Here is a 144,179-nt window from a genome sequence, read left to right as displayed (position 1 = left end):
AGAAGCCAATGTCACCAAGTCACACCCTTGCCCGGCGTCTGACAGCTGGCTTGTCTGAACTCTTAGCCCACCAGCTTTTACCATACAAGCTGGTGGAGTCTGAGGCATTCAAAAAATTTGTAGCTATTGGCACACCACAGTGGAAGGTACCCGGCCGAAATTTCTTTGCACAAAAGGCAATCCCCAACCTGTACTCGATTGTGCGAAAGGAAGTAATGGCATGTCTGGCACACAGTGTTGGGGCAAGGGTCCATCTGACCACTGATAGCTGGTCTGCAAAGCATGGTCAGGGCAGGTATATCACCTACACTGTGCATTGGGTAAACCTGCTGACGGCTGCCAAGCATGGAATGCCTGGCTCTGCAGAGGAGTTGGTGACACCACCTCCTGTACTCCTCCTACTCCATCCTCTTCCATAACCTCCTCGGCTGAGTCCTCTTCTGCTGCTGCATCTTGCTACACATGAACAGCACCCCCCCAGCTCCCCTGGTATTATTCCACATCCCGGATATGGCAGTGTCACACCGTCTTGGGGTTGACTTGCCTGAAAGCAGAGAGTCACACCGCAGCAGCACTCCTGTCCACCCTGAACGCACAGGTGGATCAGTGGCTGACTCCGCACCAACTGGAGATCGGCAAAGTGGTTTCTGACAACGGAAGTTATATGGTGGCGGCATTGAAATTGGGCAAGTTGACACATGTGCCGTGCATGGCACATGTGTGTAATCTGATTGTACAATGCTTTGTGCATAAGTACCCAGGCTTACAGGATGTCCTGAAGCAGGCCAGGAAGGTGTGTGGCCATTTCAGGCGTTCCTACATGGCCATGGCGCACTTGTCAGATATCCAGCGGTGAAACAACCTGCCAGTGAGGCGCTTGATTTGCGACAGCCCAACACGTTGGAATTCAACACTCCTAATGTCCGACCGCCTGCTCCAACAAGAAAAAGCCATTAACGAGTATTTGTATGACCGGGGTGCTAGGACAGCCTCTGGGGAGCTGGGAATTTTTTTGCCACTTTACTGGACGCTCATGCGCAATGCCCGTAGGATCATGCATCCTTTTGAGGAGGTGACAAACCTAGTCAGTCGCACCGAAGGCACCATCAGCGACATCATACCATTTGTTTTCTTCCTGGAGCGTGCCCTGCGAAGAGTGCTGGATCAGGCCGTAGATGAGCGTGAAGAGGAAGAGGAAGAGTTGTGGTCACCATCACCACCAGAAACAGCCTTATCAGCATCGCTTGCTGGACCAGCGGCACCGCAGGAAGAGGATTGTGAGGAAGAGGAGTCAGAGGAGGAATGTGGTTTTGAGGAGGAGGAGGAAGACCAAGCACAAAAGGCATCCCAGGGTGCTCGTTGTCACCTATCTGGTACCCGTGGTGTTGTACGTGGCTGGGGGAAGGAAGATACCTTCAGTGAGATCAGTGAGGACGAGGAACGGGACATGAGTAGCTCGGCATCCAACCTTGTGCAAATGGGGTCTTTCATGCTGTCGTGCCTGTTGAGGGACACTCGTATAAAAAAGCTGAAGGAGAATGAACTGTACTGGGTGTCCATGCTACTAGACCCCCGGTATAAGCATAAAGTGACTGAAATGTTACCGAATTCCCGCAAGTCGGAAAGGATGGAGCAGTTAAAAAATAAATCAAAAAGTATGCTTTACACAGCGTATAAGGGTGATGTCACAGCACAACGGGAATCTAACAGGGGAAGAGGTGAAAGTAATACTCCTCCTCCCACCACCACGCCGGCAAGGACAGGGCGCTTTCCAGACGTGTTGTTGATGGAGGACATGCGGACCTTTTTAACTCCTATGCATCGCCACAGCCCTTCGGGATCCAGCCTCAGAGAACGACTCAACCGACAGGTAGCAGACTACCTCGCCTTAACTTCAGATCTCGACACTCTGAGGAGCTATGAACCCCTTGACTACTGGGTGTGCAGGCTTGACCTGTGGCCTGAGCTATCCCAATTTGCAATCGAACTTCTGGCCTGCCCCACTTCAAGTGTCCTGTCAGAAAGGACCTTCAGTGCAGCAGGAGGTATTGTCACTGAGAAGAGAAGTCGCCTAGGTCAAAAAAGTCTTGATTACCTCAACTTTATTAAAATGAATGAGGGATGGATACCGAAGGGACTGACATTGGGCGATACATTCGAGCAAAAAAGGCCTGATGAGATGGTCCACACTCTGCTGTATTTTATCTTTGAATGCCGGATGACTTGCGTGACTTATCAGCCAACAACTAGGGTTCAAGCCACAATGTTTTAGGGCACTTTCTAACTGTCAAACAAACATCAATTTTTCTGGCCGCTGCTACAGCAGCGGCTGCAGCAATACCTAATTTTTCAGGCATGTGTACATGCCTAATTTTTCTGGCCTCTGGTGCTGCACTGTGGCTTCAAAACCCAAACCAAAAAAAAGGCACATAACAGGGATTAAACTGCTAAGAATTGTACTACTTAACACACCACTCATATCTGGTGGCACAGTAGATTGCATGCGCAGTGCCCCAAATTTGAATTAGGAGGACCGACCAAGCATCTTTTTCCATCTCCCGGTTCCTAAAATCCATGCCATATACACGTCCCCTGATAGGGGACACCGCAGTGGAAGCTACACGGCCGAAATTTCTTTGCACAAAAGACAATCCCCAACCTGTACTTGATTGTGCAAAGGGAAGTAATGGCATATGGGGTCTTTCATGCTGTCGTGCCTGTTGAGGGTCGGGGACCCTCGTATAAAAAGGCTGAAGGAGAACGACCTGTACTGGGTGTCCAAGCATCTTTTTCCATCTCCCGGTTCCTAAAAATTATCTCCGGGTTCCTAAAATCGATGCCATACCTGTACTCGATTGTGCAAAAGGAAGGAATGGCATATGGGGTCTTTCATGCTGTCGTGCCTGTTGAGGGTCGGGGACCCTCGTATAAAAAGGCTGAAGGAGAACGACCTGTACTGGGTGTCCAAGCATCTTTTTCCATCTCCCGGTTCCTAAAATTATCTCCGGGTTCCTAAAATCGATGCCATACCTGTACTCGATTGTGCAAAAGGAAGTAATGGCATATGGGGTCTTTCATGCTGTCGTGCCTGTTGAGGGTCGGGGACCCTCGTATAAAAAGGCTGAAGGAGAACAACCTGTACTGGGTGCCCAAGCATCTTTTTCCATCTCCAGGTTCCTAAAAATTATCTCCGGGTTCCTAAAATCGATGCCATACCTGTACTCGATTGTGCAAAAGGAAGTCATGGCATATGGGCTCTTTCAAACTGTCCGGCCTGTTGAGGGAAGGGGACCCTTGTATAAAAAGGCTGAAGGAGAACGACCTGTACTGGGTGTCCAAGCATCTTTTTCCATCTCCCGGTTCCTAAAAATTATCTCTGGGTTCCTAAAATCGATGCCATACCTGTACTCGATTGTGCAAAAGGAAGTAATGGCATATGGGGTCTTTCATGCTGTCGTGCCTGTTGAGGGTCGGGGACCCTCGTATAAAAAGGCTGAAGGAGAACGACCTGTACTGGGTGTCCAAGCATCTTTTTCCATCTTCCGGTTCCTAAAATCCATGCCATATACACGTCCCCTGATAGGGGACGTAACAGGGATTAAACTGATAAGAATAGTACTAGTTAACACACCACTCCTATCTGGTGGCACAGTAGATTGCACGCGGTGCTCTGACAAAATGCAGAAGGACATTTGGCAGACGGACATTTGGCAGACGGACATTTGGCCGACAGGGAGAAAGCTAAAGAATATTCCGATTTCGGCCAAGGGCAGATACACAGAGTGCTCTGTTCTAATCAGAGCCTCGGGCGCCGCAACTGCCTCTGGGAACCTTACCATGGGTCCCAGACTGCACGTCTTGTAATTCTCTGCCTGGGAAATTATCTATCTATCAAATATATCTATTTATCTATCAAATCTATCTATCTATCTATCGTATCTATCATCAAATGTATCTATTGCATCTATTGATCTATCTATCTAATGTATGTATCTATCTATCTCGTGGCCGGAGCGACCAAGCATCTTTTTCCATCTCCCGGTTCCTAAAATCATCTCCGGGTTCCTAAAATCAATGCCATATACACGTCCCCTGATAGGGCACGTAACAGGGATTAAACTGATAAGAATAGTACTAGTTAACACACCACTCCTATCTGGTGGCACATTAGATTGCACGCGCAGTGCCCAAATTGGAACTTGGAAGTAGGAGGACCGACCAAGCATCTCATCTCGGTGTGATTCCTGTTCTTGTAGGACAGTTAATCGGTCAGTCATGTTGCACAGCTCCTCAATGTGACAAATCTTCCTGCTTAGTTCGTCGTTCTCTTTTTCCCAGCTGCTGGATCAGATCAGAGATAAAACCTGCTCCTGCTTCCGGGTGATCTCACTCAGGACTCGCTTCTCTAGGTCTTCCAGCTGTTTCCTGATGTCTCTAATCAGGGCAGTGAGTCTCTCTGTTACACCAGCTGCTTTCTCTTGCACCCCTCTCCTGTGCTTCTGCCGACTCTGGACTCTTTTCTCAGTCTCCTCTCTCTTTGTGGTCAGTTTCTGCAGAACATTTCTCAGTTTCTTTTTCTTCTTCTCAGAAGTCTCATTCAGCAGCTCGACCTGGTGTCCCCTGTGCTCTCCGGCCAGGGAGCAGGACACACAGATACAGGCAGCATCCTCAGTGCAGTAATATAATAAGAGCATCTTGTGGGTGGAGCATTTTCTGTTACCCCAGGAAGTGATTGCACGCACAGTGACATCAGTGAGGACAAGGAACGGGACATGGCTAGCTGGGTATCCAACCTTGTGCAAATGGGGAGTTTGCGGTTGTGCAAATGGACTGTTTGCAGTTGTTTGCGGTGCGTTAAACGGGGAGTTTGGTCTGTCACTGTGAAGCGGGCGTAACCCTAACACTACCTGAATGATACCTGATGTTTTAAAGCACGTTATTCCAAACAATTTAGGAATTTTAGGTGATTTATGCCCTTTATGGATTAAAAACAGACTCTGCATTAACTATGTAATTTTCCATGGGAGTTTTGCCATGGATCCCCCTCCGGCATGCCACAGTCCAGGTGTTAGTCCCCTTGAAACAACTTTTCCATCACTTTTGTGGCTAGAAAGAGTCCCTGTGGGTTTTAAAATTCGCCTGCCTATTGAAGTCAATGGCGGATCGCCCAGTTCGCCCGTTCGTGAACTTTTGCGGAAGTTCGCGTTCGCTGTTCGTGAACGCAAAATTTTAGGTTTGCAACATCACTACTCTTACATATCCATACATCAGTGCAGTGATATATTATTCATGTATATTTAAATTAGTGTTCTGCATTACTCTTTGATATATAGATTTTTTTATATTCCGTATAGCATTGTATTCAATGGCGCTAATGTAGCATGTCCGTATTGTTACTATATAGAAATGCCATTGACAAAAGGTAAATATTTGATACAATGTAACAACCACACTTGTATGACAATGCACATTCTCATTGGTGTTTTTTTGAATTGACAACTACCTTTTTTACTGCCACATGTGCATTTAATGGTGCTAATGAAGCATGTTTGTATCCGTCTTTTACATTTACCTGATGAAACGACCATTGAGCGGTCGAGAAACGCATTGCAGCAAAGAGATATTAAAATTTAGATTTTTTATTATACTTGGGAAGTTGTTTTTATATGCTGATTTGATTTCAGCTTTTATTTCTTTTATTTCTTTGTACCAAATAAAAAATTGGTACAAAGAAATAAAAGAGATAAAGTTGCTAAAGTTGCTTTAATAGATGGGTCTCTATTATTTATTTCAATTTAAGGAACCTGAAAACCTATCCGTGAATATCTCAGAAACCGTTTTCAGCTTAAAAATACAGATTTTTATGCATACTTACAAGTACGGCACTGGTATAGTGAAACAATTAAAAATTCTGTTACGGAATGGATACATTTAGGTATAAAAATGGGACTATCCCTCTATAAATTAGGTAAACATTCTATTAGTTACTGGTACAAATTGTTCTATCAGAATCTGGTGAGATTAATATGTTGGATATATGTACAAAATGGTCCGAAGCCATTCCAATGCTTGATATGTATAAAGTGAAACATAGTATAATAGCTGTCGAAAATTCTACTTTAGCTGCATCGTGGCGGGAGTCTCATGTTAAAATCTTAAATAGAGTATACATATCCCCTGCTAGATTAAACAAATGGTTTCGAAATTCCTCAAATCTATGTCCTTGATGTTTTCCAATTGCAGCATATTATATTCTTACTGGACATAAGAGATAATGGCCTAGATTTGGAGTTTGGCGGTAGATGGGCTGTTAACGCTACGCTGGCTTTTTTCTGGCCGCACCATAAAATTAACTCTGGTATCGAGAGTCCCAAAAAATGCTGCGTTAGGCTCCAAAAAAGGAGCGTAGAGCATTTTTACCGCAAATGCAACTCTCGATACCAGAGTTGCTTACGGACGCGGCCAGCCTCAAAAACGTGCTCGTGCACGATTCTCCCATAGGAAACAATGGGGCTGTTTGAGCTGAAAAAAAACCTAACACCTGCAAAAAAGCAGCGTTCAGCTCCTAACGCAGCCCCATTGTTTCCTATGGGGAAACACTTCCTACGTCTGCACCTAACACTCTAACATGTACCCCGAGTCTAAACACCCCTACCCTTACACTTATTAACCCCTAATCTGCCGCCCCCGCTATCGCTGACCCCTGCATTATATTATTAACCCCTAATCTTCCGCTCCGTAAACCGCCGCAACTTACATTATCCCTATGTACCCCTAATCTGCTTCCCCTAACACCGCCGACCCCTATATTATATTTATTAACCCCTAACCTGCCCCCCACAACGTCGCCGCCAGCTACTTACAATAATTAACCCCTAATCTGCCGAGCGCAAAGCGCCGCCACCTACGTTATCCTTATGTACCCCTAATCTGCTGCCCCTAACACCGCCGACCCCTATATTATATTTATTAACCCCTAATCTGCCCCCCTCAACGTCGCCGACACCTGCCTACACTTATTAACCCCTAATATGCCGAGCGGACGTGAGCGCAACTATAATAAAGTTATTAACCCCTAATCCGCCTCACTAACCCTATCATAAATAGTATTAACCCCTAATCTGCCCTCCCTAACATCGCCGACACCTAACTTCAATTATTAACCCCTAATCTGACGACCGGAGCTCACCGCTACTATAATAAATGGATTAACCCCTAAAGCTAAGTCTAACCCTAACACTAACACCCCCCTAACTTAAATATAATTTACATCTAACGAAATTAATTAACTCTTATTAAATAAATTATTCCTATTTAAAGATAAATACTTACCTGTAAAATAAATCCTAATATAGCTACAATATAAGTTATAATTACATTGTAGCTATTTTAGGATTAATATTTATTTTACAGGCAACTTTGTAATTATTTTAACCATGTACAATAGCTATTAAATAGTTAAGAACTATTTAATAGTTACCTAGTTAAAATAATAACAAAATTACCTGTAAAATAAATCCTAACCTAAGTTATAATTAAACCTAACACTACCCTATCAATAAATTAATTCAATAAACTAAAAAGAAATTCCTGAGGAGGAAAAAACTTAAGAGGATGCGCTTGGAACACAGGTTATCAAAGTGGGACCTACCACTTTATGATTGGGTTTGTACCCGTATGCATAAATAAAAAAAAAAAAAAAAAAAAAAATTATTTTTTTATAAACAGCACAGTGTTTGGTATGTGTAAAAAATTATAATAATGACGAAAATAAATTGTGTGTAAAACAAGTGCTCAGGACAATTTGTGTATAATATTAGTGATACATTGAAATAATCAGATATCACAGATAAACAATGATATTTGTGGCGATTAGTAAAATATATAAAAAAAGTACTTATCAATGTCCCAAAAATTGCTGTGATGTAAAAAATAAGTGTCCAATCCTAATATGTGAACAGTGATGTGTTCAGGTGTTTGGCGTGCTCCTCTTGTGTCCCGCGGTGCGATGGGTCAGGGTGTCTAGAATGGAAGATAAACAAGGGGCGCCAACATAGTGTGAATCGTTCAAACAACAAATATAAAAGTGATGTGCAAAAAACTACAGGTATACCTCACTTTACAGCGCTTCACTTTACAGCGATTCGCTAATACAGCGCTTTGTGGAACTGAAGTTCAAACTCCAAGCATTTTGAAACAGTGCAGTAAATCCTTGTGAGATTGCGAGAAAAGTGACTGGCACCATTTTGTTATGCTTAGTACACTCTGTTAACAGCATTGCAGTGCAATCTGTGTCTCAGTGCTATAGTCTGGCAAATTTTACTACAGTAATTGTCACTATTTTACAGGTACAGTATTTATTGAATACTAATTGAATACTTTCTGTGCTAGTGTTAAACTAAACGTAGAACTATTGCACCCCTAATATATGTTAGTTCAAACATGTTTTTAAGATTTTAAACACTGAAAAGAAAGCTAAAACTGCCTTGTTTCACTTTAAGGCGGTTTTCACTTTACAGCGGGGCTCCGGTCCCTAACCCGCTGTATGAGCGGGGTATACCTGTACTCACAAGGAAAGTGGCACCTTAAATGAATAAGGTGCGATAAAGCAGGCTGACATTCAAATTCCAGCAGTCAGTACGCTGGAGGTCTCACCCAGAGGACCTGTGGAATCCAGATAGGCGTCTAGAAAGTAGCACCCACGTTTTTCAGGGCCAATGGCCGGACCAGGTGAGCTGCAAGCTGATAGGTGTTCTCCTGCTGCACTCACGCCACCGAGACTTTTCTCCAAAAACGACAGTGTCAGTGTATGAAAGGTTCCGTGGTAAAAGTCCTGTTTCAAAAACAAGTGGATCGTGGAAAGAAGCAAAAATACCGGGTCGTGGTATAAAACAAACAGTATTTATTTTGCAACGCGTTTCTCAGTCTATTCCAGACCGTTTCATCAGGCATAATCATAGTTAACAATAGAGATCTATTTAAACCCACAGTGACCCGGAATTGAAACAAAAGGTCAACTCTATTAACAATGTTGCAATTGCAAAAACATTTAACTTTTGATACATTGTATAAATTGGTTTGAACAATTGTGACCACACAGATAACACTTAAATAAAAAGTATATAAAAAAAAACCCTATTCGCAATTACCAAATATATCTGGAAAAAAATAAAATATCTCATAGTAAACTGGACATATATTAACATGTGTGTATATGTATATCTCATCTCCTGGTTGGATTCGAACCCAGGACCTAATGTGTGCTAGGCAATGGAAAAATCAAAAGGATACCTTTATGTCTTGTTTGAATTTCTTGCAAAAAGGATTAGTATTGATACAAAATATATAAATTGATCTACATGTCTCACAATGTCTAGAAGATAATCTTATTTGGTCTTTTTAATAAATGACTCTAATTTTTAAAACCAAACTAAAAGGAATTTTCTTATAAATATAAAACTAAAAAAGAAATGTTCGTGACAAATGCTTACTATAAATAAGTGACATATAAAAATTGTAAAAAATATATATGTATATATATATTTTATTTTATGGCTCCACTGGACTTAAACTTGGGACCTTCTGTATGTTAAGCGAGCATGAAATTGATAAGGCTATCTTGAAGGGCTATTTTTATGTTATATATTGGAGCAGAAATATGTTAGGAATTATGTGATTAATAATATGTATATATATATTTGGGACTCCACTGGACTCGAACTTGGGACCTTTTGTATGTTAGGCGAACAAGAAATTGGTAAAGCTATCTTGAAAGTTTATGTTATATATTGGGGCGGAAATATATTTGGGAATTATGTTATTAATTGTTTCCAATCATATACAACAACCAAATAGACTAAAAAGTGTATCCAGAATGTATATAAACAATTGTAGGTGTATGTATTGATGAATAATCAAACATTCAAAAAGATGAAATGTGCAAAATAGTGTATCGTAGAAAATAATATAAATCAGGTATGTAAAATATAATATAATATGAAACTATATAGGTGCTTGGACTATTAGGTTTAGAACCGGATAGACAAGTGCATACATATACACAACTATGTGGACATGCTCATCATGGGCATATACACATAAATATAAGTGTATGGAAACATAACATATTCTATATGTGTCTAAATTGCATTAATGCAATATATTATTGAAGACTGACAAAGAAGAGAAAAAGAAATAAGAGAGATATAATGTAGTGGTATCAACATATGGTAGTGTTTGTTAATGTATATCAAAAAATATAAGAAAATATGATGTACTAGACCCTAAAAGCTAAATCTCATATTAGATATAAATGTAACCTGTATAAAAGTGATAATTTATGTGAAGGCTGCCAAATCTACATTGGCGTTTAAGCCTAATGGATACAAGGTTTTGAGTTTGTGTATCCAATATGTTTCTAATTGCCTGAGTTTAATCAGACGATCATAATCTGTGGAAGGTGGTACATGATCAATAGGGATAATTTTATAGATATCTGAACTCCCGTCGTGTATCGTTTCACAATGGTTGGGGACACTATGGTTGGTTTTAGTTTTTTTACAATTTTTACAATTTCGATGATGTTCACCCCAACGGGTACGGAGATTTCTAATAGTGCGCCCTACATACTGGACGCCACAAATACAATTAAGGAGATACACTATATATTTAGATTCGCAATTGAGACGATGTGTGATTTGATAAGTTAAACCAGTAATATTGGATTTAAAAGATTTTTGTGAAATTGTAAATTTGCACATGTTGCAACCTCTTTTGCCACATTTAAATGATCCATGGGAAGCTAAAAAGTTTAAAGTTTTGGTTTGTTTATTGGACCGAAATTGGCAATGTTTTACTCTTTTACTGGGGGCTAATTGATTCCTTAAAGTGGGAGCTCGTCTATATACAATTTTGGGTTTTTCACCGACTATATCTTTAAGGAAAGGATCCTTTTGGATAATGTTCCAATGTTTATGTAGTATGTTTCGAATTTTGTAGTGGTTGTTATTGTATTGTGTAATGAAAAGTGGTTCACAAACAACGTTGTTTGTGGATTTCTTTTTGGTTTGATTGTTGGTGCTATTTTGGACTTTTTCAAAGATTAATTCTCTATCTAGATTGCGTGCTTTTTTAAGACATTGATTTAGTAGATCTATAGGATAACCTTTGTCTACAAAGCGTTGGTAAAGAACCTTGCTTTGAATGTCAAAAGATTCTAAATTGGAGCAATTCCTGCGTATTCTCTTAAATTGGCTGTATGGGATGTTTCTTTTCCACCCTATATGGTGGTTACTAGAGAAGTCTAGATAGCTGTTGCTATCGACTTTTTTGAAAAAAGTCTGAGAAATGATGTTACCTTGATTATCCCAACTTAGTAATAGATCCAAGAATTCTATTGAAGATTTTTGTATATTAGCTGTGAAGGTTAAACCCATCTGATTCTGATTTAAATGTTCTATTAGTGTGTTAGCTAGCTCGTGGCTCCCTCTTAAAATAAAAATCAGGTCATCTATATAGCGGCCATAGTATACCAGGTTCGCCCAAAAGCTTGAGGAATAAATATATCGGTCTTCAAAGATTCCCATAAACAAATTTGCAAAGCTCGGGGCGAACCTGGTACCCATGGCCGTCCCCTTGACCTGTAGAAAAAATCTATCTTGAAAAATAAAATAATTGTGCTTGAGGATGTATTCTATTCCTTCCAATATAAATTCTTTTTGGATGTCTGGCATATATAGGTCCTTTTCCAAAAAGATGGAAACTGCATTAATACCCATGTTATGGCAAATGTTAGAATAAAGGGAGCCAACATCACAAGTGATCCAAATTAGATCATCGTTAGTAGAAATGTTTTTAAGTTGATATAGTAAATGTGTGCTATCTCTGATATAGGAGGGTAAAGTAACAACATATTTTTGTAAAAATTGATCTAAATAAAAAGATAAATTGTATGTGAGGTTACCAATGCCTGCTATAATGGGGCGTCCAGGTGGATTAACTTGATCTTTGTGGATTTTGGGCAGGTGGTAATAGTGTGCCACACTAGGATTTGTGACTTTGAGAAATTCTTTCTCTTCTTTATTTAGAATACCTGTGGATATGCCCTTTTGTATTAGTGTACTGTACCCTTTTAGGAAAATACTTGTTGGATTGAAAGAGATTTCCCTATAATATTCAGTGTCTGTTAAAATTCTATTGGCCTCTTTGAGATAATCTCCTAGATCTTGTAGGACAATACCACCGCCCTTATCTGCATCCTTGATTATCAGATTTTTATTGTTGGCTAGCATACGTAAAGCTGTTTGTTCGCTTTTGTGTAAATGGTACTGTTTTTTGTGATCTTTTGAAAGTTTTTCAAGATCCTCAATGACTGATCTTTGATATAATTCTATATAGTGGTTTGTTGAAAAAGATGGTGTAAATTGGGATTTTACCTTAATATCTGTATGAATATAATCATCAAATAAATAGGTAGTTAGGCTTTCTGTTTCTGCAAATATGACCTTCATATTCTTATTAGGGGTCATATTATTGACTAGTATAGTCTGTGTATTTTCAGGTTGTATATATTTTTGTTGTTTTAGTTTCTTTTGTGCAAAGAATTTCTGCAAGGATAGTTTCCTTGTAAATTTATTAACATCCACAAATAGATGATATAAGTTGTGAGGATTGGGTGGGCAGTATGAAAGGCCTTTGTGGAGTACTCTTTTCTCATTAGTTGTTAGAATGTGCGATGATAAATTGAATATACCTTGTTCTAATTTGGATAATTTTTCTTTTTTGGCTGATAAACCCCTTCCTCTAGACCCTCTTGGTCTGAAGTGTACGGTCTTTTTCGTTGTTTTTCTACACTTAGGTTGCTGTTTGGAAAGGGATGTCTGTTGTGATTTTGGCCATTCTCTAAAAAAGAAGAGGAATGTTCATATGAGGTGCCTGGTGTGTTTTCTTCATCTGGCAAAGATGCTAAAATATTGAATCTATTTGTGTGTTCTAATGGATTGTTTGGTTTGAGTATATGCCCATGGGGTCTCTCCAAAAGTGTTCTATTAGGTTGTTGTGTATGATAATTTGTTGTAACCTGATTGTGAGAAGTAGGATGATTGGAATGAGGCCTGAAGCCATGCTGGGGTGAAAAATGTTGTTGATATGTGTTAGAATGGTTATCACGAAATTGACTCTGATATGTCCCTTGTGGATATTGTTGGGAATGTCTATTTGTGTTGGAGTAATGAGTTCTAGGTCCATAGTTATTACGGGGGTTTGGGGAATTGAATCTGTAATTCTCATTGTAGTGCGGTCTATAATTAGTATTGTAATTGTTATGTGTATTCCTGTAGGTTCTGTTTTGTTCTCTTCTATAGTTTCTATTGTGAACAGTCGTCCAATTTTCACCCTCTGTTTTGTGTGATGTATAAGAGTTTTTTTGTCCCTTGTTTTCTTCATTTGGATTATTAGAAAGTGTGAGTTTTTCTTTTTCAACTCTATTGAAAGTGTAAACTTGGTTATTATTATAATCTATTTGGTCCCTCTGTAATTTTTTGCTTTTACTCTGGACGATGTCATCTTGATATTTATCAGTGCGGTCAGTAATTTCTTTAAGAATTTTTTGATATTCAGGGTTATTAACATGTGATAATAGATCTTTTTGTATCTTTTCAATATTCTGACTGCATTCGTCAGTTAATTTTTGTCTATGTTCGATCAAAATTTTGATTAAACTAAAAGAACAATCATCCAAGGCTTTATACCAACTGTCTAATAAATCTTTGTCTTCCTTAAAAGAACAATGTTTCAAAATTCGTAAACCCCTAGGGATTTGTTTGATTTCTATATATTTTTCTAGAGTTTTTAAATCCCACCAATGGCGGTGTTCTTTCATAAGTTCCTCTTCTAACAGATGGAACAAATCTTTCATAGATTTCAAAATACTGGGGTCAGAGTAAGTTTCTAGAGTGACAGTGTTACCTTGCAAAATATAATTAGACCGTTTTTTGTTTCTGTCATCCCTAGATTGCATATTGGGATTGAAAGGTAATTGCTAGGTGTGTTAAATCAATGGGTTAATAAAAAATTATGAGTTGATGAAGAAAATTAAATTGCTAAATCCTAAAAATAGATGCTATATAGGTACTCACAATATATAGAAACTGAAATGGATATCAATAAAATATATGCACCTAGTAAAAAAGTTATTAAAATATTAAAATAAGCAAGCAATCCTCTGATATCACCAAAATCTAAATAATATAAAAAGAAATTCCTGAGGAGGAAAAAACTTAAGAGGATGCGCTTGGAACACAGGTTATCAAAGTGGGACCTACCACTTTATGATTGGGTTTGTACCCGTATGCATAAATAAAAAAAAAAAAAAAAAAAAAAAAAAAAATATTTTTTTATAAACAGCACAGTGTTTGGTATGTGTAAAAAATTATAATAATGACGAAAATAAATTGTGTGTAAAACAAGTGCTCAGGACAATTTGTGTATAATATTAGTGATACATTGAAATAATCAGATATCACAGATAAACAATGATATTTGTGGCGATTAGTAAAATATATAAAAAAAGTACTTATCACTGTCCCAAAAATTGCTGTGATGTAAAAAATAAGTGTCCAATCCTAATATGTGAACAGTGATGTGTTCAGGTGTTTGGCGTGCTCCTCTTGTGTCCCGCGGTGCGATGGGTCAGGGTGTCTAGAATGGAAGATAAACAAGGGGCGCCAACATAGTGTGAATCGTTCAAACAACAAATATAAAAGTGATGTGCAAAAAACTACTCACAAGGAAAGTGGCACCTTAAATGAATAAGGTGCGATAAAGCAGGCTGACATTCAAATTCCAGCAGTCAGTACGCTGGAGGTCTCACCCAGAGGACCTGTGGAATCCAGATAGGCGTCTAGAAAGTAGCACCCACGTTTTTCAGGGCCAATGGCCGGACCAGGTGAGCTGCAAGCTGATAGGTGTTCTCCTGCTGCACTCACGCCACCGAGACTTTTCTCCAAAAACGACAGTGTCAGTGTATGAAAGGTTCCGTGGTAAAAGTCCTGTTTCAAAAACAAGTGGATCGTGGAAAGAAGCAAAAATACCGGGTCGTGGTATAAAACAAACAGTATTTATTTTGCAACGCGTTTCTCAGTCTATTCCAGACCGTTTCATCAGGCATAATCATAGTTAACAATAGAGATCTATTTAAACCCACAGTGACCCGGAATTGAAACAAAAGGTCAACTCTATTAACAATGTTGCAATTGCAAAAACATTTAACTTTTGATACATTGTATAAATTGGTTTGAACAATTGTGACCACACAGATAACACTTAAATAAAAAGTATATAAAAAAAACCCTATTCGCAATTACCAAATATATCTGGAAAAAAATAAAATATCTCATAGTAAACTGGACATATATTAACATGTGTGTATATGTATATCTCATCTCCTGGTTGGATTCGAACCCAGGACCTAATGTGTGCTAGGCAATGGAAAAATCAAAAGGATACCTTTATGTCTTGTTTGAATTTCTTGCAAAAAGGATTAGTATTGATACAAAATATATAAATTGATCTACATGTCTCACAATGTCTAGAAGATAATCTTATTTGGTCTTTTTAATAAATGACTCTAATTTTTAAAACCAAACTAAAAGGAATTTTCTTATAAATATAAAACTAAAAAAGAAATGTTCGTGACAAATGCTTACTATAAATAAGTGACATATAAAAATTGTAAAAAATATATATGTATATATATATTTTATTTTATGGCTCCACTGGACTTGAACTTGGGACCTTCTGTATGTTAAGCGAGCATGAAATTGATAAGGCTATCTTGAAGGGCTATTTTTATGTTATATATTGGAGCAGAAATATGTTAGGAATTATGTGATTAATAATATGTATATATATATTTGGGACTCCACTGGACTCGAACTTGGGACCTTTTGTATGTTAGGCGAACAAGAAATTGGTAAAGCTATCTTGAAAGTTTATGTTATATATTGGGGCGGAAATATATTTGGGAATTATGTTATTAATTGTTTCCAATCATATACAACAACCAAATAGACTAAAAAGTGTATCCAGAATGTATATAAACAATTGTAGGTGTATGTATTGATGAATAATCAAACATTCAAAAAGATGAAATGTGCAAAATAGTGTATCGTAGAAAATAATATAAATCAGGTATGTAAAATATAATATAATATGAAACTATATAGGTGCTTGGACTATTAGGTTTAGAACCGGATAGACAAGTGCATACATATACACAACTATGTGGACATGCTCATCATAACCTAATAGTCCAAGCACCTATATAGTTTCATATTATATTATATTTTACATACCTGATTTATATTATTTTCTACGATACACTATTTTGCACATTTCATCTTTTTGAATGTTTGATTATTCATCAATACATACACCTACAATTGTTTATATACATTCTGGATACACTTTTTAGTCTATTTGGTTGTTGTATATGATTGGAAACAATTAATAACATAATTCCCAAATATATTTCCGCCCCAATATATAACATAAACTTTCAAGATAGCTTTACCAATTTCTTGTTCGCCTAACATACAAAAGGTCCCAAGTTCGAGTCCAGTGGAGTCCCAAATATATATATACATATTATTAATCACATAATTCCTAACATATTTCTGCTCCAATATATAACATAAAAATAGCCCTTCAAGATAGCCTTATCAATTTCATGCTCGCTTAACATACAGAAGGTCCCAAGTTCAAGTCCAGTGGAGCCATAAAATAAAATATATATATACATATATATTTTTTACAATTTTTATATGTCACTTATTTATAGTAAGCATTTGTCACGAACATTTCTTTTTTAGTTTTATATTTATAAGAAAATTCCTTTTAGTTTGGTTTTAAAAATTAGAGTCATTTATTAAAAAGACCAAATAAGATTATCTTCTAGACATTGTGAGACATGTAGATCAATTTATATATTTTGTATCAATACTAATCCTTTTTGCAAGAAATTCAAACAAGACATAAAGGTATCCTTTTGATTTTTCCATTGCCTAGCACACATTAGGTCCTGGGTTCGAATCCAACCAGGAGATGAGATATACATATACACACATGTTAATATATGTCCAGTTTACTATGAGATATTTTATTTTTTTCCAGATATATTTGGTAATTGCGAATAGGGTTTTTTTTTTTTATATACTTTTTATTTAAGTGTTATCTGTGTGGTCACAATTGTTCAAACCAATTTATACAATGTATCAAAAGTTAAATGTTTTTGCAATTGCAACATTGTTAATAGAGTTGACCTTTTGTTTCAATTCCGGGTCACTGTGGGTTTAAATAGATCTCTATTGTTAACTATGATTATGCCTGATGAAACGGTCTGGAATAGACTGAGAAACGCGTTGCAAAATAAATACTGTTTGTTTTATACCACGACCCGGTATTTTTGCTTCTTTCCACGATCCACTTGTTTTTGAAACAGGACTTTTACCACGGAACCTTTCATACACTGACACTGTCGTTTTTGGAGAAAAGTCTCGGTGGCGTGAGTGCAGCAGGAGAACACCTATCAGCTTGCAGCTCACCTGGTCCGGCCATTGGCCCTGAAAAACGTGGGTGCTACTTTCTAGACGCCTATCTGGATTCCACAGGTCCTCTGGGTGAGACCTCCAGCGTACTGACTGCTGGAATTTGAATGTCAGCCTGCTTTATCGCACCTTATTCATTTAAGGTGCCACTTTCCTTGTGAGTAGTTTTTTGCACATCACTTTTATATTTGTTGTTTGAACGATTCACACTATGTTGGCGCCCCTTGTTTATCTTCCTTTCAATTCAATAAACTACCTACAATTACCTACAATAAAACCTAACACTACACTATCAATAAATAAATTAAATACAATTCCTACAAATAACTACAATTACATAAACTAACTAAAGTACAAAAAATAAAAAAGAACTAAGTTACAAAAAATAAAAAAATATTTACAAACATAAGAAAAATATTACAACAATTTTAAACTAATTACACCTACTCTAAGCCCCCTAATAAAATAACAAAGACCCCCAAAATAAAAAATGCCCTACCCTATTCTAAATTAATAGAGTTAAAAGCTCTTTTACCTTACCAGCCCTGAACAGGGCCCTTTGCGGGGCATGCCCCAAGAAAATCAGCTCTTTTGCCTGTAAAAAAAAACATACAATACCCCCCCCCAACATTACAACCCACCACCCACATACCCCTAATCTAACCCAAACCCCCCTTAAATAAACCTAACACTAAGCCCCTGAAGATCTTCCTACCTTGTCTTCACCTCAACAGGTATCACCGATCCGTCCTGGCATCCGGTGCTGAAGAGGTCCAGAAGAGGCTCCAAAGTCTTCCTCCTATCCGGCAAGAAGAGGACATCCGGACCGGCAAACATCTTCATCCAAGCTGCATCTTCGATCTTCTTCCATCCGGTGCGGAGCGGGTCCATGTTGAAGCAGCCGACGCGGATCCATCCTCTTCTTTCTGCGTCTCCCGACGAATGACGGTTCCTTTAAGGGACGTCATCCAAGATGGCGTCCCTCGAATTCCGATTGGCTGATAGGATTCTATCAGCCAATCGGAATTAAGGTAGGAATATTCTGATTGGCTGATGGAATCAGCCAATCAGAATCAAGTTCAATCCGATTGGCTGATCCAATCAGCCAATCAGATTGAGCTCGCATTCTATTGGCTGTTCCGATCAGCCAATAGAATGCGAGCTCAATCTGATTGGCTGATTTAGGTTTAATTATAACTTAGGTTAGGATTTATTTTACAGGTAATTTTGTTATTATTTTAACTAGGTAACTATTAAATAGTTCTTAACTATTTAATAGCTATTGTACCTGGTTAAAATAATTACAAAGTTGCCTGTAAAATAAATATTAATCCTAAAATAGCTACAATGTAATTATAATTTATATTGTAGCTATATTAGGATTTATTTTACAGGTAAGTATTTATCTTTAAATAGGAATAATTTATTTAATAAGAGTTAATTAATTTTGTTAGATGTAAATTATATTTAAGTTAGGGGGGTGTTAGTGTTAGGGTTAGACTTAGCTTTAGGGGTTAATCCATTTATTATAGTAGCGGTGAGCTCCGGTCGTCAGATTAGGGGTTAATAATTGAAGTTAGGTGTCGGCGATGTTAGGGAGGGCAGATTAGGGGTTAATACTATTTATGATAGGGTTAGTGAGGCGGATTAGGGGTTAATAACTTTATTATAGTAGCGCTCAGGTCCGCTCGGCAGATTAGGGGTTAATAAGTGTAGGCAGGTGTTGGCGACGTTGAGGGGGGCAGATTAGGGGTTAATAAATATAATATAGGGGTCGGCGGTGTTAGGGGCAGCAGATTAGGGGTACATAAGGATAACGTAGGTGGCGGCGCTTTGCGGTCGGCAGATTAGGGGTTAATTATTGTAAGTAGCTGGCGGCGACGTTGAGGGGGCAGGTTAGGGGTTAATAAATATAATACAGGGGTCGGCAGTGTTAGGGGCAGCAGATTAGGGGTACATAAGTATAACGTAGGTGGCGGTCGGCAGATTAGGGGTTAAAAAAATTTAATCGAGTTGCGGCGATGTGGGGGGACCTCAGTTTAGGGGTACATAGGTAGTTTATAGGTGTTAGTGTACTTTAGGGTACAGTAGTTAAGAGTTTTATGAACCGGCGTTAGCCCAGAAAGCTCTTAACTCCTGCTTTTTTTCTGCGGCTGGAGTTTTGTCGTTAGAGCTCTAACGCTCACTTCAGAAACGACTCTAAATACCGGAGTTAGGAAGATCCCATTGAAAAGATAGGATACGCAATTGACGTAAGGGGATCTGCGGTATGAAAAAGTCGCGGCTGAAAAGTGAGCGTTAGACCCTATTTTGAGTGACTCCAAATACCGGCGGTAGCCTAAAACCAGCGTTAGGAGCCTCTAACGCTGGTTTTCACGGCTACGGCCAAACTCTAAATCTAGGCCTAAGAGACTAATATCTCGAATTTAGAAGTTTTTTGTTCTTCACCGAAAAAAAATAAATATAATAAAAAGTTTGTTTTTTAGGTCATCGCGAAATATATTAGTATATAATATAAATGTCTTTTGAAGAGAATATACTCAACTTTTAGTATTTAGATATTATACTCATTTATCAGTATCAGATAATGTTGATGATGTGTACAATCTGATTTAGTTATTGTTAATCAATGATGACATTATCCAAGCCTGAAGTTTTGTATTTATATTAAATTGCTGTTTAATTGCTTGTCCCTAACAATAAAGAAGAATTTATTTAAAGTTGCTATTGAAACACTTATGAAAAACAAAGAGATCATCATAAAAGAGGCTGACAAGGGTGCAGCCATTGTAGTCTTAAATAAATTTGACTACATGTTGGAAATCAATAGACAGTTAGCTGATAATCAAGTCTACCAGGAACTAAGGAGAGATCCAACTGCCCAGATAAATAAGGAAATTAAAAATATTCTTGATTTGGCTGTGGAGAGGGAAATAATAACGAATACATTTAAAGATGCCTTATATGTTGCTAATCCTATAAGACCTGTAATATATGTACTATGAAAGATCCATAAAGCGAAAGAGAAACCCCCTGGCAGGCCCATTGTGGCAGGGATGGGCTCTATTTTTTCATCTATAGCTGTTTTTTTGGATAAGGTATTACAGCCATTTGTTAAAAAAACTACTTCATATGTCAGAGATACAAATTATTTTTTATCTAAGCTGAAAGATCTAGGATATATTGGGGAAAAGTGTATCTTGTTTACTTTAGATGTCTCTAGTCTATACACTTCTATAATACATATGAGTGGTATTGCAGCAGTAGAAAATGTATTGAGGTCTGCCAGTGATTATACTGAGATAGAGATCTGTTTTTTGTGATTGAGTTACTTTCTATCATATTATACCATATTTATTTTCTATTTGGAGATACTTATTATTTGCAAAAACAAGGGACGGCAATGGGCTCCAGCGTCACCCCCACATACGCCAATATTTTCATGAATAGCTTTGAGGAATACTTTGTATATCCTCATAATTTGTTCCAACGTTATGGCGCCTCCTGGTAGAGATATATTGATGATGTTTTTGGCGTGTGGGGGGGCGACGTTGGTAGCCTTTTGTCTTTTGTACAGGATTTAAATAATTCAGTTACAGGACTGAAATTTACTCTAAATATGAATGAAATAGGTATTGAGTATTTGGATACATATGTATACAACAAAGGAGGTTTTCTAAGTACAGATCTCCATACCACGAGTACTGATAGGAATAATCTGCTACAGTATGGTAGCTATCATCCTGAGAGTATATTTAAGGCTATTCCAAGAAGCCAATTTACCAGAGTAAAACATATTGTATCAGATAAGGATAAATGTAAATATAGACTAGAACAAATGGCTAATAAAATCATTAATAGGAATTATCCCCTACATTAATTGCAGAACAACTTGATGCAATCACTAAAGATACAGATATAGAAAAGAAAAATAAGAAACAGGAAGTAAATCGTATGATCTTTGTTACACAATTTAACAGACTAAGTATTAAAATTATTGGCATTCTAAAAAAACATTGGCATATTTTGAGGGATTGCAATCCTGAGGTTGTTGAATTCAAAGAAAATCCAATTGTAGCTTACAAGAGAAATAGGAGTATCAAGGACATGCTGGTGCACTCAGACATTGGTAGCAATAAACAAGATGGTCAAAGAACTATAGGCCCTAAGAGATATGGTTGCTACCCATGTCTGAGTTGCAGCAACTGCAGCTCCATGATAAAAGGTGAGAATTTTTACCATCCCATCAATGGGAAGAAATTTAAAATTAACAAATACTTAACCTGCAGGGCAACTCACTGTGTTTATCTTATCAAATGCCCATGTGGCCAAATTTATATAGGTGAGACCAGTAGAGAGGTAAGGGAGAGGATAACTGAACACAAGTCTAATATAAGATGTAAAAATAAAGAAGCTCCAGTTTCCTCTCACTTCCTCTCTATGGGTCATAACATCAGCCAACTTAGGTTTCAAATCATAGAACAGGTTGATAGGCCCAGGAGAGGTGGAGATAGGGAGCGATTGTTAAAAACTAGAGAGATGTTCTGGATATATAAGTTAGAGACAATGAGGCCCAAAGGGATGAATAAAGATTTTGATTGGAGTCTATTTTTCTAAATCTGTTTAGCTGCAAAGATAATATATAGAAAACAATAGAGTTGACTGATTTTTTTTCTGTTTAAATGTGCAAAATACCTCTTTTTAATTATGTACATGGGTTTTAAGTATTTTAAAATAAATGTTCTGTGTATACATTTATTCTCTTCTTGTGATAACTTTGTGATGTTTTGATTTTTTACATCTACAAGATGGCACTGTTGTGCAATTAGTTTAACCCTTTAAGGACCAAGGCCATTTTTTTTCAATTTCTGCGGTGTTTGTGTTTGGCTGTAATTTTCCTCTTACTCATTTACTGTGCACACACATATTATATACCGTTTTTCTCGCCACTAAATGGAATTTCTAAAGATACTATTATTTTCATCATATCTTATAATTTACTATCAAAAATATTATAAAATATGAGGAAAAAAATGGGAAAAAAAAACTTTTTCTAACTTTGACCCCCAAAATCTGTTACACATCTACAACCACCAAAAAACAACCATGCTAAATAGTTTAGAAATACCCAATGTTAACATGTTCTTTGCTTTTTTTGCAAGTTATAGGGCAATAAATACAAGTAGCACGTTGCTATTTCAAAACCACTTTTTTTTCAAAATGAGCGCTAGTTACATTGGAACCCTGATATCTTTCAGGAATACCTGAATATCCCTTGACATGTATATACATTTTTTTTAAGACATTCCAAAGTATTGATCTAGGCCCATTTTGGTATATTTCATGCCACCATTTCACCGCCAAATGCGGTCAAATAAAAAAAATTGTTCACTTTTTCACAAATTTTTTCACAAACTTTAGGTTTCTCACAGAAATTATTTACAAACAACTTGTGCAATTATGGCATAAATGGTTGTAACTGCTTCTCTGGGATCCCCTTTGTTCAGAAATAGCAGACTTATATGGCTTTGGCATTGCTTTTTTGTAATTAGAAGGCTGCTAAATGCCACTGCGCACCACACGTGTTTTATGCCCAGCAGTGAAGGGGTTAATTAGCGAGCATGCAGGGAGCTTGTAGAGTTAATTTTAGCTTTAGTGTAGTATAGTAGACAACCCAAAGTATTGATCTAGGCCCATTTTGGTATATTTAATGCCACCATTTCACCGCCAAATGCAATCAAATTTAAAAAAAAGTAGTTTTTTTCGCAATTTTAGGTTTCTCACTGAAATAATTTACAAACAGCTTGTGCAATTATGGCACAAATGGTTGTAAATGCTTCTCTGGGATCCCCTTTGTTCAGAAATAGCAGACATATATGGCTTTGGCGATGCTTTTTGGTAATTAGAAGGCCGCTAAATGCCGCTGCACATCACACGTGTATTATGTCTAGCAGTGAAGGGGTTAATTAGGGATCTTGTAGGGAGCTTGCAGGGTTAATTTTAGCTTTAGTGTAGAGATCAGCCTCCCACCTAACACATCAGACCCCCTGATCCCTCCCAAACAGCTCTCTTCCCTCCCCCACCCCACAATTGTCCCCGCCATCTTAAGTACTGGCAGAAAGTCTCCTAGTACTAAAATAAAAGGTATCTTTTATTTATTTTTTTATATTTTTTTAGCATATTTATATATGCTGCTGTGTAGGATCCCCCTTAGCCCCAAACCTCCCTGATCCCCCCCCCCCCAAACAGCTCTCTATTCTAACCCTCCCCCTCTACATTATTGGGAGCCATCATATATATTTTTTATTTTTTTCCCCACTTTTCTGTAGTGTAGCTTCCCCCCCCCATGACTAAACCCCCACCCCCTCCCAGATCACTTCGATTATTTGGATTAAAATTTTTATTCCCCCTCTCTCCCTCTAAATTTAAACAAACTCTGTTCCATAGTGTAATGGTTCCCACCCGCTCCCTCCCCGTGCACGCGCCTGCCACCTCCCCCATGCACGCGCTTCCGTGCGCGATCCCGCCCAGCGATCCCACCCATGATCTCGCCCACCTCTGCACTCAGCAATCCATCCACGTCGGCTCCCACCCACCAACGATTGCGGCCATCGATGTCCGGTGCAGAGAGGGCAACAGAGTAGCTCTCTCTGCATCGGATGGGGAAAAATGTTATTGCAGTGATGCCTCGATATCAAGGCATCACTGCAATAACCAGAAAGCAGCTGGAAGCGATCAGGGTCGCTTCCAGCCGCTTTCAACCCCAACGTCGTACAGGGTATGTCGCTGGTCTTTAAAGACCAGTTTGTGCAAGATGTACCCTGTACGACGTATGTCGTTAAGGGGTTAACACATGAAGATGAATAACAGGTGAGGGTATATAAAGGCATTTACCTGTGTATGTTAAATTATACATGACTAAGAGCCTTCAATGGGTTTAAAACGTTGTATGTTATCTTCTGAGGACCCCATGTGGAAATAAAGGTTATTTTAAAAGAATTTTGGAGGCTGGAATATTCTTTGCTTTTGGATTGTATATTGGGACTTGGCAGGTCCTTTTATTCCGTGCCCCACAAGGATTGGTGTGCTGTTTTCCAAACTTTCTGAGTGATTATATACATATTGCCATTGGAAGTACTGTACTTGCATACTTCTATGGCTGAAGGTATGACAAATGTTACCACAGATGTACCAGTGGGTCCAAAGATGTTCTTTTATGACAAGGAAACTGCACAACAGATCAACTTTCCAAACTTTCTGGGTTCTGGCGTTTCCATCAGCCCTCAGCTAAGGAACAGCTGACAGTAAACTATCCGCTGAAAAAAGTGCTAGCCTACGTTCAAGCACCGGTCAAAGTATGGTGCAACGGTATCTGGTGAGCATATTCTAATGAAATTGCATGTTCTAATTAGGTATTTAAGGATAGTGTGAATTGAATTGCTTCTTCTTTATAAATCAGTTAGTAGCTAATATAAATATATCAAAGAAATTAAATGCCTTTTAAAAGAAAGTAATATATTGTCTGTCAAAAAACATATTATACTCTTTGTTAAAAATGAATATGCCTGTTATGGGCTAGCATTAGCGCAAGGAACGCAAACTCGCTTGTGAGATTGCTGTGTTTTTTATGCGCTCAAATCCATATTACAAGTTGCGCAATGTTTGAAATTACTGCTTATTCGCAGTAATTTAGGCCCCCCCTATATTTTCTATGGGCAGCATTGAGTGGCAATGTGCACTTGTATTACAAGTAGAAAGTAAATGTGATTGTTCAAAAGCAATCGCATTTTATCCTAAAACTTTCTACTCGACTTAAAAGTTTGCAGAAAGAGTTTGGCCAGAAGAAACAGTTGCACTAAACTATACTATTATCCACTAAACTGCCACACCACCATACCACAAACTGCTCTGCTGCACTATTAACCCCTAAACACCAACCACATTGCACACTACTCCTTTACACTAAAGACCCCTAACCTGCCACACCCCAATATCACAAGCTACTCGGCTACACTATTAACTCCTGAAATTGTCATACACCCCCACATCACAAACGGCCCAGCTACACTATTAACCCCTAAACTGCTACACCCTCACATCACAAATTACTCTGCAACACTATTAACTCCTGAAACAGCCATACTTCACATCACAAACTGCCCACTACACTATTAACCCCTAAACTGTGACACCTCCACATCGCAAACTGCCCCACTACACTATTAACCCTTAAACCCTGACACCTCCACATCCCAAACAGCACCGCTATACTATTAACCCCTACACTGTGACACCTCCACATTTCAAACTGCCCCCTACACTAATAACCCCTAAATTGCCACACCTGCACACCGCAAACGGTCCCGCTACAATATTAACCCATAAACCGACAACTCCCTACATTGCAATCTGCTCAGCTACACTATTAATCCCTAAACTGCCACACCCCCACATCGCAAACTGTCCTGCTACACTATTAACCCCTAAACTGCCACATGAACACATAGCAAACTGCCCCGCTACACTATTAATTCATAAACCGTCACCCCCCCACATTGCAAACTGTCCTGCTACACTATTAACCCCTAAACCACCACATGCCCACATCACAAACTGCCCCTCTACACTATTAATCCCTAAACACCCAAAACCCCACATTGCAAACTGTCCTGCTACACTATTAACCCCTAAACCATCACATGCCCACATCCCAAACTAACCCCTAACTTCCTAACAGTTAATCCCCCAACACCCCTAACCTAACACCCCCTAAGTTGAAAAACAAACAAACTACCATTACATAAAAAATATAACATTACATAAAAAACTAACATTGCAGGGAAAAAAAATGACCAAAAATAGAAAACTCACATGCCTATTCTAAAACTAAAGCCCACTTAAAAAATATTCACCCCCAAAAAAGCCTATCTATAAAAGCCTACTTATAATGCCCTAATAAGGGCATTTGGTAGACCATCGCCCTAAAGCTATTTTGCTGCCCAAAAATAAAAAACCCTATTCAAAAAAAAAGATTGCCCTGAAAGGGGCAGTTGATTGGAAATTGCCCTTAGAAGGGCATTTGGTAGGGCAGTGCGCTAAAGCTCTTTTGCTGCCCAATAAAAAAAACTGTTCTAACAAAAAAAACAACCTATCCTAACAAAAAGGTTGCCCTGAGAAGGGCATTTGGTAGAGCAAAACCCCCTATTCTACAAATAAAAACACCCACCCAAAAAAAGCCTACCGCTAAACCCCAAAGATGGTACATACTTGAATCCGGCACCTACTTGATTGCCAATTGTGGTGCTTCTCTTTATGGTGGGGCCCATCTTCTTCCTGGCGGCGATGGGTGACAATCTTCATGGAGGCAGTGGTCCTCTTCTATCTTCATCCCGGCGGTAGTGGTCTATCTACATCCATCTTCCGTTGGGGAAGTCTTCATCCATCTTCCACCAGATGCATCTTCTTATATTTGTATCTTCACTGGGTCTTCCGTTTCCGATGTCTTCTTCATGCAGTTACCCGCCCACACTGAAGATTGTATGTGAGATACCACCCTTGCATTTCTATTGGCTAGTTTTAAAGTTTAAATTCAAATCAGCCAATACAATGAAAGATTTTTCTATTGGCGGATATAAATTTGGATTTGAAAATAAGCCAACAGGAATGCAAGGGTACCCTTTATAGAAAATGTGTTCACTCAAGCGTAATTGAATTTAGCAGGTGTTGAGATAGCACAACTTCAGAGCTCTAGTTAACTGTTAAGCTTGCTTAAAAAGTTGCACAAAACACATAAATAATACATTTTGAAGTCCAGTTACACTAATAATAAAACACTGTCTAATAAAAATTATTAAAAATTTACAGACATGTATATACATATAAACACGTATGAATACATATATAAATATATATATATATATATATATATATATGTGTGTGTGTGTGTGTGTGCATTGGTGCCCTTTGCAGTCAAGTAGCTGAAAGCATGTAAAAGCATATTTATGCAATATAAATATTTGATAAAGCGTGTTAAATAAGCGTTTGTACTGTAAATATTTAACATTCCAGTGTTCTTCACATAGGGGAATATGTTCTATGTATTTATAAATATACATTCCTATATATATTAGATATGTGCGATTCGTTTCGGATCGATTCGGAAATTCTGAAAATTTGGAAAATTCGGCGATTCGAATCAAACCGAATTTCCAAATTAAAATACTGCCGAATTACCGAATAATTCCGAATTACTTCGGATTTATTCGGTAAATTCGGATGGCCATGGATTACACTAGTATTGTACAGTATAAGTCTAAACCCACCTAACACTTACCGAAAATCCGAACCGAATCGAACCGAATCCAGCCGAATTTAGTACATAATACTAGTCTAATCCCACCTAACACTTACCGAAATTCCAAATTTCTGAACCGAATCGAACCGAATCCAGCCGAATTTATTCGAGTCCGTATGAATCCGAAAAACAAAACCGAACCGAATTTATTCAAATCCGAATGAATCCGAACAAATCCGAACCGAATCGATTCAAATTTTTCCAAATTGGAATCGATCCGAACCGGACCGAACCGAATTTTTTCACCATGCACATGTCTAATATATATCTCAGACCGGACCAATTACACATCCCATGACCCCTAAATAGGCTCAGCTTTTGGTGCTATATAGCACTCTCTTAAAGCTACTCTATTTCCAGAGTCACAGGCAGTTAAACCCCAGCCTGCCTGGGTGCAGGTCCATAGGGAAAATGACAAAACAGACAATACAACACACATAAAAAGTCCAGCACTCGCTCACAAGCTCTCAGCTAAGATTAAAAGCAAAACTGGAAGAGTCAGTTACCGCATTTGGCCAAATGGGACAAGCCCACGTACCACGTCAAGGTCTCTTCCAAAAACCTGGGTCCCTAATACAGCCACACAAATGCAGCCACGCACACAAATGCAAGCTCTTAATCAAACAAACTGGGAACAAGTCAGGGTTCACAGACTTATGTAATCACCCTGGGTATATGCAAAACAAGGAAAAGGGGACAGCACTCTCAGACCGGACCAGGAACACATCCCATGAGTCATGACCCCTAAACAGGCTCAGCTTTTGGTGCTATAGCACTCTCTTAAAGCTACACTATTTCCAGAGTCACAGGCAGTTAACCCGGGCCTTCCTGGGTTCAGGTCCATATGGAAAATTATAAAACAGACAATACAACACATAGAAAAAGTCCAGTACTCGCTCACAAGCTCTCAGCTAAGATTAAAAGCAAAACTGGAAGAGTCAGTTACCGCATGTTTATTTTTACATGCATGTTTATTTTTTACCAAAAAAAATCATATTTATATATATATATATATATATATATATATATATATATGTGTGTATATAAAAATATTTATTTGTGAATAAATAGAACATATTCTTCTATGTGAAGAACATTGGAATGGGAAATATTAATATTTCATGTCGGGTTAGCGCATTTGAGTAATCACGATCGGGTGTGCACGTGAGTTGAAGTCTATGGGGGAATCCGTTAATGCCGTTGTGATATTCGAAGTTCGGGTTAACGACTGAACGAAAATGTTGGTCCTATTTTATAAGAGGAATAGAACTGAGTTTAAAAAAACCCCAAAATTTTCTTTTGATATTATAAATACGAAGAGGAATGACTGTCAGTAGTTATCAAATGTCCCACTATCTCTTTTCAAATTCATTGCACGTCTGTTTGTCAGAGTTGTTTGAATACACACAAGATGCATTGGACTTTGCAACAAAATATATTGTATCACTAGTTAGCCTCACTGATTGTATTGTTAGAAAACATGTAAATACGTATGCTCAAAAATAGATAAAACACACATATAAAAGTGTGCCACGTAGTGTAGTTATCTTCTTAATTACAAGGAATATAAGATAAGATATATTCAACTCACAAGATTGAAGCATACTGGGCCTTCTCAGCTAGGCTGAACCTCCGATCTCTCAGTTCCCCTAGCTCGAGTACTTCGGGTAAAACTTGCAGAAAACCAGTGAATCAACCACAGGTATACCAATTCTTAAAGTGTATTTACAATTTTCAATACAAATTAACAACAAGCATGGTGTTTCTCAGCCATATTTGTTGGGCGTTTCATCAGTCTTATCTCAATAGCAGGTTACATTTATGGTTGCTGGCTGCCCTCTGCAAGAATACTGAATAACCTGTAGGTGAGTGGGCACAGGTGGTAAGTGGGGGTCACACAATGGCTAATCTTCAAAGCTCTAGACCCACTCTTTAACCTGTCATATATATTTTACTGCCAGTAGCACACATAGAGAACTGTTTTTACACCACCATGGTTTCCAGTAAAAACATAGAAGTAGACATGTGCAATGCTTAAAATTTTGTTTTGTTTTGTTTTCATTAGTTAAATAAATAATTTCGTTTCAGCAAATTAGCGGCTAGATTACGAGTTTTGCGGTATGAGTGAAAAAGCATCGTTAAGGCTCTTTTTCACTACCGCTGGTATTACGAGTCTTGCAGGTTTAGGGGCAACGCACACTTTTTTGGCCGCAACGCAACGTAACTACTGCAGCTTTCAAAAGTCCTTTTTCAATGGGACTTCCTTTGCGCCGGTATTATGAGTCTGCCTGGGAAGCCAAAAAGTGAGCAGTACACCCTAAAACTTCAAGATCCGTACTGTAAACTAAAAGTCAGTAGTTATGAGTTTTACGCTACAAAGCTGTAACATAAAACTTATAACTAAAGTGCTAAAAAGTACACTAACACCCATAAACTACCTATTAACCCTTAAACCGAGGCCCTCCCGCATCGCAAACACTAAACTAAAATTATTAACCCCTAAACCGCCGTACTCCCGCATCGCAAACACTAGCTAAATATTATTAACCCCTAATCTGTCGCCCCTAACATCGCCACCACCTACCTACATTTATTAACCACTAATCTGCCATCCCCAACGTTGCCGCCACTATACTACATTTATTAACCCCTAAACCTAAGTCTAACCCTAACCCTAACACCCACTAACTTTAATGTAATTAAAATAAATCTAAATAAAAATTACTATCATTAACTAAATAATACCTATTTAAAACTAAATACTTACCTGTAAAATAAACCCTAAGCTAGCTACAATATAACTAATAGCTACATTGTATATAGCTAAGGTTTTATTTTTATTTCACAGGCAAGTTTGTATTTATTTTAACTAGGTAGAATAGTTACTAAATAGTTATTAACTATTTACTAACTACCTGGCTAAAATAAATACAAATTTACCTGTAAAATAAAACCTAACCTGTCTTACACTAACACCTAACCTTCCACTACAATTTAATAAATTACATAAATTAAATACAATTAACTAAATTACAAAAAACAAACAAACACTAAATTATACAAAATAAAAAAAGAAATTATCAGATATTTAAACTAATTACACCTAATCTAATAGCTCTATCAAAATAAAAGAAGCCCTGCCAAAATAAAAAAAAACCTAGCCTAAACTAAACTACCAATAGCCCTTAAAAGGGCCTTTTGCGGGGCATTGCCCCAAAGAAATCAACTCTTTTACCTATAAAAAAAAATATAAACAACCCCCAACAGTAAAACCCACCACCCACACAACCAACCTCCCAAATAAAATCCTAACTAAAATACCTAAGCTCCCCGTTGCCCTGAAAAGGGCATTTGGATGGGCATTGCCCTTAAAAGGGCATTTAGCTCTTTTTCCGCCCAAACCCTAATCTAAAAATAAAACCCACCCAATAAACCCTTAAAAAAGCCTAACACTAACCCCCGAAGATCCACTTACAGTTTTTGAAGACCCGACATCCATCCTCAATGAAGCTGGCAGAAGTGCTCAACGAAGCGCCAGAAGTCTTCATCCAACCGTGCAGAAGTCTTCATCCAACCGGGCAGAAGTCTTCATCCAACCGGGCAGAAGTCTTTATCCAGACGGGATCTTCTATCTTCATCCATCTGGCGCGGAGCGGGTCCATCTTCAAGACATCTGGCGCAGAGCATCCTCTTCAATCGACGTCTTTTTGAACAATGAATTCTCCTTTAAATGACGTCATCCAAGATGGCGTCCCTTGAATTCCGATTGGCTGATAGAATTCTATCAGCCAATCGGAATTAAAGGTGAAAAAATCCTATTGGCTGATGCAATCAGCCAATATGATTGAGCTTCAATCCTATTGGCTGATCCAATCAGCCAACAGGATTGAGCTCGCATTCTATTGGGTGATTGGAACAGCCAACAGAATGTGAGCTCAATCCTATTGGCTGATTGGATCAGCCAGTAGGATTAAAGCTGAATCCTATTGACTGATTGCGATGTTGGGCGCGGCAGACTAGGGGTTAATAAATGTAGGTAGGTTGCGGCGACATTGGGGGCGGAAGATTAGGGGTTAATAACATTATGTAGGTGTCGGCGATATTGGGGGCAGCAGATTAGGGTTTAATATGTATAATGTAGTTGTCAGCGATGTCGGGGGCGGCAGATTAGGTGTTAATAAGTATAATGTAGGTGTCGGCCGTGTCGGGGGCGGCAGATTAGGGATTAATAAGTGTAACGTAGGTGTCGGCGATGTCAGGGGCAGCAGATTAGGGGTGTTTAGACTCGGGGTTTATGTTAGGGTGTTAGGTGTAAACATAAATTTTCTTTCTCCATAGGAATCAATGGGGCTGCGTTATGGAGCTTTACGCTGCTTTATTGCAGGTGTTAGGTTTTTTTTCAGCCGGCTCTCCCCTTTGATATCTATGGGGAAATTGTGCATGAGCACGTAAAACCAGCTTACAGCAGCTCACCGCAGTGCTGGTATTGGAGTGGGGTATGGAGCTCAATTTTGCTCTACGCTTACTTCTTGCCTGCTAATGCCGGGTTTTTGTAAACCTGTAATACCAGCGCTGTAGGGAGGTGAGCGGTGACAATAACTTGCAAGTTAGTACCGAGCAGCTCTTACCGTAAAAATCGTAATCTAGCCGTATTTTAGTTAAGTTTAAAAAAAAAATTGTTTCGGCAAATAAGTTATGTTAAGTTAAATCGTTTTTTTTTTTTAATCCGTTCGTTATTTCAGATCCATTCTTTGTTTATATTAATTTTTCTATTCTAAAGTTTAGAATAGAATAATGCCTATAAATAAAGAATGGATCCAAAAAAACTAAAGGATCCAACAAAATGATTTAACTTAACATAACTAACATGCAGCCGATTGCTGAAACAAAATGATCTAAAACCGTCGCAGCCACCCACATCGCAGTCACTAAATAAAGCTATTAACCCCTTAACCTGCCGCCCCCCACATAGCCAACACTAACTAAACCTATTAACCCCTAAACCACTGCCCCCCCACATCGCCGACACTAACTAAACCTATTAACCCCTAAACCACCGTTCCCCAACATCACTGACACTAACTAAACCTATTAATTCCTAAGCCGCAGTTCCCTGACATCGCCAACACTAATTAAACCTATTAACCCCTAAACCGCAGTTCCCCGACATCGCTGCCACTAACTAAACCTATTAACCCCTAAACCGCAGTTCCCCGACATCACCGACACTAACTAAACCTATTAACCCCTAAACCGCAGTTCACTGACATCGCCGAGACTAACTAAACCTATTAAGCCCGAAAACGCTGTACACCCACATCGCCAACACTTACTAAAACACTAAATAAACCTATTAACCCCTAAACCGCCGTACACCCACAAGGCCAACACTAACTAAACCTATTAATCCCTAAACAGCCGCCCCCCCACAACGCAACAACCTGAATAAAACTATATTAACCCCTAAACCTAACACCCCTTACTTTTAACATAATTAAAATACACCTAAATTAAAGTTACAATTATTAATTAACTACCTATTTAAAAATAAATACAAACTTACCGGTGAAATAAAAATAAAACCTAAGCTTACACTAATTAAACCTAACATTACTAAAAAGAATAAAATAAGATTACTAAAAAATTAAAACTACAATTACAAAAAATAATAAACACTAAAATTACAAAAAATAAAAATATGCTACCATTACAAAAAATAACAAACAAAATTATCCAAAACAATAAAAATGATTCTTATTCTAATACCCTTTTTTTTAAAAAAAAAAAAAAAAAAACCCACCTCAAAATAAAAAAACCCTAATCTATAATAAACTACCAAGGGCCTTTGTAGGGCATTGCCCTAAAGTTAACAGCTCTTTTGCAAAAAAATAAAAACAAACTCCCCCTAACATTACAAACCCCCCAAAATAAACCCAATCTACCCATTGCCCCGAAAATGGCATTTGTATGGGCATTGCCCTTAAAAGGGCATTCAGCTCTTTTTCGGCCCATTAAAAATAAAAAATGCCTAATCTAAAAAAAAAATAAACCACCCTAAAAATTAAAAAAAAGTCCCAATACAAAAAATAACAATTATTCCTAGTCTATAACCCCATTTTAAAAAAAACACCCCAAAATAAAAAACCCTAATCTATAATAGACTACCAATAGACCTTAAAGGGCCTTTTGTAGAGGGGCGGAGCGAACGGCCGACCTAGATGGCCACACTGCACTGAGGCTCCGTATGCAGACTGGGTGCCTTCGATAATTGAAGCGGCACAAAATGTTTTAAAAGGCAAGAACTAAGTGGGAACACTGTTCGGAAGCTCTTGCCGACAAATTAACGTGACCTTTTGAGCAGTCAGGTGCAATACCGAACTCCGGGCCAAACAGAAGGGGCTGCGGCCTACCACAGAGAGCACAGCACTTGCCGCGTGTGTAGTAGGTAGAACAACTGAGCCTATCTGCGGCTGATTTCAGGCTGAACCCATAACGAGTGAGACCTGGGTCCCCGGACAGGAGCACTAGAGGCAGCGGACAACAGATAACTGCGGTCTCCAGCAGAGGCAACTGCGACACGTCGCAAACACATGGAGATCAACTGTGTAATGTATGTGTAGATAAGGGACGCCACATTGTTTACCTGATTACGTATGTGCACTGACAAAACCCCGCTGCATAAGCTGTAGAGACAATACATCAAGTCAGGGTAGCTACATGGCCCGCATAACTGAGAGATCCGCTGAGCTAATTGAATGTACACTAACAAAACAAAATGGCGATGACAGCAAATATGCATAATGGAACAGTGACACGGCATTAGCAAACACAGTCTGCTGCATACAGCTGCATAGTGAGACATATTTGGTACAGCTACAAGACATTCTGAGAAATACTAAAGTGACCAGAACCTGCTAGCCCTATACCACGCAATAAATGAGAAGCACCAATTCTTAAAATCCTTTTTTAAAAAAAACCCTTCTCTAAATCACAGAACCACTCCAACAGAGACTTTTACATGCTACTAGGCCTTATTTGAGTCGATCACATATATACATATATCCTGTACCCCCACTCCCTTTCCCGCCACGCGGTGTGGTGGCGGGTCATACCCAGCTTCCTTTCTCCGTGATCACCCTGTGAGGGTCAACTTCCCTGGGGGTACGGATATTTTCGGCCAAACAACGAGAACATTTGCCAAACAATAGCAAGTCATCATGTCACAGAGAAAAAATACCCGACAAGATAAGGCTTTAAAGACACCGCAGGCTAATCAGGGAGCGGTACATGAGTTCTTTAGGCAAATGGACCAAGCAGCTCACAAAACGGTCGCTAGTACCCCACAAGAACCCACCACAAGTGACCACACTGACACCTCACTTGCTTCTAACTGCTCGCCACCTACAGAACAAGAATTAGAAAACGACCCCCCTATTACCTATAAAGCCATGGCGGCCCTAATTGAACAAGTAAAGTCGTGCATTAAAGACGAATGTGCAGACCTGAAGAGGGAATTGAATGACCTCGGTCACAGAGTCGACTCATTAGAAGAGCACGAGTACGTGATGGCACAAAAAATAGCAAAACTTGCAACAAGTCAAACGCAACAATTTCAGCACATAACTGATTTAGAAGACAAGATTGACGATTTAGAAAATCGCTCTAGAAGAGGCAATTTACGCTTTAGGGGAGTCCCAGAGACAGTCCTGAACAACGAACTCCAGGAATATTTACAGGCCCTATTTGCAGAGATACTGGGAGAAGAGGCGACAGAGGACTCAACTATACCACTTGACAGAGCACATCGCGCCCTCCGGCCAAAACCACCAGATGACTCCCCGCCAAGAGACATTGTAGTACATTTCCAGAACTATAAGCAAAAGGAAGAGATCTACAACATAACCAGAAAACGACAAGCTATAAGCTCCCAGGGCCACAAAATCCAGATCTACCAAGACCTATCTATGAGAACATTACAAAAGCGTAGAGAATTTCAGATTCTTACATCTCACTTAAGATCACTACGTATCCCCTACAGATGGGGCTTCCCTACGTCAGTTATAACAATGAAAAACGGTAAGAAGATGGAATGCACTTCTCTGTCAGACATAAACAGATTCTGCAACCTGATGAATATTCCACAGCCTTCTAATGCAGACTCCCAGTCACAACAAGAGAAGCAGAAAATCCAGGGTAGCCCTAAATCCCAAAGGCGTTCAAACCCTGACTTCTTAAATAAGCAGAATAAACGAAGACAACTACTACAGACTGAAGCTGACACAATGGACACAGACTCACTTGGATAAGTACTTTTGATTACCCACTTTGTTTCTAGCTGTGTTGCCCATACGGCATAGATGGTTGAAGTGATTACTAAGAGTCCTACACCTTTACACAATGTTTGCAGGATGAACGTATATACACTTGTAAAAAGGGCGATATCCTAATCTTGCCCTTATTGGTATTCATTATATTTACTTAGATCTCAACTTGGTCTTAAACCTAACTAAATTGTCTCAAAGTTAAGACTGTTTACAACACACAAACACAATAATCATATGATTGGCTCTATAACAAGCTCTGTTTTATTTTGTTTTACTAAATGTGTTTCTTCCTATAGAACCTCAACTTGAAAGGTTTTATTCCAAGAGGATTCTGTTATTCTGTTATGTTTACTGTTATCAATTTTTGCATACGTTTTTTAACTGTTTTATCTATTCTTATACTCAAATATGATCAAAGGAAGGCAGCTCCCTTTAATACCTAAACACCCAGTAACGTAGATTCATATCAACTCACGTAATAAAGTAAAGCATTTTAGGACTGAAGTTTTAGACTCACGAAGCAAAGAACGTCAGCATGACGTCCCATCTCCCTACAGTACCTAACATGTGACCGAGGGCTATGATTAAAATATAGCACTAGGTAGCTCCACACAAAGATGAATGTCCCCCATTAAATAATTGTCTCATTACAAACTCTAAACAAAAACACTTAGACACCCAGTCTGTAAAAAAGCCCCCAACTTTAAACTTTAAACCTCAGACCTTAAATCGTGAGCTCTGCACTCTGGAGTTCAGATTTCGGACTCTGGACTGCAGGCTTTATTCCACCACTTTCACTCTCTGATTTCACCTCACTTCTGCTTTTACTCTAATTTTTAATATACTTACAGAAATCTTTCCCTGAATACCTTTTCCCCGGTACCTACATTCCTAAATACCCCACCTACACTACCTTAACTCAGCCCAGTACATCGACTAGTTTAGGTTAGCTCTTTCTTAGTACCATAGCACGACAGTCTTTCCGCACCATGACCCAAAACCTTAATAGGAGAGAGGGCACACTGCAAATTGCAACCCAAAATGTTAAGGGATTCCTCTCAGCAGAGAAATGCTCCATAGCTTTTCATGACTTCTATAAAAGGAAAGTAGACGTTGCCATGACTCAGGAAACCGATTTCACTAGACACAAAGAACCCACGTTATCCAAGAGATACTTTGACCAGCATTATTGTAACTCAGGCCCACATAGGAAAAACGGAGTGTGCATCTCGTTTAGACGCAACACTCCCTTTGAACTTTTGCAGCGGTACGTAGATAAGGAAGGTAGGATGATAGTCCTAGTTGGGCTTTGCTACGGGACCCTGGTAACGTTTGCCAACATATATGCTCCAAACAAACCTACCATTCACTTTTATAAATCAGTGATTAACATTCTTCTAGACAACGCTAAGGGCCCGATTATACTTGGAGGTGACTTTAACTTTCCCATGCAACCTGCACTAGACACATCAACAGGAAGGTCATACTTACGCAAAAACACCCTGACAAATAATTATATGGCCCTACAATCCATAAACCTTTTTGACACTTGGAGAATAGCGCACACAAACAAGAGGGACTATACCTTTTTTTCTCATCCGCAACATTCGTATTCTCGATTGGATTACATCCTGTGCAGTCAGGCTCTCCTTTCGAGCATGATACACTCAAAGATAACCCATACACCTTGGTCCGACCATAGCATGGTTAACACAACTTTCAGATGGATGGGCAGGACACGCAACACATTTAATTGGAGACTTAACGACTCCCTGCTCACTAATCAGGAAATAGTTGACGAGCTTAAAGCGTCTTCAGAGGAGTTTTTCTCCCTGAATAAACCAGAGGACACGTCGCTCGCGAACAACTGGGAGGCATACAAATGTTACATACGTGGCATCCTAATAAAACATAATGCCAAACAGAAAAAACTATATGCGACTCAATTCTCAGAGTTAACTACTGAATTAACCATGTACGAAACAATGCATAAAGCAGATCCAAAATCTAACGCAAAGCTCGTTAAACTAAACGAAGCAAGAGAAAACCTTAACAAATTCCTAAAACAAAGAGCGCATATGAGAGCCCTTACCACTAAATCTAAATTCTTCGCGGACAGTAACAAAGCAGGTCGCATGTTAGCTAGGTCACTCAAAAAGCAGAAATACTCTACTTTTATTAAGTCCCTTAAAGTAACTTCAGATAAACACACATCTAAAATTGAGGAGATCACAAACGCGTTTATCTCCTACTACACAAAATTATACAATATAGCAAATATTACAACAATAGATGCACAGCTCAACTTAGATTCCTTCTTGGCGGAGGTAACTACACCCTCCCTTACGGAGGATGACAGGCAAATGCTAGATTCCCCTATTACAATAAGAGAAATTATCTCGGTGATCAAGTCACTACCTAGTGGAAAGTCTCCAGGTCCGGATGGCATTACTGCGAGATTATACCAGCTTCTACAGGAGCAATTAAGCCCACATCTCTGCTCGCTCTTTACGGACATAGACCGAGGCAAAGCTCTCCCTAGCACCCTACTAGAGGCGTTAATAACAGTGATCCCAAAGCCGAATAAAGCCACAGATATTGTAGGTAACGATAGGCCAATATCGCTCATTAATATAGATATGAAAATATACGCCAAAATTCTAGCAAACCGTATAAACACAGTTCTGCCTAAAATAATCCATCCGGACCAGGTGGGCTTCATTAGGGGACGGGAAGCCAAAGATAATTCTATAAGACTTCTTCATTCTTTGCAATATGCCCGTGACAACCATACCCCGATGTTCTTGCTATCCACCGATGTGGAAAAAGCTTTCGACAGGGTGGACTGGCAATTTATGTGGGCCACCCTGTCGAAGTTTGGCTTCTGCGAAATGTTTGTTAAAAGAATACAGGCCCTGTACAATCACCCGAGCGCTAGAGTAAAGATCAATGACGTTGTCTCCCAATCGTTTGCTATATCTAATGGCACACGACAAGGGTGCCAGCTCTCGCCCTTGCTATTCGCATTAACAGTAGAAATAGTGGCAATACAAGTGAGGAATAACCCACATATTCAGGGCATAAAACTAGGTGAAATAGATCAGAAATGCCTCCTGTTCGCGGACGACGTGATTTTCACATTACAGTCACCAACAACCACACTACCGGCACTGATGGAAACATTGGAGAACTATAAGCAAGTCTGGCCTAATGCCAATCAGTTTAACATCACAAGAAGTCGAAACCATAGCGCATATAGGAAGGTTTAGCATAACAGATAAACTTCAATACTTAGGAATAGTTATATCGAAAGACACTGACAAACTATTCACGGATAACTTTCTCACACTCCAAACATGCACCAAAAGTTTACTGGAAACCTGGCATAAACAGGGACATCTATCCTGGTTTGGAAGAATTAACACAGTTAAAATGATGATCATACCCAAATATTTATATATCTTTCAGACGCTCCCACTGGCTCTTCCAAACTCATATCTTAAAACACAACAAAAGTTAATTAATTCATTTATCTGGTCGTATAATCACTCTAGAGTGGCCCAACACACACTATACCTTAGCAAAGAGGACGGGGGTATCAATGTTCCTAATATTACCAACTACTATAGAGCAGCACACTTAGCAAGAATAATTTTTTGGAATCATGCACCCTCCTCAAAAATATGGATACAGATAGAAGGTCATTTGTCCCAGGCTAGGAATATGAGAGACTTACCCTGGCTCCCTAAAGCCTCAAGACCACATATGATACAGTGCAATGATTATATTAGAGCTACACTCGAAGTATGGGATTATGTCATAACTCATATAAAGGGAGTATCAACTGTACTATCTCTGCTAACCCCACTACTTAACAATCATTTGTTCCTACAACATAGCAGGTTTACCCACACTAACCCAGTAAGGCACTTGCAGAACCTTCCAATATACCTATTCGCAGGTCCAATGGGCATAAAAGATAGAACCGTACTAGAAGAAGAACTAGGACCCCCATTTCATAGCTGGTACACATACCTGCAAATTAGACATGCTATATATAATAACCCACACAAGCGGGACACCCTCAGACCACTAACCACATTTGAGCAACTATGTATCACCCCTGACATTACAAAAGCTCACCTGTCCATGGTATATAAAATCCTTAGGAATAAATTCCCTGAGACACGCCCTTCATACCTGGATAGGTGATCAGAGGAAATACCACATGACCTATGCGAAGAGGATCTGAAGCGTTGTTTCCGCAATATACACTCCTCCTCAACCTCCCTATTATTATCAGAACTAAACTATAAAATCATGGCCCGTTGGTACTTAACTCCACATCGCCTGCGAGTTATCTATCCGACGGCCTCATCTAGCTGTTGGAGAAGGTGTGGTGAGACGGGCACCATGGTGCACATTTGGTGGTCTTGCCCGAACTTAACCATATTCTGGCAACAAGTGGCTCAACATATGAGCGAAACGCTAAACACAGAAATTACGCTAAATCCACATATCATCCTCCTTAACCATGCCCCAAAACTCTCTTGTGCCTATAGGAAAAAATTATTTCTGATAATGTTGACATGTGCTAAGAGATTAATCCCCAGGTAATGGAAGTCAGTAGAAACTCCCACAATAGCCCAATGGGTAGCGGAGGTCAATCATGTGACACTGTTAGAGAAAATGCACTACTGCTACCTAGGTAAACGAGAGATGATAACTAATGTACAGTTTATCTGGGAGCAAATACCTCATAGTACCCCTTAAAATAGTTTTAGCACAAGAGGATGAACACCTTGAATTGTTTACTGGGTTTGAAAGATGAACATGCAAACTGTTAGTTGCTAGTTAGACCATAAGACCATTACTATAGCTCTCAATTTATTGGTACGAACTTGTTGATGTACGACCTGACTCCCCTTCTCCTAGACTCTCTATCCCCTATCCTTTTGATTACGCAATCTAATTCCCACAGTTCACCTTGAACAAATTAGTGAGCTGCGGAATATTATTTTAGCTCATTCAATTTAGACTGTCTTTTCTTCTTCCTTTCTTTTTTTTTTCTCTAATAATCTCTATATTTTTCTTTTTATCCCTCATTTATCCTACCTCCCCCTCCCCCGCCACCCACAAAAAAGCTGGGCCATTGGTTTACTGATACTTGACAATGCTTAACTTGTTGATATTGTAATATTGCTTATTTGTCTATTATGTCAAGAAAAATTTATTTTGATTTGTTGTAACCCAATGAACCTTATTCTAATAAAAACTACTTAAACATAAAAGGGCCTTTTGTAGGGCATTGGCCTAACAGCTCTTTTGCTAAAAAATTACAACAAACATCCCCTAACATTACAAAAAAAAACGAAACCCACAAAATAAAAAAAAAACTAACAAAAAAAAAACAATTAATCTACCCATTTAGGGCATTTGTATGGACATTGCCCTTAAAAAGGGCAATCAGCTCTTTTTCAGACCATTGAAATAAAAAAAGCCCTAATCTAAAAAAAAAAAACACCCCAAAAAACAAAAAAATACCTAACACTAACCCCAAAATCGGTACTCACAGTTGCTGAAGTCCGGCGAACGATCTTCATCCCAGCAGCGAAGTATCTACCTCCAGGCAGCTCCATCTTCATCCATAGTGGGACCGGCATCTTCTATCTTCTTCATCCCTGTGGAGGCTAGGCGGTCGGTGGATGCACGGAGGCGGAGGTCCAGGCGGAGTTCCATCGGTCCGACGTGGAGGTCCTCTTCATGCGATTGACTGCCCTACACTGAAGATTGAATGCAAGATACCCTTTTTTTATTGGGGTACATTTGCATTCTTATTGGCTGACAAATTCAAATCAGCCAATAGGAATGAGAGCAGCTTAAATCCTATTGGTTGATTTGAACAGCCAATAGGATTTAAGCAGCTCTCATTCCTATTGGCTGATTTAAATTTTTCAGCCAATAAGAATGCAACAATACCCCAATATAAAAGGGGTACCTTGCATTCAATCTTCAGTGTGCGGCGGTGGATTGCATGAAGAGGACCTCCACGTCGAACCGATGGAACTCCGCTTGGACCTCCGCCTCAGCAGAGATGAAGAAGATTGAAAATGCCGGTCCCACGATGGATGAAGATGAAGCCCCCTCCATGAAGATGCTTCGCCGCTGGGATGAAGATCTTTCACCGTACTTCAGCAACTGTAAATACCGATTTTGGGGTTAGTGTTAGGTATTTTGTTTATTTTTTGGGTTGTTTTTTTTATTTTTAGATTAGGGCTTTTTTATTTTAATGGCCGAAAAAGAGCTGAATGCCATTTTAAGGGCAATGCCCATACAAATGCCCTTTTCAGGGCCATGGGTAGATTAGGTGTTTTTTAGTTAGTTTTTTTTTTATTTTGTGGGTTCGGTGGGGTGGGGGTTTGTAATGTTAGGTGGTGTTTGTTATTATTTTTTTGCAAAAGAGCTGTTAACTTTAGGGCAATGCCCTACAAAAGGCCCTTTTAAGGGCCCTTGGTAGTTTATTATAGATTAGGGTTTTTTTATTCTGGGGAGTTTTTTTTTTTTTTTTTTTTAACAGGGTATTAGAATAGGAATAATTTTTATTGTTTTGGATAATTTCGTTTGTTATTTTTTGTAATGGTATTTTTTTATTTTTTGTAATTTTAGTGCTTATTATTTTTTGTATGTTTTTTATTTTTAGTAATGTTAGTTTTTATTTCACTGGTAAGTTTGTATTTATTTTAACTAGGTAGTTAGTAATTAGTTATATTGTAGCTAGCTTAGGTTTTATTTTTATTTCACAGGTAAGTTTGTATTTATTTTAAAAAGGTAGTTAGTTAGTAATTGTTACTTTAATTTAAGTCTATTTTAATTATGTTAAAGTTAGGGGGTGTTAGGTTTAGTGGTTAATATAGTTTAATTTAGGTTGTTGCGATGTGGGGGTGGGGGTTTAGGTGTTAATAGGTTTAGTTAGTGTTGGCGATGTGGGTGTACGGGGGGTTTAGGGGTTAATAGGTTTATTTAGTGTTGGCGATGTGGGTATATGGCAGTTTAGGGGTGAATAGGTTTAGTTAGTGTAGGCGATGTCGGGGAACTGCAGTTTAGGGGTTAATAGGTTTAGTTAGTGTTTGCGATGGGAGGTGGTTTAGGGGTTAATAGGTTTATTTAGTGTTTTAGTTAATGTTGGCGATGTCGGGGAACTGCGGTTTAGTGGTTAATAGGTTTAGTTAGTGTTGGCGATGTTTGGGAATGGAGGTTTAGGGGTTAATAGGTTTATTTAGAGTTTTAGTTAATGTCGGTGATGTGGATGAACTGCGGTTTAGGGGTTTATAGGTTTAGTTAGTGTTGGCGATGTTTGGGAATGGCAGTTTAGGGGTTAATAGGTTTAGTTAGTGTTGGCGATGTTGGGGAACTGCGGTTTAGTGGTTAATAGGTTTAGTTAGTGTTGGCGATGTTTGGGAATGGAGGTTTAGGGGTTAATAGGTTTATTTAGAGTTTTAGTTAATGTCGTGATGTGGTTGAACTGCGGTTTAGGGGTTTATAGGTTTAGTTAGTGTTGGCGATGTTTGGGAACTACGGTTTAGGGGTTAATAGGTTTAGTTAGTGTTGGCGATGTTTGGGAACGGCATTTTAGGGGTTAATAGGTTTAGTTAGTGTCAGTGATGTTGGGGAACTGCGGTTTAGGGGTTAATAGGTTTAGTTAGTGTCAGCTATGTCGGGGAATGGTGGTTTTGGGGTTAATATCTTTATTTAGTGATTTAGTTAGTGTCGGCGATGTCAGGGAAAGGCGGTTTAGGGGTTAATAGCTTTATTTAGTGATTTAGTTAGTGTCAGCAATGTCGGGGAACTGCGGTTATGATTAGAACAATGAAAAATTCTGAATAGGAAGAAAGAATGAATCCGAAAATTCGGAAACTGATTTATTCATTTTCTTAAATTTTCAGGATTTTAGTTATGGTGTCGATTCGGAAATTCGGATTCATTCGAATCTCTGAATCGGCCAAAATTTGGCCGAAACGAATTGCACATGTTTACAGAGAAGTCATTTCTCTTGAGTAGCTACACAACATGCACTGAGCAGTATTTTAACACTGTTCAAGAAACAAGTAAGAGACATGACTTTTAATAGTATTATTACTCAAGATGGAAAAAAAATCCATACTGAACTATATGCACAATGCTGCATCTTGACCATGGGGCCTATTTATCAAATGTCTGTCGGACCTGATCCGACAGTGCGGATCAAGTCTGACAGACATCGAGAGCAATACGCTCTCCGTATTCAGCATTGCACCAGCAGCTCTTGTGAGCTGCTGGTGCAACGCCACCCCCTGCAGACTCACGGCCAATCGGCCGCCAGCAGGAGGGTGTCAATCAACCCAATCGTACTCGATCTGGTTGATTTCTGACGATTCCTGTCCGCCTCATCAGAGCAGGCGGACAGGGTTATGGAGCAGCGGTCTTTAGGCCGCTGCTTCATAACTTGTGTTTTTGGCGAGTCTGAAGACTCGCCAGAAACACGGGCCCACAAGCTCCTAGCGGAGCTTGATAAATGGGCCCCCATATCTTTAAAGCATTTAGGCACATGAGACCTTAAAAATGTGGAGAAATGGACTACTGACAGCCATAGTCACAGTAGTTTTACTTTTTTGCTTCTCTATTTGTTTTATTTTTCTTCAAAAGGTTTATAAAAAGTGATAAAGGGGCTCTTTATTAAAATAAAAAATTTAGATTACACTACTAAAAACATTGTAAACCAGTTCCCCCTATTTCTGAAGCCTTTAGACAGGCCTTGCTGTTGCAGTTTTATTATTATTATTATTATTATTATTATTATTATTATTATTATCGTGGTGCGTGCAATATGGCCAATCATAGGTTTTCTCACCCACACTATTTTGTTGAAACTTTTTGTTTAACTATTTTGTCGAACGCACTCCCGGGTGCTGGATGCCTGAGAGAAGAGAGAGACTGAAGTAGTATTGAACATTTGCACTAAACTTCATTTTCTCTCTAAAGAGCAAACAGCAAAAAGTATTTCATGTAAAATATTAGAATACAAAATTAATATTTTAAATTATACCTTATAGTAGTGCATTAAATGTATGTTTAAATATATAACACCAATGTCCCCTAATCCCTAGAGTGCAATGCAAAGTGCAGTAAAACTAAGCTAATCACTTCTCCCTGCAGCTTGGGAAAGCGGATCAGCATCATTGGTGTGCGGGGTTAGTGGTGGGATGGTTAATCCTGTCCATTCCATTTATTTTATTTATCTATGTAGTTTTTTACAAGCCTTTTTCTTTTCTTTTCTTTTCTTTTCTTTTCTTTTTTTAGAATTTTCCCTTCTTCCCTCTCACTACTGTGAAAGCAAAAAAGGATATTTATCTATTTACTGGAGGATCCTTGGGGGTTAACCTGTTGTTAAGTGGTAGTGGTGGACACAGGCAGCATTGAACTTCTATCCAGTTAGATTTATGTAGTCTCTCTCCCAGTAACACTGATGACATCACATAAACACACTGCCCTGACAACTACACACACAGGTACTTTCCCCCTCTGATGTACACATACATAGGAGCTTATCCTACACCTCTGCACAGCCACAGGTTCTCTTCTGCTCTTATACTCTCTGCTCTTAGCGCTGCGGAATCTGTTGGCGCGCTACAAATAACTGATAATAATAATAATAATAATTATACACACCTACCAGGTGCTTTTTCTTCACTTTACCACACTTAGACACACATCAAGCAATCTCCCATTTTTTACATACACCCACATACCCTTCCCCATTTATTACACACTTAAAACACCTACTCATGCCGGGGGGGGAGCAATCCTTGTGACATAACCAATCAAAATTCTGTTCTCATATGAACAATAAAGAGGTCTTAAAACACTGAATCTTTTTTGTTATTTTGACCAGTTGTCATTTTCTGCAAGTAAATGTTCTAAATGACAATTTTTTTATTTGGAATTTGAGAGAAATGCTGTCAGCAGTTTATAGAATAAAACAAAAATGTTCATTTTAATCAAACACATACCTATAAAGAGTAAAATCAGAGAAACTGATAATTTTGCAGTGGTCTCTTAATTTTATCAAGATCTGTATTTCACAGTTACAACTACCCTCTAGGCATTACTGAGGTGTGTATGTCGTCAACAAAGGATGAATAGAGCCATAGTTAGGACACCAACCATGGTTGAGCTGAAAAAAATAGGACAAGTTTATATCGGAGATCCAGCGGAAAACTATCCCCTTCTCTTGATGTCTGTAGAAGTTTAACCCTACCCAACTTTTGCTCATATACTCCAGTCTATGATTGCTTGGCCAACAAAGTTATATATTCTTTACAGACAATGGACACTGTACACATGGACACAAGGAGAGGTCAGTGTACTCCAGTGATGAAATGTCAAAAACAACCTCCTGTATCATGTGGTGCCTTCAGATTCACTAGGGTTCAGGTCGCTGCAACACTCCACTACAAACAGTAGGAACTTTGTAAAATCTGGGTATGCTTGAAGATGGCTACGGTTTCATGAGAGCACTGGCCCCTTAGAGACATCATAGGTAGATCGGTAAGGTCCAGAACCTTGCAACTCTGCCCAGTCTCGATATCATTCACCTCACCGCCTGATATGCAACTGTTCAACTTTTCCAGACTGCTTGAGCACAGGCTGTCTCTGATATCGGAGAACCTCTCTCGAGGTCGACTGTTCCCCTCTTGAATCTTGATGGTAGCATAGAGAGGTAAGTGATAAATGCTGGGACCCCAGAACAGTACCACACTCACATTGCACTATAGAAGAAACCACTCAATTTTCATTAGTGCAGGCATAAGCAAGAAGAGGACTAAATGCTTATTCCAAAGTATACATAAAAGTGGATTGATGGATTTCAAGTTGCTTGCTAAGCTCGGCTAAGATAACTGGTGTCGACTACATAACATAAGGTGATGTTGTTTTGAGGCAGGTACTTACTTGGAAGTATAAGTGATCAAAAGAAATCAGTATTTATTCCTTGCTTACGGGGATGGGTGCTGGGGCCTATCCACTCATGGCCACCGCAGGTCCCAGTAGTCCACATTAACTGGCAGAGACGTTATTTCAAAGTTATATCATTCTAAGCAACTAGGTGTGTAGAAACAGGTGCAGTGATTTTCAATGTTGGATAGCTGAAATTGGGACTGATATTCGGTGGATTATCCGTTTTCCTCTGCTTTGCTGTTAATATTGCTGCCGGCGATGACAGCTGCCCAGACACACACACCCTGTGAGATTTTTTTAATCATATATCTTCCTGCTGCTTGAGATTGTCAAACAGAGCTGCTTTACACAAGTCTTGTATATTATTAATTTTCAGGAAATATTTTTCCAAACTTAGAATGTTCAGGTAATCATTATTTACAAACAACAATTTAATAAGATAGAATATTGGAGATTCATTTTTAACATGACTAATTGTTCCTTTATATTAGAGTATGCTGAATTGACGTTTATAGAGAGTATACACCTGTCAATATGTGTTTATATTAGATTGATTGTGTTTGAAGATATTTATAGTGTATTTTAATTTCTATTAAATATATGCTTATTTGGATATCAGTTGTTCTGTGGTTTCGATTATTATATTTTAAAGGAACATAAAACCTAAAATTTTTCTTTCATGATTCGGATAGTGCATACAATTTTAAAAAACTTTCTAAATTTACTTCTACTATCAAATTGTCTTTGTTATCTTGTTATCCTTTGTTGAAAAACAGGAAGGTAAGTTCAGTAGTGTGCAGGTGTCTGAAACACTATATGTCATCAGTTTTGCAATAATCTTATACATTAGCAAGATGGCAACTCTATTTCCTGTCACATGGTGCTCCAGACATGTCCATGTTACCTAGCTATATATCTCTTCAACAAAGAACAATGCAAATTTGATAATAGAAGTAAATTTGAAACTTTTTTAAATTGTGTTCTCAAGCTGAATCACAAAAAAAGAAGAAAAAAAAAGAAAGAAATTAGAAGTCCTTTAGAAGAGGTACTATTGAAATAGTAATATATAACAATAATAGTAATGATAATAATAATAATAATAATAATAATAATCAATGTTACAAATCTTTATTACTTTTAAAATATAAGTGTCAGCCAAGGACTTTATGATTATTACACATTGAAAATGAAAACTGTGAATTCTGAAGTATAACTACATAATACAAAAAGGGAAAAGACTAATAATGTTTTGCATTGTGTGGGAATTACGTTTCTTGGATTTTGGTGCCATCTGCAGGTTTAAAACAAACAGTGACTGTTACACTTTTCTGTACTAAAACCTTGGAGCACCTAAGGGTAAGAATCATGCTATTTAAAAATAAACTACTGATAACCTTAAAAGAAAAAACAAACACGTTTAAAAACCTGGATATTAGAAATGTCTTTTGCATAAGCTCACAAGTAAATCGAGTTCAGTCTATGGGGCCGATTTATTATGAATCGGACGGACATGATCCGCTGTAGCGATCATGTCCGCCAGATATTGCTGAATGCCGACAGCATACGCTGTCGGCATTTAACATTGCACAAGCAGTTCTTAAAGGGACAGTAAAGGTTCAGAATAATGTTATATAATTCTGCACACAGTGCAGAATTATATAACATTATTTAAGCGGTAACTTGAAAAATGTAAAAGTATTTTCAGAATTTTCATTGAACGTTGGACTCCGCTCCAGGATCTACTGAGCGGCTCTTGAATATCCAAAGCGCTTCACGGGCTTGCTGGTTAGTCACAGCATGCCTGGTCACGCTATTGGAGTGGGAGCGAGCTACGTTTATTCCAATAGTGCGACCAGGCATGCTGTGACTAACCAGCAAGCCCGTGAAGCGCTTTGTATATTCAAGACCTGCTCAGTAGATCCTGGAGCGGAGTCCAACGTTCAATGAAAATTCTGAAAATACTTTTAGATTTTTCAAGTTACCGCTTAAATAATGTTATATAATTCTGCACTGTGTGCAGAATTATAGAACATTATTCTGAACGTTTACTGTCCCTTTACTGTCCCTTTAGACCGCTGCTTCCTAATCTGTTTCTGGCGAGCCTGAAGGCTCGCACGGAAACAGATGTATCTGGCCCAATTCGGGCCAGTATAAATCGGCCCCAGTATGTTTAATACTTAAAAGGACAGTAACTGTTTAAAAGTACTACGTTTTACAAATATCGCTGCATACACAGTTACTGCCCAAGAGACGTAAAGAGACAGTAAAGTCAAAATTAAACTTTCATGATTAAGATAGAGCATGCTATTTTGAACAACTTTCCAATTTACTTCTGTTATCAAATATGCTTTGTTCTCTTGTATCTTTTATTGAAGAGTAAAACTAGGTAGGCTCACAAGAGCTCAGGAGTGTGCACGTGTCTTTAGTACTCTATGGCAGCAGTGTTTTGCAACATTATTTGTAGCTTTGTTATACAATGTTGTGAAACACTGCTATATTTACTGGTTCCCTTCCTCTTGTATCCCTTTACTTCCTTCTGTTTTTTGTTTCTTTGTGACATCCTTAGCTGTAGTAATGTACTAATAAAAGCATCATCTGGGTTTCTCAGTCTCAACACAAGGTGCAGTACATCAGATTATTGCATCCCATTACCATCAAATGAAAACTTGTATATTCGCCTTAAAGGGACAGTCTAGTTGAACTAAACATTCATGATTCAGATAGGGCATGTAGTTTTAACCCCTTAATGACCACAGCACTTTTCCATTTTCTGTCCATTTGTGACCAAGGCTATTTTTACATTTCTGCGGTGTTTGTGTTTAGCTGTAATTTTCCCCTTACTCATTTAATGTACCCACACATATTATATACCGTTTTTTTTGCCATTAAATGGACTTTCAAAATATACCATTATTTTCATCATATCTTATAATTTACTATAAAAAAATTATAAAATATGAGGAAAAAATGGAAAAAAACACACTTTTTCTAACTTTGACCCCCAAAATCTGTTATACATCTACAACCACCAAAAAAAAACATATGCTAAATAGTTTCTAAATTTTGTCCTGAGTTTAGAAATACCCAATGTTTACATGTTCTTTGCTTTTTTTGCAAGTTATAGGGCCATAAATACAAGTAGCACTTTGCTATTTCCAAACCACTTTTTTTCAGAATTAGCGATAGTTATATTGGGACACTGATATCTTTCAGGAATCCCTGAATATCCATTGACATGTATATATTTTTTTATAGAAGACATCCCAAAGTATTGATCTAGGCCCATTTTGGTATATTTCATGCCACCATTTCACCGCCAAATGCGATCAAATAAAAAAAAATTGTTCACTTTTTCACAATTTTTTTCACAAACTTTAGGTTTCTCACTGAAATTATTTACAAAAAACTTATGCAATTATAGCATACATGGTTGTAAATGCTTCTCTGGGATCCCCTTTGTTCATAAATAGCAGACATATATGGCTTTGGTTTTGCTTTTTACTAATTAGAAGGCTGCTAAATGCGACTGCGCACCACACGTGTATTATGCCCAGCAGTGAAGGGGTTAATTAGGGAGCATGTAGGGAGCTTCTAGGGTTAATTTTAGCTTCAGTGTAGTGTAGTAGACAACCCCAAGTATTGATCTAGGCCCATTTTGGTATATTTCATGCCACCATTTCACCGCCAAATGCAATCAAATTAAAAAAAAACGCTAAATTTTTCACAATTTTAGGTTTCTCACTAAAATTATTTACAAACAGCATGTGCAATTATGGCACAAATGGTTGTAAATGGTTCTCTGGGATCCCCTTTGTTCAGAAATAACAGACATATATGACTTTGGCATTGCTTTTTGGTAATTAGAAGGCCGCTAAGTGCTGCTGCGCATCACACGTGTATTATGGCTAGCAGTGAAGGGGTTAATTAGGTAGTTTGTAGGGAGCTTGCAGGGTTAATTTTAGCTTTAGTGTAGAGATCAGACTCCCACCTGACACATCAGACCCCCTGATCCCTCCCAAACAGCTCCCTTCCCTCCCCCACCCCACAATTGTCCCTGCCATCTTAAGTACTGGCAGAAAGTCTGCCAGTACTAAAATAAAAGTGTTTTTTTTTTTAAAAAAATAAAATACATTTTTAGCATATTTACATATGCTACTTTGTAGGATCCCCCCTTAGCCCCCAACCTCCCTGATCCCCCCCAAAACAGCTCTCTAACCCCCCCCCCTCTGCCTTATTGGGGGCCATCTTGGGTACTGGCAGCTGTCTGCCAGTACCCAGTTTGCAAGAAAAATTGTTTTTTTTTTAATTATTATGTTATTTTTCTGTAGTGTAGCTTCCCCCCCCCCCCCCACAGACCAATCCCCCACCCCCTGACTAATGTATTTTATATATATAAATACTATTTTTTTTAACTTTTAATACACCTTTTTTTCTGTAGTGTAGCGGTTCCCACCCGCTCCCTCCCCGTGTACGCGCCCGCCCCCGCCCTCCAGTGCACGCGCGCGCGCCCGTGCGCGCTTCCGATCACCCCCGCCCACGATCCCGCCCCCCTACACATCATCAAGGCCATCGATGGCCGCCACCCGCCTCCCGAACTGGCTCCCACCCACCAACAAATTTAGCCGGTGATGTCCGGTGCAGAGAGGGCCACAGAGTGGCTCTCTCTGCACCGGATTGCTAAAAAAGGTTATTGCAGGATGCCTCAATATCGAGGCATCACTGCAATAACCGGAAAGCAACTGGAAGCGAGCAGGATCGCTTCCAGCTGCTTTCCAGACCAAGGACGTACGCCACACGTCCTCGGTCATTAACTGTATTTTTTTTAGGACGTGTGGCGTACGTCCTTGGTCGTTAAGGGGTTAAACAACTTTACAATTTACTGTTATCATCAAATTTGCTTTGCTCCCTTGGTATTCTTTGAGGAAAGGTAAACCTAGGTAGGCTCATATGCTAATTTCTAAGTCGTTTAACTGCCTCTTATCTCAGTGCATTTTGTAAGTTGTTCACAGTTGGACACTGTTAGTTCATGTGTGTCATATAGATATCATTTCGCTCACTCCCGTTGAGTTAGTTAAGAGTCAGCACTGATTGGCTAAAATGCATGTCTGTCAAAAAGAACTGAGATAAGGGGACAGTCTGCAGATGCTTAGATACAAGGTAATCATAGAGGTAAAAAGTATATTAATATAACAGTGTTGGTTATGCAAGACTGGGGAATGAGTAATAAAGGTATTATCTATCTTTTTAAACACTAAAAATTCTGCAGTAGGCTGTCTTTAAAAAAAGAAGGAAAAATATGTCATTTGGGAATGGGATATGAAAAATGAAAACAGGAATTCCAGTGAAACCAATGTCATAATTGTGCTCTTTGAACGCAAAAGGGTTAATGTAACAGAAACAACACATAATTCCATCTACATTCTTTTTATTAGGTTGTGTGTACAATTGCGCGTTGGACACAGCAAACGGTATCTCCGTAATGCTCTTCCCGAGAGCCTAAAATATCAGCCTTCTTACACTATGTAGAAATCCAGAGTCAGTTGTAATAATGCACTTCTGTCTAAGCGTGTAGTAGTTTTAAATATTGCGCTTCTGTTGAAATAACAAAACATCTTACAATTAGTTTACTAATTTTCAGAATCGCGTCAGACTGGAGTACTAATCGTAAATTAATTTTATATTAGGTAAATATTTATATTTATTTGCCCTTGTCAAAAATGGCGACCATAATTTAGAGAATATGACGTAACTAATGCGTCCAGGAAGTTGTGTATTCCACTATGCACGTTGTTTTGTGAATGTTGCACCGCAGTAGACGGATTTTTTGCAGCTGTTTTGCGACCAAATGATTGCATTTTAAAGCAAGTACATTATTGTGGGGACATTTTATTTTTGCTGTTACAAATAGGCTGCCTATATATTACGTGTAACCTGTCCTGTAGCTGTCCACCTCAGGGTATGCAATATTTGTTAGAGCATACCTTCAGTAGCGTGTTGAGGAATTTAAAGAGATCATTGCAACGTTTTACCTGGCAGTCCTCTTTATTAGGTCAATGTAAGCGCTGTTCATACTGTATTTACTCCATATAGCTCACGAATAAAACTGATTTTTTTAAATAAGAAATGTGAAGAAAACATGAACTGCCAGCCATTGTGTATTATTACTACTTGTATGAGACTATGTAACTTTAGATTTGCATTTTGCTATGTGTCAAATTATACTGTTCACCAATTTATTGCTTTATAAATCGACCTGTTTGTCTCTAACATAGTAACACATAATTAATTGCAGTTTTATTCAAAGGAAAGTGTTAAGCTGCTGTTTATATAAATAGTTTACAAGAATTGCTAGGCTCTTTCTTGTTCTTGCATAACCTGTATATTCCTCCTGCACATTTAAAATGTAAAACTAGAGGCTTGGGCAACATGGTGGCTTAGAAGCTGTATTTGCGAAGTAATTAGAGTCTAGAAAAGTGTGATGCTGACAGCTTATTGTTTTTCATAGGAGAAACTAAAAAGTTACTTATGTGCACAGTGCTTTGGTCTAACGCATTTTCTTTAAAGGAACATTATTTAAAGTCAAAATTAAACTATATGATTCAGATAGAACACAATTTAAACAAAACTTTCCAATTCACTTCCAGTATAAAAATGTGCACAATCTTTTGATATGCACACTTTAATGCACCAGCTCTCACTGAGCAATTGCTAGAATTTGAAATATATGCATTTTGTGATTGACTAATGGCTGTCACATGATCCAGAAAAAAAAATCTACCACTCATTTGAAATTGACTAAGTGTCTTTTTATTATTGCATGGTCCGGTAAGATATTAGTATGCTGAGCTCACAGACAGTTACAATAATGAGCTTTTTTATGATTTTAGGTGTAAAAGTCTGTTGTATGGAACCTCCACATTTAAAGCAATGTCATCAGAGTTTCTGTGTAAAGAAGAATCCAACAAAAAAGAATGCATAACTGCAAACAATGGTGAAAATATTAAAGATGCAGACAATAGTCCGTTAATAGAGACTAATGCTAAGGCACAAGATGTTATGTCAAAAAGACAAGCAAAGAGACTTCTAAAGCAAAAACAATGGGAAGACCAAAGAGACCTCAGAAAGTAAGTATGGAATGTACTATCTGCATAGCGTGATGTAGTTCAGTGTTTAACTAATATAGAGCAGCAGTAGTAGATATATATTTTTTTTCTTCAAAATACTCTATCAAAAACATTATGATTGTTTTATATCAATGATATATTAACATTAATCATCATTTATGTTGCAAAAACTAAACGTGTTGGCTAAATCATTATTTTTGCAAGATAAATCAGATTATTATATCTTTACCATCAAAGCGTTCTTTGACTTTTTTTATATTTACTTTCATTTGCTTCATGTAGCTAATCAGGATCTTCTGTATCTGAGCAATAACAGGGCTGTGCAAAACAAAAAAGCATCTGGAAGGCTGACACACACGTACACACCTCTTACAGTAAAAAAAGTTGTAATGTTATATAGATGACAAAAGTTTGTAAAATCACTAAGGCATACAAAAGAGTGATCTTCAGAAAAACATATTTAACTCAATACATCTTATTTTCAAAACACAGAATTTGTGAAGCATTTTAAAATAGCATATGTTAGATGTAAGACAGAACAAACATGTAGTGAATGTAAAGAATGTTTGTTTTTTTCTTTAAAGGGCCAGTCAAGTAAAAAAAAAAACTTTCATGATTTAAATAGGGCATGTAATTTTAAACAACTTTCCAATTTACCTTTATCAACCATTTTTGCTTTATTCTCTTGGTATTCTTAGTTAAAAGCTAAACCTAAGAGGTTCATATGCAAATTTCTTAGACCTTGAAGGCCACCTCTAATCGGAAAGCATTTTGACAGTTTTTCACCACTAGAGGGCGTTAGTTCATGTCTTTCATATAGATAACATTGAGTTCACACACGTGAAGCTCCTAGGAGTGAGCACTGATTGGCTAAAATGCAAGTCTGCCAAAAAAACTGAAATAAGGGGGCAGTTTGCAGAGGCATAGATACAAGGGAATCACAGAGGTAAAACGTGTATTATGATAACTGTGTTGGTTATGCAAAACTGGAGAATGGGTAATAAAGGGATTATCTACCTTTTTAAACAAAAATTCTGGTGTTGACTGTCCCTTTAACTGTACACCAGAGAGTTTTTGTCTGTCATCACCTTAATGAAGAAATTTATGTTTTCTCTGGCTTTGCACATTTTACTTTATACTTTTCACCCTATACTGTGCTGAAATGTCATAATGTTCACTCAGCATTTGTTTATGTAAACCACGTAGAATGGCTTGGGCCATTATGTTCTAAAAATGACCTGCTCTCATTATATCATGTCATTTTACAATTAGCAACCTTGCAACTCTAAAGTAGCAAACTGCTTGCCCAGAGCAGAAACTGACAGTGAGCCAATCGGTAGCGGCAATGACTCAGCTGGGTTGTGCAGCTACCAATGTTGATTGGGTCAGAGTCGGTGTCTGCTCAGGACCAGCAGTTCTCTCTGGTTCCTGGGCAGAACTTTAACTGTGTCTAACCTCTTTGCAAGTAATTTTTCTTCTCTAGTAGCCCTATAAATGTAACGTAACCAGAAGAGGGTCCTGGACAGAGATAAAGTATGTTAAGAGCCTGGGCCCACTAATTGTCAGGATTTGGGAAACTAACTAAAACCGCCACATCAAAACAAGGTTCATTTTATCAATACAGTTTTTCTTTTTAACAAAATGAATGGCCAGCTAGTTAGTATATAACAAAGCTAGACATTTGGTGCAAATCTTTATTTGGGAGATAAACTGATACTAGTGTACAATTGCAATGTTATCTTTTTTTATTTGGAACATTAGGCAGAAGAGAAAAGAAAAGAGACAAAAAAGGAAACAGGAGCGACAAGCAAATTTGGAACAAAATGTAGATAGTGACTCCAGAAAACGTATCCGAAGAGAGATTCAACCTAGCAACCTTCGACTGATTGTAGACTGTAGCTTTGATCATTTGATGGCATTAAAGGTAGACTATATTAGTCTATTTCATTTGTTTATTGCATCAACAGTATACATTTATGTATTTGAATGAATAGTCTTGTCAAAATTAAACTTTATTGATTCAGATAGAGCATGACATTTTAAGCAACTTTCTAATTTACTCCTATTATACATTTATCTTTGTTCTCTTGGTATCTTTATTTGAATGTAAGCTTAGGAGCCGGCCCAGTTTTGGTAGTGCTTGCTGATTGGTGGCTACATTTAGACACCAATCAGAAAGCGCTACCCAAGTTCTGCACCAAAAATGGCCCGGCTCCTATGCTTATATTCTCGCTTTTTCAAATATAGATGACAAGAGAACGAAGAACAACTGATAATAGGAGTAAATTAGAAAGTTGCTTAAAATTGCATGCTGTATCTGAATCAAGAAAGTTTAATTTTGACCAGACTATCCCTTTAACACGTCATTAAGATTTTGTTTCCTGTTTATAACCTAGGATGTAAAGAAGTTAAACAAGCAGATTAGAAGATGTTATGCAGAGAATCGACGAGCTGTACATCCTGTTCAGGTAAAAGCAGTTTTGTGTAAATACGAAAAAACTCTAGCCAAATTATACATATTCCAAAATGTCATCTTCTGTGGTACTTTATCACGTGAGAAAGTGGTTCAGTGTTCTCCAAACACAGATGTTAGCGCTGTAGATAACACAAATAAAGACTTTATTTCCACAAGTGTTATAAACATCAGGGATGGATATAAAATAAGCTCAACAACTAAAAATTGATTTCTTAAAGGGACAGTCTAGTCCAAAACAAACTTTCATTATTCAGATAGGGCATGTCATTTTAAACAAGTTTCCTATTTACTTCTATCATCAATTTTGCTTTGTTTTCTTGGTATTCTTAGTTGAAAGCTAAACCTAGGAGGTTCATATGCTAATTTCTAAGCCCTTGAAGGCTGCCTCTTAGCTCAGGGCATTTTACCAGTTTTTCACCACTAGAGGGTGTTAGTTCATATGTTTCATATAGATAATACTGTGCTCATGCACGCGTGGAGTTCCTAGGAGCTAGCACTGATTGGCTAAAATGCAAGTCTGTCAAAAGAACTGAAATAAGGGGCAGTTTGCAGAGGCTTAGATACAAGATAATCACAGCGGTTAAAAGTGCATTAATATAACTGTGTTGGGTATGCAAAACTAGGGAATTTGGTAATAAAGGGATTATCTATCTTTTAAAACAATACATATTCTGGTGTAGACTGTCCCTTTTAAAGAACTGTGAACAAAATGATCAAACAGGATTAAACGTGCATATTTTTAAGATAAGACATCTTTTTTTTCGCTACTTAATCTTCCAGACAATTCTTCAAATGCAGACATCATCACTCCAAATAATAAATATAAAAAAATGCATTTCCATATGTCTTAAAAACATCATAGAATATAAATGTAGTGTATGCCTATTCTGAAATATTTACCAGTTCTATACTTTATAACGTTAATCGTGATGTCTTTTACGAAGGTTATGGACTTAACAACAGAACGCACCAGTGTGTAACTGGAGAGAGGCACTGACACATTTTATATTTATAATTAAAAGTGATATACTATTTCATTAGTGGTTATACTGAGTACATTTTATGTAGTTATTTTGTTGTTAAACAGTACTAGGAAATTATAAATTGTTTAAGCTTTGGCCTTTCAAAAAATGCACTATTTTAGGACACACATACTCCTTTTATTAGACAGGATAAGTTAGAAAAAATAATAATATAGATTATACCAAGACAATAGACCAAGTGACTGACTAGACACCCATCAATGAAGAACAATGACACTGAGATATAATAACTGTAGAAGAAAATGTTCAAATTTAATGTAATTGAGTACCCAATTTATTATGGCTTGTTCTGTATTTTGAGACTATGGTTCATAAACTGAGATGTCTGTTACATAGCTATGATTTATTAAGGTATAGAATCTCATTTACGAAAGTCCGGATGGACAAGGTTCAGTTCCGTGAACCTGTTCACCTGGCATTGCGGCCCGAGCAGGGACTGTCCATCACCTCATTCGAACTTGTCCAGACTTTCTTATGCGAACCTGCACCGAAAGTGCTCCAAAGCTGCATCCGCAGCTTGATAAATGGAGCCCAAAGTGTTGATATTATGTTGTTACCTTTTTAAAGGAGTCAAAATTAAACTTTCATGATTCAGATAGAGCATGCAATTTTAAGTAACTTTCCAATTTACTCCTATTATCAATTTTTATTTGTTCCTTTCGTATCTTTATTTAAAAAAAGCTGAAATATAATTTTAGGAGCCAGCCCATTTTTGGGTCAGCACCTGGGTAGCGCTTGCTGATTGGATGGCTACATTTAGACACCAATCAGAAAGTTCTACCCAGGTGCTTAAAGTGAATGTCAATTTTTCCGGTTTGGATGATATAGTTATGTAGACAATCATCCTATTAAGCATACCGCCACAATAATTTTTTACTAAAAGTAATCCTTTATTTCTAATTTCATATCGTAAATATGCTTAATTTACTTTACCCGCTCCTCCCACTCACTGTTTCCTCATTCTCCTCCATATTACGTAAACAGTGGTCCCACCTGCTGTTTACGTATCGCCAATGCGCGCTCCCGTTTACTATTGCCATTGCGCATGCGTTACTCCGGTTTCCGCTGTCAAAAAACATAGTATTCGTTGAATGAGTCCATTCAATGAAAACTATCGTTGCGAAGCGGACAGTATCTGCTAACACCTCAGCCTGTTATACCGCCAATTAGCAGAGAAATACGTATCGAGTGTAAGTCACTTTCTATAATATAAAATCAATTACTTTTCTCAAACCATCTAACTGTATTTCAAAGTACTTATATACAATGTACAATGTACTTATATACGGAGCCCTTTCATATCAACTTACAGAGTGCTGAAATAGTTAGGAAATGACAGGACTCCGTATACTGTTCTATTGCGCATGCGCGAAATGTGCACGAGCTGACGATAAATTAGCTTTCAACCAGAATCGAACGCATGCGCGAAAAGGACTTCTTACGTCATTCTAAGGGGGTGGGTCCCCCTGTGGTTAGAGACGTTATTGGCTAGTAAGACGTCCGTTATAAACAACAGGAACGGAGCGCGAATGCCGGGTGGAGGATGATAATAACGAGAAACAGGATAAATTAGTGAAAATAAAGGTAACGATTGAAAAAATTAGCAATTGATGAATGAAAGTCCACTTTTTTATTAACATTTGTTACACATATATTTAGACAGGAAGCTGACTTTACATTCACTTTAACCAAAAATGGGCCAGCTCCTAAACTTACATTCCAGCTTTTTTAAATAAAGATACCAAGAGAACGAAGAAAAATTGATAATAGAAGTAAATTAGAAAGTTGCTTAAAATTGCATGCTCTGTCTGAATCGTGAAAGTTTAATTTTGACTTTACTGTTCCTTTATGCTTTTTTTATGTTCTATGACAAAATTCTAAACTGGAAATGGACATTAAACTTAAACGGTCAGTAAAATGAAACTTCTATGATTTAGAGTGACATAGGATGCCATTTTATACAACTTTCCAATTTATCTCTTATTTAGGTTGCTTCTTTCTCTTGGTAGCCTTTGCTGAAACGTGTACCTAGGTAGACTCAGGAGCAGCAATACACTACTGGGAGCTAGCTGCTGATTAGTGGTTGCACATTTAGGGCTCTTGTCATTTGCTCACCAGATGCGTTCAGCTAGCTCCCAGCAATACAGTGCTTCTCCTGAGCCCTACTATACAACAAAGGATACCAAAAAAATGATGCAAATGTGATAAAAGTAAAATGGATAGTAGTTTAAAATTACTTGCTCTGTCTGAATTATGAGCGTTTTAATTTTAACTCTACTGTCCCTTTAATATTTAATTCCCCATAAAATTATTTAATTATGCTTTTTAAAAACTTTGCTGAATATTTTTTTATTTATTTTATCCTATTTTCCTGCAATTTAACTCTGAATATTGGTATAGCTGGAGTGGCTCCTGCAGATTTGAGATATCTCACCCCATGACATTAGTACACAGTGACTGCTTGATCAGTGCTGGAGCTTAAAGGGACAGTCTACAATAGAATTGTTATTGTTTTAAAAGATAAATAATCCCTTTATTACCCATTCCCCAGTTTTGCAGAACCAACACAGTTATATTAATATACTTTTTACCTCTGTGATTACCTTGTATCTAGGAACCTTCTGGCAGCCCCATGATCACATCACTATTGAGTTGCATTTAGTATTGTATTGTGCTAAATCTTAAATAACTCCCCGAGCGTTAACAAAGTGTTATCTATATGGCCCACATGAATTTATCAGTCTTTTGTTGTTAGAAGCAATTTTAAAAGCATGTGATAAGAGGCAGCCCTTAAAGGCATAGAAATTAGCACATGAGATTACCTAGGTTTAGTTTCAAGTAAGAATACCAAGAGAACAAAGCAAATTTGATGATAAAAGTAAATTGGAAAGTTGATTAAAATTACATGCCCTATCTGAATCATGAAAGTTTAATTTTGACTAGACTGTCCCTTTAAGTATAACCACAGCAAAAAGGGAGTAACTTATTTAAGGCTTTTCAAGGGAAGTGTTGACATTTTTAAATGCTTTAAAAATATTTTCTTTTCTATGCAGACATTTTTAATGCAGTGCTTTATTGATGCACAATTACAAAGAAAATATGAAAAAGAAATTTGAACCCTGGTCTATTATGCTTCTAACCTGTATGTCTGTGTATATGCACAGGGCCACCACTAGAAATTTTTGGGCCCCTTAACAATTGATCAGGGTCCCCCACCCCTTTGACATGTGCAATATTTGACCCCAGTGACTAAAATGTATATGTACTTTATTCTTAAGTGTAGTCAAACTTGTAAATGCTGTGAATGTAGTAACACACAAACACAGACACACTCATACGCTGAAACACACACTCACACATAAGGATTCACATATAGACACTCTAGCAGACACACAAAGAAACACACTCAGACACAGACACCCACACAGACACTCAACTCTTGTTTACATTGACCTGACAAATAATAAGGTAGACTACAGTTTTGTCAAAAAAGGAGATTTCTAAGACAAAATATGGAGTTTTGATTATCCATTTGTCAAGGAAGATGACAACTAACTGATGATAACAGCATGCAGTGGCTGAATGGAACGGCCCTGAACTGCCTAAACAATAATTTAAAGGTTAAGTGGTGGATTGGCGACTTCTGAAAAGGTCTCATTAGTCTCAAAGTCTGTAGAAACATGTGAATAATCAGTAATAAGGTGAAAAAGTCCTGAAAAGGAACAGACAATCGACACACACAAACTCATACACCCAAGGAAATACCCACAGAGACAGCCTCAGAAAACATACAAAAACACACACACACAGAGACACCTACAGAAAACACACAAAGACACACACACACCCTCACAGAGACACCCGCAGAAAATGCACGAAGACACACACAGAGGCTCCCACAGAAAACACACAGACATACATACATACATACACCCTCACAGAGACACCCACAGAAAATGCACAAAGACATACACACACACACACATCCTCACAGAGACACCCACAGAAAACACACTGACATATGCACACACCCTCACAGAGACATCCACAGAAAACACAGACATTCCATTTGAGGATGCCCCACAAATGCTCAATATGGTTTAGGTCTGGAGACATGCTTGGCCAGTCCATCATCTTTACCCTTAACTTCTTTAGCAAGGCAGTGGTTGTCTTGGAGGTGTGTTTGGGGTCGTTATCATGTTGGAATACTGCCCTGCAGCCCAGTCTCCAAAGGGAGGGGATCATGCTCTGCTTCAGTATGTCACTGTACATGTTGGCATTCATGGTTCCCTCAATGAAGGTCTATTTGCCAAAGACAACCTCTAGATATGATGCTGAGCATGTGCACTCAACTTCTTTGGTTGACCATGGCGAGACCTGTTCTGAGTGAAACCATGGCGAGACCTGTTTTGAGTGAAACCTGTCCTGTGAAACCGCTGTGTGGTCTTTCCCACCATGCTGCAGCTCAGTTTCAGGGTCTTGGCAATCTTCTTATAGCCTAGGCCATCTTTATGTAGAGCAACATTCTTTTTTTCAGATCCTCCGAGAGTTCTTTGCCATGAGGTGCTATATTGAACTTCCAGTGACGAGTGTGAGAGTGATAACACCAAATTTAACACACCTGCTCCCCATTCACACCTGAGACCTTGTAACACTAACGAGTCACATTACACCGGGGAGGGAAAATGGCTAATTGGGCCCAATTTGGACATTTCCACTTAGGGGTGTACTCCCTTTTATTGCCAACGGTTTAGACATTAATGGCTGTGTGTTGAGTTATTTTGAGGGGACAGCAAATTCACACTGTTATACAGGCTGTACGCTCACTACTTTACATTGTAGCAAAGTGTCATTTCTTCAGTGTTGTCACATGAAAAGATATAATAAAATATTTACAAAAATATTAGGGGGGGTACTCACTTTTGTGAGATACTGTATAAATAAATCATATCTTGCAAAAGGGCACCTACCATTTTTGTATTGAGGAGAAAACATTTCTGCATGATTTTAAATATAGAATTTATACAGCATTGTCAAATAATCATAAATACACTGCTGCATATTGCTAAAAATGTGTTTTTATGGACCCCTGGCCCCACCATACAACTACCCCACTGAATTTACAATCCAAAATTGCACCAAGAAATAAAAAAACATTTACTAAGTCCTACCTCCTCTGCAAATTAAAGTGATCTGCCGTCTGACTCGGGCACGCACTGTACAAAATTTAGTGCCAAGTCTGTCTTATGCTGTGCATAGTAGTTTAGTGCACACATTTAGAAATCCTCAAATGCCAATGCTTTACTCCTTGTAATGACATTTCCCGCACTCATTAGCACTTGCTATAACGCCCTCTGGTGGCTGCCAAAATAAAAAAGTCACCCCTTTCACCCCCTGACGGCTGCCCTGTATATGCATGACTAGATGTACAGTGCAATTGTTTTTAATAAAAGGGAAAACACTAGTAAAATGTGTAAGACTATTGAAGTATCTTCATCAGTATTGGATAACAAGTATAACTTTTTTTTCCCTTTTTAAGCTATATTTAACCAGTCATGGTGGCCAGCTGAAAAGTAACATGGATGAATATGACAAAGGATGGATTAATTGGAAGGTATTTTATTCTTATTACCTGCTTTAAAAGCTGATTGGCAATACTATCAGTGTAGATTACAGATTGTTTTGCCACATACAGTCAGAGAATACTTGCATGTTAACCCCTTCTTATTGCTCATGCCAGTAGAATAAAAAAAGGTTAGACACTGTTCTTTCCACCTTTTTAGATGTTACATTGTTTAATGTATATATTAGTCTTCCTTTAAAGGGACACTGAACCCACATTTTTTCTTTCATGATTCAGATAAAGCAAGCAATTTTAAGCAACTTTCTAATTTACCCCTATTATCAATTTTCTCTGTTCTCTTTCTATCTTTATTTGAAAAACAAGAATGTAAGCTTAGGAGCCGGACCATTTTTGGTTCAGCACCTGGGTTGCACTTGCTGATTGGTGGCTAATTGTAGCCATCAATCAGCAAGCACTATCCAGGGTGCTGAACCAAAAATTGGTTGGCTCCTTAGCTTAGATTAAAATAACGATAGCAAGAGAACGAAGAAAAATTGATAATAGTAAATTAGAAAGTTGCTTAAAATTGCATGCGCTATCTGAATCACGAAAGAAAAAATGTGGGTTTAGTGTCCCTTTAAATACCGTGTTGTGAGATTGTATGCTGAGGGTTTATTTGCTCAATCTTTACTTTAACAAAAATGTCGTTATTTTGGTTTGTTTATCAGATATCAGTTTTATTTCTTGATTCTCATGTATTTGCTTGTGTAGCTGCAAGGCTGTATTACATGTTATGCTCTTTTTATAATCTTTACTTTGCCTTGATAGGTTTTCATATTTTGTTTATAGATCCATTTTTTGTTAATGTAATATTTTTAGTTAAAGGGACAGTCAAGTCCAAAAAAATGTACATGATTCAAATAGGGCATATTATTTTAAACAACTTTCCAGTTTACATTTATCACAAATTTTGCTTTGTTCTCTTGGTAGGCTCATATGCTACTTTCTTAGACCTTGAAGGCCACCTCTAATCTGAATGCATTTTGACAGATTTTCACCACTAGAGGGCATTAGTTCATGTGTTTCATATAGATAACATTGAGCTCACGCACGTGAAGTTACCTAGGAGTGAGCACTGATTGGCTAAAATGCAAATCTGTCAAAAGAACTGAAATAAGGGGGCAGTTTGCAGAGGCTTAGATACAAGGTAATTACAGAGGTGAAATGTGTGTAATTATAACTGTTGATTATCCAAAACTGGGGAATGGGTAATAAAGGGATTATCTATCTTTTTAAACAACAACAATTCTGGTGTTGACTGTCCCTTTAAACAAAAAACAAAACAACAAAATAAATATATACATATATGTATTTAAAATATGTGAATATAAAGGCTCCTTGTCTGTCTGTCTTGCACATTATAGCCCTAGTGATAACAAATATTTCTTGAAAAAAACAGTATTTATTAAGAGCTAACCAAATATGGAGAAACAGAAATGTCTTCATTTCTTGATCTAAATTTTGTTTTGCATTAACATGCATGTATATATATACACACATACCCCATCTTACACTTATCTTATTGGTATGTGGCATCTTAGTATAGTCTTCACATTCCTGTTACTTTTACCTTATCAGAAATAATGGGTAAACACAATGAAAAACATTTACTCTTAAAAAAAATACCTGTTATATCCTATACTGCTGTTAGTTACTGATATAGGGATAATCAAGGTGATGCTGCTGTTTCATGTCTGGGGGAAAATATTTGTAATGATGCTTATGCTTTTAGAGTCCCTATGTATAAGAAAATTAAAGTCTTTGTAAAGTGCTACATGCAACAGAACACACATCAGAAAAAAATATGGCCATATGCTTTAGGCAAGCTGTTTATCTTTTGATGATACTTGTTTTAACTATTGAAATCCCTTGATGTTTTTGTTCTACTTTTGTCATTATGTCATATCTGATAAGCAAGCTCATTGCTCCTGTTGTGGAAAGCACAAACATTTATGGTCCATTTGATGCTATATTTCCAGCTATGTGTGTGACCCTGGTTGAAACTAGAGTGCTTCTAATTCAGGGCTACTTTCTAAAAGTCTTGCGTTTCTTAATGTTTCCATACTCTGCACATAATAAATCAGGAATTGTCTTAGTGACTGTCATATCTGCCGCAAGGCTGACTCCTATAGAATCCCCATCTTGACCACAATTCCAGGAGTTTAGGATGAAGATAAGCCTTACAGAATCAATTCATTCAAATATTTCCCTGTTGCCAATAAATATGCAGACACTCATAAGAGCTAGTCTTTTTTCCTTCTGCACTTTCATTATGATCTGCAGTATGCAGTATACACTTTATGGCCAAAAGTATGTGAGTATGTGGACACCCCTATTAATTGTTGAGTTCATGTGTTTCTGCCACACACATTTTTACCAGGTCCTTAGAAAAACATTGACAGTACAATTGGTCATACTGAAGAGCTCAATGACTTTAATGTGACACTATCAGGGTTGATGAAGTGCCCATTGGGCAAGAACAACGTCAGATTGTTGGAGTAGACAATCTCCTGGATTTGAAACTGAGACAATAACGCTTATTTTACAAACTTGCACATTACTGTCTACATGCAGTTCCTTCTAGTTGCAATGAATTAATGCTACAGGATACAAAGACATTTTAGACAATTGGGTGCTTTCAACTTTGTAGCAACAGTTTTGGGAAAGCCCTGCATGACTGTGCCCTGCGCACAAAGCAAGGTCCATAAAAATATGGTTTAACAAGTTTGATGTGGAGGAACTCGAGTAGCCTGTGCAGAGCCCTGACCTAAACCCCACTGAACACCTTTGGGATGAGTTGCAATGCTGATGGTGAGTCAGAATTTCTCATCCAACATCAGTGGGGGTAAACTCCATATTAATACCCATGGTTTTTTGAATGGCAACACAACTCAAAAGAGCCATCTGCAGGGGAAAACAGCGGCTAAAAGGTACCTTTTCAATCTCATCTAAATCTGGACCTGTGCAACTAGATACTAATAGGAAATAAATTATTAGTGTGATTAATAGCCATAAATTTGCATGCAGCCCTTTAAGCTTCTAAAATATTGATCTGAGGCCCCCATGTGTTAAGACATTGGCCATCACTTGTCTAAAGGATTATCCTTCATTGGTTAGTTACATTTAGAGATTTATGATTTAATTTGCATTTTTGTCTGCAATTGAACAGTTAATTTAAATATGTACAAATAAATCTTAATATCAGCTCATCAAACACAGCAATCTCCTCTTTTTCAGGATATCTATATAAAATCTGAGCACTATAAAGACCTTATGAAGACAGAAGATTTAGTTTACCTTACATCTGATTCCCCTGAAGTTCTCAATGAACTTGATGAGACTAAAGCTTATATTATTGGAGGCTTGGTAGACCATAATCATCACAAGGTAAATACTTTACATGTTGTTGGGTTTCAATTAACATTTTTATATGGTTAAAATATTTAGTGATTCACATTTAAAGTCCATTAATTGCCAGTAAGTGTCATTGTCTTGAGTTATCTGATTTTAAAGAAAAGATAAACCACCCCATATTGTCTCACATCACTACCTCTGTATTCAAAACCTCTATTTTCTGCTACACCTTTGACTTGCTATCATCAATTGCTCTATCGTCCTATTGGTATTTTTACTGTATATAAACTACCATTTTCATACAAACACATCACACTGAACCTTCTGTGGTATTTTATTTTTCTTTATATTATTATTGCACTTTGTAAAATTAAAACCATCTACTTACTACCAATTGTGCTAAAGACAGCACGTTGATTTACTTTTAAGTTTGTTAATATTAGTGTTGTGTAATACATTTTTTATAAATTATTTCAATGTCTCAGCAGTACAGGGGGAAAAAAACGTTTTATTCTAACTTCTTGGTATCAAAAAAGTTTTGGATTTTGCAATATTTGCATCTGTAAAATAGGACCGTTTGGAGAGGGGATTGAGACCAAGTGTAAACAACAATATCTTATGTATTTTCATGTGATAATACAACTTATATATGTAACCTAAAATAATAATAATTTTGTACACATAGTACAGTCAGAAAGCATACTGTAATCAGAAAGGTAGTAATTGTCGTTGTTAAATAAATATAGACTGTCATTTTGCATTTTAGAACACATAAATCAAACCATAGACACAGGCAAAGAAGATTGTGACTTACAGATAGGGTAAAAAAGTAATATTTGATAATTTTATTGTTAAAACAAATATTAAGAAGTTTGGATTTCAGAATAAGTTTGGATTTTGGAATTCCAGATTTGGAGATTTGTACCTGTATATAGCTTTATACAGCATGTGCCCTGTACACACTTATTCAGTCACTGCTCCTACTTATGTTAGCATTGACTTCATTTGCATCATAGTCGGCTGTCTGATCAGGCTTACTGTTTGACTGATGCATAGGGTACTTGCAGCATATGCGAATGTCAATGAAACAGTAAAAAATCATTTTTGCCGACACACTCCTCCTCCATTATGATTACTTGTCAGCCAGCAAACCATACAAAAGTCCCCATGTGTGGTGTCAAAAGATCCCAAAACGATAAAAGCAAAAGCTATTTTGCATCAGCTAACCATGGATTAAAAAAATAATATTTAGCTTTGGAAATGCACCAACATGTATAAGAATAAAATATCATAGGACATCAAAGGGTAGATACAGCCAACATTAAAGGCAGTGTGCAGACATCTTGTCCCATATTCACTGCCCTGGTATGCCTCATTGAACTATAGATGTAGATCCCTGGCTTGAGAGCAAGACTATATTAGTGACCAGTAGTACTGTATCTGTGACAATAGTAGCTAAATGTAACATACTTAAAGGGACATTATACACTCATTTTTTCTTTGCATAAATGTCTTGTAGATGATCTATTTATATAGCCCATAAAGTTTTTTAAAAAAAAAAAAATGTATAGTTTTGCTTATTTTTAAATAACATTGCTCTGATTTTCAGACTCCTAACCAAGCCCCAAAGTTTTATGTGAATACTGTCAGCTACCTTCTCCAGCTTGCTCCTGTTTGTGTAAAGGGTCTTTACATATGCAAAAGAAGGGGGAGGGGGGAGTGTCTTATTTGCCACTTGCAGTGGGCTTTCCAGCTACCTTTTCAACAGAGCCAAACTGACAGCTTCTAAGTAAGTTTTTAAACAGTTTTATACTGGATTTTTATATCAGTTTCTGTGCATCTTATTCTTTATAGTAGTGTCTATTACATGCAGTTATATGAAAATGAGTGTATACTGTCCCTTTAAAAAGGAAAAACCATGAAAAAAAGAAACCTTTTACATTTAAGTGCCTGCATAGAAGCTTGTGAGGAGTTAGACAAATCCTGTTTGTTAAAGGGACATTAAACATATTGAGATGGTAATATAAAATGGTAAATTGTATATATATAAAAAAAAAAACTTTGAAATATATACTTTCATTATTTATTTTGTCCCCTTTTCCTGTAATTCCATTCTGAAATTGTGAGCTTTCCAGTTGCTGTTAGAAATGGAACTGCAGAACACTGTTATATTCCAATAGACACAGTTATTGTCTACACACTCTATTGACCTATTTATAACTGTCTCTAATTGGCCACAGCAGAGAAGGTAACCTAACTTACAACATGGCAGCTCCCATTATTTTGTAGACACTAACACTTTACACTTATTTTTGTCAATAACTAATGAAACTTTAAAAAAAACTAGTTACATGTTATCCTCAGACTAATCCTTTCTTTGAATGCATCATTCTATCTATCTAGTGTCCCTTTAAGCAAAAAACCCAGACATTTAAACTAGCATGTATTTATTTTTTAAATTATTAAACAATGTATATTTAGTAATTTCATAACTGTAATTCTTGGATCACTGAAATTATACAATAATTTATAGTAGCAACATTTAAGTTCTTAATTCAAATGTGTTGTGATGAATCTTTTATTATATACATTGCATTGTAGGGAATCACATACAAGCAGGCACTAGATCTTGGAATAAGTCACGCTCAGCTGCCCCTTGGAAGTTTTGTGAAAATGAATACTCGCAAAGTACTAGCAGTTAATCACGGTGAGTTATTACAACATTAATCACCAAGAGGTTAGGAAAAACAGCACACCTTCTTTTTCTGTAGTGGGGCACGGAATAAAGGACTTGCCAGGTCCCAATCAATCCAAGTATAAAGAATATTCCAGCCTCCAATTTTCTTAAAAGACCTTTATTTCACATAGGGTCCTGGGTAGAAAGTTACAACGTTTGAAGCCTCAACAGGCTCTTAATCAAAAAGAAAATTGGAGGCTGGAATATTCTTTATACTTCAGTTATTACAACATGTCATTTATTCATTTATTTAGTTTTGAACATGTGAGCATGGGCACAGAAAATCAAGGAAGCCCAAGGTGCATTTGCCATTCAGAAATACATAGGATCAAGTAACAGATTTACATAAATATGTTTATATAGAAACATAACTAATTCTTACATAAAGTTGGTGCACTGCACTAATTTCAAAAAAATTGGTTTCAGCACCTAATAAGAAAAACACAATTATTTATTTATATATATATATATATATATATATTACATTTTTATAGCCAGTAACGTGCAAATACACAGATAATTGTTACCATACTGTGCCATCAAAATTATATTAATTTCTTTGCTAATAGCAAAGTGACTTTGATGTAACCAAATATATTTCACACCCTTGTGTCACACCCCACATTCAAATGGAAATTCCAACTTTTTATTTATGAGATGGACTAACCATTTTTAGAAAATGATTATTATTTGCAGAAATATAATAATATAAGTAAACATTGCCCTATGGAATGCAAAAAAGTAAACAAACATTTCTGTGTCATTTTCTGAAGCTTACATTGTAAATAGCAGGATTAGTTTATTGTTTCCTAAATATTTTAAACACACATTTTATGGTCCATCATTAAAGGGACAGTCTACACCAGAATTTGTATTGTTTTAAAAGATAGATAATCCCTTTATTACCCATTTCCCAGTTTTGCATAACCAACACAGTTATAATAATATACTTTTAACCTCTGTGATTATCTTGTATCTAAGCCTCTGCAAACTGCCCCTTTTTCAGTTCTTTTGACAGACTTGCAGTCTAGCCAATCAGTGCCTGCTCCCAGATTACTTCACGTGCACGAGCACAGTGTTATCTATATGAAATATGTGAACTAACACCCTCTAGTGGTGAAAAACTGTTAAAATGCAATCTGAAAGAGGTGGGCTTCAAGGTCTAAGAAATTAGCATATGAACCTCCTAGGTTAAGCTTTCAACTAAGAATACCAAGAGAACAAAGCAAAATTGGTGATAAAAGTAAATTGGAAAATTGTTTAAAATTACATGCTCTATCTGAATCATGAAAGTTTATTTTGGCCTAGACTGTCCCTTTAAGCATCAGTTCACGTTCCCAAAAAAACACCAACATTTTGAAATTGAAATCAATATTATTCAATAACAAAAATTGAAAATCAGACACTAAAATGTATTTTTGTTATTTGCACCATCTTGCAATTTATGAGTATTTGAAATATGTCTAACCATAAAAAGATTCATTTTAAAATGATATAAAATTCTAATATATCAGAGTAGTGTTAGAGGGACAGTAAAATCAAAATCAAAAGTTTCATGGATCAGACAGAGCTTACCATTCTTATATTATAAACTTTGTTTCATTCTCTTGGGTATCCTTTGTTGAATAGCATACCCTAAGGTAGGCTCAGGGGCAGCAAGCAATGCACTACTAAGAGCTAGCTGCTGATTTGTGGCTGCACTTGCAGTGTATGCCTCTTGTAATTGGTCCACCCGATGTGTTCAGCTTGCTCCCAGTAGGTCATCACTGCTCCTTCTACAACGGATAACAAGAAAATGAAGCACATTCGCTAATAGAAGTACATTGTAAACTTTCATGCTCATACCCTTGTGCAAACCCATTAAAGGGACAGTCAACCCAAAAACCTTTTTAAGTTTTACATATAAACTTTCCATTAATCATCATTTACCAATGTAGCACAGTTTTCTAATATACTGTGTTTGCCAGTAAAATAACTTACTGTTCACGCCGCAGCCGTTTCAAAATGTCTGTTAAGCCCCTCCCCTTTTTTGTCATTAGTGACATCAGCATGTTCTTGTGATAAGTGTAATTTTTCTATCCTCCTCATAACCGGCTTTTGCCCATGCGCAATGCGCCTATTGTATTGAAGCCGGTTACGAGGAGGATAGCCAAGTCAGTGTCTGAGCCTCCCCAGAGCCCTGCCCCTGTGCCACTGCTGCTATTAGTATATCCTGCTCCTGTATCACTACTTTTAGTGAGCCCTGCTTCATGTTAGTGCCTCCTGTGACACTGCTGCTGTCAGTGTACCCTGCCGATATGTCACTGTTGCTATCATTAAGTTCCCCATGTTAGTGCTGCTGTCAGACTGCGCTACTCTAGTGCCACTACTGCTGTCAGTGAGCCCTGTTCATCTGCCATTGTTGCTGTCAGTATGCCCTGTACTTGTACCACTGTTGCTGTCAGTGAGCCCTGCCCCATGACAGTAAACAGTGTTGCTGTTACTATGCCCTGCCACTATGTTATTATACCCTGCTCATGTACCACTGCTATTAGTGAGCCGTGCTTCGGTCAGTGTGCTGTGCGCCTCCTCCTGTGCCACTGCTGCTGTTAGTGAGGTCTGCCCGTGTCAGTACTTCTTTCAGTGTGTTCTAAACAGTGTCATTCCTCTGTATTGCTGTCCGTATGCACTGCTTCTGTACGAATGCTGGTGTCAGTGCTCAGTGTTGCTGTCAGTATACCTGCTCCCGTGCCACTGCTGCTGTCAGACTGCGCTACTCCAGTGCCACTACTGCCGTCAGTGAGCCCTGTCCCTGTACCACTTCTGCTATCAGTGACTAATTCCCCGTGTCAGTAGTTAGTGTTACTGTCAGTGAGTCCTGTCCCATGGCAGTGCTGCTATCAGTGTGCTCCCCACCTTCTTACGTATATTTAATTCTCACAAACAAATCTGTACCTCTGACTATCTCTCCATGATCTTTCCTCTCTATGATCATAGCTCTATGGTCCTGTGAGAGTAAGAGGTTGCGAGCAGTAAATAGAGGTGTGATATAGCGGCAGGGTACACTGACAGCAGCAGTGTCACAGGAGGCACTAGCATGAAGCAGGGCTCACTAAAAGTAGTGATACAAGAGCAGGATATACTGATAGCAGCAGTGGCACAGGGGCAGGGCTCTAGGGAGGCTCAGACACAGACTTGGCTTCTTTGCAGGTTACTATTCTCCTCGTAACCGGCTTCAATACAATATGCGTGCGCAAAAAACGGTTACGAGGAGGATATATAAATTACACAGATCACAAGAACATGCTGATGTCGCTAATGACGAAAAAGGGGAGGGCCTTAACGGACATTTTGAAACGGCTGCGGCGTGAACAGTAAGTTATTTTACTGGCAAACACAGTATATTAGAAAACTGGGCTACATTGGTAAATGATAATTGATGGAAAGTTTATATGTATAACTTAAAACGGTTTTTGGGTTGACTATCCCTTTAAGCTTATTAAAAATATTTTTAAAATATAGCATTTCACAACATATATATTCCACACTCACTCAGTTATCCCATTTATTTTGATGTCTGTAATCATTTTTTAGTTCAGAGAAAACATTGCTAACAAAGAGGCTAGCAGTTGCTCCCAGGTATTCATTATTACTAAGGGTGATGCGGGAATCCAGACATGGACCCGTTGCTCAGTGTGCCTAGAGGGATATGGCTGCACCTCACTGACGAGGCCCACAATAGGCTGAAATGTACGTCTGGGGTTTTGCTGTTTCTATCGTTCAGAGAGGGATTGGCTGGTATTTCGGGGGTTGGACTGTACTGTTATGTCAGGATCAGACTGATATGCTACAGGAAAGTTCTGTGAAATGCACATGTTTAGCATAAAGGGTCTGCTTCTTGGGTGGTAACTAGCCATAGAACAAGCTATTAAGCTGTTGTTCGTTCCCAGGTTATTTATGCAAATTATTACTAAGACAATCACTTGACAGTTATACAGACATCAAACCACCTATTTGAATGACAGTACCTCACTCTTGTTGGGTTTCTATGGTGATGTGTAACAAAGACATCTTAAAAATCACCAGAAATGCAACCAATGCTGTAAAGTATTTGTCATTATTATGATAATCACCTGGCAGATGGATGTACACAAGGATTGTTAGGTTTGTCTATGTTTTGTGAGTGCAAACATAGGGGGATACCTGGCTTCCTGTTGTTCTGCCATGTGATTACTGTTGCTATGGTAATTCATTGACAGAAGGGGCACTTGTTTTGGGGTTCTGTTGTCACAATTAAATTGTAACCACTCCCCCCCCCCCTCCATATAGTAAATACATTATGAACTAAAATTGCAATTACCTTCTAGTGACAGGGCAAGCAGGACTGCACTCTTTTTTTTTTTTTTTAACTTGATTTACATACTTAATGCTTTATGGGGGGTAGCAGCTCTAAAACTGTCCCTTCTTCTTATCAGATACTGCATGGATTCTTCATTTTGGCATTTGATCACCAATAAAATGGTAATCACTTAAAAAATAAGAGTGGGTGTGACCCCTCATTTAAAAGATGGGAGTTCCTTCCACATAATGTGTGTCATGCCCCTCTTTATAAAATCAGAGGAAGAGATAGGGGTTCTTTAACTTTTCAAACAAGGGGTAACTGATTCAACTAGCACAAATGAGGGGAGATGGTAGCCTCCTCAGGTTAAACAGCACTTTAAATACTTCTGTACAGAATTGACATTTTTACAGCAATCCCCTGTATATTACAGGGGCATGGGAAAGGGCAGACTTCTCTCTTGTCACTGTAAATATTCTGAAGGCTGAGATATGGGTTGTAACTACCCTCTTAGTGATTAGACAGTGATTAAAGGAAGAATAAAGTCATTATTTTCTTTGTAGCATTTAGATATTTTAGAATGTATTAGTTTTCTGGACGGTCATTTGCTCCTGTAAAATGTTCGGGTCTGAGATATGGGCTTTTAAAGCCCTCCAGATGAAACTAAAGTAGTTTCCATTGCTGCTGGCAATGGGGATAGAGACTGAAGTCTCCTTTACAGGTGGTAAGGAATGAGGGACGCCCCTAGAGAATATTTTGTCATACTCCAAGCTTAGTGCAGAGGACGTCAGTGTTTCCTGTTACCATTTATTTATCCTTAGTCAGTTTCTACCTTTGTGTTGGTAAATATGCATTATGGATGCAGGGATCTCAAGGCAGTTTAAATTCTGTAAGATAATCAGATAGTCAGAAAGGAGTAAATATATATATGACATTTACCAGTAATTAAAGGGGCATGGAACCTAAAAAAATATTTTAACATCATTTTAAGGTTTTAATGGAGTCATCAACTGCCTTCAATTTCCAATTATATCTGTTTTTGTACAATTCTTCTTTTCCAAACCACTCATTATATAAGTCTTATCACGGAGATCTTGGTGACCTCATCACCAACGTCACCATTTTTTCTAAGATGGCAGCCAGATAGTTTGTTTATGACCGAACTGGTTAAAGTATGTACATCTTTGTTGCAAATGCAGATTTGACCGGCACTGGTTTTCTTGTGAATAGGCTGCCCATACTTAATGAACATGCGTTCTGGCACATTGACACGGCACATGCATTTCGTGAATCTGCCCTACACTCATTAATATGCTAAATAGTGTATCATTCAAACATTTTCATTGGCATTTTATATAAGGGGGTAGTGATTCTACGAAATGCAGTGATTTGAGCAAACTTTTTATATATTTTATGGGACATATGAGCTTCATTTTGCAACTAAAGTAAGTGATTTGTTTTGCCATATATCTTTAATCTTACAAGCACTAGAATTTAAAAATATGCTGAAACATATGTTCATAGCCTTTTTAAATACTGCATTGTTAATAATTCTTCTGCATAATAAATGTTTGTAAGCATTTAAAGCTGAAATTGTGTTGGCATAATTTTGTTTTGCAGTCCAGAAACATACCTCTTTAAAAGTTTCTTGACTATATCACATTTCAATTAGTCAATTAGAAACAGACATAAATGAGCTGCTATAATTATCAAGTAAACATGATGCACAATATTGTAGCATCTGCATTGTGGATCCTTCAGAATGCACTTCAATCTTTCTGGAAGATAAATTACAGTAAAGTAGGCATAAATACATAAAGTACATTACACAGTGTCTGAAGGATATTTTACTACATATAATTAATTATTTTATAGTGAATTAAGTTTTGAGTTTAATTTTCCTGTAGTGACAAGAGGCTTACATTACAGGCAGAGATCTTTTCATAATCTACTCTAAAATGAATAACTGACATTTGTTTAGTCACAAATTATTTTTTTTGTCCAGAGTTTCTAATAAATGTGAATTATTTATGCTTTGTGCTGCAGTTTTTGAGATCATGCTTGCTTATTTGGAGAAGAGAGATTGGAAGGAAGCCTTTTTCTGTGTCTTGCCTCAGAGGAAGGGAGCGGTACCACTCAGTGAGGCTAATGATGCTTCTGCCAAGATATCACCTGCCCAAGAAGATGCAGACGAGCCAGACACGGACTCCAGCTTAGACGAAAATGATGCAGCTAATACAGAAGGCCAAAAAGACGAGGAACATAAGAATAGTTGACATTCTACTGAATATGAACATTGTATTTTATACTGGTGTACCATGCATTGCAGTGTTTAGTGAAAAGATTGCATATTGCAGTCAGGTTTTTGGACACTGAACTTTTTTCAGTTCTTTTTTTTTTTAAATATTTTGTTGACATTTTAAAAGACATTGCAGTAAAATAAAAACTGCTTTAAATTATATGTTGAAGTGTTAATAATTGAAACAAAAACATAATTCAAAAATGCCATATTCAAAATAATCTTCTTTTTAATTAGCTTTTAGATTTGTTTGTAAAAATATCAAACATTTTAAACATATGCAATTCTTCAAAGGGACATTAAACTGCTGAGTACAACTACAGTACTATGGTTACTACTCACCATGTTATTGCGCCTGCAGCTGTCTTCAAAGTTGTCCTCTTATTTTAACCCCTTACAAGTATCAGTTAGTGAAGCTCTGCATCTTCACACTGGGCGCCGCCATCTTGGAGCTTTTATTTGTTATCTAACTTTTTTAAATTGTGTAAAAAAAAAATTGCAAAAATATAAGACTTCTGCTCTCTATTATGTGAGCTAAACTGAAGTGAAAGGTACAGCAGTAAAAAAACCAAAAAAAAAACCTGTAACATTACCGGTCTGTGAGTGCACTGCTTCTATCATAGGATGCAACAATGCACTAGCTACAAAATGGCGGCGCCCAGTATAAAATGCAGAGCTTTACCAACGTGATTCTGTAATGATCTTAAAGGGATACTGAACCCACATTTTTTCTTTTGTGATTCAGATAGATCATTAAATTTTAAGCAACTTTCTAATTTACTTTTATTATCAAATGTTCTTTATTCTCTTGATATCTTTATTTGAAATGCAAGAATGTAAGTTTAGATGCCGGCCCATTTTTGGTAAACAACCTAGGTTGTCCTTGCTTGATTGGTGGATAAATTCATCCACCAATCAAAAACTGCTGTCCATAGTACTAAACCAAGAAAAAAGCTTAGGTGACTTCTTTTTCATATAAAGACAGCAAGAGAATGAAGAAAAAATGATAATAGGAGTAAATTAGAAAGTTGCTAAAAATTGCATGCTCTATCTGAATCACGAAAGAACATTTTTGGGTTCAGTGTCCCTTTAATTAAGAGACCGACTTTAAAAAGAGTTAGATACAGAAGGGAAAGCAATAACATGGGGAATATTAACCTTGCTACTGTAGTTTTACCAGCAGTTTAATGTCTTTTTTTTTGGCTGTACCATTGCCACCCAGTATACAGGGATATGTGAATTGTATCGCCCTGGACATTAAGTGCTGGGCAGGCAGTTTTTTTTTTTTTTTTCTTCATTTAAAACAGCCAGATGAGCAAGCAGGTAGGTCCACAGGCCACTCCCTGTAAGCAGGCAGGACTGCACTTATTCCATATTGCCGTGCTTGATTGTTCCATTTGCATGCTAGTTATTCTTGTAGACAAACCCATATCTTAAATGTAAAACATGTACTAGTCTGTAAAGGAGAATATAAACTATATATAAATCCTAACCTCTTTTTACTTTATACTGTGCCTTGGCCACAGTCAGTGATAGAAGCATCGCTAGTGCACTGCTTGGCAGATATAACATTTTTATTTATTTTCCTTCATCACTGATTGCCTGATAATGGGGCACATGTTCCCTTGACATTGGAACCACAATTTCATAAATGCTGTGCTGCAATATGGAAGCAGAGAGTGTGATTGAGGTGTGGGGAGAAAGCTTAACCTATTGGTTATGAGGCAGTTTTTTTAATATATATATATATATATATATATATATATATATATATATATATATATATATTAGAATGCCAAACTATCCCACCAGGAGAAGAAGAAGGCAAGCTGCCCAGATGTCTGCGCTACAGTGCTCACTTCACTGAAAACAAGAAACCCTAATACAGCTGCTATAATCTCAATAAATGTACCCCAAAATCCCTATACCCCCCTAGGAGGTAAGAGGAGAAACACAAGATATGAGAGAGAGAGGGTGAGATAGTGCTGAATATGGGTCACAGGGCTTTAGTATAAATAAGTAAAAAAATAATAGAACAATAATAAAACAAATCGGTATATAAATAATTGTTAATTAGATATCTGTACAACTGAATACGTAAGTCTCTATTGGTGCTTGCAGTCGAAAAAACAACAATCAGAGAGGATAATGGTGTCACACATAGGTGGCCGGTAGGTATAGCACTTACTACAAAATACCTCAATCATATGAGGTAAGTTGCCGCATCTATCAGTGGGGAACCTCTGGTGATATCTCGTATCCAGTTCAGAGATGAAGACGTATTAGTTCTTCCCTTGGAGTATGGTGTGTGAATTTAAAGAGATAGTCGTTTAGGAGTTCCTGCGTAGGTCCACCAGTTATGCGTAATGAAAAACACAAGAAAGGTACATAGCATAATACAGTTTTATTAAAGGAAAAGTATAAAAAATGCCAAGTGACCACTTACATTTAAAAACCTCAAACATATGAGGTATGTTTAAGACCCATAAAACACATATATTCACAATGAAATCCTCAGGGTGCTTCCAGGTAATCAGAATGGCAATCTGATGTATGTGAAGTCCTAAAAGGATAATATCCAAGATATCTTAAACAAGTCTTAAGTGTATACAACACTAAAGATACATAAACATAAAAACAGAGTCTCAAGGACTAGTCCCTTACACGTTTCAAAGGCTTAATATCCTTCCTCAGAGGGTTTCTGTATATTAAATGTAAACATCAAATGGGTACTTTTAAAACAGAGCGGCGGCACGCCCCTAAAAACACCCTCCATGCTGATTGGATGTGGTTAGGTCACATGTTGATGTGTGACGTAGGTGGTACTGATTATACAGAATGTGCACTACAGCAAGTCTAAATGGACAAATAGTTGCCATAGCAACCGGAGAAAATATGTTTGTGTATGACAAAATAACAAGATAAGATCTTATTAGCCCGAACCCTATTGGCAATTTTAAATGTACTGCGGTAACCAAAGAAAATGTATAATAAACATAGTGCCACTACTCATACGTCTGTAAATTATGGTTAAATTAAATGGGCTACAGTTAACAGGACAAGTGGTTGCCATAGCAACTGGAAATGTAGATTTTTTTTAAAAAAAAATTCCACACCCCTGCCAGTAGGTATTTTACATACATTGCTAATAAATTGTGAATAAATACAGATAAAATGTAGATATTGACCGTTATGGCTTACACTACTGGTAGGTTTTGGAGAATTCATTAGGAGAGTCAATTTATAACAAGTTTTTAGTTTGTAAGAACTGCTGAATAATTCATAATACTAATTGCTTATAGCAAACTGTTGATTTGCATATTCACTAATGTTAAAGGGACATTAAACACTTTCAATATTGTAATATAAAATGTTTATATGTAGTTAAAAAAAACCTTTGCTATACACTTTCATTATTAAAGGAACACTAAACCCATTTTTCTTTCTTTCATGATTTAGAAAGAGCATGCAATTTTAAACATCTTTCTAATTTACTTCTATTACCTAATTTGCTTCATTATCTTGATATCCTTTGCTGAAAAGCATATCTAGATATGCTCAGAAGCAGCTGATTGGTGGCTTCACATAGATGCCTCGTGTGATTGGCTCACCCATGTGGATTGCTATTTCTTAAACAAAGGATATCTAAAAAAATTAAGCAAATTAGATAATAGAAGTAAATTGGAATGTTGTTTAAAATTGCATTCTCTACTTGAATCATGAAAGAACAGTTTTGGGTTTAGTGTCCCTTTAATCTCCTTTTTCTGATTTTTAATTTTAAACATTGTTAGGCTTTGCAGATTTCACACAGACATTTTTTTGCAAACTCTAGTGACCCATTTACATGTGTTTATTATCTCAAGCTAATGTTTGATTTGAATGTATCATCCTATCTAGTATTTATATAGGGCTTAATGTCCCTTTAAAGGGACAATATACACCAATTTTCATATAACTGCATGTAATAGACACTACTATAAAGAATAATATGCACAGATACTTATATAAAATTCAGTATAAAACAGTTTAAAAACTTACTTAGTAGCTTCCAGTTTAGCTCTGTTAAATAGGTAGCTGGAACACCCACTGCAAGTAGGGAAAAAGCAGACACTCCCCCCCCCCCTTCCTTTGCATATGAAAAGACCCTTTACACAAACAGGAGCAAGCTGCAGTAGGTATACGTCGGTATTCTCCTAAAACTTTGGGGCTTGGTTAGGAGTCTGAAAACCAGAGCAATGTTATTTAAAGGGGCACTGAACCCAAAAAAATTTATTTCGCGATTCAGATAGAGCATGCAATTTTAAACAACTTTCTAATTTACTCCTATTTTCAAATTGTATTTGTTCACTTGGTATCTTTATTTGAAAAGCAAGAATGTAAGTTTAGATGCAGGCCTGTTTTTGGTGAAGAACCTGGGTTGTTCTTACTGATTGGTGGATAAATGTACCCACCAATAAAAAAGTGCTGTCCATTTGGCTGGCTTCTTAGCTTAGATGCCTTCTTTTCCAAATAAAGATAGCAAGAGAATGAAGAAAAATTGATAATAGGAGTAAATTAGAAAGTTGCTTAAAATTGTGTGCTCTATGTGATATATATATATATATATATATATATGGATCATCTACAAAAGATGTATGCAAAGAAAAATCTAGTGTATAATGTCCCTTTAAGGCTGTAAGATTTTGCTACCTGCTTTATGCGCAAATCCTCTGTATTTTATAAAGATAATTTAGCTATGTGATCCACACCCAGTGGTTCACCTTTCAATTTTTCCACCTCTATAAAGGGGGGTAGGAATTTAAAGGGACATTAATCTTAATGTTTTTTAAATGCTTCATAAACTATTCACTGCATTTAAAAAAAAAAAAAAAAAAGTTTTTTAAGGCAAAACAAAAGTTTTAAACTGTAATTTTGATAGAAAAAGCCTCTTGACTGTTATTCATCTTACTACTTTGGTGTGGCCAATTAGGGGCAGCATAAGCATATTGCTACACATATTAAAGGGCAAGTCAACCCAAAACTTATTATAACTTATTTATATTATGTAATTAATGCTTTTTACAGCAAACTGTAGCCCAATTTTGATTTTAAAGGGACATTAAACACTTTGAGATGGTAATATTAAATGATAAATAGTATATACAAATAAAACTCTGCAATATACTTTCATTATTTATTTTGTCCGCTTTTCCTGTAATTCCATTCTGAAAATGTGAATTTTTCAGTTTCTGTTAGAAACGGAAGTGCAGAACACTGTTATATTCTACACAGCCATTGGCTGCACACTCTAGTGACCTATTTATAACTCCCTAATTGGCCACAGCAGAAAAGGTCATCTAAGTTTCAACATGGCAGCCCCCATTGTTTTATAGTCACTAAAACTTTGCACTTATTTTGTCAATATTTAAAAAACTAACAAAACTTTAAAAAATGCTTCCACGTGCTATTCTTAGACTAATCTTTTCTTTGAATGCATCATTCTATCTAGCAATTATTTAGTGTTTAATGTCCCTTTAAATATACTGTGCAAGTAAGAACACTTACTTTTCCTCCTCCGAAAATGGCCGCCTGACATTACCCAAACTGAATTTTCAGCTTCATGCGCAATGCGCCATTTTCGTCAAGGGGGGGCATTTTAACTAAGGAACCCAAAAAATGCCGCTCAGTAGCATAGCGGTTATTTGCGGCAGACCTGTATGCCTTCCATAAATTGGTCCCATAGCAGTTTGAGTGTTCTTGAAGGCATCAGACCTGGATTTCATAGCAAAGTCTCAGGTACATAACGGTTCTATATTAAACTGTAAGGTTAGATGTGGAAGTGTAATATTATGATCTGTTCTTTCAAGCAAATCTATGTGTCATGGCTTGCTACTTGCACTCACTACATAGTATCAGCACCTGACAGCAGGTCATAGCAAACAGCCTGACACTGAGTTTATGGCCCAACTCTACCTAATCCAAATTTGCAACCAAGTCTGACACTAAAAGAGTGTAGGTCTAACATTGCCTTGTGTCCCCGGTTGCCTTAAAAAAAATCTTTGGTCAGTCATCTTTGAAGAGAGTCGCTCAGATCATCACCTAATCCGATCAAGCCAGAGATATTCATCACATTCACTTCATGATTTTTCACCTACTCCGTTGAATAAATATGCTTTCTTTAATATCACCTTTAGCCATAATGCATAGGAGATATAAAGATGAGATGTTTGATTACATACCTAATTAGTAACTGCATTTAGCTTGGATATTATAGGGAAAACTAGAATAGGCTTAGCATTGATAAGAAATATACTTAAAGGGACAGTCAACACCAGAATTTTTATTTAAAAAGATAGATTATTACCCATTGCCCAGTTTCACATAAGCAACACAGTTATAATAATACATGTTTTACCTCCATGATTACCTTGTATCTAAGCCTCTGCAAACTGCCCCCTTATTTCAGTTCTTTTTACAGACTTGCATTTTAGCCAATCAGTGCTCACTCCTAGGTAACCTATTGTGCGTGAGCTCAATGTTATCTGTATGAAACACAGGAACTAACGCTCTCTAGTGGTCAAAAACTGTCAAAATGCATTCAGATTAGAGGCGGCCTTTAAGGTCTAAGAAATTAGCATATGTACCTCCTAGGTTTAGCTTTCAACTAAGAACAACAAGAGAACAAAGCAAAATTGGTGATAAAAGTAAATTGGAAAGTTGTTTAAAAGTACATGCCCTATTTGAATCATGAAAGTTTATTTTGGACTTGACTGTCCCTTTAAGATTCAGACAGTAAACCTGTAAATTATAAATTTAAACTAACTGCAGCTTATTATTGGAGTTGTCATTCCCACTGCTTTCCAGGTAGCCATTGATTTATCATGGAAGCCAAATGTATTGATACTATTCATGTTGCTTTTCAACAATGCACTTCATAAACATACCTCATCAGCAGTCTCCTTGCAATGAAGCAGGTACATGCATATTTATGTAAAGCATAATGTAATTGTAAGAAACATTGACCAAACCAAATTTTCTGGTCAAGATAGAGAGGTTTGTCCCCTCTCCACCAATATAGCTTTGAGAATTTTCCTACCACCCAGTGAATATAACTAGAAAAGTTTTAGTTAAATTTGTATAAAAAAAATAAATAAAAAATAAAATATATTTTAAAATTCTGTTGTTTCATAAGCATGATAATTTATGTACAATGTCCTGTTAACAACAAAAGAAAACCATAGTAAAATTATGTTTGTCGCCTATGTTTTTTTTTCTTTACATGCATTGCATTCCTACATAAAGTAATACACTGGCTTCTTAATATTACATACAAAACAAGGAAAGAAGTTGCTCAGCATGAGCAAACACAATTGAAATAACTTGTGCTGAGGGAAAGCGCCCTCTCAAAGGGGCAGCCTCTTTTAGCCCACTTGTGCTTTTCAAAGAAGAGAATGTTCCTAAAGAATATTATCTAAACCTGCCCAAAATGACAGCCAACCCAAAATGTATATTAGGCTTATTATACTCAGTGAGGTTAGGCCATATTGTTCTTTTTACAGTGGAGCAAGGGTCCATGTCTAGCTTAACCTTTACCCTTATGGAAACAAATCCCCATGGTGGATTTTTCGATGCAAAACAATGAGAGAGGTATTCAACCTAGAAACATACAGAGCTTAAATTGTTTATTCTATGAGGTGGTGCCCACCCAGGTGAAGGCTTATTCCAACTTGAAAATACCAGACAACACCATTCCAGATGTATGTTTCAACCTATTATAGACCTTATCAGTGAAGCCTCTTTTTGCTTTGTATGGCAACATTATTTTATTCCAGATGTTCTGAACCTCTATCACCTTTATTCTTAAAGATGTTATGTTTTAATCTTTAGTATTCTGGTAGCTTTTCTAATTTATCAACTCCTGGCCAAAAATTGCCCCAGACAATTATAGATCTAATATTGTGCCAAATAAAAAAAATGTATACAAATGATTGCCCTTAAGGGGCACGATCCGATATAGATTGCAGTTTGCGGCGCAAGCGAGGGAACCCGCGTCGCCCGCAGTTTCAGCTCGCAACTCGAGCTATCCCATATATGTCGCCGTCAGATGCAAACGTGCTGTAAGTCTGACAAACCAGCGATGTCCAGAAATCTGCGCAAGTACAAATTTCTAGAGTCGCCAGTGACTTGCGGCACGTTAGAAACTGCCGGCGCCTACAAAACCTGACTAAAGTCTAAATCACCCACACTGTCTAACACGCCTCCCTAACATAGCCCGACACGTCTAACACGCCTCCCTAACATAGCCCGACACGTCTAACCCTCTATCCGCTATCCCCCCTCACTATCCTAACAATAAAATATGCATTAACCCCTAAACCGTCGCTACCTAATAAAGTTATTAACCCCTAAACCGCCGCCAGCTATATTAAATCTATAACCCCCTAAAGTGAGCCCCTAACACCGCCGCCATCTACCTTACCTACCCCCTAAAGTGAGCCCCTACCCCGCCGCTATTTTAAAATTATTAACCCCTAATCTAATCCCCCTACCCCGCCGCCATCTATATTAAATTATTTAACCCCTAAAATACTAAACTATCCCTACCACTAAACCTAAGTCTAACCCTACAAATAGCCCTGAAAAGGGCTTTTTGCGTGGCATTGCCCCAAAGTAACAGCTCTTTTGCCAGCCCTTAAAAGGGCTTTTTGCGGGGCATGCCCCAAAGTAACAGCTCTTTTGCCAGCCCTTAAAAGGGCTTTTGGTGGGGCTTTGTCACAAAGTAAACTGCTCTTTTGCCTACAATCTACATCCCCCTACACCGCGGCCACCTATAATAAATGTATTAACCCCTAATCTAATCCCCCTACACCGCCGCCAGCTATATTAACTATATTAACCCTAATTATATTAGGGTTAATATAGTTAATATAGTTATTATATTATATATATTAACTATATTAACCCTAATTATATTAGGGTTAATATAGTTAATATCGTTATTATATTATATATATATTAAGTATAATAACCCTATCTAACTCTAACATCCTAACTAAACTCTTATTAAAATAAATCTAATATTAATATTATTAATTAAAATATTCCTATTTAAATCTAAATACTTACCTATAAAATAAACCCTAAGATAGCTACAATGTAATTAATAATTACATTATAGCTATGTTAGGGTTTATATTTATTTTACAGGTAAATTGTTAATTATTTTAACTAGGTATAATAGCTATTAAATAGTTATTAACTATTTAATAGCTACCTAGTTAAAATAATTACCCAATTACCTGTAAAATAAATCCTAACCTAAGTTACAAATACACCTACACTATCAATAAATTAAATAAACTACAGATATCTATCTAAAAATAAAATTAAATAAACTAAACTAAATTACAAAAAAAACACACTAAATTACAAAAAATAAAAAAAGATTACAAGATTTTTAAGCTAATTACACCTATTCTAAGCCCCCTAATAAAATAATAAAGCCCCCCAAAATAAAAAAATTCCCTACCCTATTCTAAATTAAAACAAGTTCAAAGCTCTTTTACCTTACCAGCCCTTAAAAGGGCCTTTTGTGGGGGCATGCCCCAAAGAAAACTGCTCTTTTGCCTGCAAAAAAAAACACAATACCACCCCCCAACATTACAACCCACCACCCACATACCCCTAATCTAACCCAAACCCCCCTTTAATAACCCTAACACTTCCCCCCCTGAAGATCTCCCTACCTTGTATTCACCCCGCCGGGCAGAACTCCTGATCCGATCCGGGCGATGTGTTCCAGCAAGCGGCAGTGAAGTCTTCTTCCATCCGGGCGATGTCTTGAAGCAAGTGGCAGAGAGTCTTCTTCCATCGGCGACGTCTTCAAGCAAATCGGCATCTTCAATCTTCTTACTTCGCTCCTCCGCCGCGGAGCATCCTTCCGGCACGACGACTTCCCGACGAATGAGGTTCCTTTAAATGACGTCATCCAAGATGGCGTCCGTCAAATTCCGATTGGCTGATAGGATTCTATCAGCCAATCGGAATTAAGGTAGAAAAATCTGATTGGCTGATTGAATCAGCCAATCAGATTCAAGTTCAATCTGATTGGCTGATTGGTTCAGCCAATCGGATTGAATTGAATCTGATTGGCTGATTCAATCAGCCAATCAGATTTTTCTAACTTAATTCCGATTGGCTGATAGAATCCTATCAGCCAATCGGAATTCGGCGGACGCCATCTTGGATGACGTCATTTAAAGGTACCTAATTCGTCGTTCAGTCGTCGGCCGGGATGGATGCTCCGCGGTGGCGGAGCGAAGAAAGAAGATTGAAGATGCCGCTTCATGGAAGATGCTGCCGGAAGGAAGAAGACTTTGCTGCCGCTTGGAGGAAGACGTCGCCGGGAGGAAGAATTCTTCTTTTCCGCTTGGAGGAAGACATCGCCGGAGGAAGAATTCTTCTTTGCCGCTTGGAGCAAGACATCGCCCGGATTGGATGAGGAGTTCGGCCCGGTGTGGTGAAGACAAGGTAGGGAGATCTTCAGGGGGGTAGTGTTAGGCTTTTTTAAGGGGGGTTTGGGTGGGTTTAGAATAGGGGTATGTGGGTGGTGGGTTGTAATGGGGGGGTATTGTATATGTTTTTAAATGCAAAAGAGCTGAATTCTTTGGGGCATGCCCCACAAAAGGCCCTTTTAAGGGCTGGTAAGGTAAAGAGCTTTGAACTTTTTTTAATTTAGAATAGGGCAGGGAATTTTTTTTATTTTGGGGGGCTTTATTATTTTATTAGGGGGCTTAGAATAGGTGTAATTAGCTTAAAAATCTTGTAATCTTTTTTTTATTTTTTGTAATTTAGTGTTTGTTTTTTTTTGTAATTTAGTTTAGTTAATTTAATTGTATTTTTAGATAGATATTTGTAGTTTATTTAATTTATTGATAGTGTAGGTGTATTTGTAACTTAGGTTAGGATTTATTTTACAGGTAATTGGGTAATTATTTTAACTAGGTAGATATTAAATAGTTAATAACTATTTAATAGCTATTATACCTAGTTAAAATAATTAACAATTTACCTGTAAAATAAATATTAACCCTAACATAGCTACAATGTAATTATTAATTATATTGTAGCTATCTTAGGGTTTATTTTATAGGTAAGTATTTAGATTTAAATAGGAATATTTTAGTTTATAATATGAATTAGATTAATTTAATATAAATTTAGTTAGGGGTGTTAGGGTTAGATAGAGTTAATATAGTTAATATAAATACTATAGTAACTATATTAACTATATTAACCCTAATATAATTAGGGTTAACATAGTTAATATATATAATGTAATAACTATATTAACTATAATATACTTAGGGTTAATATAGATAATATAGCTGGCGGCGGGGTAGGTAGATTAAATTAGGGGTTAATAATTTTAATAGATTAGAATAGATAGAACTTTTTTAATAGATTAGAATAGATAGAACTTTATTAGGGATTTCGGGGGGGGGGGGGGGGGTCGCGGTTGACAGGTAGATAGACATTGCACATGCGTTAGGTGTTAGGTTTTATTTAGCAGATCGCGGGTGACAGGTAGATAGACATTGCGCATGCGTTAGGTGTTAGGTTTATTTTCTAGCTAGTTTAGGGAGTTACGGGGCTCCAATAGTCAGCGTAAGGCTTCTTACGGCTGCTTTTTGGGCGAGGTGAAAATGGAGTAAGATTTCTCCATTTTCACCACGTAAGTCCTTACGCTGCATATTGGATACCAAACTGCGCTGGTTTGGTATACCTGCCTATGGCCCAAAAAACTACGGGCGACAGCAGAAATATACGGGCGTAACTTCTAGGTTACGCCGTATATGTGATACCAAACCAGCGTAAATATTGGCGTCGCCGGCTTTTGCTGGCGACGATTTTTATCGGATCGACCCCATGATCGGTAAACGTTGTTAAAGGAATAGTATAGTCAAACTTAAAATTTCAAGATTCAGATAGAGCATGCAATTTTAAGCAAGTATCTAATTTACTCCTATTATCAAATTTTCTTTGTTCTCTTGATATCTTTATTTGAAAGTAAGTTTAGGCGCTGGCCCATTTCTTTCATGTAATTGGCAAGAGTCTATAAGCTAGTTACGTATGGGATATACAATCCTACCAGGAGGGGCAAAGTTTCCCAAACCTCAAAATGCCTATAAATACACCCCCTCACCACAACCACAATTCAGTTTTTCAAACTTTGCCTCCTATGGCGGTGGTGAAGTAAGTTTGTGCTTAGATTCTACGTTGATATGCGCTTCTCAGCATTTTGAAGCCCAATTCCTCTCAGAGTACAGTGAATGTCAGAGGGATGTGATGGGAGTATCACTTATTGAATGCAATGGTTTTCCTCGCGGGAGATCTATTTCATAGTTTCTCTGTAATCGGTCGTAGAAATTCATCTCCTACCTCCCTTATTCAGATCGACGATATACTCTCATATTCCATTGCCTCTACTGATAGCTGTTTCAGTACTGGTTTGGCTATCTGCTATATGTGGATGGGTGTCTTTCGGTAAGTATGTTTTCATTACTTAAGACACTCTCAGCTATGGTTTGGCACTTTATACATTAATATAAAGTTCTAAATATATGTATTGTACTTATATTTGTCATGAGTCAGGTTTATGTATATTTCCTTTTGCAGACTATCAGTTTCATATTTGGGGAAAAAACATATTTAGGGAAAAAATGTCTTACCGGGGGTATAGTCTTTTCTCAATTTGACTGCTTTTTCATTAAATTTTGCGGGCAAAATTAGGCTTGCGAGGGCGCAAAATGCAAAAGTTCATTGCGTCATTCTTGGCGCGAGAATTTTTTTTGCGTGAAGGTATATCTGATGACGCAAATTCGTAATTTCCGGCGTCTTAGTTGACACAGAGTTCCTTGTACAAGGTTGCATCTACAATGTCGCGAGTGTGTCATTTCCGGATGTTGTTAGCGCCAAAAAGTTTTCAGTTTGCGTTGTGCGTCATACTTGGCGCCAATTTTATTATTTAAAACCCCATTCTTATATGCCTCTTGCCTTTTTTCTATGTCAGAGGGCTATGCTGTTTGCATTTTTTTCACATTCCTGAAATTGCTATATAAGGATATTGATAATTTTGCTTTATATGTTGTTTTTTATCTTACATTTGCAAGATGTCTCAATCTGATCCTGTCTCAGAAGCCAAGTGCATTTGTAAATATGTGGAGATTATATCTCCAGCTGTGGTATGCAATAGTTGTCATGATAAGCTTTTACATGCAGAGAATGTGTCCATCAGTAATAGTACAATGCCTGTTGTTCCTTCAACATCTAATGTACATGATATACCTGTGAATATAAAAGATTTTATTGCTGATGCAATTCAGAAGGCTTTGTCTGCCATCCCGCCTTCTAATATTTGTAAAAGGTCTTTTAAAACTTCTCATAAAGTTGATGAATTTTCAAATGACCGACAATATACTGAATTATCCTCCTCTGATAAGGATCTATCTCATTTAGAAGATCCTTCCTCAGATGCTGACACTGACAAATCTACTTATTTGTTTAAAATGGAGTATATTCGTTCCTTGTTAAAAGAGGTGTTGATTACATTGGATATTGAGGAAACTAGTCCACTTGATATTAAAACTAGTAAACGTTTAAATTCTGTTTATAAACCTCCTGTGGTTACTCCAGCGGTTTTTCCAGTTCCTGATGCTATTTCTGATAGGATTTCTAAGGAATGGAATAGGCTTGGTACTTCTTTTATTCCTTCTTCAAGGTTTAAAAAATCGTATCCTTTGCCAGCAGTTAGATTGGAGTTTTGGGAAAAGATCCCCAAAGTTGATGGGCCTATTTCTACTCTTGCTAAACGTACTACTATTCCTATGGAAGATAGTACTTCTTTTAAAGACCCTTTAGATAGGAAACTTGAATCTTATCTAAGGAAAGCTTATTAATATTCTGGCTATCTTCTCAGAGATATGGCTAATGTTGCAGCTGCATCAACTTTTTGGTTGGAAAGCTTAGCGCAACAGGAAATTGATCCTGATTTGTCTAGCATTGTTTGTTTGCTTCAACATGATAATCATTTTATCTGTGATGCCATATTTGATATCATCAAAATTATATGTTAAATCTATGTCTTTAGTTATTTTAGCTATAAGAGCTTTGTGGCTCAAATATTGGAATGCTGACATGGTATCTAAGTATAGATTACTATCTCTTTCTTTCCAAGGTAATAAGTTGTTTGGTTCTTAGTTGGATTTGATTATTTCAACTGTCACTGGGGGGAAGGGAGTTTTTTTGCCTCAGGATAAAAGACCCAAGGGTAAATCTAAAGCTTCTAACCATTTTCGTTCCTTTCAACAAAATAAGGAACATAAACTTAATCCTTCCCCCAAAGAATCTGGTTCCAATTTGAAATCTTCAAGTTGGAGTAAATCCAAACCATTTAAGAAATCAAAGTCAGCCCCAAGTCTGCATGTAGGTGCGACTCGCATTCCAGCTCAGCTGGTAGGGGGCAGATTAAGATTCTTTCAAAACATTTGGGCAGATTCTGTCCAAAATCAATCGATTCCGAGTATTGTCTCTCAAGGGTACCGAATAGGATTCAGAGTAAGACATCCTGTGAGAAGATTTTTTCTCTCACGCATCCCAGAAAATCCAATAAAGACTCAGGCTTTTCTGAAGTGTGTTTCAGACCTGGAGCTTTTAGTGGTATTCCTACCAGTTCCGTTTCAGGAACAGGGTCTGGGGTTTTATTCAAATCTATTCATTGTTCCAATGAAAGAAAATTCATTTAGGCCAGTTCTGGATCTGAAAATTTGTAATCATTATGTAAGAGTGCCAACTTTCAAAATGGGGACTATAAGGACTATTCTGCCTTTTGTTCAGCAAGGGCATTATATGTCAGCAATAGACTTACATGATGCATATCTTCATGTTCCGATTCATCCAGACTACTATCAGTTACTGAGATTCTCTTTTCTAGACAAGCATTAGCAATTTGTCGCTCTTCCATTTGGCTTAGCGACAGCTCCAAGAATCTTTTCAAAAGTTCTCATTGCGATATTTCCTTATTTGGACGATATCTTGGTACTAGCTCAGTCTTTACATTCTGCAGAATCTCACACGAATCAACTAGTGTTGTTTCTTCAAAGACATGGTTGGAGGATCAATTTACCAAAAAGTTCCTTGATTCCTCAGACAATGGTCACCTTTCTAGGTTTCCAGATAGATTCAGTGTCCATGACTCTGTCTCTAACAGACAAGAGACGATTAAAATTGGTTTCAGCTTGTTGGAACCTTCAGTCTCAATCATTCCCTTCAGTGGCTATGTTCATGGAAGTTTTAGGTCTCATGACTGCAGCATCGGATGCGATCCCCTTTGCTCATTTTCATATGAGACCTCTCCAGCTTTGTATGTTGAATCAATGGTGCAGGGATTATACAAATATATCACAATTAATATCCTTAAATCCCAATGTTCGACTCTCTCTGACTTGGTGGTTAGAACACCATAGTATAGTTCAAGGGGGCTCGTTTGTTCATCCAACCTGGACTGTGATCACAACAGATGCAAGTCTTTCAGGTTGGGGAGCTGTCTGGGGATCTCTGACAGCACAAGGGGTTTGGAAATCTCAAGAGCCGAGGTTACCAATCAATATTTTAGAACTCTGTGCTATTTTCAGGGCTCTTCAGGTTTGGCCTCTGTTGAAGAGAGAACCGTTCATTTGTTTTCAGACAGACAATATCACACCTGTGGCATATGTCAAACATCAGGGTGAGACTCACATTCCCCAAGCTATGAAAGAAGTGTCTCGGATACTTGTTTGGGCGGAATCCAGCTCCTGTCTAATTTCTGCGGTTCATATCCCAGGTATAGACAATTGGGAAGCGGATTATCTCAGCCGTCAGACTTTACATCTGGGGGAGTGGTCGCTCCATCCAGATGTGTTTTCTCAGATTCTTCAGATGTGGGGTCTTCCAGAAATAGATCTGATGGCTTCTCATCTAAACAAGAAACTACCCAGGTACCTGTCCAGGTCCAGGGATCCTCAGGCGGAAGCGGTAGATGCATAAGCAGTTCCTTGGTGTTACCAACCTGCTTATATCTTCCCGCCTCTGGTTCTTCTTCCAAGAGTGATTTCCAAGATCATCATGGAAAAATCCTTTGTGTTGCTGGTAGCTCCAGCATGGCCTCACAGGTTCTGGTATGTGGATCTTGTTCGGATGTCCAGTTGCCAATCTTGGCCACTTCCATTAAGGCCAGACCTTCTGTCTCAAGATCTGTTTTTCCATCAGGATCTCAAATCATTAAATTTGATGGTATAGAAATTGAACGCCTAGTGCTTAGTCATAGAGGTTTCTCTGACTCAATGATTAATACTATGTTACAGGCTCGTAAATCTGTTTCTAGGAAGATATATTATCGAGTTTGGAAGACTTGTTTTTCATGGTGTTCTCATAAATTCTTCTGGCATTCTTTTAGAATTCCTAGAATTTTACAGTTTCTTCAGGATGGTTTGGATAAGGGTTTGTCTGCAAGTTCCTTGAAGGGACAAATCTCTGCTCTTTCTGTTTTATTTCACAGAAAGATTGCTAAGCTTCCTGATATTCACTGTTTTGAAGGCTTTAAAGGCTTCTCCATTTGAGCCTATGCATTCTTTGGACATTAAACTACTTTCTTGGAAAGTGTTGTTCCTTTTGACCATATGTTCTGCTAGAAGAGTTTCCGAATTATCTGCTCTATCTTGTGAAACTCCTTTCAGATTTTCCATCAGAATAAGGCAGTTTTGCAGACTTCATTTAAATTTTTACCTAAGGTTGTGAATTCTAACAACATTAATAGAGAAATTGTTGTCCCTTCTTTGTGTCCTAATCTTAAAAATTCTTTGGAGAGATCCTTGCATTCTTTGGAAGTGGTAAGAGCTTTGAAATATTATGTTGAAGCTACTAAAGATTTCAGGAAGACTTTTAGTCTATTTGTTATCTTTTCTGGTTCTAGGAAAGGTCAGAAGGCTTCTGCCATTTCCTTGACATCTTGGTTAAAGCTTTTGATTCATCAGGCTTATTTGGAGTCGGGTCAGGCCCCGCCTCAGAGAATTACAGCTCATTCTACTAGATCAGTCTCCACTTTGTGGGATTTTAAGAATGAAGCTTCAGTTGATCAGATTTGCAAAGCAGCAACCTGGTCTTCTTTGCATACATTTACTAAATTCTACCGTTTTTATGTACTTGCTTCTTCGGAAGCAGTTTTTGGTAGAAAAGCTTTTCAGGCAGCTGTTTCAGTTTAATTCCTCTGCTTATGTTTAAGTTTTTTCTTTTCATTATGAGAATAAACTTATATTTTGGGTTGTGGGTTAATTTTTTTCAGTGGGAAATGGCTGTTATTATTTTATCCCTCCCTCTCTAGTGACTCTTCTGTGGAGTTCCACACCTTGGGTATTACTATCCCATACGTCACTAGCTCATGGACTCTTGCCAATTACATGAAAGAAAACATAATTTATGTAAGAACTTACCTGATAAATTAATTTCTTTCATATTGGCAAGAGTCCATGAGACCCACCCTTTTTTTTAGTGGTTATGATTTTTTGTATAAAGCACAATTATTTCCAAATTCCTTTGTTGATGCTTTTTACTCCTTTCTTTATCACCCCACTACTTGGCTATTCATTAAACTGAATTGTGGGTGTGGTGAGGGGTGTATTTATAGGCATTGTGAGGTTTGGGAAACTTTGCCCCTCCTGGTAGGATTGTATATCTCATACGTCACTAGCTCATGGACACTTGCCAATATGAAAGAAATGAATTTATCAAGTAAGTTCTTACATAAATCATGTTTTTTGGTTCAGCACCTGGGTAGCGCTTGCTGATTGATGGCTAAATTTAGACACCAATCAGAAAGTACTACCCAGGTCTGAACCAAAAATGAGCCGGCTCCTGAGCTTACAGTCTTGCTTTTTTCAAATAAAGATACCAAGAGAACGAAGAAAAATTGATAATAGAAGTAAATTAGAAAGTGTCTTAAAATTGCCTACTCTATCTGAATCATGAAAGTTTAATTGTTTAATTTTTACTAGACTATTCCACTTCAGCATCTCATAGTGCCTTTCCATCTTCTGTTTGTGCACTATACAAATGTTCACAACTAGGCAGCTTTATTCTTGTGATTATACCCTGCATGCTTGTCCAGTAATGAAAAAATTAATCATTACTACTACATGGTCTGGAATTAGCATTCATGAGTCAAAGGTGAGCATTCTTAGCTCACTAACGATCTACAAGGTACACATGAACTCTAGCACTGTTTTCTTGAGAATACAGGAGGTGAGATATTTGAGATAGCTGAGGGGCTGATATTCATTACCATAAAGGAATAGTAAATGGACATAAAAGTGCAAAAATAAATGTTCTAATATGTTAGTGAATTTTCTTATTGTACTATTACTTCCTTATAAATATGTGTTTAACCCCTGCAAAGGGTGTTGAATGTGAAACATTCATTTAAGAGTTATTTATATCAATTTTAGGTATAGAAGGTATATATTCCAAATGCATTCCTACCAAACTTTGAGATGATCCAAACTATGGGATGAGGCAATCTTTGACAAAAAACAAACAAACAAATTAAAACGTATTAGCGTTGGTCTCATGTGCATTGTCGGGGATTCACTGCTTGCTATATTGTCTCTGCAATCAAAAATCATGCACGTAGCACATATCTGATGACTTGGTTGCCATATTTGCTGGAAAACATCTCTGTTTTACAGTTTTTTCATATTTTTTTGCAACCCAAGTATAAAAAAATCCCAGATGACTGAATTAAAGGGACAGTCTAGTCAAAATTAAACTTTCATGATTCAAATAGGGCATGCGATTAAAACAACTTTACAATAGACTTTTATTATCACATTTGTTTTGTTCTCTTTGTATTCTTTGTTGAAATCTACCAAGTTGTGACATATAGAAAACTTTGTCCTCATGGCCGTGGAGTTACTTATGAGAGGGCACTAATTGGCTAAAATTCAAGTCTGTCAAAAAAACTGAAATAAGGGGGCAGTCTGCAGAGCCTTCGGTACAAGGGGGCAGATTTAACAAGGGCCGAATGACCCTTGATCCCCCTGTCGCTGGAAACAGCAGTTAAGAGGCAGCGGTCTTAAGACCGCTGCTCCTTAACTAGTCCACCGTCTCTGAGACGGCGGACAGGAATCAACCCGTATGCTGTTGACATTCAGCGGATCATGTCCGTCCGACTGTTGATAAATTAGCCCCAAGGTAATCACAGAGGTAAAAAGTATATTAATATAACCATGTTGGTTATGCAAAATTGGGGAATGGGTAATAAAGGCATTATCTATCTCTTTAAACAATAACATTCTGAAGTACACAGTCCCTTTAATTCTTACAGCATCCCTTCTAATAGATTGGAATGGCATAGAAAATGAAGCTACAAAAACAGTCTATTCATTATACAAAGTTTAGGCACAGTAAACTCTACTGTATGGTATGAGTGCCAAAGATTTCAACTTCACAGGAGAGCGTGGGTTCATAGGGAGAGCTTATAGAGTGTGGCCCTGAGCTACCCATTATCCACCACTGAGGGCATGTAGCAGACAAATCAAATGTGCTTGCTTTTATACATTTTTGTATTAACTACACACACACACACACACATATGTGTGTGTGTGTATAGAGAGATCCATGTTTAGTTAGAATTTGTATGCAATTACAAGCTGACCTTGTGCTTGAAATTCTTGTACATATGATAGTGTTATCATTTGTGCAAGAACAAAGGTCCTTCTCTTGAGAGAGATATTAAAATGTTACAGAAGGTTATTAACTTTTATTTAAAAGAGGGGTAAGCAGACATGCATATAGATTATGGGCTAGATAAAGTGGAGCACTAAGTGGTATTTCACATCTCTTTGCTCGCGTCGGAAATAGCATGCGTGTCTTACGAGTTGACAGTAAACGCGTTTAATTGAGAACAATCAAATTTAATGCTTGTCGGGTTAGTGTGACTTCAGAGCTCTGGTTAACTGTTACTCAAGTTGCACAAAAAATATATATATATATATACCTTTAAAAGTACAGTTACACTCATAATAACACTGTCTGATAACAAAATATTTAAAATAATATTGCATTGAAAAGTTATATGGGCTCAAATATATGAGGTATTAGGTGTTAGAAAAAAAGACAGACAAAGGGCTTTAACATAGAGATACATACATACACATTTCTAAATATGGATACGTATGTATATTCAGTGCCCACCACTAATATTGGCACCCTTGGTAAATATGAGCAAAGAAGGCTGTGAAAATGTGTCTTTATTGTTTAACTTTTTGATCTTTTGTTAAGAAAAAAATACACAAAAATACTCTGCTTTCATGGATATCAAAGAATTGCAAACACAAAACAGGTTTATCCAAAAAAATTAAATGTGTTAAATATATGTGTGGCACAATTATTGGTACCCCTATGAATTTATATAAAAAAATATTTGAAGTATAGTCCCATTGATATTTTACATTTTTTAGTACACCTAGGTGACTAGGAACAGGATATTGTTCAACCATGACTTCCTGCTTCACAGGGGTATAAATATGAGGTTACACATAGGCCAAATTCCCTTGGTCATTCATAACAATTGGGTAAGACCAAGGAATATAGCTGTGATGTGCGGCAAAAAGTTGTTGAGCTTCACAGAATTGGAAGTGGCTATAAGAAAATAGCAAAAACAATGAAAATGTCCATTTCCACCATCAGGGCAATAATTAAGAAGTTCTAGTCAACTGGAAATGTTATGATTCAACTGTAAGAGGACGTGTCTATACTGTCTCAATGCACTGTGAAGAGGATGGTTCAAGTGGCCAAAGTATCTCCAAGGATCACAGCTGGAGAATTGCAGAAGTTAGCTGCGTCTTGGGGTCAGAAATTCTCCAAAACTACACTCTGAGGTCTCCTACATCACCCCAAGTTGTTTGGAAGGGTTTCAAGAAAAAAGTCTATACTTTAATCTAAAAAACAAACTCAAGCATCTTCAGGATGCCAGACACTGCTGGAACTTCAAATGTGATCAGATTTTATGGTCAGATAAAACTAAAATAGAGCTTTTTGGCAATAAACACTAGAGGTGGGTTTCGCACGCACAGAGAGGTAGCCATATGGAAAAGTACCTCATGCCCACTGTTAAATGTGGTGGTGACTCTTTAATATTTTGGGGCTGTATTTTCTGCCAGAGGTCCTGGACATTTTGTTAGGATATATGGCATCATGGACTCTATCAAATATCAACAGATGTTAAATGAACACCTGGCTGCCTCTGCCAGAAAGCTTACAATTGGCTGTGGTTGGATATTCCAGCAAGACAATGATCCAAAACATACATCAAAATCAACGCAATTATGATTTACTGACCACAAAATCAAGGTCCTGTCATGGCCATACCAGTCCTCTGACTTGAACCCTATAGAAAACCTGTGGGGTCAACTGAAGAGTAGAGTCCATAGCGTTGACCTCAACAAATGAAGTATCTGGAGAGATTCTGTATGAAGGAATGGTCTTAGATTTCTTGCTATTTATTCTCAAACCTCATCAGTAGTGATGTCGCGAATAGTTCCTGGCGAACATAGCATGTTCGCGTTCGCCGCGGCGGGCGAACATATGCAATGTTTGGTCCGCCCCCTATTCGTCATCATTGAGTAAACTTTGACCCTGTACCTCACAGTCAGCAGACACATTCCAGCCAATCAGCAGCAGACCCTCCCTCCCAGACCCTCCCACCTCCTGGACAGCATCCATTTTAGATTCATTCGGAAGCTGTATTCTTAGTGAGAGGAGGGACAGTGTAGCTGCTGCTGATTTAATAGGGAAATCGATAGCTAGGCTAGTGTATTCAGTGTCCACTACAGTCCTGAAGGACTCATCTGATCTCTGCTGTAAGGACAGCACCCCAAAAAGCCCTTTTTAGGGCTAGAACATCAGTCTGCTTTTTTCTTTTTTTTCCTGTGTAATCTAATTGCAGTTGTCTGCCTGCCAGCGTGTGTGTCAGGTTCACAGCGTATACTGTGCCCACTTGCCTAGTGCCACCATTCATATCTGGTGTAACAGTAGTGTACATTAAAAAACAACAACACTTTTTTGACTGTGAAATAATAGCAGACAGCTGCCAGTACCCAAGATGGCCGCCAATAAGGCAGATGGGGAGGGTTAGAGAGCTGTTTTGGGGGGGGGATCAGGGAGGTTGGGGGCTAAGGGGGGATGCTACACCACAGCATATGTAAATATGCTAAAAAAATACACTAAAGCTAAAATTAACCCTGCAAGCTCCCTACAAACTACCTAATTAACCCCTTCACTGCTAGCCATAATACACGTGTGATGCACAGCCGCATTTAGCGGCCTTCTAATTACCAGAAAGCATCACCAAAGTCATATATGTCTGCTATTTCTGAACAAAGGGGATCCCAGAGAAGCATTTACAACCATTTGTGCCATAATTGCAAAAGCTGTTTGTAAATAATTTCAGTGAGAAACCTACAATTGCAAAAAAAATTAAGTTTTTTTTAAATTTGATCGCATTTGGCGGTGAAATGGTGGCATTAAATATACCAAATGGGCCTAGATCAATACTTTGGGTTGTCTACTACACTACACTTAAGCTAAAATTAACTCTACAAGCTCCCTACATGCTCCCTAATTAACCCCTTCACTGCTGGGCATAAAACACGTGTGGTGCGCAGTGGCATTTAGCAGCCTTCTAATTACCAAAAAGCAACGTCAAAGCCATATAAGTCTGCTATTTCTGAACAAAGGGGATCCCAGAGAAGCATTTACAACCATTTATGCCATAATTGCGTAAGTTGTTTGTAAATAATTTCTGTGAGAAACCTAAAGTTTGTGAAAAAGTGAACAATTTTTTTATTTCATCGCATTTGGCAGTGAAATGGTGGCATGAAATATACCAAAATAGGCCTAGATCAATACTTTGGGTTGTCTACTACACTACACTTCAGCTAAAATTAACTCAAGCTCCCTACATGCTCCCTAATTAACCCCTTCACTGCTGGGCATACAACATGTGTGGTGCACAGTGGCATTTAGCAGCCTTCTAATTACCAAAAAGCAACGCCAAAGCCATATAAGTCTGCTATTTCTGAACAAAGGGGATCCCAGAGAAGCATTTACAACCATTTATGCCATAATTGCATAAGTTGTTTGTAAATAATTTCTGTGAGAAACCTAAAGTTTGTGAAAAAGTGAACATTTTTTTTTTTATTTGATCGCATTTGGAGGGGAAATGATGGCATGAAATATACCAAAATAGGCCTAGATCAATACTTTGGGATGTCTTCTAAAAAAAATATATACATGTTAAGGGATATTCAGGTATTTTTATCACCAATTTTGCTTTGTTCTCTTGGTATTCTTAGTTGAAAGCTTAACCTAGGAGGTTCATATGCTAATTTCTTAGACCTTGAAGCCCACCTCTTTCAGATTGCATTTTAACAGTTTTTCACCACTAGAGGGTGTTAGTTCACATATTTCATATAGATAACATTGTGCTCATGCACGAGAAGTTATCTGGGAGCAGGCACTGATTGGCTAGACTGCACGTCTGTCAAAATAACTGAAAAAAGGGGCAGTTTGCAGAGGCTTAGATACAAGATAATCACAGAGGTTAAAAGTATATTATTATAAATGTGTTAGTTATGCAAAACTGGGAAATGGGTAATAAAGGGATTATCTATCTTTTAAATCAATAAAAATTCTGGTCTAGACTGTCCCTTTAAACGGGGAGTTTGGTCTGTCACTATGAAGCGGGCGTAACCCTTACACTACCTGATCGATACAACATCATACCTGATGTTTTAAAGCACGTTATTCCAAACAATTTAGGAATATTAGGTGATTTATGCCCTTTATGGATTAAAACCAGACTCTGCATCAACTATGTAATTTTCCATGGGAGTTTTGCCATGGATCCCCCTCCGGCATGCCACAGTCCAGGTGTTAGTACCCTTGAAACAACTTTTCCATCACTATTGTGGCCAGAAAGAGTCCCTGTGGGTTTTAAAATTCGCCTGCCTATTGAAGTCTATGGCCAAATTTTAATGTTTGCGACATCACTACTCATCAGGCATTATAGCAGAAGACTCAGAGCTGTTATCTTGGCAAAGGGAGGTAGCACACAGTATTTACTAAAAGGGTGCCAATAATTGTGCCACACATATATTTAACAAATATTTTTTTGGATAAACCTGTGTTGTGTTTGCAATTGTATGATATCTATAAGAGCAAAGTATTTTTTGGTATTTTTTTTAACAAAAGATCAAAAAGGTTAAACAATAAAGACAATTTTTCACAGCCTTCTTTGCTTATATTTACCGAGGGTGCCAATATTAGTGGAGGGCACTGTATATATGTAAATGATTTAAGTATTTATGTGTTTTACTGTATATGTACTTTACATATCTCTTTATATATATATATATATATATATATATATATATATATATATATATATATATATATATATATATATATATATCTGTATATACCTATATCTATATACATTCCTATAGATATATACTTATATAGGTATTAGATATATAGTATATAGAAATATATACGTATTTAATAATAAGTACATTATTTTCTATTTGAAGAACACTGGAATGTATAATATCTGTTTTGTGCATCAGGTTTCACGATTTAGATTTTAATGCAGTAGGGTTAGCAGGCATGAAAACTTGTAATCTTAAGGCGCGTTATTCAAATATTGAATATATAATTCTAAAATGAATAAAAGTTATTAAAAATTATTAAACATGCTATAAAAAATTAGATATATACTATAGATTATTTAGAATATTTTACAGCATGTTTAATAATTATATTTAATATTTCAATAGCGTTCCTTAAGATTACTAAATTTTAATGTGCGCTAACCTGACATCGTTAAAATCTAAATTGCAAAACCCAATGCGCAATACGCATATTAAACATTCCAATGTTTTTCACCTAGAAAATAACATACGTTTTATAGTTAAATGTATATTTCAATATATATATATATATATGATACTGTTCATATTAAATACATATCTATATATTTATAGGAATAGATATACAGGTATAGGTATATAGATATAGTAGCTGTTGCCCGCGGCTTCGCTCGTGTGGATTTTGGGATTTGTAAAAAAAATTAAAAAAACGCGACCACTCGCAAAAACGTGTGCCCTCACATGTGTGCCCATTCGGGTTGCACATTCGCTGACATGAACTTCGTGAATTTTTGTTAATTCTTGGTGTTTCTCGTACATGGGCACCAATCAGCTAAGTGGTTGGCAGGGCGTCCGTCAGGCACATCAAAAATATGTTATTATTATTCTGTTTACAATTACTTTAATATTAAATTGTAATTATATATTATGACTCAACTGTCAGATGTGAAAAAAAGAGTATTCATTTTTTTAGTGATATCCATATATTGAGAACTACCGAAGTTAGCAGCAAGAAATTTAGCATGTAAACTAACTTTATAATAACGATTTTCAATTAGAATTTTTACTTTTCTAACATCTTCAGTTTTTGAGATATACAGTAGGTATCCTCATAAATCAGCACCCCTTTTCTCCCCCCTAAAGTGGATTTTCGGGAAATGGTAAAACACATGTTTCTTTATTTTAAAGGAGAATGTAAATACCAATTTACACATCTGTAACATCTTCAGTTTTTGAGATATAGGTATCCTCATAAATCACCCCCTTTTCATCCCCCTTAAGTGGATTTTCAGGAAATGGTAAAACACGTTTTTCTTTATTTTTAAAGGAGAATGTAAATACCAATTTTCACGTCTGTAACATTTTCGGTTTTTGAGATATAGGTATCCTCATAAATCACCCCCCTTTTCACCCCCTTTAAGTGGATTTTTGGGAAATGGTTAAACACATGTTTCTTTATTTTTAAGGAGAATCTAAATACCAACTTTCACGTCTGTAACATCTTTGGTTTTTGAGATATAGGTATCCTCATACAAAAATGTACCCCCTTTTCCCCTTTTTCACCCCCTTAGGGATGTAATTTCCAAAAATTCTTCCTTAGTGGGTGCCTACATAATAAAAACAACATACCTTCCAAATTTCACGTTCCTAGGTTGAATGGTTTGAGCTGGGCTTGATGAGTCAATCAGTCAGAAATTCTTATGTTATACAGTATATATAGATATAGAAATATGTATTTAAGAATAAAATGGACATGATCTGCTATGTGAAGAACATTAGAATGTGAAATGTTAATATTTCATGTTGAGAAATTAATGCACTCGCAATATTTGTTTTGCATGTGTCGGGTTTACACTTACGTGCAAAATTTTTACTTTCAACTTGTAATACGAGCACAACCCGACATGCAAAAAGCCTCCCTCTAGCAAAGTTAACGCGCAAAGTGAGAGCGCTAAATAGCGATCCACCCGTAATTTAGCCCAAAACAGTGACAGGGAAATTGAACCAAAGTTACACACAGAGCCCTGCATTTCATTCCAGTTAAAAAGACATACAACTCATTCTATATACAGGTACAAAACCCTTTATTCAAACTGTTTGTGACCTGAAAAGGTTAGTATTCTAGAATACTTTGGATTTTGGAATATTTGTATCTGTAAATAAAAGAGCTTGGAGAGGAGATGGGACCAAGTGTAAACAATAATATCATATCCATTTAGGCAATATTTACATGTCATAATGCAACTTATATATGAAACTTAAAGGTAGTTTTATATAATTTGTAATACTTTTGTGCGCATAGTGCCATCAGAAAGATAGTATAGTACTGTAATCGGAAAAGTAAGAGTTGTTGCAAATTAACTCCCCTTAAATAAATGGGACATTTTATTTTACTTAATTTCTAAATTAGAAACTGAACATATAAATTAATTCTTGCAGTGATCAAGCAACCACAATGCAGGATGCTTAGGTTCAAAGTTCAGAGTCCTTCATTAAACTATCTAGCATCTCAATTTTCAGAGTTATATTACAGGAAAAACAAAAAGTAAACATTTTACTCAGATTTTTTTGAGCCATAGGGGTCAATTTACCAAATGTCGGGCGGACACGATTCGCTGTAGCGAATCAAGTCCACCCGACATTGCTAAATGTCAAAATCATGCACTGGGCTTGTTTCCATTGAGCCGTAATTAGGTTTGCGTGCACTCGCAAACCGATAAATATGCTGTCGAAAGCAATATCGTTCACCGACTTTTTCCTACAGCCCGTTATAACTCAATTTCGGCAACCGGACTCCGGCTGCCAAAAACATTATCGTGTCCCATACAAAGTATCAGAAGCCGCTAATCTTTAAATTATACTGGTTTCCAATGTACGCACAAACCGTTATTACACTGTCAGAGGCTGCCGATACAGTAACAAAAATTACACCCAGCTCAACTAGGTATAAAACAGGAAAAAAGGTGCTTTTTGAGACCTTTTTCTCATTGAAATCTAACCCAACACGTCAAAACCCCTCTATCCACCATCCCCCCCACATCGCAACTTATAATAAATGTATTAACCCCTAATCCGCCATGCCCCACAACGCAAACTAGCTATTAAAACTATTAAAACTATTAACTCATAATCCGTAATGCCCCCACAACGCAAATAGCTATTCACTAAGCCCCCTAACCTAACACCCCCTAAATTAACCCCATTACATAATATAAAATAATCCTAAATAACAATTAAAATAATAAATCCTAAATTACAATTAAAATAAAAAAACTAACAATGCTTAAAAAAAAAAAAAAAAGTTTAAATTAATCTAAAATTAAAAAAAATTAAAAAGTCCAAAATTACATAAAATAATAAACCAAATTATCAAAAATTAGAAAATTAAACCTAATCCCTATGAAAATAAAAAAGCCCCACCCCAAAATAAAAACACCCCCTAATCTAATACTAAACTACCAAAAGCCCTTAAAAGGTTACGGTAAACAGCTCTTTTATCTTTAAAAAAAAAAAACTAAGTTCCCCCTAACAGTATAACCCCCCACCCACCAAACCCCCCAAAATAAAAAAACTACCTATTGGCCCTGAAGGGGCATTTGTATGAGCATTGCACTTAAAAGGGCATTCAGCTCTTTTACCGCCCATGAAATCCGTAATCTAAAAAAAAAAGCCTAAATCTAACCCCCAGATAGGTACTCACAGTTCCTGATGTCCGGTGGTGAAGTGTTCTTCCAAGTGGCGACCTCTTCTATCTTCATCCAGGACTGTGAAACTGAAGACCGGTGACCGCGGAACTGAAGACCGGCGACTGAGAAACTGAAGACCGGAGACCGCGGAGCCAAGGAGCAGGGAGGATTTCTCTTTGTACGATCACCACCGTACACTGAATTTTGAATTCAAGTTACACGTTTAAATATGGCGTACCTTACATTCCTATTGGCTGATTTGATTCTTCAAATTCAAATCAGCCATGGCTGATTTGAACAGCAGATCATGTCCGACAGACATCGATGAATGCAGACAGCATACGCTGTCAGCATTTAACATTGCACAAGTATTTCTTGCGAACTGCTTGTGCAATGCTGCCCCCTGCAGATTTGCGGCCAATCGGCCGCTAGCAGGGGTTGTCAATCAGCCCGATCGTATAGGATTGGGCGGATTGATGTCCACCGCCTCAGGGCGGCCGGACCAGTCATGGAGCACCGGTCTTAAGATCGTTGCTTCATAACTGCTGTTTTTTGCGAGCTAATGGCTCCCGTGGAAACAGGGGCATCAAGCTCCATTTGAGTGCTGTATATATATCAAAACATTGTTTTGTCTTAATTTAAAATTGCTCAAAATATAGCTCATGGTCTGTCACTACATATTTAATAGCTGACTCACATCACAAGATAATTTTATGAAATCTCATTTTCCCAGGAAGTGTTCAAACACAAACACCATACATACACACATATACATGCACACCACACATACCCACACACACACCACATATATACACACACTACACATACATACACACACCACACATACACACACACATACACCACACCTACACACTCCACACATACACACGCACATACACCACACCTACACACTCCACACATACACTCACACCACCACACATACACACACATACACCACACATACACACTCCATGCATACACACACACACCACACACACACTCCACACAAACACCACACATACTTTAACATATCCCAAACTCCCTCCTGACAAGATTGTTTTAAGAAATCTAATTTCCCCATAGCTAGAAGTATTCATACACATACACCACACATACACACACTGCACACATACACCACACATATACACACACCAACCATACATACACCACTAATACACACACCACACATACGCACACACACAAACATACACACACACGCACACACACACACCACACATAGGCACCCACACATACACACACATGTAATGCAAGTGTCCACCTTTAGTATATGCAGGTAACAGGATACTGTGACCTCTCTGAGTCAGGTTATTATGCTTTAACCCTATCCTGTGAATTTATAAGATTAATAATGATTGTCATAAATCAACAGCATGGTATGCGCTGTAAATATACTGAGAGCGCAAATTTCAAAAGCAAGAGTATAATGTTAGTTGGTCACAATACCTATATGAATATTAGGATGTAGCTAATTATTGGTAATAGTTAGGCATATAGTGTTATGTAATTTGCCACATGTATCTATTAAAGATATAGGTGCATTGCTCTCACCGGAGCTGCTAATCAATATTAAACTTTCTTTTCAATATAAATTGCAACAATTTTTGCCTTTGTGTATCAAGCAAGCGAGTATCAAAGTAACAAGGTAGTCAGCTGCAGCTTGAGTATAGAAATCTCTCTAAAGTGTGAGAAGCTTGTTAAACGGGTTTTGCTGATAACTTCAACTGGCGTTTGTATAGATTGTGTTTGTAGCATTGTGCTCCCTGTACATTCTCAGGTAATTGATATATTAAGCAGGTTTTACTGGTATCTTCATCTGGCTTTTGTACCAAGATGAGTATATGGTGCTATGCTCCCTGCTATACGTAGGTACATTAATCGGAAGCTGACATATAATGACAATATAGGCTAACTTTTAACAACAACAATGCTGTTTAGTTTCGAGTGGAACAACTCCCCTTAAAGGAACACTAAACCTAAACTTTTTCTTTCATGATTCAGGTAGAGAATACAATTTTAAACAACATTCCAATTTACTTCTATTGTCTAATTTGCTTCATTCTTAAGATATCCTTTGCGGAAGAAATAGCAATCCACACGAGTGAGCCAATCACACATGGCATCTATGTGCAGCCACCAATCAGCAGCTACTAAGCCTATCTATATATGCTTTTCAGCAAAGGTTATCAAGAGAATGAAGCAAAGTAGGTAATAGAAGTAAATTAGTAGTTTATTTAAAATTGCATGCTCTTTCTAAATCATGAAAGAACAAATGTGGGTTTCATGTCCCTTTAAGTACATTAAATATTTGGCCCCCACATCTCTTATATATAGTGTTAAGTATAATACGTTCTAGAATCATGCAAGTTACAGGTACCCAGTGGCTAGTTAAAATACAGGAGTTCCAGAGCAACTCCTCACCAAGTCCCTTGGGACTATATAATATATCAACTATTTTATTTAATGTTCCTATATTTAATTTTTTTTCAGAGCCAAATAGTTTTTGGATGGCAGCTTTTTATATCTGGTCTATGTGAACTAGCTATTTCCTTCAGGGTTGAAAGACCTCCTACATTATATGCCTTCCTGATGTTGTGCCAGTGATTAAATACTGTACTAGCCTCTGACTGCAGCCACAGACGTATGGACCGGTATTGCTGGAATGCAGGCAAGCACAAGAGAAGCCTCGTGCACTGCTCTGATTCTGTTGCTAGCTAAGGGCCAGATTACAAGTGGAGCGATATATCGCTTGCATGCAATTGATATTAGTGCTCCACTTTGTAATACCACGATAATGTGCACTGGTATTACAAGTAAAGTGCAATGCGAACGCAAGCTCGCAATTGCATTGCGAGGAAGCATTGCACTCACGAGAGCACGCTTCCATGGGCTCCTGATGTCATCACAGACAGCATCAGAACCTTGCGCAGTGAAGGGGGAAAGTAGCGCAGCAATGGGCAGCATTTTTAACTATATATGAAAATAAGCATATATATGTGTTAATATAACAGTTCCCATAGACCGCAATGTAAAGGCACTTTGCGAGGAAGCATTGCGCTCACGAGAGCACGCTTCCATGGGCTCCTGATGTCATCACAGACAGCATCAGAACCTTGCACAGTGATGGGGGAAAGTAGCGCAGCAATGGGCAGCATTTTTAACTATATATGAAAATAAGCATATATATGTGCTAATATAAGAGTTCCCATAGACCGCAATGTAAAGGCACTTTTCAGTGCTGTTTTTTTTCTAACACCCCACTCTCACCAACTTTAAAGACCCAAAACTGCCTAGTGCAGTTTTTTTATTAAAAAAAATTCTAACATTTTGTTAATAAAAAACTACAATACCCTATTTTGAGGGCATTTTGGGGCACTTTTAGAAAATTAACCAGAGATCAAATCTCTGGTTAATGTTTGGACGTTAATTGCTACCACGAGGTCATGGTAGCAATAACCCCACTTGTAATAGCTGGTTAATTATCACGCTCCCGCAAACAGACAAATTTGCGATAATTTAACGCTCCATTTGTAATCTAGCCCTAAGTGTGCTGAATGCTACCTGACATAATCTATGTACTAAATGCTGCATATCATTATCAGCTCCTGAATGAAATATAAGGGAACTTGCCTGCATTCCATGAATACTGGTCTAACCTCCGTCTGTGGCTCCTGTGAGTTCTTAGCCCTCATCCATGCCTCACTATTTAGGATGCGGGGAACACAAATAAGCCATTGCAAGTCGGGACAGGACATTAAGTGGTGCGGTAGTGGTCTAAGGCGTGGTATGTGCTGAATTGCCTGTGTGTGAGGTTAAAATGTTTAGGATATTGTAGCAGTTCGGGAAGGACAAATAAAACAGAGTAAGTTTGCTATAGAAAAGCTAATGCCTACCTCTGAGAAGCTCCAGCTGAGGTGCTGTCACCCTGCACGCACTCAGTCAGAAGCCACAGACTAAAGTGCCGGTATAGTGTAAAACTATTTCCTGCCCACTCTCCCATCTAAATAACTGGCGTTAGTGCTGTCTACTAAAAATAAATGAATAAAAAAGAAGTTCATTGTGTGCAGACCTACTGCGTGTCACAGCAGGCATAGGAGGGGCAATTGGGGACTATAGGTTATCCCACCGGTACAGCGGGATAGACAGTAGAAGATGGGACTGTCCCGCACAAATTGGCACAGTTGGGAGGTGTGGATCTGTGAGAAGGTTCTGTATGAAGAGGCGATGCTTCACCATTTGTCAACTTCCAGAGGCTAAAATATGAGAGTTGTTTTGAAAAGAGCTGCAGGCACCAAATGAAAAAACATAACATGGTGAATAGTATTGGTTCTTCTGTAGCTGTTCTCAGCAATTTAATGCCCTTTTAGGGCTCCATGTACTAAGCCGTCAATTCATCCTTCATTGTAGACGCGGATAAACTCGCCGTTACTCGCCGCGGGCGAAATGGTGTCCGCTATCGCTATGTACTAATATTCCCCCAATAAATAGACAAGTCTAGCCCGCCGCGAGCAGTTGCGGATTGTTGATAAATTTGACGCCTCGCTCGCCGCGACTAAGCTGATGTACTTAACTTTCAGTTGAATTGTCTGGCCAATTATTAACACGTGACATGCAAGGTGTCACGAACATCATAGTAGTCACGGGAATAGAATTTTGCTCCTATAAAAGTTCAACTTATCTAAACAACTTTATTATTGTTCAAAATTTTTTGAAGAGTGATAACAGAGCGTTATTTTTGTAATATTTATTTACAATTTGGATATGGCTTCATCTGGATCTGATAATATATAAATATTAATATAAAAATAATTATAAAGATTGACAACTATACAATACAAATTTAAAATATAGATTACTCTTTAATTACAGTCGACAAATTGGGCGCAATTTATGTACATGGAAATGAGAGACAAATTAGACGCCAGTTATGCTGTAAGTACAATGCTGATATTACTGCCTTTTATATATGTCTAGACTGGCGTCTAGATTGACTTTCCTATTGTTTTGTACCTTGCCCGCCACCTAAAAGGTGGCGAGGCAAAAATAACGAGGTGGGAGCGGAAATTGTAGCGAGCGGACAAACAGATTTTTTAGTACATTCGTTTTTGGCGAGTTGGTGGTCAAATGTGTCTAATTACAGTGAAAAATGGAGCGGTAGCGAGGTTTGGCGGATAAGTACGCTCGCAATTTTAAAGATGTGAGTTTTAACATAATTGACGGCTTTGTACATATCAGTTTGCGAATTTTGACGCGAGATTTGTTGCGGGTAGCTCGCTGACTGCTTAGTACATGGAGCCCTTAATCTTTTTTTTCAGACATAGGACGTGCACAATTGATCAACGCAAGGCTCGTATTTTGCTCCTAACCTTGCACAAACAATAATGCACATGGAGTATTAAAATTGTTGGTTAAAATGTTTAAACAAACCTCTTTTAAAGGGACATTAAACACAAGCTGTAAACTACATGATTATGAACCTTCATATATAAGAATACATTTGCAATGAAAGCTGCAGCTTTGATTTGTCAAATGAGTATCACGTGTTATGTTTATTCTTTTAGCTGATTTCCATTTCCCTTAGAACAAAAGAACCCCTGCTAACCAATCACAAACTAACATTCAGATATAGCACAAACTCTGTTTTCACAGACTGGGGTAGCCTGGCCTCTTGTATTCCCTTAAGAAGGTTTAGCACTGATTCAACTTAGTTATTATTGCAAATAATGATTATAATGATTATTGATGCAAAACTGACTTCTTCCTACAGCCCGTTATAACTCCTATTGGGGCAACCGGACTCCAGGTTGCCGAAAAAAATTATCGTGTCCCATACAAAGTATCAGAAGCTGCTAATCTTTAAATTATACTAGTTTCCAATGTCCGCACAAACCGTTAATACACTGTCGGAGGCTACCGATACAGTAACAAAAATTACACCCAGCTCAACTAGGTGTAAAACAGGAAAAAAGGTGCTTTTTGAGACCTTTTTCTCATTGAAATCTAACCCAACACGTCAAAACCCCTCTATCCGCCATCCCCCCCCACATCGCAATTTATAATAAATGTATTAACCCCTAATCCGCCATGCCCCACAATGCAAACTAGCTATTAAAACAATTAAAACTATTAACCCATAATCCGTAATGCCCCCACAACGCAAATAGCTATTCACTAAGCCCCTTAACCTAACACCCCCTAAATTAACCCCATTACATAAATTAAATTAATCTTAAATAACAATTAAAATAATAAATCCTAAATTACAATTAAAATAAAAAAACTAACAATACTTAAAAAATAAAAAAAACTAAGTTTAAATTAATCTAAAATTAAAAAAAATTAAAAAGTCCAACATTACATAAAATAATAAACCAAATTATCAAAAATTGGCCGCTAGCAAGGGTTGTCAATCAGCCCGATCATATAGGATTGGGCGGATTGATGTCCACCTCCTCAGGGCGGCCGGACCAGTCATGCAGCAGCGGTCTTAATATCGTTGCTTCATAACTGCTGTTTTTTGCGAGCCAAAGGCTCCCGTGGAAACAGGGGCATCAAGCTCCATTTAAGTGCTGTATATATATCAAAACATTGTTTTGTCTTAATTAAAAATTGCCCAAAATATAGATCATGGTCTGTCACTACATATTTAATAGCTGACTCACATCACAAGATAATTTTATGAAATCTCATTTTCCCATAGCTAGAAGTGTTCAAACACAAACACCATACATACACACATATACATGCACACCACACATACCCACACACACACCACACATATACACACACTACACATACATACACACACCACACATACACACACACATACACCACACATATACACACACTACACATACCCACACACACACCACACATATACACACACTACACATACATACACACACCACACATACACACACACATACACCACACATATACACACACTACACATACCCACACACACACACACCACACATATACACACACACTACACATACATACACCCTCATACATACACACACACACATACACCACACCTACACACTCCACACATACACACACACCACCACACATACACACACATACACACACATACATACTTCATGCATACACCACACATACACACACTCCACACAAACACCACACATACTTTAACATACCCCGAACTCCCTCCTGACAAGATTGTTTTAAGAAATCTCATTTCCCCATAGCTAGAAGTATTCATACACATACACCACACATACACACACTGCACACATACACCACACATATACACACACCAACCATACATACACCACTAATACACACACCACACATACGCACACACACAAACATACACACACACGCACACACACACACCACACATAGGCACCCACACATACACACATGTAATGCAAGTGTCCACCTTTAGTATATGCAGGTAACAGGATACTGTGACCTCTCTGAGCCAGGTTATTATGCTTTAACCCTATCCTGTGAATTTATAAGATTAATAATGATTGTCATAAATCAACAGCATGGTATGCGCTGTAAATATACTGAGAGCGCAAATTTCAAAAGCAAGATTATAATGTTAGTTGTTCACAATACCTATATGAATATTAGGATGTAGCTAATTATTGGTAATAGTTAGGCATATAGTGTTATGTACTTTGCCACATGTATCTATTAAAGATATAGGTGCATTGCTCTCACCGGAGCTGCTAATCAATATTAAACCTTCTTTTCAATATAAATTGCAACAATTTTTGCCTTTGTGTATCAAGCGAGTATCAAAGTAACAAGGTAGTCAGCTGCAGCTTGAGTATAGAAATCTCTCTAAAGTGTGAGAAGCTTGTTAAACGGGTTTTGCTGATAACTTCAACTGGCGTTTGTATAGATTGTGTTTGTAGCATTGTGCTCCCTGTACATTCTCAGGTAATTGATATATTAAGCAGGTTTTACTGGTATCTTCATCTGGCTTTTGTACCAAGATGAGTATATGGTGCTATGCTCCCTGCTATACGTAGGTACATTAATCGGAAGCTGACATATAATGACAATATAGGCTAACTTTTAACAATAACAATGCTGTTTAGTTTCGAGTGGAACAACTCCCCTTAAAGGAACACAAAACCTAAACTTTTTCTTTCATGATTCAGGTAGAGAATACAATTTTAAACAACATTCCAATTTACTTCTATTGTCTAATTTGCTTCATTCTTAAGATATCCTATGCGGAAGAAATAGCAATGTACATGAGTGAGCCAATCACACATGGCATCTATGTGCAGCCACCAATCAGCAGCTACTAAGCCTATCTATATATGCTTTTCAGCAAAGGTTATCAAGAGAATGAAGCAAAGTAGATAATAGAAGTAAATTAGTAGTTTTTTTAAAATGGCATGCTCTTTCTAAATCATGAAAGAACAAATATGGGTTTCATGTCCCTTTAAGTACATTAAATATTTGGCCCCCACATCTCTTATATATAGTGTTAAGTATTATACGTTTTAGAATCATGCAAGTTACAGGTACCCAGTGGCTAGTTAAAATACAGGAGTTCCAGAGCAACTCCTCACCAAGTCCCTTGGGACTATATAATATATCAACTATTTTATTTAATGTTCCTATATTTCATTTTTTTTCAGAGCCAAATAGTTTTTGGATGGCAGCTTTTTATATCTGGTCTATGTGAACTAGCTATTTCCTTCAGGGTTGAAAGACCTCCTACATTATATGCCTTCCTGAAGTCGTGCCAGTGATTAAATACTGTACTAGCCTCTGACTGCAGCCACAGATGTATGGATCGGTATTGCTGGAATGCAGGCAAGCACAAGAGAAGCCTCGTGCACTGCTCTGATTCTGTTGCTAGCTAAGGGCCAGATTACAAGTGGAGCGATATATCGCTTGCATGCAATTGATATTAGTGCTCCACTTTGTAATACCACGATAATGTGCACTGGTATTACAAGTAAAGTGCAATGCGAACGCAAGCTCGCAATTGCATTGCGAGGAAGCATTGCGCTCACGAGAGCACGCTTCCATGGGCTCCTGATGTCATCACAGACAGCATCAGAACCTTGCGCAGTGAAGGGGGAAAGTAGCGCAGCAATGGGCAGCATTTTTAACTATATATGAAAATAAGCATATATATGTGTTAATATAACAGTTCCCATAGACCACAATGTAAAGGCACTTTGCGAGGAAGCATTGCGCTCACGAGAGCACGCTTCCATGGGCTCCTGATGTCATCACAGACAGCATCAGAACCTTGCGCAGTGAAGGGGGAAAGTAGCGCAGCAATGGGCAGCATTTTTAACTATATATGAAAATAAGCATATATATGTGTTAATATGAGTTCCCATAGACCGCAATGTAAAGGCACTTTTCAGTGCTGTTTTTTTTCTAACACCCCACTCTCACCAACTTTAAAGACCCAAAACTGCCTAGTGCAGTTTTTTTATTAAAAAAAATTCTAACATTTTGTTAATAAAAAACTACAATACCCTATTTTGAGGGCATTTTGGGGCACTTTTAGAAAATTAACCAGAGATCAAATCTCTGGTTAATGTTTGGACGTTAATTGCTACCACGAGGTCATGGTAGCAATAACCCCACTTGTAATAGCTGGTTAATTATCACGCTCCCGCAAACAGGCAAATTTGCGATAATTTAACGCTCCACTTCTAGCCCTAAGTGTGCTGAATGCTACCTGACATAATCTATGTACTAAATGCTGCATATCATGCCTGCATTCCATGAATACTGGTCTAACCTCCGGCTGTGGCTGCTGTGAGTTCTTAGCCCTCATCCATGCCTCACTGTTTAGGATGCGGGGAACACAAATAAGCCATTGCAAGTCGGGACAGGACATTAAGTGGTGCGGTAGTGGTCTAAGGCGTGGTATGTGCTGAATTGCCTGTGTGTGAGGTTAAAATGTTTAGGATATTGTAGCAGTTCGGGAAGGACAAATAAAACAGAGTAAGTTTGCTATAGAAAAGCTAATGCCTACCTCTGAGAAGCTCCAGCTGAGGTGCTGTCACCCTGCACGCACTCAGTCAGAAGCCACGGACTAAAGTGCCGGTATAGTGTAAAACTATTTCCTGCCCACTCTCCCATCTAAATAACTGGCGTTAGTTAGTGCTGTCTACTAAAAATAAATGAATAAAAAAAGAAGTTCATTGTGTGCAGACCTACTGCGTGTCACAGCAGGCATAGGAGGGGCAATTGGGGACTATAGGTTATCCCACCGGTACAGCGGGATAGACAGTAGAAGATGGGACTGTCCCGCACAAATTGGCACAGTTGGGAGGTGTGGATCTGTGAGAAGGTTCTGTATGAAGAGGCGATGCTTCACCATTTGTCAACTTCCAGAGGCTAAAATATGAGAGTTGTTTTGAAAAGAGCTGCAGGCACCAGAGGAAATAACATAACATGGTGAATAGTATTGGTTCTTCTGTAGCTGTTCTCAGCAATTTAATGCCCTTTTAATCTTTTTTTTCAGACATAGGACGTGCACAATTGATCAACGCAAGGCTCGTATTTTGCTCCTAACCTTGCACAAACAATAATGCACATGGAGTATTAAAATTGTTGGTTAAAATGTTTAAACAAACCTCTTTTAAAGGGACATTAAACACAAGCTGTAAACTACATGATTATGAACCTTCATATATAAGAATACATTTGCAATGAAAGTTGCAGCTTTGATTTGTCAAATGAGTATCACGTGTTATGTTTATTCTTTTAGCTGATTTCCCTGTCCCTTAGAACAAAAGAACCCCTGCTAACCAATCACAAACTAATATTCAGATATAGCACAAACTCTGTTTTCACATGTGCAGACTGGGGTAGCCTGGCCTCTTGTATTCCCTTAAGTAGGTTTAGCACTGATTCAACTTAGTTATTATTGCAAAGAATGATTATCATGATTATTGATGCAAAACTGACTTCTTCCTACAGCCCGTTATAACTCAATTTCGGCAACCGGACTCCGGCTGCCAAAAACATTATCGTGTCCCATACAAAGTATCAGAAGCCGCTAATCTTTAAATTATACTAGTTTCCAATGTCCGCACAAACCGTTAATACACTGTCGGAGGCTACCGATACAGTAACAAAAATTACACCCAGCTCAACTAGGTGTAAAACAGGAAAAAAAGTGCTTTTTGAGACCTTTTTCTCATTGAAATCTAACCCAACAAGTCAAAACCCCTCTATCCGCCATCCCCCCCCCCCACATCGCAATTTATAATAAATGTATTAACCCCTAATCCGCCATGCCCCACAATGCAAACTAGCTATTAAAACAATTAAAACTATTAACCCATAATCCGTAATGCCCCCACAACGCAAATAGCTATTCACTAAGCCCCCTAACCTAACACCCCCTAAATTAACCCCATTACATAAATTAAAATAATCCTAAATAACAATTAAAATAATAAATCCTAAATTACAATTGAAATAAAAAAACTAACAATACTTAAAAAATAAAAAAAACTAAGTTTAAATTAATCTAAAATGAAAAAAAATTAAAAAGTCCAACATTACATAAAATAATAAACCAAATTATCAAAAATTGGCCGCTAGCAAGGGTTGTCAATTAGCCCGATCGTATAGGATTGGGCGGATTGATGTCCACCGCCTCAGGGCGGCCGGACCAGTCATGGAGCAGCGGTCTTAAGATCGTTGCTTCATAACTGCTGTTATGTGGAAACAGGGGCATCAAGCTCCATTTGAGTGCTGTATATATACATCAAAACATTGTTTTGTCTTAATTTAAAATTGCCCAAAATTTAGATCATGGTCTGTCACTACATATTTAATAGCTGACTCACATCACAAGATAATTTTATGAAATCTCATTTTCCCATAGCTAGAAGTGTTCAAACACAAACACCATACATACACACATATACATGCACACCACACATACCCACACACACACACCACACATATACACACACTACACATACATACACACACCACACATACACACACACATACACCACACCTACAGACTCCACACATACACACACACCACCACACATACACACACACCACCACACATACACACACATACACCACACATACATACTCCATGCATACACACACACCACACATACACACACTCCACACAAACACCACACACACTTTAACATACCCCAAACTCCCTCCTGACAAGATTGTTTTAAGAAATCTCATTTCCCCATAGCTAGAAGTATTCATACAGATACACCAGACATACACACACTGCACACATACACCACACATATACACACACCAACCATACATACACCACTAATACACACACCACACATACGCACACACACAAACATACACACACAAACACACACCACACATAGGCACCCACACATACACACACATGTAATGCAAGCGTCCACCTTTAGTATATGCAGGTAACAGGATACTGTGACCTCTCTGAGCCAGGTTATTATGCTTTAACCCTATCCTGTGAATTTATAAGATTAATAATGATTGTCATAAATCAACAGCATGGTATGCGCTGTAAATATACTGAGAGCGCAAATGTCAAAAGCAAGATTACAATGTTAGTTGGTCACAATACCTATATGAATATTAGGATGTAGCTAATTATTGGTAATAGTTAGGAATATAGTGTTATGTACTTTGCCACATGTATCTATTAAAGATATAGGTGCATTGCTCTCACCGGAGCTGCTAATCAATATTAAACCTTCTTTTGAATATAAATTGCAACAATTTTTGCCTTTGTGTATCAAGCAAGCGAGTATCAAAGTAACAAGGTAGTCAGCTGCAGCTTGAGTATAGAAATCTCTCTAAAGTGTGAGAAGCTTGTTAAACGGGTTTTGCTGATAACTTCAACTGGCGTTTGTATAGATTGTGTTTGTAGCATTGTGCTCCCTGTACATTCTCAGGTAATTGATATATTAAGCAGGTTTTACTGGTATCTTCATCTGGCTTTTGTACCAAGATGAGTATATGGTGCTATGCTCCCTGCTATACGTAGGTACATTAATCGGAAGCTGACATATAATGACAATATAGGCTAACTTTTAACAACAACAATGCTGTTTAGTTTCGAGTGGAACAACTCCCCTTAAAGGATCACTAAACCTAAACTTTTTCTTTCATGATTCAGGTAGAGAATACAATTTTAAACAACATTCCAATTTACTTCTATTGTCTAATTTGCTTCATTCTTAAGATATCCTTTGCGGAAGAAATAGCAATGCACATGAGTGAGCCAATCACACATGGCATCTATGGGCAGCCACCAATCAGCAGCTACTAAGCCTATCTATATATGCTTTTCAGCAAAGGTTATCAAGAGAATGAAGCAAAGTAGATAATAGAAGTAAATTAGTAGTTTGTTTAAAATTGCATGCTCTTTCTAAATCATGAAAGAACAAATGTGGGTTTCATGTCCCTTTAAGTACGTTAAATATTTGGCCCCCACATCTCTTATATATAGTGTTAAGTATAATACGTTCTAGAATCATGTAAGTTACAGGTACCCAGTGGCTAGTTAAAATACAGGAGTTCCAGAGCAACTCCTCACCAAGTCCCTTGGGACTATATAATATATCAACTATTTTATTTAATGTTCCTATATATCATTTTTCAGAGCCAAATAGTTTTTGGATGGCAGCTTTTTATATCTGGTCTATGTGAACTAGCTATTTCCTTCAGGGTTGAAAGACCTCCTACATTATATGCCTTCCTGATGTTGTGCCAGTGATTAAATACTGTACTAGCCTCTGACTGCAGCCACAGACGTATGGACCGGTATTGCTGGAATGCAGGCAAGCACAAGAGAAGCCTTGTGCACTGCTCTGATTCTGTTGCTAGCTAAGGGCCAGATTACAAGTGGAGCGATATTGCTTGCATGCAATTGATGTTAGTGCTCCACTTTGTAATACCACGATAATGTGTGCTGGTATTACAAGTACAGTGCAATGTGAATGCAAGCTCGCAATTGCATTGTGAGGAAGCATTGCGCTCACGAGAGCACGCTTCCATGGGCTCCTATGGGAGCCTCGTTCTGATGTCATCATAGACGGCATCAGAACCTTGCGCAGTGAAGGGGGAAAGTAGCGCAGCTATGTGTGTTAATATAACACAGTTCCCATAGACCGCAATGTAAAGGCACTTTTCAGTGCTGTTTTTTTTGCTAACACCCCACTCTCACCAACTTTAAAGACCCAAAACTGCCTAGTGCAGTTTTTTTTATTAAAAAAAATGCTAACATTTTATTAATAAAAAACTACAATACCCTATTTTGAGGGCATTTTGGGGCACTTTTAGAAAATGAACCAGAGATCAAATCTCTGGTTAATGTTTGGACGTTAATTGCTACCACGAGGTCATGGTAGCAATAACCCCACTTGTAATAGCTGGTTAATTATCACGCTCCTGCAAATAGGCAAATTTGTGATAATTTAACGCTCCACTTGTAATCTAGCCCTAAGTGTGCTGAATGCTACCTGACATAATCTATGTACTAAATGCTGCATATCATTATCAGCTCCTGAATGAAATATAAGGGAACTTGCCTGCATTCCATGAATACTGGTCTAACCTCCGTCTGTGGCTCCTGTGAGTTCTTAGCCCTCATCCATGCCTCACTGTTTAGGATGCGGGGAACACAAATAAGCCATTGCAAGTCGGGGACAGGACATTAAGTGGTGCGGTACTGGTCTAAGGCGTGGTATGTGCTGAATTGCCTGTGTGTGAGGTTAAAATGTTTAGGATATTGTAGCAGTTCGGGAAGGACAAATAAAACAGAGTAAGTTTGCTATCGAAAAGCTAATGCCTACCTCTGAGAAGCTCCAGCTGAGGTGCTGTCACCCTGCACGCACTCAGTCAGAAGCCACGGACTAAAGTGCCGGTATAGTGTAAAACTATTTCCTGCCCACTCTCCCATCTAAATAACTGGCGTTAGTGCTGTCTACTAAAAATAAATGAATAAAAAAAGAAGTTCATTGTGTGCAGACCTACTGCGTGTCACAGCAGGCATAGGAGGGGCAATTGGGGACTGTAGGTTATCCCACCGGTACAGCGGGATAGACAGTAGAAGATGGGACTGTCCCGCACAAATTGGCACAGTTGGGAGGTGTGGATCTGTGAGAAGGTTCTGTATGAAGAGGCGATGCGTCACCATTTGTCAACTTCCAGAGGCTAAAATATGAGAGTTGTTTTGAAAAGAGCTGCAGGCACCAGAGGAAATAACATAACATGGTGAATAGTATTGGTTCTTTTGTAGCTGTTCTCAGCAATTTAATGACCTTTTAATCTTTTTTTTCAGACATAGGACGTGCACAATTGATCAACGCAAGGCTCGTATTTTGCTCCTAACCTTGCACAAACAATAATGCACATGGAGTATTAAAATTGTTGGTTAAAATGTTTAAACAAACCTCTTTTAAAGGGACATTAAACACAAGCTGTAAACTACATGATTATGAACCTTCATATATAAGAATACATTTGCAATGAAAGTTGCAGCTTTGATTTGTCAAATGAGTATCACGTGTTATGTTTATTCTTTTAGCTGATTTCCCTGTCCCTTAGAACAAAAGAACCCCTGCTAACCAATCACAAACTAACATTCAGATATAGCACAAACTCTGTTTTCACGTGTGCAGACTGGGGTAGCCTGGCCTCTTGTATTCCCTTAAGAAGGTTTAGCACTGATTCAACTTAGTTATTATTGCAAAGAATGATTATCATGATTATTGATGCAAAACTGACTTCTTCCTACAGCCCGTTATAACTCATATTGGGGCAACCGGACTCCAGGTTGCCGAAAAAAATTATCGTGTCCCATACAAAGTATCAGAAGCTGCTAATCTTTAAATTATACTAGTTTCCAATGTCCGCACAAACCGTTAATACACTGTCGGAGGCTACCGATACAGTAACAAAAATTACACCCAGCTCAACTAGGTGTAAAACAGGAAAAAAGGTGCTTTTTGAGACCTTTTTCTCATTGAAATCTAACCCAACACGTCAAAACCCCTCTATCCGCCATCCCCCCCACATCGCAATTTATAATAAATGTATTAACCCCTAATCCGCCATGCCCCACAATGCAAACTAGCTATTAAAACAATTAAAACTATTAACCCATAATCCGTAATGCCCCCACAACGCAAATAGCTATTCACTAAGCCCCCTAACCTAACACCCCCTAAATTAACCCCATTACATAAATTAAAATAATCCTAAATAACAATTAAAATAATAAATCCTAAATTACAATTGAAATAAAAAAACTAACAATACTTAAAAAATAAAAAAACTAAGTTTAAATTAATCTAAAATGAAAAAAAATTAAAAAGTCCAACATTACATAAAATAATAAACCAAATTATCAAAAATTGGCCGCTAGCAAGGGTTGTCAATTAGCCCGATCGTATAGGATTGGGCGGATTGATGTCCACCGCCTCAGGGCAGCCGGACCAGTCATGGAGCAGCGGTCTTAAGATCGTTGCTTCATAACTGCTGTTTTTTGCGAGCCAAAGGCTCCCGTGGAAACAGGGGCATCAAGCTCCATTTGAGTGCTGTATATATACATCAAAACATTGTTTTGTCTTAATTTAAAATTGCCCAAAATATAGATCATGGTCTGTCACTACATATTTAATAGCTGACTCACATCACAAGATAATTTTATGAAATCTCATTTTCCCATAGCTAGAAGTGTTCAAACACAAACACCATACATACACACATATACATGCACACCACACATACCCACACACACACACCACACATATACACACACTACACATACATACACACACCACACATACACACACACATACACCACACCTACAGACTCCACACATACACACACATCACCACACATACACACACACCACCACACATACACACACATACACCACACATACATACTCCCTGCATACACACACACCACACATACACACACTCCACACAAACACCACACACACTTTAACATACCCCAAACTCCCTCCTGACAAGATTGTTTTAAGAAATCTCATTTCCCCATAGCTAGAAGTATTCATACAGATACACCACACATACACACACTGCACACATACACCACACATATACACACACCAACCATACATACACCACTAATACACACACCACACATACGCACACACACAAACATACACACACACACACACCACACATAGGCACCCACACATACACACACATGTAATGCAAGTGTCCACCTTTAGTATATGCAGGTAACAGGATACTGTGACCTCTCTGAGCCAGGTTATTATGCTTTAACCCTATCCTGTGAATTTATAAGATTAATAATGATTGTCATAAATCAACAGCATGGTATGCACTGTAAATATACTGAGAGCGCAAATTTCAAAAGCAAGATTACAATGTTAGTTGGTCACAATACCTATATGAATATTAGGATGTAGCTAATTATTGGTAATAGTTAGGAATATAGTGTTGTGTACTTCGCCACATGTATCTATTAAAGATATAGGTGCATTGCTCTCACCGGAGCTGCTAATCAATATTAAACCTTCTTTTGAATATAAATTGCAACAATTTTTGCCTTTGTGTATCAAGCAAGCGAGTATCAAAGTAACAAGGTAGTCAGCTGCAGCTTTTGTATAGAAATCTCTCTAAAGTGTGAGAAGCTTGTTAAACGGGTTTTGCTGATAACTTCAACTGGCGTTTGTATAGATTGTGTTTGTAGCATTGTGCTCCCTGTACATTCTCAGGTAATTGATATATTAAGCAGGTTTTACTGGTATCTTCATCTGGCTTTTGTACCAAGATGAGTATATGGTGCTATGCTCCCTGCTATACGTAGGTACATTAATCGGAAGCTGACATATAATGAGAATATAGGCTAACTTTTAACAACAACAATGCTGTTTAGTTTTGAGTGGAACAACTCCCCTTAAAGTGACACTAAACCTAAACTTTTTCTTTCATGATTCAGGTAGAGAATACAATTTTAAACAACATTCCAATTTACTTCTATTGTCTAATTTGCTTCATTCTTAAGATATCCTTTGCGGAAGAAATAGCAATGCACATGAGTGAGCCAATCACACATGGCCTCTATGTGCAGCCACCAATCAGCAGCTACTAAGCCTATCTATATATGCTTTTCAGCAAAGGTTATCAAGAGAATGAAGCAAAGTAGATAATAGAAGTAAATTAGTAGTTTGTTTAAAATTGCATGCTCTTTCTAAATCATGAAAGAACAAATGTGCGTTTCATGTCCCTTTAAGTACATTAAATATTTGGCCCCCACATCTCTTATATATAGTGTTAAGTATAATACGTTTTAGAATCATGCAAGTTACAGGTACCCAGTGGCTAGTTAAAATACAGGAGTTCCAGAGCAACTCCTCACCAAGTCCATTGGGACTATATAATATATCAACTATTTTATTTAATGTTCCTATATTTCATTTTTTTTCAGAGCCAAATAGTTTTTGGATGGCAGCTTTTTATATCTGGTCTATGTGAACTAGCTATTTCCTTCAGGGTTGAAAGACCTCCTACATTATATGCCTTCCTGATGTCGTGCCAGTGATTAAATACTGTACTAGCCTCTGACTGCAGCCACAGACGTATGGACCGGTATTGCTGGAATGCAGGCAAGCACAAGAGAAGCCTCGTGCACTGCTCTGATTCTGTTGCTAGCTAAGGGCCAGATTACAAGTGGAGCGATATATCGCTTGCATGCAATTGATATTAGTGCTCCACTTTGTAATACCACGATAATGTGCACTGGTATTACAAGTAAAGTGCAATGCGAACGCAAGCTCGCAATTGCATTGCAAGGAAGCATTGCGCTCACGAGAGCACGCTTCCATGGGCTCCTGATGTCATCACAGACAGCATCAGAACCTTGCGCAGTGAAGGGGGAAAGTAGCGCAGCAATGGGCAGCATTTTAACTATATATGAAAATAAGCATATATATGTGTTAATATAACAGTTCCCATAGACCGCAATGTAAAGGCACTTTGCGAGGAAGCATTGCGCTCACGAGAGCACGCTTCCATGGGCTCCTGATGTCATCACAGACAGCATCAGAACCTTGCGCAGTGAAGGGGGAAAGTAGCGCAGCAATGGGCAGCATTTTTAACTATATATGAAAATAAGCATATATATGTGTTAATATAACAGTTCCCATGGACCGCAATGTAAAGGCACTTTTCAGTGCTGTTTTTTTTCTAACACCCCACTCTCACCAACTTTAAAGACCCAAAACTGCCTACTGCAATTTTTTTTATTAAAAAAATTCTAACATTTTGTTAATAAAAAACTACAATACCCTATTTTGACGGCATTCGGGGCACTTTTAGAAAATTAACCAGAGATCAAATCTCTGGTTAATGTTTGGACGTTAATTGCTACCACGAGGTCATGGTAGCAATAACCCCACTTGTAATAGCTGGTTAATTATCACGCTCCCGCAAACAGGCAAATTTGCGATAATTTAACGCTCCATTTGTAATCTAGCCCTAAGTATGCTGAATGCTACCTGACATAATCTATGTACTAAATGCTGCATATCATTATCAGCTCCTGAATGAAATATAAGGGAACTTGCCTGCATTCCATGAATACTGGTCTAACCTCTGGCTGTGGCTGCTGTGAGTTCTTAGCCCTCATCCATGCCTCACTGTTTAGGATGCGGGGAACACAAATAAGCCATTGCAAGTCGGGGACATTAAGTGGTGCGGTACTGGTCTAAGGCGTGGTATGTGCTGAATTGCCTGTGTGTGAGGTTAAAATGTTTAGGATATTGTTGCAGTTCGGGAAGGACAAATAAAACAGAGTAAGTTTGCTATAGAAAAGCTAATGCCTACCTCTGAGAAGCTCCAGCTGAGGTGCTGTCACCCTGCACGCACTCAGTCAGAAGCCACGGACTAAAGTGCCGGTATAGTGTAAAACTATTTCCTGCCAACTCTCCCATCTAAATAACTGGCGTTAGTTAGTGCTGTCTACTAAAAATAAATGAATAAAAAAAGAAGTTCATTGTGTGCAGACCTACTGCGTGTCACAGCAGGCATAGGAGGGGCAATTGGGGACTGTAGGTTATCCCACCGGTACAGCGGGATAGACAGTAGAAGTTGGGACTGTCCCGCACAAATTGGCACAGTTGGGAGGTGTGGATCTGTGAGAAGGTTCTGTATGAAGAGGCGATGCGTCACCATTTGTCAACTTCCAGAGGCTAAAATATGAGAGTTGTTTTGAAAAGAGCTGCAGGCACCAGAGGAAATAACATAACATGGTGAATAGTATTGGTTCTTTTGTAGCTGTTCTCAGAAATTTAATGCCCTTTTAATCTTTTTTTTCAGACATAGGACGTGCACAATTGATCAACGCAAGGCTCGTATTTTGCTCCTAACCTTGCACAAACAATAATGCACATGGGGTATTAAAATTGTTGGTTAAAACGTTTAAACAAACCTCTTTTAAAGGGACATTAAACACAAGCTGTAAACTACATGATTATGAACCTTCATATATAAGAATACATTTGCAATGAAAGTTGCAGCTTTGATTTGTCAAATGAGTATCACGTGTTATGTTTATTCTTTTAGCTGATTTCCCTGTCCCTTAGAACAAAAGAACCCCTGCTAACCAATCACAAACTAATATTCAGATATAGCACAAACTCTGTTTTCACGTGTGCAGACTGGGGTAGCCTGGCCTCTTGTATTCCCTTAAGAAGGTTTAGCACTGATTCAACTTAGTTATTATTGCAAAGAATGATTATCATGATTATTGATGCAAAACTGACTTCTTCCTACAGCCCGTTATAACTCATATTGGGGCAACCGGACTCCAGGTTGCCGAAAAAAATTATCGTATCCCATACAAAGTATCAGAAGCTGCTAATCTTTAAATTATACCAGTTTCCAATGTCCGCACAAACCGTTAATACACTGTCGGAGGCTACCGATACAGTAACAAAAATTACACCCAGCTCAACTAGGTGTAAAACAGGAAAAAAAGTGCTTTTTGAGACCTTTTTCTCATTGAAATCTAACCCAACAAGTCAAAACCCCTCTATTCGCCATCCCCCCCCCACATCGCAATTTATAATAAATGTATTAACCCCTAATCCGCCATGCCCCACAATGCAAACTAGCTATTAAAACAATTAAAACTATTAACCCATAATCCGTAATGCCCCCACAACGCAAATAGCTATTCACTAAGCCCCCTAACCTAACACCCCCTAAATTAACCCCATTACATAAATTAAATTAATCCTAAATAACAATTAAAATAATAAATCCTAAATTACAATTAAAATAAAAAAAACTAACAATACTTAAAAAATAAAAAAAAATAAGTTTAAATTAATTTAAAATTAAAAAAAATTAAAAAGTCCAACATTACATAAAATAATAAACCAAATTATCAAAAATTGGCCGCTAGCAAGGGTTGTCAATCAGCCCGATCATATAGGATTGGGCGGATTGATGTCCACCGCCTCAGGGCGGCCGGACCAGTCATGGAGCAGCGGTCTTAAGATCGTTGCTTCATAACTGCTGTTTTTTGCGAGCCAAAGGCTCCCGTGGAAACAGGGGCATCAAGCTCCATTTAAGTGCTGTATATATATATCAAAACATTGTTTTGTCTTAATTAAAAATTGCCCAAAATATAGATCATGGTCTGTCACTACATATTTAATAGCTGACTCACATCACAAGATTATTTTATGAAATCTCATTTTCCCATAGCTAGAAGTGTTCAAACACAAACACCATACATACACACATATACATGCACACCACACATACCCACACACACACCACACATATACACACACTACACATACATACACACACCACACATACACACACCACACATACACACACACATACACCACACATATACACACACTACACATACCCACACACACACCACACATATACACACACTACACATACATACACACACCACACATACACACACACATACACCACACATATACACACACTACACATACCCACACACACACCACACATATACAGGGAGTGCAGAATTATTAGGCAAGTTGTATTTTTGAGGATTAATTTTATTATTGAACAACAACCATGTTCTCAATGAACCCAAAAAAACTCATTAATATCAAAGCTGAATAGTTTTGGAAGTAGTTTTTAGTTATAGCTATTTTAGGGGGATATCTGTGTGTGCAGGTGACTATTACTGTGCATAATTATTAGGCAACTTAACAAAAAACAAATATATACCCATTTCAATTATTTATTTTTACTAGTGAAACCAATATAACATCTCAACATTCACAAATATACATTTCTGACATTCAAAAACAAAACAAAAACAAATCAGTGACCAATATAGCCACCTTTCTTTGCAAGGACACTCAAAAGCCTGCCATCCATGGATTCTGTCAGTGTTTTGATCTGTTCACCATCAACATTGCGTGCAGCAGCAACCACAGCTTCCCAGACACTGTTCAGAGAGGTGTACTGTTTTCCCTCCTTGTAAATATCACATTTGATGATGGACCACAGGTTCTCAATGGGGTTCACATCAGGTGAACAAGGAGGCCATGTCATTAGATTTTCTTCTTTTATACCCTTTCTTGCCAGCCACGCTGTGGAGTACTTGGACGCGTGTGATGGAGCATTGTCCTGCATGAAAATCATGTTTTTCTTGAAGGATGCAGACTTCTTCCTGTACCACTGCTTGAAGAAGGTGTCTTCCAGAAACTGGCAGTAGGACTGGGAGTTGAGCTTGACTCCATCCTCAACCCGAAAAGTCCCCACAAGCTCATCTTTGATGATACCAGCCCAAACCAGTACTCCACCTCCACCTTGCTGGCGTCTGAGTCAGACTGGAGCTCTCTGCCCTTTACCAATCCAGCCACGGGCCCATCCATCTGGCCCATCAAGACTCACTCTCATTTCATCAGTCCATAAAACCTTAGAAAAATCAGTCTTGAGATATTTCTTGGCCCAGTCTTGACGTTTCAGCTTGTGTGTCTTGTTCAGTGGTGGTGGTCTTTCAGCCTTTCTTACCTTGGCCATGTCTGAGTATTGCACACCTTGTGCTTTTGGGCACTCCAGTGATGTTGCAGCTCTGAAATATGGCCAAACTGGTGGCAAGTGGCATCTTGGCAGCTGCACGCTTGACTTTTCTCAGTTCATGGGCAGTTATTTCTTTCATGTAATTAGCAAGAGTCCATGAGCTAGTGACGTATGGGATATACATTCCTACCAGGAGGGGCAAAGTTTCCCAAACCTCAAAATGCCTATAAATACACCCCTCACCACACCCACAATTCAGTTTTACAAACTTTGCCTTCTATGGAGGTGGTGAAGTAAGTTTGTGCTAGATTCTACGTTGATATGCGCTCCGCAGCAAGTTGGAGCCCGGTTTTCCTCTCAGCGTGCAGTGAATGTCAGAGGGATGTGAGGAGAGTATTGCCTATTTGAATGCAGTGATCTCCTTCTACGGGGTCTATTTCATAGGTTCTCTGTTATCTGTCGTAGAGATTCATCTCTTACCTCCCTTTTCAGATCGACGATATACTCTTATTTATATACCATTACCTCTACTGATTCTCGTTTCAGTACTGGTTTGGCTTTCTACAAACATGTAGATGAGTGTCCTGGGGTAAGTAAATCTTATTTTCTGTGACACTCTAAGCTATGGTTGGGCACTTTGTTTATAAAGTTCTAAATATATGTATTCAAACATTTATTTGCCTTGACTCAGAATGTTCAACATTCCTTATTTTCAGACAGTCAGTTTCATATTTGGGATAATGCATTTGAATTAATCATTTTTTCTTACCTTCAAAAATTTGACTCTTTTTTCCCTGTGGGCTGTTAGGCTCGCGGGGGCTGAAAATGCTTCATTTTATTGCATCATTCTTGGCGCGGACTTTTTTGGCGCAAAAAATCTTTTCCGTTTCCGGCGTCATATGTGTCGCCGGAAGTTGCGTCATTTTTTGACGTTATTTTGCGCCAAAAATGTCGGCGTTCCAGAAGTGGCGTCATTTTTGGCGCCAAAAACATTTAGGCGCCAAATAATGTGGGCGTCTTATTTGGCGCTAAAAAAATTTGGGCGTTGCTTTTGTCTCCACATTATTTAAGTCTCATTTTTCATTGCTTCTGGTTGCTAGAAGCTTGTTCTTTGGCATTTTTTCCCATTCCTGAAACTGTCATTTAAGGAATTTGATCCATTTTGCTTTATATGTTGTTTTTTCTCTTACATATTGCAAGATGTCTCACGTTGCATCTGAGTCAGAAGATACTTCAGGAAAATCGCTGTCTAGTGCTGGACCTACCAAAGCTAAGTGTATCTGCTGTAAACTTTTGGTAGCTATTCCTCCGGCTGTTGTTTGTATTAATTGTCATGACAAACTTGTTAATGCAGATAATATTTCCTTTAGTAAAGTACCATTGCCTGTTGCAGTTCCTTCAACATCTAAGGTGCAGAATGTTCCTGATAACATAAGAGATTTTGTTTCTGAATCCATCAAGAAGGCTATGTCTGTTATTTCTCCTTCTAGTAAACATAAAAAATCTTTTAAAACTTCTCTCCCTACAGATGAATTTTTAAATGAACATCATCATTCTGATTCTGATGATTCTTCTGGTTCAGAGGATTCTGTCTCAGAGATTGATGCTGATAAATCTTCATATTTATTTAAAATGGAATTTATTCGTTCTTTACTTAAAGAAGTACTAATTGCTTTAGAAATAGAGGATTCTGGTCCTCTTGATACTAATTCTAAACGTTTAGATAAGGTATTTAAATCTCCTGTGGTTATTCCAGAAGTTTTTCCTGTTCCTAATGCTATTTCTGAAGTAATTTCCAAAGAATGGGATAAATTGGGTAATTCATTTACTCCTTCTAAACGTTTTAAGCGATTATATCCTGTGCCGTCTGACAGATTAGAATTTTGGGACAAAATCCCTAGAGTTGATGGGGCTATTTCTACCCTTGCTAAACGTACTACTATTCCTACGTCAGATGGTACTTCCTTTAAGGATCCTTTAGATAGGAAAATTGAATCCTTTCTAAGAAAAGCTTATCTGTGTTCAGGTAATCTTCTTAGACCTGCTATATCATTGGCTGATGTTGCTGCAGCTTCAACTTTTTGGTTGGAAACTTTAGCGCAACAAGTAACAGATCATGATTCTCATAATATTATTATTCTTCTTCAGCATGCTAATAATTTTATCTGTGATGCCATTTTTGATATTATTAGAGTTGATGTCAGGTTTATGTCTCTAGCTATTTTAGCTAGAAGAGCTTTATGACTTAAGACTTGGAATGCTAATATGGCTTCTAAATCAACTCTACTTTCCATTTCTTTCCAGGGTAACAAATTATTTGGTTCTCAGTTGGATTCTATTATCTCAACTGTTACTGGTGGGAAAGGAACTTTTTTACCACAGGATAAAAAATCTAAGGGTAAAAACAGGGCTAATAATCGTTGTCGTTCCTTTCGTTTCAACAAAGAACAAAAGCCTGATCCTTCATCCTCAGGAGCAGTTTCAGTTTGGAAACCATCTCCAGTCTGGAATAAATCCAAGCCTGCTAGAAAGGCAAAGCCTGCTTCTAAGTCCACATGAAGGTGCGGCCCTCATTCCAGCTCAGCTGGTAGGGGGCAGGTTACGTTTTTTCAAAGAAATTTGGTTCAATTCTGTTCACAATCTTTGGATTCAGAATATTGTTTCAGAAGGGTACAGAATTGGTTTCAAGATGAGACCTCCTGCAAAGAGATTTTTTCTTTCCCGTGTCCCAGTAAATCCAGTGAAAGCTCAAGCATTTCTGAATTGTGTTTCAGATCTAGAGTTGGCTGGAGTAATTATGCCAGTTCCAGTTCCGGAACAGGGGATGGGTTTTTATTCAAATCTCTTCATTGTACCAAAGAAGGAGAATTCCTTCAGACCAGTTCTGGATCTAAAAATATTGAATCGTTATGTAAGGATACCTACGTTCAAAATGGTAACTGTAAGGACTATCTTGCCTTTTGTTCAGCAAGGGCATTATATGTCCACGATAGATTTACAGGATGCATATCTGCATATTCCGATTCATCCAGATCATTATCAGTTCCTGAGATTCTCTTTTCTGGACAAGCATTACCAGTTTGTGGCTCTGCCGTTTGGCCTAGCTACAGCTCCAAGAATTTTTACAAAGGTTCTCGGTGCCCTTCTGTCTGTAATCAGAGAACAGGGTATTGTGGTATTTCCTTATTTGTACGATATCTTGGTACTTGCTCAGTCTTTTCATTTAGCAGAATCTCATACGAATCGACTTGTGTTGTTTCTTCAAGATCATGGTTGGAGGATCAATTTACCAAAAAGTTCATTGATTCCTCAGACAAGGGTGACCTTTTTGGGTTTCCAGATAGATTCAGTGTCCATGACTCTGTCTTTAACAGACAAGAGACGTCTAAAATTGATTTCAGCCTGTCGAAACCTTCAGTCACAATCATTCCCTTCGGTAGCCTTATGCATGGAAATTCTAGGTCTTATGACTGCTGCATCGGACGCGATCCCCTTTGCTCGTTTTCACATGCGACCTCTACAGCTCTGTATGCTGAATCAATGGTGCAAGGATTACACAAAGATATCTCAAATAATATCTTTAAAACCGATTGTACGACACTCTCTAACGTGGTGGACAGATCACCATTGTTTAATTCAGGGGGCTTCTTTTGTGCTTCCGACCTGGACTGTAATTTCAACAGATGCAAGTCTCACGGGTTGGGGAGCTGTGTGGGGATCTCTTACGGCACAAGGAGTTTGGGAATCTCAGGAGGTGAGATTACCGATCAATATTTTGGAACTCCGTGCAATTTTCAGAGCTCTTCAGTCTTGGCCTCTTCTGAAGAGAGAATCGTTCATTTGTTTTCAGACAGACAATGTCACAACTGTGGCATACATCAATCATCAAGGAGGGACTCACAGTCCTCTGGCTATGAAAGAAGTATCTCGAATTCTGGTTTGGGCGGAATCCAGCTCCTGTCTAATCTCTGCGGTTCATATCCCAGGTATAGACAATTGGGAAGCGGATTATCTCAGTCGCCAAACGTTGCATCCGGGCGAATGGTCTCTTCACCCAGAGGTATTTCTTCAGATTGTTCAAATGTGGAAACTTCCAGAAATAGATCTGATGGCGTCTCATCTAAACAAGAAACTTCCCAGGTATCTGTCCAGATCCCGGGATCCTCAGGCGGAGGCAGTGGATGCATTATCACTTCCTTGGAAGTATCATCCTGCCTATATCTTTCCGCCTCTAGTTCTTCTTCCAAGAGTAATCTCCAAGATTCTGAAGGAATGCTCGTTTGTTCTGCTGGTAGCTCCGGCATGGCCTCACAGGTTTTGGTATGCGGATCTGGTCCGGATGGCCTCTTGCCAACCGTGGACTCTTCCGTTAAGACCAGACCTTCTGTCGCAAGGTCCTTTTTTCCATCAGGATCTGAAATCCTTAAATTTAAAGGTATGGAGATTGAACGCTTGATTCTTGGTCAAAGAGGTTTCTCTGACTCTGTGATTAATACTATGTTACAGGCGCGTAAATCTGTATCTAGAGAGATATATTATAGAGTCTGGAAGACTTATATTTCTTGGTGTCTTTCTCATCATTTTTCTTGGCATTCTTTTAGAATACCGAGAATTTTACAGTTTCTTCAGGATGGTTTAGATAAGGGTTTGTCCGCAAGTTCCTTGAAAGGTCAAATCTCTGCTCTTTCTGTTCTTTTTCACAGAAAGATTGCTATTCTTCCTGATATTCATTGTTTTGTACAAGCTTTGGTTCGTATAAAACCTGTCATTAAGTCAATTTCTCCTCCTTGGAGTTTGAATTTGGTTCTGGGGGCTCTTCAAGCTCCTCCGTTTGAACCTATGCATTCATTGGACATTAAATTACTTTCTTGGAAAGTTTTGTTCCTTTTGGCAATCTCTTCTGCCAGAAGAGTTTCTGAATTATCTGCTCTTTCTTGTGAGTCTCCTTTTCTGATTTTTCATCAGGATAAGGCGGTGTTGCAAACTTCTTTTGATTTTTTACCTAAAGTTGTGAATTCCAACAACATTAGTAGAGAAATTGTGGTTCCTTCATTATGTCCTAATCCTAAGAATTCTAAGGAGAAATCGTTGCATTCTTTGGATGTTGTTAGAGCTTTGAAATATTATGTTGAAGCTACTAAGTCTTTCCGTAAGACTTCTAGTCTATTTGTTATCTTTTCCGGTTCTAGAAAAGGCCAGAAAGCTTCTGCCATTTCTTTGGCATCTTGGTTGAAATCTTTAATTCATCTTGCCTATGTTGAGTCGGGTAAAACTCCGCCTCAAAGGATTACAGCTCATTCTACTAGGTCAGTTTCTACTTCCTGGGCGTTTAGGAATGAAGCTTCGATTGATCAGATTTGCAAAGCAGCAACTTGGTCCTCTTTGAATACTTTTACTAAATTCTACCATTTTGATGTATTTTCTTCTTCTGAAGCAGTTTTTGGTAGAAAAGTACTTCAGGCAGCGGTTTCAGTTTGAATCTTCTGCTTATGTTTTTCATTAAACTTTATTTTGGGTGTGGATTATTTTCAGCAGGAATTGGCTGTCTTTATTTTATCCCTCCCTCTCTAGTGACTCTTGTGTGGAAAGATCCACATCTTGGGTAATCATTATCCCATACGTCACTAGCTCATGGACTCTTGCTAATTACATGAAAGAAAACATAATTTATGTAAGAACTTACCTGATAAATTCATTTCTTTCATATTAGCAAGAGTCCATGAGGCCCGCCCTTTTTTTGTGGTGGTTATGATTTTTGTATAAAGCACAATTATTCCAATTCCTTATTTTATATGGTTTTGCACTTTTTTATCACCCCACTTCTTGGCTATTCGTTAAACTGAATTGTGGGTGTGGTGAGGGGTGTATTTATAGGCATTTTGAGGTTTGGGAAACTTTGCCCCTCCTGGTAGGAATGTATATCCCATACGTCACTAGCTCATGGACTCTTGCTAATATGAAAGAAATGAATTTATCAGGTAAGTTCTTACATAAATTATGTTTTTGTGCCTTGGTTTTTCCACACACTTCTTGCGACCCTGTTGACTATTTTGAATGAAACGCTTGATTGTTCGATGATCACGCTTCAGAAGCTTTGCAATTTTAAGAGTGCTGCATCCCTCTGCAAGATATCTCACTATTTTTGACTTTTCTGAGCCTGTCAAGTCCTTCTTTTGACCCATTTTGCCAAAGGAAAGGAAGTTGCCTAATAATTATGCACACCTGATATAGGGTGTTGATGTTATTAGACCACACCCCCTCTCATTACAGAGATGCACATCACCTAATATGCTTAATTGGTAGTAGGCTTTCGAGCCTATACAGCTTGGAGTAAGACAACATGCATAAAGAGGATGATGTGGTCAAAATACTCATTTGCCTAATAATTCTGCACTCCCTGTACACACACTACACATACATACACACACCACACATACACACACACATACACCACACCTACACACTCCACACATACACACACACCACCACACATACACACACATACACCCACACATACATACTTCATGCATACACCACACATACACACACTCCACACAAACACCACACATACTTTAACATACCCCAAACTCCCTCCTGACAAGATTGTTTTAAGAAATATCATTTCCCCATAGCTAGAAGTATTCATACACATACACCACACATACACACACTGCACACATACACCACACATATACACACACCAACCATACATACACCACTAATACACACACCACACATACGCACACACACAAACATACACACACATGCACACACACACACACACCACACATAGGCACCCACACATACACACACATGTAATGCAAGTGTCCACCTTTAGTATATGCAGGTAACAGGATACTGTGACCTCTCTGAGCCAGGTTATTATGCTTTAACCCTATCCTGTGAATTTATAAGATTAATAATGATTGTCATAAATCAACAGTATGGCATGCGCTGTAAATATACTGAGAGCGCAAATTTCAAAAGCAAGATTATAATGTTTGGTCACAATACCTATATGAATATTAGGATGTAGCTAATTATTGGTAATAGTTAGGAATATAGTGTTATGTACTTCGCCACATGTATCTATTAAAGATATAGGTGCATTGCTCTTACCGGAGCTGCTAATCAATATTAAACCTTCTTTTCAATATAAATTGCAACAAGTTTTGCTTTTGTGTATCAAGCAAGCGAGTATCAAAGTAACAAGGTAGTCAGCTGCAGCTTGAGTATAGAAATCTCTCTAAAGTGTGAGAAGCTTGTTAAACGGGTTTTGCTGATAACTTCAACTGGCGTTTGTATAGATTGTGTTTGTAGCATTGTGCTCCCTGTACATTCTCAGGTAATTGATATATTAAGCGGGTTTTACTGGTATCTTCATCTGGCTTTTGTACCAAGATGAGTATATGGTGCTATGCTCCCTGCTATACGTAGGTACATTAATCGGAAGCTGACATATAATGACAATATAGGCTAACTTTTAACAACAACAATGCTTTTTAGTTTCGAGTGGAACAACTCCCATTAAAGGAACACTAAACCTAAACTTTTTCTTTCATGATTCAGGTAGAGAATACAATTTTAAACAACATTCCAATTTACTCCTATTGTCTTATTTGCTTCATTCTTAAGATATCCTTTGCTGAAGAAATAGCAATGCACATGAGTGAGCCAATCACACATGGCATCTATGTGCAGCCACCAATCAGCAGCTACTAAGCCTATCTATATATGCTTTTCAGCAAAGGTTATCAAGAGAATGAAGCAAAGTAGATAATAGAAGTAAATTAGTAGTTTGTTTAAAATTGCATGCTCTTTCTAAATCATGAAAGAACAATTTTCAGAGCCAAATAGTTTTTGGATGGCAGCTTTTTTTATCTGGTCTATGTGAACTAGCTATTTCCTTGAGGGTTGAAAGACCTCCTACATTATATGCCTTCCTGATGTCGTGCCAGTGATTAAATACTGTACTAGCCTCTGACTGCAGCCACAGACGTATGGACTGGTATTGCTGGAATGCAGGCAAGCACAAGAGAAGCCTCGTGCACTGCTCTGATTCTGTTCTAGCTAAGGGCCAGATTACAAGTGGAGCGATATATTGCTTGCATGCAATTGATATTAGTGCTCCACTTTGTAATACCACAATAATGTGCGCTGGTATTACAAGTACAGTGCAATGCGAACGTGAGCTAGCAATTGCATTGCGAGGAAGCATTGCACTCACAAGAGCACGCTGCATGGGCTCCTATGGGAGCCTCGTTCTGATGTCATCATAGACTGCATCAGAACCTTGCGCATTGAAGGAGGAAAGTAGCGATGCAATGGGCAGCATTTTTAACTATATATGAAAATAAGCATATATATGTGTTAATATAACACAGTTCCAATAGACCACAATGTAAAAGCACTTTTCAGTGCTGTTTTTTTTTATAACACCCCACCAACTTTAAAGACACAAAACTGCCTATTGCAGTTTTTTTATAAATTATTTTGAGGGCATTTGGGGCACTTTTAGAAAATGAACCAGAGATCAAATCTCTGATTAATGTTTGGACCTTAATTGCAACCACGAGGTCATGGTAGCAATAACCCCACTTGTAATAGCTGGTTAATTATCACGCTCCCGCAAACAGGCAAATTTGCGATAATTTAACGCTCCACTTCTAGCCCTAAGTGTGCTGAATGCTACCTGACATAATCTATGTACTAAATGCTGCATATCATTATCAGCTCCTGAATGAAATATAAGGGAACTTGCCTGCATTCCATGAATACTGGTCTAACCTCCGTCTGTGGCTGCTGTGAGTTCTTAGCCCTCATCCATGCCTCACTGTTTAGGATGCGGGGAACACAAATAAGCCATTGCAAGTCGGGGACATTAAGTGGTGCGGTACTGGTCTAAGGCGTGGTATGTGCTGAATTGCCTGTGTGTGAGGTTAAAATGTTTAGGATATTGTAGCAGTTCGGGAAGGACAAATAAAACAGAGTAAGTTTGCTATCGAAAAGCTAATGCCTACCTCTGAGAAGCTCCAGCTGAGGTGCTGTCACCCTGCACGCACTCAGTCAGAAGCCACGGACTAAAGTGCCGGTATAGTGTAAAACTATTTCCTGCCCACTCTCCCATCTAAATAACTGGCGTTAGTGCTGTCTACTAAAAATAAATGAATAAAAAAAGAAGTTCATTGTGTGCAGACCTACTGCGTGTCACAGCAGGCATAGGAGGGGCAATTGGGGACTGTAGGTTATCCCACCGGTACAGCGGGATAGACAGTAGAAGATGGGACTGTCCCGCACAAATTGGCACAGTTGGGAGGTGTGGATCTGTGAGAAGGTTCTGTATGAAGAGGCGATGCGTCACCATTTGTCAACTTCCAGAGGCTAAAATATGAGAGTTGTTTTGAAAAGAGCTGCAGGCACCAGAGGAAATAACATAACATGGTGAATAGTATTGGTTATTTTGTAGCTGTTCTCAGCAATTTAATGCCCTTTTAATCTTTTTTTTCAGACATAGGACGTGCACAATTGATCAACGCAAGGCTCGTATTTTGCTCCTAACCTTGCACAAACAATAATGCACATGGAGTATTAAAATTGTTGGTTAAAATGTTTAAACAAACCTCTTTTAAAGGGACATTAAACACAAGCTGTAAACTACATGATTATGAACCTTCATATATAAGAATACATTTGCAATGAAAGTTGCAGCTTTGATTTGTCAAATGAGTATCACGTGTTATGTTTATTCTTTTAGCTGATTTCCCTGTCCCTTAGAACAAAAGAACCCCTGCTAACCAATCACAAACTAACATTCAGATATAGCACAAACTCTGTTTTCACGTGTGCAGACTGGGGTAGCCTGACCACTTGTATTCCCTTAAGAAGGTTTAGCACTGATTCAACTTAGTTATTATTGCAAAGAATGATTATCATGATTATTGATGCAAAACTGACTTCTTCCTACAGCCCGTTATAACTCATATTGGGGCAACCGGACTCCAGGTTGCCGAAAAAAATTATCGTGTCCCATACAAAGTATCAGAAGCTGCTAATCTTTAAATTATACTAGTTTCCAATGTCCGCACAAACCGTTAATACACTGTCAGAGGCTACCGATACAGTAACAAAAATTACACCCAGCTCAACTAGGTGTAAAACAGGAAAAAAGGTGCTTTTTGAGACCTTTTTCTCATTGAAATCTAACCCAACACGTCAAAACCCCTCTATCCGCCATCCCCCCCCACATCGCAATTTATAATAAATGTATTAACCCCTAATTCACCATGCCCCACAATGCAAACTAGCTATTAAAACAATTAAAACTATTAACCCATAATCCGTAATGCCCCCACAACGCAAATAGCTATTCACTAAGCCCCCTAACCTAACACCCCCTAAATTAACCCCATTACATAAATTAAAATAATCCTAAATAACAATTAAAATAATAAATCCTAAATTACAATTGAAATAAAAAAACTAACAATACTTAAAAAATAAAAAAAACTAAGTTTAAATTAATCTAAAATGAAAAAAAATTAAAAAGTCCAACATTACATAAAATAATAAACCAAATTATCAAAAATTGGCCGCTAGCAAGGGTTGTCAATTAGCCCAATCGTATAGGATTGGGCGGATTGATGTCCACCGCCTCAGGGCGGCCGGACCAGTCATGGAGCAGCGGTCTTAAGATCGTTGCTTCATAACTGCTGTTTTTTGCAAGCCAAAGGCTCCCGTGGAAACAGGGGCATCAAGCTCCATTTGAGTGCTGTATATATACATCAAAACATTGTTTTGTCTTAATTTAAAATTGCCCAAAATATAGATCATGGTCTGTCACTACATATTTAATAGCTGACTCACATCACAAGATAATTTTATGAAATCTCATTTTCCCATAGCTAGAAGTGTTCAAACACAAATACCATACATACACATGCACACCACACATACCCACACACACACACCACACATATACACACACTACACATACATACACACACCACACATACACACACACATACACCACACCTACAGACTCCACACATACACACACACCACCACACATACACACACACCACCACACATACACACACACACACCACACATACACACACTCCACACAAACACCACACACACTTTAACATACCCCAAACTCCCTCCTGACAAGATTGTTTTAAGAAATCTCATTTCCCCATAGCTAGAAGTATTCATACAGATACACCACACATACACACACTGCACACATACACCACACATATACACACACCAACCATACATACACCACTAATACACACACCACACATACGCACACACACAAACATACACACACACACACACACACACCACACATAGGCACCCACACATACACACACATGTAATGCAAGTGTCAACCTTTAGTATATGCAGGTAACAGGATACTGTGACCTCTCTGAGCCAGGTTATTATGCTTTAACCCTATCCTGTGAATTTATAAGATTAATAATGATTGTCATAAATCAACAGCATGGTATGCGCTGTAAATATACTGAGAGCGCAAATTTCAAAAGCAAGATTACAATGTTAGTTGGTCACAATACCTATATGAATATTAGGATGTAGCTAATTATTGGTAATAGTTAGGAATATAGTGTTGTGTACTTCGCCACATGTATCTATTAAAGATATAGGTGCATTGCTCTCACCGGAGCTGCTAATCAATATTAAACCTTCTTTTCAATATAAATTGCAACAATTTTTGCCTTTGTGTATCAAGCAAGCGAGTATCAAAGTAACAAGGTAGTCAGCTGCCGCTTGAGTATAGAAATCTCTCTAAAGTGTGAGAAACTTGTTAAACGGGTTTTGCTGATAACTTCAACTGGCGTTTGTATAGATTGTGTTTGTAGCATTGTGCTCCCTGTACATTCTCAGGTAATTGATATATTAAGCAGGTTTTACTGGTATCTTCATCTGGCTTTTGTACCAAGATGAGTATATGGTGCTATGCTCCCTGCTATACGTAGGTACATTAATCGGAAGCTGACATATAATGACAATATAGGCTAACTTTTAACAACAACAATGCTGTTTAGTTTCGAGTGGAACAACTCCCCTTAAAGGAACACTAAACCTAAACTTTTTCTTTCATGATTCAGGTAGAGAATACAATTTTAAACAACATTCCAATTTACTTCTATTGTCTAATTTGCTTCATTCTTAAGATATCCTTTGCGGAAGAAATAGCAATGCACATGAGTGAGCCAATCACACATGGCATCTATGTGCAGCCACCAATCAGCAGCTACTAAGCCTATCTATATATGCTTTTCAGCAAAGGTTATCAAGAGAATGAAGCAAAGTAGATAATAGAAGTAAATTAGTAGTTTGTTTAAAATTGCATGCTCTTTCTAAATCATGAAAGAACAAATGTGGGTTTCATGTCCCTTTAAGTACGTTAAATATTTGGCCCCCACATCTCTTATATATAGTGTTAAGTATAATACGTTCTAGAATCATGTAAGTTACAGGTACCCAGTGGCTAGTTAAAATACAGGAGTTCCAGAGCAACTCCTCACCAAGTCCCTTGGGACTATATAATATATCAACTATTTTATTTAATGTTCCTATATATAATTTTTCAGAGCCAAATAGTTTTTGGATGGCAGCTTTTTATATCTGGTCTATGTGAACTAGCTATTTCCTTCAGGGTTGAAAGACCTCCTACATTATATGCCTTCCTGATGTTGTGCCAGTGATTAAATACTGTACTAGCCTCTGACTGCAGCCACAGACGTATGGACCGGTATTGCTGGAATGCAGGCAAGCACAAGAGAAGCCTCGTGCACTGCTCTGATTCTGTTGCTAGCTAAGGGCCAGATTACAAGTGGAGCGATATTGCTTGCATGCAATTGATATTAGTGCTCCACTTTGTAATACCACAATAATGTGTGCTGGTATTACAAGTACAGTGCAATGTGAACGCAAGCTCGCAATTGCATTGTGAGGAAGCATTGCGCTCACGAGAGCACGCTTCCTATGGGAGCCTCGTTCTGATTTCATCATAGACGGCATCAGAACCTTGCGCAGTGAAGGGGGAAAGTAGCGCAGCTATGTGTGTTAATATAACACAGTTCCCATAGACCGCAATGTAAAGGCACTTTTCAGTGCTGTTTTTTTTGCTAACACCCCACTCTCACCAACTTTAAAGACCCAAAACTGCCTAGTGCAGTTTTTTTTATTAAAAAAAATGCTAACATTTTATTAATAAAAAACTACAATACCCTATTTTGAGGGCATTTTGGGGCACTTTTAGAAAATGAACCAGAGATCAAATCTCTGGTTAATGTTTGGACGTTAATTGCTACCACGAGGTCATGGTAGCAATAACCCCACTTGTAATAGCTGGTTAATTATCACGCTCCTGCAAATAGGCAAATTTGTGATAATTTAACACTCCACTTGTAATCTAGCCCTAAGTGTGCTGAATGCTACCTGACATGATCTATGTACTAAATGCTACATATCATTATCAGCTCCTGAATGAAATATAAGGGAACTTGCCTGCATTCCATGAATACTGGTCTAACCTCCGTCTGTGGCTCCTGTGAGTTCTTAGCCCTCATCCATGCCTCACTGTTTAGGATGCGGGGAACACAAATAAGCCATTGCAAGTCGGGGACATTAAGTGGTGCGGTAGTGGTCTAAGGCGTGGTATGTGCTGAATTGCCTGTGTGTGAGGTTAAAATGTTTAGGATATTGTAGCAGTTCGGGAAGGACAAATAAAACAGAGTAAGTTTGCTATCGAAAAGCTAATGCCTACCTCTGAGAAGCTCCAGCTGAGGTGCTGTCACCCTGCACGCACTCAGTCAGAAGCCACGGACTAAAGTGCCGGTATAGTGTAAAACTATTTCCTGCCCACTCTCCCATCTAAATAACTGGCGTTAGTTAGTGCTGTCTACTAAAAATAAATGAATAAAAAAAGAAGTTCATTGTGTGCAGACCTACTGCGTGTCACAGCAGGCATAGGAGGGGCAATTGGGGACTGTAGGTTATCCCACCGGTACAGCGGGATAGACAGTAGAAGATGGGACTGTCCCGCACAAATTGGCACAGTTGGGAGGTGTGGATCTGTGAGAAGGTTCTGTATGAAGAGGCGATGCGTCACCATTTGTCAACTTCCAGAGGCTAAAATATGAGAGTTGTTTTGAAAAGAGCTGCAGGCACCAGAGGAAATAACATAACATGGTGAATAGTATTGGTTCTTTTGTAGCTGTTCTCAGCAATTTAATGCCCTTTTAATCTTTTTTTTCAGACATAGGACGTGCACAATTGATCAACGCAAGGCTCGTATTTTGCTCCTAACCTTGCACAAACAATAATGCACATGGAGTATTAAAATTGTTGGTTAAAACGTTTAAACAAACCTCTTTTAAAGGGACATTAAACACAAGCTGTAAACTACATGATTATGAACCTTCATATATAAGAATACATTTGCAATGAAAGCTGCAGCTTTGATTTGTCAAATGAGTATCACGTGTTATGTTTATTCTTTTAGCTGATTTCCCCTGCTAACCAATCACAAACTAATATTCAGATATAGCACAAACTCTGTTTTCACAGACTGGGGTAGCCTGGCCTCTTGTATTCCCTTAAGAAGGTTTAGCACTGATTCAACTTAGTTATTATTGCAAAGAATGATTATCATGATTATTGATGCAAAACTGATAATCCACCTTTTATAAGCAAGTGATAGCATAGACGTGAGGGAAAAGTAAACAAACGGTCACATCAATTGCCCAAAAGTATTAGCCCAAGCTTCCCTGAGAGAAAGTGCAACAAGTACAAATTTGAAATGTATTTTACAGCAAAGGCTGCAAAATAAATCATGAATGTACATTGTAATAATGTTTCACTTGCAATAATGAAACGTTTATGCGTTGTTGAATTGTCAAGTTTAATATTCCTTTAAAGTGATGGTGAATTCAGCTAACTTTTAATATTTTGAACGCTCTTGTAATTTTAAGCGCAGCTGCACAAATAGCGAAGCGAGCAGCGCTTGCGCAGTTTCGCATCACGCCTTAGTCGGCTTCTAGTTACCAGCATGGGAGAGTTCTGTCAGTAACTTACATAGGGTGTATGGTGCGGCTCCTATTGGTTAAAAGAGCTGCCTGTCAAATCCCAGATTAAGAAAATGTGAGGCTGTATTGCAGCAGGTAACGGAGCCTCACAAAAAGTTGCGGCTCCTATTGGTTAAAAGAGCTGCCTGTCAAATCCCAGATTAAGAAAATGTGAGGCTGTATTGCAGCAGGTAACGGAGCCTCACAAAAAGTTGCGGCTCCTATTGGTTAAAAGAGCTGCCTGTCAAATCCCAGATTAAGAAAATGTGAGGCTGTATTGCAGCAGGTAATGGAGCCTCACAAAAAGTTTTTTTTATAGAAGTTATATTTGATGTTCACTAAAATAAGCACATCGATATGCTTAAAATTACAAGAGCTTTCAAAATATTAAAAGTTAGCTGAATTTACCATTACTTTAATTTACCTGATATTTATATCTATACAGTACTTTCACTAAGAAGGGTAGTAGTTCATTACACTCATATTACAAGGTGTATACCAATTCGAAATACCACTTTAGCTTTAAAAAGCCTTTGAAAAGCAGGTATTAGCATTCTAAAGACATGGAAGGTGTATAGCAAATAACTTTATTTTAATTTTAATATGAGCTCTCAAAGAAATGTATTAGCTGAGGGAACTTACACACCTGTTGTATACAACATGAATAGTGTAGTGCACACTATACTTCTGTGCAGAAGATCAATCTTAACCATTGGACTTCTAATACTAGAGCAAAAATGCAAGGCATATGGATTGGGCTTCAACAATGTTTACATTTTGATTGCACCAGAGGTCAGTGATCTAAGTTAGTAGAGAACCATCAAAAACATGTTCCAGCAAATGAGAACAGGCAGATATGCAAAGAAATTCTTACCAAATCACAAATAAAAGCAAATCTAAGTAAAATGCTGTAACAGATGCAGGCCACACTGACCATAGGGCACACAGGGCATTTGCCTGGTCGTCCGGGGACAGTTGTGGGCTGGAGATTTGTTGCCTTAGCCCAGTCACCTGCATAATTATTTGTACATGATGCAGGGCCATCCATGCACTGCCTCTCGCTGTCTTGCTGTGTCTGTGAGCCAAGTCAGGCCCCAAGCATTAATGAATCCTTCTTACCATGGCTGACTCTGTAAGCTGCTAAATGATTCAAATGAGACTGGACTCATGCATCTAGGACCCTTTCTGGCCCTTCAGTCAGTAGTAGCATTCCTAAAGGGGGGCTGAGTGGTGCCTGGGCTCCATCCGCATTATGCCCCCCCAGTGTTAAAAGGGTTAAATGTATACAGAAAGTGTATAAATTTACTTTTATGGTTTTGTGGTTTCCAAGATGGCCAGCACATAGTTGTTGTACAGAAAAACCTGCTACCATCTTTGTACAGGAAGTCTGAACAAGTGAAATTATCTGTCATGGACGAAAGTCACAGGGAAGCAGCTCCTCTTGGTGGTGCCTGTTTATAGCTCCTCTTGGCTGTGCATGTTGATATCTATGGGTGCCTGTTTTTGTGTGATTGTGGATGTCTGGGGTTCTTTGTGCATGTGGGTTCCTATGGATGTCTCAGTGTGTTTTTTCTCTCTAATAGTAGAGCTAAC

At 38.0% G+C, this 144,179-nt stretch overlaps 1 protein-coding gene across 1 annotated transcript; it reads left to right on the top strand.

Annotated features, from left to right (window-relative positions):
- Positions 1-53,040: 53,040 nt before the first annotated feature.
- Positions 53,041-76,407, top strand: TRMT10A (tRNA methyltransferase 10A). Its single transcript, XM_053700793.1, has 8 exons — positions 53,041-53,134; positions 54,161-54,397; positions 56,159-56,321; positions 56,794-56,865; positions 63,456-63,530; positions 66,777-66,926; positions 69,495-69,600; positions 75,995-76,407. The coding sequence occupies exons 2-8, from the start codon at positions 54,201-54,203 to the stop codon at positions 76,222-76,224; spliced, it is 993 nt and encodes a 330-aa protein (XP_053556768.1). The 5' UTR covers positions 53,041-53,134; positions 54,161-54,200; the 3' UTR covers positions 76,225-76,407.
- The last annotated feature ends 67,772 nt before the right edge of the window (positions 76,408-144,179 follow it).

Source organism: Bombina bombina, chromosome 2 (assembly GCF_027579735.1).
Source record: "Bombina bombina isolate aBomBom1 chromosome 2, aBomBom1.pri, whole genome shotgun sequence".
Lineage (NCBI taxonomy): Eukaryota > Metazoa > Chordata > Amphibia > Anura > Bombinatoridae > Bombina > Bombina bombina.
The sequence above is the reverse complement of the archived record's forward strand: the minus strand, read 5'-3'. Positions and strand labels throughout refer to the sequence as shown.

Bases quoted from the DNA above. Each gene is read 5' to 3' on its own strand.
- TRMT10A (XM_053700793.1), top strand. From the start codon at position 54,201: ATGTCATCAGAGTTTCTGTGTAAAGAAGAATCCAACAAAAAAGAATGC. The intron at 54,398-56,158 runs GTAAGTATGGAA...TTGGAACATTAG, and splicing joins GACCAAAGAGACCTCAGAAA to GCAGAAGAGAAAAGAAAAGA. The intron at 56,866-63,455 runs GTAAAAGCAGTT...TCCCTTTTTAAG, and splicing joins GAGCTGTACATCCTGTTCAG to CTATATTTAACCAGTCATGG.